The following is a 135563-nucleotide window of genomic DNA, read 5'->3' as shown; positions in this document are numbered from 1 at the left end:
TCTTATTGCTGTGACAAGCTATCTAATCAGAAACAGCTCAGAGAAAGTAAGTGTTCGGGCTCACGGTTTGAGAGAGTACAGTCCACTGCAGGGAAAGCCTGTGTTTAGGACAGTGATGCCCGTGGCTGGGACTCCTTACCTATCAGGTAGCTAGGCTAGGAAGTAGTGAGATTGCAGATTAGGTAGAGTTGGGCCATAAAGACGTAAGCTGTCTCTCTTCCACTTCTTCCAGCTTGGCCCTACTTCCTCAAGTCTCCCAAAACTGTGGGGGAATATTTCCTATGCAAACCACAAATATAAACACACACACACACACACACACACACACACACACACACACGGCAGTTCTGCATTTTGCCGGGTGTGGTAATTTGAACAAGAATGCCCCCTCCCCCCCGCCCCGCCCCCACCATAAACTCATAAGATTAAGTACTCTTTCTCCTGTGTGGGGAGGATTAGAAAGTGTGGCCCTGTTGGAGGCAGTTGGGGACAAGTTTAGACATTTCAAAAGATTCATGCCATTCCCATTGTGCCTTCCTCTGCCTCCTGCTAGTGGATGGAGATGTGAGCTCTCAGCTGTTGCTTCAGCCACCTGTCACCATGCCTTTGCTCTGCCACTGTAGACTCTAACCTTCTGGAACCGTAAGCCCAATTAACACTTTGTTTCCTAAGATGCCTTGGTCACGTTGTCTCACCACAGCAATAGAAAGGTAACCAAGATACCTGACAACTTTACCCAGGCCCCATGTCTCCTCCTTTTGCCCCACTCTTGTCTCTGGTCCATTTGAACTACTGCAACACATTTCCAAGTGTCTGGCCGCTCCCAGGTTGGTCAATCCTGGGCAGCTTTTCTCACTTGCCACCAGCCCTCATTAACCCTGTGCACAGCTCTGATCTGACCACTTTAAAAGCTACCTATGGGAGGCAGAGGCAGGCGGATTTCTGAGTTTGATGCCAGCCTGGTCTACAAAGTGAGTTCCAGGACAGCCAGGGCTACACAGAGAAACCCTGTCTCGAAAAAAACAAACAAACAAAACAAAAAAAGCTACCTATGGGGCAGACTGGGTTTTTCATTTGTTTGGATTTGTTTCTTGAGACAGAGTCTCTCTCTCTCTGGCTTTGGCTGTCCTGGACCTCACGATGAAGATGAAACCCACCTTCAGCCCACAGACATCTCCTGTCTTTGCCCGGGAGGGGATGTGTTTTGACCTGGTTGGACTCAGAGTTCCCAGGTAGACATTCCAGACCTCAGGCCATGGCGCCTCACCATCACTTTCTCTCCTTATGTACCTTTCTCATTCTCTCCTAGTTCAGGGAGCACTGCATGGCTCCTCTGCATGTCCCCTGGGTCTGGTCTCCCTGTCTTTCTGTTCTCTCTATGAGTGAGTCAGTTTTCTGCTGCTATGACAGAATACCTGAGAGAATCAAGGTACAAGGAGGAAAGGTTTACCTGGGCTGATGGTCTCACAGACTTTGGTCTGTGGTTGTGTGTCTCTGTGGCGTTGGGTCTGTTGTGACAAGGAACATGAAGTTGGGGAGTTATGGGAAAACAAAAATGTTTATCTCCTGGAAACAGGGTAGAAGAAGGGCTGGAGATGCAATGAGACAGAAATGGTGCACCCATCTCCCCCGTGGTACTGGGTACTGTTAAAATCTGTTAAAATTGGGCTGCTGAGATGTCTCCCTGGGGTAAAGTGTTTGCCTCCAAGTCTGACAACATACCTTCAAGCCCTGGAACCCATGTGATAGCACCGGCTCCTGCAAGTTCTCCTCTGACCTCCTCACACTCACTGTGACATGAAGACCCAGATTCAAATCCAAGCATCCACATGGCAGCTCACAGCCACCTGCAGCTCCAGCTTCCGGGAATCCTCGGTTTCTCTGAGGGCACTGCACCAGGTGGTCCACAGACATGCGTTCAGACAGAACCCTCAGACAGATAAATCAAAACCTCCAAAAACCGTCTTTTAAACTACTCTTGCAAATAATAATAGTGAAGGAAATCAAAGGGAAGAAAGCAAACAAGGAAAGAAAGGTCAACCCCACATCAGGCAGGTGTGGGGCACATATCTGTCATCCCAGGACCGGATGAAGTAGGAGAATGTTAAGTTCCACGATCACCCAGAAAACAAACAAAACTTTCTGGGTGGCTAAGTGCTTGTCTAACATGCAAGAGGCCCGATTCAATAGAGAAATCAACACAGAAATACGGAAAAATGTAAAACCGCCTGAGGTGAGTTCAGGGCCTCCCTCTTCCTTCCTTTCCCTGTCTTGACAGTTCTTTCACTGCAGCTGCCTCCAGGGGCCACCTGCCTCCAGGCTCTGTGTCTGCTCCTCTCTCCCTTGCACAGGCTTCACTCCAAGAATCACAGGAGCATGGATTCCTAGATGTCATCTGATCCACTTCTTTCCTATAGGGAAGGTCTGTTACACTTCTGACCCCAGGGCCAGGGTAGAGCCCAGGCCTTGAGTCTCCACTCCAGCCAGGAACCAGAGACCTTTCCATTAGAACTCATAGCAACCTTGATTTGGAGATTCTTCTTCAAAGCAGCACAGAGGCCATATTGTTATCTTTGCTTATTATTTTTTTTAAATCAGTTACCATTAGCACCCCACACTCCACTCCCATTCTCTTCTTTCTTTATACTCCCCACGTTGAGATAGGGTCTCGTGTATACCAGGCTGAGGATGGCCATTTTGACCCTCCATCCTTCTGTTTCCCAAGTGCTAGGATTACACACAGACTAGTGCCACCACACCTAGTCTGTTGGATCGACTTGGATGAATGCTAGGCAGGCTCTCTACCAACTGCACTGCACTCCCTAGCCCTGCTGTTAACCTTTTAGTGTGTCTAGTTTATAACTTACAAGTATCCTAGCTGGACAGGAGAGAAACAAGTCTATGTGGTGCTTAGTACTATGAAGTACTATCCGTGGTTTCAGGAACCTGCTGGGGGAGCCAAGTATGTTCATGACTGAAACCCCCAAATCCGAGATGTTGAAAAAAGGTTATAAAACAAGAACCCTTTATAAGACAAAAGCATGATGGTTTGTTGAGTAGAAGTGGCTGCTGCTAGTCTGACTACCTGAGTTTAATCCCAGGAACTCACATAGTGGAGGAAGAGAGCCAACCCTGCCAAGTGTTTACTCGTAGGCCGTATAACACAACATAATTTTTAAAAAGGTGGGTGATGGGCTGGTGAGATGGCTCAGTGGGTAAGAGCACCCGACTGCTCTTCCGAAGGTCCAGAGTTCAAATCCCAGCAACCACATGGTGGCTCACAACCATCCGTAACGAGATCTGGTGCCCTCTTCTGGAGTTTCTGAAGACAGCTACAGTGTACTTACATATAATAAATAAATAAATCTTTAAAAAAAAAAAAAAAAAAAAAAGGTGGGTGATGCCGGGCGTGGTGGTGCACGCCTTTACTCCACTTGGGAGGCAGAGGCAGGCAGATTTCTGAGTTCGAGGCCAGCCTGGTCTACAAAGTGAGTTCCAGGACAGCCAGGGCTACACAGAGAAACCCTGTCTTGAAAAACCAAAAAAAAAAAAAAAAAAAAAAAAGGTGGGTGATGCCCAAGGAGCACTCCAGCTTCTGCACATACATGAACATGCACGCACACACACATACTCACACAAAATCAGTGAGAAACCAATAAAGGAATCTCCTAGGGGGCACAGAACACAGTCCCCACTGATAAAGGGAGGTTGTTAATAGAAATTCGAATCCATTACTTCTTTTGCTTTCGTTATGGTGCTGGGAAATCTAACCCAGGCCTTTATGCCTTTGAGGCAAGCTCTCTACCACAGAGGAAAGACCCAGGACCCAGCAGGACCTTTTCTGAAGCTGGCGGGAACAACCTGGACAGCCGGAGCAGCTTAGCTTCTCAGCCTTGCGGTAGACGTGCTGCGGTGGTAAATTTCTCGAGTGATTATGATTATAGGTGTGCAGCAGGAGACATGCACTTTCATAATTTTAAAGAGCAGTGTTGTTTGCTTAATCCGTCTGAGACTGCTTATGGCCAAGCCAACAATTTAATAAGTAGACACAGCAAAGAACATGTCAGCATTTGGCTGTGAAGACTTCCCAGCTCCCAGCAAGTCAGTTGTGGGTGGGTGACTGAGTGGACAGCGCCCCCTGCAGGAAAACACTTTAGCAGCAAGTTGATTGCAAAGTACAATTTCTGTAGCAGCAAAGGTGGGATGCCCACATCCCCTGCCTCTTGCTTTTGACTGTATTTTGTGTTGTATCCTTGAGTCCCATAATGCATAGTTCTCTAGAAGGCAATATCTGTCTTCACAGAGCCCAGGCAGACATCGTTAGCACTAGAATCCTGCCCTTTCATGTTCCACAGGAGTCTCAGCCAGCGAGAGTCCTGACTGCATTGCATGCAAGTAACAACAGGACAGGTCTCGGATGTGATGAGCATGCAGTCAGAGATGGGAAGAAGCTGCCTCAACCTGACCACGAGCGCCTGTGTGGGGACCTGGCACCCTGACGGTTAGGTTAACTGGACACCTCATGTAACTGCTGTGGTCATCTAGCAAGGCAGGAATGTGATCCCCACAGTGTGCCTGAAGAGCAGAGGTCAGTTCAGTGACTGGTCAGGTGACTTGTGGGTCAGGAAGGGCCACAGTGGGTGCTCAGGTCTGCCTGCTTTTTGTGTTTTCTTTCTTCCTTTGTTTGTTTGTTTGTTTGTTGTTGTTGTTTGGTTTTTTGAGACAGGGTTTCTCTGTGTAGTCCTGGCTGTCCTGGAACTCACTTTGTAGACCAGGCTGGCCTCGAACTCAGAAATCCACCCGCCTCTGCCTCCTGAGTGCTTTGTGTTTTATTTCTTGATAAATTTTTGTGGTATTCTTCTACAGACCAAGTGGTCCAGGCCTTTTGACTAGGGAGGCAGAGTGGCCATGGAATCTACTCAGTCTTTTTCTTGCTTGAAGGCTGTCCATCACCAAATCTTAGCTTTGTTTCTGGGAAAGGGATATACATGTGTTAACATTTGGTTGTCATAGCTCTGTCTGTTTCTCTGGGTAGCCCTGGCTGTCCTGGAACTCTCTGTAGACTAGGCTGACCGTCAACTCAGAGATCTACCTGTCTCTGCCTCCTGAGTGCTGGAATCAAAGGCGTACATCACCACCACCCAGGTGTGATGATATTTTTATGCAATTTAGTTTATAATCTGTTATTCAAGAACGGATCCAGGGGCTTGAGAGATGGCTCAGAATTAAGAGCACTAGCTTCTCTCCCAGAGGACCCACATTTTTCCTAGCACCTACAAGGAGGCTCACAATTGTTTGATCCAGTCCCATGGGATCTGATGCTCTTTTGGCCTCAGTGGGGACCAGGCATACACATGGTACATAGATATACATGCAGACAAAACACCACATGCATAAAAAGTAACGACCATAATGGAAAAGGAAATGAAGTTAAAAATTGTTGAATGATGCTGAGGTCTCACTGTGTTGCCCAGGCTAGTCTTAAATTCAGACATCTCCGCTACCCTGTCTCAGCCTCTCAAGAAGCAGGAACTACCAGACCCTGCCCTGCCAGCTCTAGACCTAGTTTGTCAAATCATATTGTCAAGTATTTATCCTTTCTCTGGTTTCCTCTTAGAAATGTTCAATAGTGGGTGAAAAGCTGGATACCTATCATGCAAAACCTATAAGAAACTCTCTTAAAAACAAAGCAAGAAGCCGGGCGTGGTGGCGCATGCCTTTAATCCCAGCACTTGGGAGGCAGAGGCAGGTGGATTTCTGAGCTCAAGGCCAGGCTGGTCTACAAAGTGAGTTCCAGGTCAGCCAGGGCTACACAGAGAAATCCTGTCTCAAAAAACAAAACAAACAAACAAACAAAACAAAAAAATGTTCAATAGTTTCCACTTATCACAAGAAAGAATACACTATACCACCAAAACAGTATATACTGTAAAAAATGATGCTTTTCATTAGAAAAAAACTTTTTTTTGCAGTATTAGGGGACAGAAGCCGGGGTCTCATGCATGAATAGTAGACAAGTATTCGACCACTGAGCCGAGTCTTGTACCAAAGTACAAGTTTGTACAAAGTACAGGGTTTCTCTGTGTTGCTCTGGCTATTGTGGAACTCACTCTGTAGACCAGGCTGGCTTTGACCTCACAGATCTGCCTGGCTCTGCCTCTGGCGTGCTGGGATTAAAGGCATGTACCATCATGCTGGCTCCAGTCTTTTTTTTTTAATTTCTCTTTTCCTTTAAAATTTTGTTTCTCAAGACAGGGTTTCTTTGTGTAGCCTTGGGAGTCCCTGCCCTTACTCTGTAGACCAGGCTGGACTCAACTTGTAGAGATCTACCTACCTCTGCCTTCCAAATAAGTGCTGTTAAAGGTATGTGCCGAAGCCCAGTAAATTATGCTCAATGTTTACATGCATGAGCATCTGTTGGCATGTATGTATGTGTCTGGTGGCCCAGGAGTCCAGAAAAGGATCTCAGATCTGGAACTGAAGTTATAGATGGTTATGAACCATCATGCAGGTGCTGGGACTCAAAACCAGGGCCTCTTATAAAGCAACAAGTGCCCCTAACCACTGAGCCATCTCTTCAGCTCTGTCTTCATTTTGGTGTTTTCTTTTAATCTTTTAAAAAAGATTTGTTTATGTATATGAGTACACTGTCGTTCTCTTCAGACACACCAGAAGAGGGTACCAGATTCATTAGATGGTTGTGAGCCACCATGTGGTTGCTGGGAATTGAACTCAGGACCTCTGGAAGAGCAGTCAGTGCTCTTAACCACTGTGCCATCTCTTCAGCCCTTATGGTTTGTTTTTTGAGACAGGATCTCATTATATAGCCCCGACTGGTCTGGAACTATGTAGCTAGGCTGGTCTTGAATGAACAGAAATCCACCTGCCTCTGCATCTGAAGTGTTGGGATTAAAGTCATGTACTCTCAAGCCTAGCTTGCTTTCTGGGGATGGGGGCTTGGGGAGGCGGGGAGGCAGGACAGGGTCTTTCTACATACCTCTGAATGTCCTGGAACTCGTTATACATATACTTGCATCTGCCTTCTGAGTGCTGGAATCAAAGTTGTGTGCCTGAGTGCTGGGCTTACCTTTAACTATGTATACTGGTGTGTGTCTGCATCACAGTGCACTGACTGTAGAGACAGAGAGGGTGCTGGAGTTACAGATGGTTGTAACCTGCCTGATGTGGGTGCTCTGGGAGAACAGAACATGCTCTTTTTTTTTTTTTTTTTTTTTTAAAGATTTATTTATTTATTATTATATGTAAGTACACTGTAGCTGTCTTCAGACATTCCAGAAGAGGGCACCAGATCTCATTGCGGATGGTTGTGAGCCACCATGTGGTTGCTGGGATTTGAACTCTGGACCTTCGGAAGAGCAATCGGGTGCTCTTACCCACTGAGCCATCTCACCAGCCCCCGAACATGCTCTTAACCACAGAGCCACCCCAGCATTAGTTTCTGAACTTTTACATTATAACTTCATCTCAGGAAGGGGCTGGAGAGGGGCTTTACTGGTTTGACAGTTGTTCTTGCAGGTTTGATTGGCAACACCCACACGGGGACTTCCTAACCATCAGTAGGCTCAATTCCTGGGGATCCCATGCCCTCTTCTGATCCCTTTGCGCACTGTCATGAAGATGGTAAGAACATGTATGCAGGAAAAGCATTCATACACATAAAAGGAATCTAAGATTTTTTAATTATCTTAATCAAAAAGTTATAGGCTTATTGATTTTGAAATAAAATATTAAATTAGTGATAATTGTTCACAGGTAACTACTAATAGTGATAACATGAAAAGATGAGATTTTTAAATAGAAGAGAAATTTCATGATATACATGTAAGCTGAGACATAGTTTGCTAGGCTACTTTATCAAGTAATTTACAATACATCCACTCCTGAGCACACCCCACTGTGATTCTGAAGTTTTTCTGCATTTAGCTTAAAAGATGTTTCTTCCCAAGAAACTGAACTTTTCTTTCGAATGCACTCGATCGAATAGGAGAATTGGGTTCATAAAAGGGATTCATGGCAAATTTGATGTATAAGTCGTAGACGTCAGTGAAGAAGTTCTTGATCCCATCCTCGTGCCTCACGTCATGCAGCATGATGAGCCGCATGTGCCCAGCCGTGACGAACGCCGAGACGAACCACTCATTGAATTTGTCCACAGTTTTTAAGTACATGTTGTTGGAGAGCCACATGTTTTCGTCAACAAGGTCCAGAGCAGCATGAGCTATGAACTGGTTCAGATGGCGGTGTTCATCTTTGGATTCTGCTTTCCCAGCTGGCAAAAATTCCATTTCAAAAACCGGATTATCATGGTGGCCAACAATTACGAAGTAGAAGCTCCCAGACATTGTCTTCTGTCTATGTATGGCTCCTAGAGTCAGACACCAGCAAATGAAACCCCAAGTCAGTTCATGAAATTCTTATTTTTGAGACAGGGTCTCACTCTGTAGCTGAGGTTAGCCTTGAAACCCAATCCTTTCTACCTTAGTCTCATAACTGCTGGTATTACAGGCATTAGCCACCACACCTAGCTATATTTATTAACATTTTACCCCTCTCTACTGATTTAAAATGATAGAGCTATCATACACTAAATTTCCCACATCTTTGAGGGTTTTTTGGTCCTATTTATGAAACAAAGGGAAAGCTGCTTAGCATCTGGATAATTTCGGTAGGTTCAGAAAACGAACCTGGCAAAAACCTACCATCTTCCGATTGATTGAAAAAAAAAAAAATACAAAGAGAGGGAATTCCACCCTCCCCCACCCCACCCCCACCACCAGACAGGGTTTGAGAGGGAATTTCTTTTTTTTTTCTTTTTTCTTTTTCTTCTTTTTGGTTTTTTAAGACAAGGTTTCTCTGTGTAGCCCTGGCTGTCCTGGAACTCACTTTGTAGACCAGGCTGTCCTCGAACTCAGAAATCTGCCTGCCTCTGCCTCCCAAGTGCTGGGATTAAAGGCGTGCGCCACCACCACCCGGCAAGAGAGGGAATTTCTTAATCTGAAAAAAAAAAAAAAAAAAAAAAAAAAAGGACATCACCCACCATCAACAAATCCAAAATACTTTTACAGTTACTGTCAAAGACTACCAGGGTAGTGGTAGCTTGCACCTGATCCCAGCACTGGGAGAGACTGGGCAGGAAGACTCTCAGGGATTTGCGGCCACCACCTGGGCTACATAGTGAGTTTCAGCCAGCCTGGGCTAAAGTTTGAGATGCCGTCTTTAAAAACAAAACAACAACCTCCTACAAACTAAAAGCTTTTTTCTTAAAACCAGAAACAAGGAAAGATCACAATTCCATCCTTTGGCTAAAGTTTAGGAATGCAGAAAGAGTGCCTCCCTTCTACCACTTCTATTGAGTACTATACTGTACTACTGATAGCAGGCAGGGAAACAAAGTTAATGGGAAGAATAAAAAAAAAATCACTAGATTGGGGGTGTGGGGTGGGGACAGAGCATACCTTTAGTCCCAGCACCAGGGAGGCAGAGGCAGGCACATTTCTGTGAGTTCAAAGCCAGCCTGGTCTACAGATCTAGTTCCAGGACAGCCAGGGCTACACAGAAAAACTGTTTCAAAAGCCAAACCGAAACAAAGAAATAAAAAGCATTCGGACTATGAAGTCCAAACTATTTGAAGACCTATTCTTGAAAACAAGTAAATAATGGCTGCTGGTTCAGGGGACTCCTTTTTCCTTATTGGTGTATCCACCATTAAACTGTGTACGCTCCATAAATAAACCCCTACCCATAAATACCCAAGTTAAACTCAGTGGGTACGCGCGCAGGCTCAGCCCAGAACTCAGTAGGCAGAGGCTAGAGGATCTGTGAGTTCAAAGCTAGCTTGTTCTACAAAGCAAGTTCCAGGACAGTCAGGGCTACAGAAAAAGACTCTGTCTGTCACAAGAAGAAAGGAGGAAGAGGAGGAGGAGATGATCAACTTCACAAAGTTGTCCTCTCTTACACATGTACCATATAGCAAGCAGGCACTCCCATGATGTGTCATATACATCCACAATAATAATTTAAAAAAATGTATAGATAGGAAAATAGAAGGGAAAGGAGGTTCAGTGGGTGAGGGATGAGAGGGTGACGAGGGCTGAAAACCACATTAGAACACATGGATGAACCTGCCAAAGGATAATAACTAAAGAAACTAGGATGGACTGTCATCCTTGCTTCGGGGCTATTAAAGATACATCTATTGACCCACAGATTCATTTACAACACAATGACAGAGTCCATTAAATAAACCCATACATTTTGCCATTTTATTTTGTTATTAACCTTTTTTAAAAAAATAAAAGGTCTTATGAAGCCCAGACTGGCCAACAAGTATCAGAAAATGGCTTGAATTCCTTACCCTAGCTCCCCCTTTCCAGTGATGCGATTATCTTACTCTGTCCCTCTTTATTTTAACTGTTTATTTCCGGTGCTGGGGACCAAATCCCAAACCTCCAGGTGCTAGGCAAGGGCTCTGCCCCTGAGCCACAAATCCCAAGGAAAACTGAAGGTACGCACCCACGAAAGTGACTGAACTGTATGTGCCCGGCCTCCCTGGACGGGCCCCACTTTCCCCGTCTCTAGCTCCCGACTTTTTGCTTTGGGCAGGGTCTTGCTGTCGCACAGCCCTTGAGGCAACCCCCCCGGGCTCCTGAGCGCTGGAATGACAGGCGAGCTCCACCCTGCCCAGTGCGGGATTCTGACAACTATAAATACCTCACTTAAGCCGACTTCCCTCTAGTTCAGGGGCAGACAAGCTCAAGGAGGAAAGCGGGTCAGCCGGCCATCACACACATTCAACGTCCACCCCGCGGGGTAGCTCCGCCCACCGACTAGTTGAGACTGCTCACTGCGCATGCGTACACGTTCCCGCCTCTCGGGGAAGGACTGAGCGGCCTGCGCCGGCTGCCGACCTGACGCGAGTGACGGAAGACTGAGCATGCTCAGTAACTCGCTAAGCCCGTCCCCAGCCCTGGTCTGGCCGCCATCTTGGATCAGGGCAGCTCGGTCGACCGGGCATGCGCACATGCGTCTCTGAGCAAGGCTGCGCCAAGGGCTTTGTCCGCCATCTTGGGTCAAGGCCTCGTGGGACGTCGGGGTCCCCGCGGGCCTCCTCTGGCTCTTAGAGCAATCCTTGCCTTCACCGCACGCGTACTTGCTTATGTTGTCACTGACGTTCGCCTGGAGGTGTAGAGACCCGGAGCCTGGCGAGAGATGTGGACCAGGCTGCCAAGTGAGGCGGAGCTTTTAACTACAAGAATGCCAGAAAGCAAAATGGAGGTTGCAGCACCGGGCGCTTGTGTCCGGATGGTGTTGGCCGTATGCGTGGGCGGAAATGCGTAATGGGAGGGTGGTTTAGGGCGCAAATCACTGGTGTTAGGTGCTGTTAATCATCAAGGACTCTGCTCTTGCAAGTGTATGTCTGCTTTGTTCACAGGTTTTCCTTATGTGTTTATTATAATGAGACTTATCTAGCGTTGGCGTCATGTATTCCTTCTCCCCTTAAACGGACATTTAGAAGCTACTTTGGCTAAAAATTATTGACTTCTCTCTGGGGCCACAGAGTGACTAAAGATGAAGTTTCTGCTTTCGTTTTGTGTTTGCTAGAAACATAAACAAAGCGAAGTAGCTCTACAAGGCACGTTCTATTTGTAAAAAGGGTGTTTCAGGATCAAAATCATGGTGTCTTTTCCCCAGTGGCTGGGGTCCGACCTTCATGCTTGGCTAGTTCTGAAAGAATAAGCTTAGAGGAATGGGGTTAAAGGTCTGTATTCCAGGCAGCAAGGAGGGAGAAAGGATGCATGCGGTTTATAAACAAAACTTTACTAGGTGGAGAAGTGTCTTAGTCAGGGTTTCTATTCCTGCACAAACATCATGACCAAGAAGCAAGTTGGGGAGGAAAGCTTACTCTTCCACACTGCTGTTCATCACCAAAGGAAGTGAGGACTGGAACTCAAACAGGTCAGGAAGCAGGAGTTGATGCAGAGGCCATGGAGGGATGTTCTTTACTGGCTTGCTCAGCCTGTTCTCTTATAGAACCAAGACTACCAGCCCAGGGATAGTCTCACCCACAAGGGGCCTTTCCCCCTTGATCACTAATTGAGAAAATGCCTTACAGTTGGATCTCATGGAGGCATTTCCTCAACTGAAGCTCCTTTCTCTGTGATAACTCCAGCTGTGTCAAGTTGACACAAAACTAGCCAGTACAAGAAGATTTTTGTTTGTTTTAGTGAAGCAGCTTTCTTTTATTAGGGGTGGTGGAGAAAATTTATGGAATATTGGCCAATGGCAGACTACCTACCTACCTTTGATAGATAAACAACAAAACTGATTTCTTACATCTCCTTTGCTTTGGTCAGATACGTGCCCACTTGTACATAAGCAGCATGTTTATCCATCCATTTCATCTCCCTTCAAAGTTGAAGGCACAAAAAAGTCATTGTCCTAAATCTCTGGTCACCTTAATAGGGATGGGAGTTAGGAAGAAAGGGAATAAAAGTGTCTCCTACAATAAGTCTCCAGTTATCATTTGAGCCATAGAAATAAGAACATGTTTGTTTTGTGTAGCAGCTCACAAATTTCCATTACTGAGGCTGACTGCTTTCCTGACTTCCAATTAAGGAAACTGTCTGTGTGTGCATATTTATATGTCATGTTTGTGTGTTAGAACACTTTTTGGCTTTGTATACATGTGTAGTGGCCAGAAGTTAAAGTTGTGTGTCAACCTTATCACCCTTTGCTTTGCTTTTTGAGACAGTCTCCCGAGTAGCCCTGACTGACTTTAAATGCCTAGCTTGAGGATCTTAAAGAAAGTTCTAAAAATAAGTGTGTTTGAGATGCTCAGAAATAAGTGGATTATATGCACTAAAAACACATTGAGCTGAGTGGTGGTGGTACATGCCTTTAATCCCAGCACTTGAGGCAGACACAGTTGGATTTTGAGTTCAAGGCCACCTGACCTACAGAGTGAGTTCCAGAATAGCCAGGGCTACAGAGAGAAACCATCTTGAAAAAACAAAACAACATCAACAAAAATATTGAGCAAAATAAAACATGAATTAAAAACATAAGGCTATTAAAATCAATCTTGGAAATAGAAAATATATGGCCATACAAGTATAAAATCAAGAATAAAGTCCAGTTTAGGCAAAGACAAGAATTAAAGAAAACAGTGCTAAGTATGGTGGCTCATACCTTAAATCCCAGCACTCAGAAGGGAGAGGCAGGTGAGTCTCTGTGAGTTCAAAGCTAGCCTGGTCTACAAAGTGAGTTCCAGGCTAGCCAAGGCTAAATAGTAAGACCCTGTCTTTCTTCTTCTTCTTCTTCTTCTTCTTTTTTTTTTTTTTAAACTTTTATGTGAGTACACCTTTGCTGTCTTCAGACACATCAGATCCCATTACAGATGGTTGTGAGCCACCATTGCTGGGAATTGAACTCAGGACCTTTGGAAGAACAGTCAGTATTCTTAACTGCTAAGCCATCTCTCCAGCCCAAGACCCTGTCTTAAAACAACAACAAGAGAAGAGAAAAGAAAAGGGTTGTAATAGAAATTCTGAGGGTAAAAGGGTTTGAGAGAGAAGCAAATACATGTTGGGTTTTGTGGCAGAGGCTTGGAATCCCAGCACTCGGGTGGCAGAGGCATGAGTTTGAGGTCTGCCTGGACTACATAAGTGAATTGTAAACCAGTCATTGTTGCATAGAGCTATCTTGCTACTAGTGGTTGGGACTATCTAAAAATAAGGGGTCACACAATTTTTAAAAGTAGTAAGATAGCTTCATTCAGAACAAAGCAGTAGCACCGGTTAGAAAAGAATATGCTGTCAGGCTGGACAAGGGGGTGTGCACTGCCCAATCCAAGTGGAGGTCAGGTTGCTTATCTATTCCTGTGCTTGCTTGCCTCAACCATAGCTCTCAAAACAAGAAATTCCCCAAAACAGGAAAACTACTTGGAAAGAAGATGGCTAGGAACTTCCAGAATTAGAGAACAAGGATCTTCTAATTAGAGTATCACCTGAAGAAAAAGCAAGGTAAACAATAAGCCCAGAGAAATAACACTGTAGAGTATTAAGGACAAAAACCACCAAAGGCTAGGAGACAATCCTCAAATGAACAATACTTGGGCCTATAGTCATTTTTTAAGGCACCAACATTCAGAAAGCCATCCTGTCCAATCTGGAATTCAAACCTAGCTACCCTTGTGGAGCATCAAGCATTCAGTGTAAGGCTGAGAATATGGCTCACAGGGTAGAATGTTTGCCTAGCTCAAGTGAAGCCCCTTATGTACTTTTTCAGTACTGTATAAGTTAAGGTGCAGTGGGACACTCTTGTAATTCTAGTACTTAGGAGGTAAAGGCAGGAGGATCAGATCACAGTTCTGTCCTTGGCTACATAGTCAGTGTGCAGCTAGATGAGGCTATAGGAGAGCTATCCCCAAAACAAACCCATGTAGAGGCAGGCAGGCCACCAATCTATACTATCTTCAATAACTAGCACTTTCATAAGTTCTTTTGATTAACTTTATTGAATAGCCAAATTTATAAGTTAGCACAGATCAAACATTGTTTGCATGGGTTACAAATGACTTTTTTTTTAAAAAACAGGAATAAAACAGTGAAAATTACAATCTGTAAAAAGGAAGACCAATCCTGTGTCAACATCTCAGGGGAGCAAGACTGAGCACAATACACTGGAGGGCAACATATACTTTTGATTTGAGAACAAGGACTTAATGTTACAATATCATACACACTACTTTACAAAATTAAAATTTCTATGTAACAATTGTGTTTATAATAGTTAAAACTGTGAAATCACATTTGGTGGTCCCCTAGATAATAGCTGTTATGCATCTTTGATTAGAAGAAGTAAATCTTTTATTCTAATTATTGCAAAACAGTCTATTAGACTCAGTACATTACATTAAATTAAAATATATGCAAGCTAAAATAAATGTTACTGCTTAAGTGAATATTAGTATGTCAGACTTACAGGAACATTATTTTAAAAATTCTAGATTTAGAAAAATAGAGTACTTTTTATGGTAGAACTGCATGCTCAGATTTATATATCAAGATTGCCCTTGTCTGTTACTTTAGTAGTTGTAGATCTGTAGAAAATTCAAGGATCTTTCATAATTTACAACTACAATAAAAAAAATATGGCATAGTGTAAATATTAGTTGTTTTACATCAGAAAGTAATACAGGATGGTAGGACGGGTAGTGTCTTACTGCAAAAAAAAAAAAAAAGTCAAAACTGAAAAACATTCAATATAGCAAAAAAATAATCATATCAATATTCCACAACGGTTCATTCTCTTGTGTGGAGAACGAAGTTGAGAACCCTAATAGTTATGTTTTTATGACTGTTATAAAATTACTCTGGATTGCACATAATATAATATCTAAAATAAAATTTAAAAGTAAATTTGTGAAATATACTAACCAAGCAGGTGCTAATAAGGGTCAGACTTACTCCGGGAAGGCACAAGGAAGGTTTCCCTAGGAGTACATTTCCCTCTGGAAGATTCCTTACTATGATGAAAGAATCTAAAAATACTAACATTTAAAATCCCATTAAAAAGAAAACTTTAGTTCATTTAAAGGAACATTGTATATAATGGCTGTTTCTTAAAAAGAGGGGAAATAATATACACTTAATTGGTTCTAGTTTGAAAACTGCTTCTCAATAAATGAAGCAGTTAAAAAAAAAAAAACAACCCTCAATTGAATGTACTATATGTACACTGAAACAAAAATTTTCAATTGTCTTTTTGAGACAAGTCTAGCTGGTCTGGCACTTGCTATGTAGCCCAGGCTAGCAATCTCCTGCTTTAGCCTCTCAAATACCAGCATTAGGGTCCCGTGCCACCATCATGTGTGGCTTGGAATTAAAAAGAAAAGGGACTCTAACACTGTCACTCTCACAAAGCACAGGTGTCCGGAAGCAGCTGGCACTCGGTAGCTGTCTGTACACTCCAGGGGCCTGCTGCTTCCCTTCCCAGGAGTTACAGTCAGCCCGTGTGGGTGTAAACCTGGAAGTTACTATTACATTGGTGATGGCGTGAGACGGAGATTGTAAACACATTTCTAATCTATGAAAACAAAAACCAAAAAGATCTCTGAGTATTACACACAAATATTACTAAAGAAGTTCATACAAGATGATGAACCTGTGAAAACTGAGGCAAACTCTTAAAGACACATCATAGCACTTTAAATACACATGGATAATTTACCTATTTGTAAACAAAAGCCATCCGATAGTTTGACTGTAATAGTTCTCTAACTGAATCAAAACAAGCAGTCTTTAGAGCATGATAACAAATCAAGTTTCTTTTATAACTTTAAAATGATGGATTTGTACAATCTTAGTATCCACCAACTCAAACAGCAGCATTCATACCTTAAAAGGTTTTAATATCCCAGAATACATGAGCGGCTTCCAATTTAATCCTTAAACTCCTTAGAGATAACGCTGATGCATTCTAAGATTGCATTTAGGGAACCTTTAACTGCTTGTAATACTTTATCAATCACAGCAGAAATGGACCAAACAAAAACCCACTCAGCGAATCAACAGAACCAGCTCCTATTATCATTGCCAGTCCTGATATATTTATGAAGACAGCTCAAATTTTATTCACGGCAGAATAAAACAGCAGAAAACCACCTAATTAGTTTTCACCTCAAATTAAAGTGACTTTGTTCAAGTAGAGAAAATACTGACAGATGTTAAAGCTTCACAATTTACTTTATATTCTTCCCAAGCAAGACCAGAGCTAGTGTACTCCAATTTAGTTAACATGATCCTTTTCCTTCCCTAGAAAATGAAGGGGGTGTGTGTGGCAAAAACAGATATGTAAAGGGGATGGATTCCAGCTTTTCTACAGTCTACTGACTTTTGGATTTTCCAATTTAAAAAAGATCATTATTGATAGATTTGAAACGTCCCTAAAACACTTAGTCTTGTGACGTTTTTAAATGTAGCAGCCAAAAACTCATAAAAATAAAAAAAATGAGAAATAGAAATGCAGAACACAGAAGTCTTTATTTTATAAAATGTTCTTTGCCTCTGCAATATTGTCTCATCTCAATCCATAACAACTCAAACATAGTTGGCAGCAAAGGAAAAAAAAGGTTTCCAATTGTATAGACATCTATTTGATTTGAAAAATACAGTATTTTGGAGTTGCACATCTGACTCTCGGCTGTGGTCCTTTATTTGCTATAGTTAGTTGAAATCACAGTGAAACATCTTAATCATCATCACATTTGTTCACAATCTTAAGGAGGAAAGAAAGGTACTGCATCCTCAGGAACTCCACCAGCGACTCCTCAGCAGCCCGGTCTCGTCACTTGTTCACTTGCTGCTGTATGTGCAGAAGGAATTCATAATATGACAGTGCAGACTCTGTTCTGTCTTCTACCAAGTTCTGAAGGAAGGCTGCTTTCATAAGACTCTCCTCCCTTAGAGATAAAAGGTAGCAATGATTATGTGTGTTGGATGCAGTAGAATAAACCTCAGATTCTTTTCATAGGCTACTGATGTACTATGATAATTAAGATAATTCTGATCATATAATCAGCTATGTCTAGGGGCTGGAAAGATGGCTCAGTGGTTTAAAGGACTGGCTGCTCTTATAGAGGACCTAGACCATTAGACTCATTTGGTTTCCAACACCTAAATAGTGGCTCACAACTGTCTCTAAGTCCGGTTCCTAGGGGATTCAGCACCCTCTTCTGACTTCCAAGGGCACCAAGTATACATATGGAGTATATACATACATGTAGGCAAAACACACACTCACAGAACAATTGAAAAGAAGTATATTTTATCTTTCCATATTCTTTTTATTTGTTTGAGACAGTGTCTCATGTAGCTCAGGGTGGCTTTGAACTCAGAATTCTGAGGATGAACTTAAACTGATCCTCCTGTCTCCACCTTTGGAGTGCTGGGATCACAAGCATGTGTCACCATGCACTGTTTTATATCATGCGTAGGATTGAATCTAGGATGTGCTACACGGACACTACCAATTGTTGGGCAATGGTGGTATTCTATACCTTTAAACGCAGCTCTTGGAGGCAGAAGCAGGCAGATCTCTATGAGTTCAAGGCCAGCCTAGTCTATAGAGCTAGTTCCAAGATAGAGAAATCTTGCCTCAAAAAGAAAATTATACCAACTAATCTACTTTGCCAGACCTTTCTATGTTCTTTTAAAAGGTTTACTTATAAATTTGGTCATATAAAATTAGTTCTTGTAAGACCAGACATTGACACATTAAAAGTCTGACTTACCCTTTAATTCTAGCACTTGGAAGGCAGAGGCAGGGAGATCTCAGTAAATTGGAGGTCAGCATGTTCTATAAAGTGAGTTCCAGGACAGCCAGGGCTATTATACAGAAAAATCTTATCTTGAAAAACAGAAAACAAAAAACCAAACCCTACAAAACAACAACTATTGACTTACCTGATTACATAGAGTACTGGGAAGAACGGCCTCTGCTCTCTAAGCCATGAGATGAAGGCTGCTATTCTGGCAGATTCGGGTGTATCAAGTTCTGGAAGATCTGTCTATTAAATAAAACTCCAATTAGCTCTGTTATCTACCTACCTTGCAGTCTGCACCCTTTAGATTTATGACTCAAAATCAGTTGATTTTGTTGGACCAGAGTTTATATTAGGCTTGAAAGTAATTCTGTTTCTGTTGTAAATACTCAGGACTGCCATTGCTACACTTAAGTTCCAGTAAGATCATAAATACAAAACAGGTGGCAGGCTCTTGGGCCTGGTCAGCACAGTCTTGATTTTAGTCAGTACAGTCTTGATCTAGTCAGCACAGTCTTGATCTAGTTAGCACAGTCTTGATCTAGTTAGCACAGTCTTGATCTGGTCAGCACAGTCTTGATCTAGTTAGTACAGTCTTGATCTAGTTAGCACTGTATTGACCTAGGAAAACCTTCCAGCTCTTCACTTCATAATGAAATTTAGAATCAGCCAACTCATCAAGGTGGTTATTACAAATACAACACTTTCTGATTTCACGACTTAAATGCCTATTCATCTAGTCTAGTAGTTTTGCTCAAGGACTGAAAGCTTATATCCTCTATATAACTTTGACATCGAAGTCTTTCTACATATATGAATCCTGAAGACTGGAGATGACTCAGTGGGTAAAGGCACTTGATACAAAGCCTGGTGACTTGAGTTTGATCTCTGGGACCCACTTAGTAGAAAGAATCAATCCCCAAAAGTTGTCCTCTGACCTCACTTGACCCTTGATATGTATACCCCAAACTTCAATGAAGAAATAGATATAATAAAAATTTTAAAATAAATACTTAAGTCCTTTAATTATTGCCAGGAGTGCAGCACAGAACCCGATTGGAATATAAAGTGATAAATATGTTTTCCAAAGCTGGACACATACTAGCTAGCAGTAGGTACTGAAAAAAATAAGGCAATTTTAACAATTTAAAATTATCCAAATGTAGGTTGGAGAGATGGCTCATCAGTTAAGAGCATTGGCTGCTCTTCCAGAGATCCTGAGTTCAATTCCCAGCAACCACATGGTGGCTCGCAACCATCTGTAATGAGATCTGATGTCCTCTTCTGGCACGCAGATATACATGCAGACACAGCACTCAAATGATGCTTGCCTAGAGTGTGCAAGGCTTTGGCTTCAATAATCCTTGCTAAAAAAGGGGGTTGGGAGAAAGACAAAGACACTCACACACAGATACTAATGTCATGTGCAGCAATACAAGTTTTTAATTTTATTTTTTGGTCATTAACTAAATTCAATGCTTTCTCCTTCAAAGACAATATTATTACACACACACACACACACACACACACACACACACACACACACACTGTAGCTGTTCTCAAACACACCAGAAGAGGGCATCAGATCCCATTACAGATGGTTGTGAGCCACCATGTGGTTGCTGGGAATTGAACTCAGGACCTCTGGAAGAGCAGTCAGTATTCTTAACTGCTGAGCCATCTCTCCAGCCCAACAATATTTTAACTCTTAAAAGCTTTATCACTGGGCTGAAGAAATGGTTTGTGGGTCAGTAAGTAGTTAAGAGCACACACTGTTCTTCCAGAAAACAAGAGTTTGATTTCTAGCACTTACATGGTGGTAAACAGCTGTCTGTAACTCCAGTTTCAAAGGACTGATAACTTTTTCTCACCCCTTTGGGCATCAGGGCACACACAAGGCACACAGACACCCATGCAGGCAAAACAGCTATATACATATAAACACAAAATACATTCAAATTTTTATTGTAGTATGTATGTCTATGCGCATGAAATGCACATTTTGGACACATGTCAGAGAAAAACTCTGGAGCTGCTTCTCCCTCTCAGCTTACCTGGGTTTTGGGGATCAGACTCAGAGAAGGTCACAGCAACTAATTGTGGCTGGACCGGAACACACAGAGATCCTCCTGATTCTGCCTCCTGAGTGCTACCATGTATAGCTGAGAATTACCATTTTAAACACTTTGGAAAGGTGATTGTGGTGGTCTGAATAGGTTTGGCCCCCATACACTCATGTGTTTGAGTGTCTGGCCCATGGGGATGGTACTATTAGGAGGTATAGCTTTGTGGAAGAAAGGGTATCAATGTGTGTGTTGGGAGCAGGGCAGGGGGAAGAGGTTTGAGGTCTCCCAGGTTAAGCTCTGCCCATCGTGGAAAAACAGCCTCCTCTTTGCTACCTTCAGAAGATACTCCTTGCTGCCTGCAGATCAAGATGTAGAACTCTCAGTTCCTTCTCCAGTATCATGTTTGCCTGTGTGCCACCATTCTCCCTGCCATGATAAAGGACTAAAACTCTGAAAGTGTTAGCCAAACCCAACTCATGTTTTCCTTTAAAAGAGTTGCAATAAAACTCTTAAGACACTGATTCATGTCTGTGAGCTCAGCACTTTGGAGGCTCAGGTAAAAGAAATGCTGTAAGATTGAGACCAGCCTGGTCTACATCATGGGTTCCAGGTAAGCCAGGGCTATATAGTAAAACCCTGGCTAAAAAGAATTGATCCTCTTCCCCCCCCCCCAAAAAAAAAAAAAAACCAGTGTCATTCTCAGCTAGGTACAGTACTGTAAATCTATATATAATCTTAGCAACTGAAAGGTTGGGGTGAGGAAACTGCCGTAATTTTGGGGTCAACATGGATTACAGAGTAAGACCTATCTTGGGGAACCTCTTTGTGCACTGTTTAAAGGTTGTTTTTCTTTTTTTTTTTTTTCTCCCTTGTTTTTCTAGATAGGGTTTCTCTGTGTAGCCCTGGCTGTCCTGGAACTCACTCTGTAGAGCAGGCTGGCCTCGAACTCAGAAATCAGCCTGCCTCTGCCTCCCGAGTGCTGGGATTAAGGGCGTGCACCAACACGCCCGGTGGCGTCATTATTTTTATGGATTAACCACCTACACATAGACCTCCACCACCTCCTAATGGGTTTCATAAAGAGCTGAGGCAGGAGAGGAAAGGCAGGACTTCCTGGTAGAGGTAGGAACTGTGGTTCCTACCAAACTTTGAAAAAATTCAGAGGTGAGAGATTCGTCATCGTGACACAGAGGGGGAAGGAGTAAGTGCCAGGACTAACTGACTGACTGACTAAGGGGCCACGTGGCAGAGGTGGAATAGAATAGTCGGGATAATTTAAGTTAGACGAGCTATCTGGGAGGTAGCCAGCTAAGGCCTAAGCTTAATAAACACTAAGTCTCTGTGTGGTTACTCAGGAGCTGGCAGGGCAGAGACAGTCTGGTGATACTATTTCCAAACCACCCTACAGATGAAATGCACACAAAACTGCGAAGAGGCTGCGGACGGCTCAGATTTAGGAGCATGTGCACCTCTTACGGAGGACCTGGGTCCCCTATCACCCACATGGTACTCACGACCATCTAGAAGTCCAGTTCCGTGGATCCACACCCTGTTCTAAACTTCACAGGAACCAGGCATGCATGTGATATACATATCTACATGCAAGCAAAACATTCATACACATGAAATAAAACAAAAATAACCCCAAGGCTAACCAAAAATATCATTTGAAGACAAAATGAGCCAGGTATAGGGACAGAGGCAAGAGACAAGAGGCAGAGACAAGTAGATCTCTGTCAGTTTGAGGCCAACCTGGTCTACATAGTGAGTTCTAGGCCAGCCAGAGCTACATGGTGACCAATGTAAAAATACAAAACAAAACAAAGAAATACAAAAACAAAACCCAAAACCACAACAAACGAGACAAGATGAGCCTGGCATAGTGGTATGTGGCTATAGTCCTATCTAATAGAGACTCTGAGGCATAAGGAACCCTCTGCGTTCTTGAGACATAGACAAACCTGAACACCATAGCAAGAGCCTGCCTGTAAACACACCCAAACTAAACCATAAAATGAGCACTTGTAGTCAGTAGAGATAGTATCTATAAAGATACTTACTTTGGGAGAAATTTGGAGTCTTAAGTCCTGATCTGAAAATAGGGTTCATGTTTGTATCATATTTGAAATGTCCTTTAAATAGTTTACGACCACTAACATAAAAGCTTACCATTGTCTGTGGAATTGATGCATAGTTTTGAACTCCCAGAACTTGGCTGAGAAAATTTTGTGAACAATTTCTTCCAACCCAAAGCATCAGTAACTGCAAACACAAATACACTGTTTTGAGAGACAGCCTAATAGTGAGTCTGATACTTTTATCATTGGTTATGCTTTAAAAAGTCAAAGGATGAGCATGCTTAGTGAGACTGTACAGAGAACTACGAAACACTGTGAAATGGGAGACAGCAGGGAGGATGGTCAGCACTAATGTATAAAGAAAGGCAGCTGAAGCCAACCATTAAGGAGGCTCAGCAGCACACTGAGCTCATAAGACTGAGATAATCCACTCACTGAGCCTGCATCCATGAGGAACGCTCCATCTCTGCTCAACTTCTCCACCGAGAGCTGAAGAATGGGGGGCTGAGGTATGGTTCTGTCATTGATGTTGAGAGCTCCCTGAAGGAGGCAAAGAATGAAGTTTTTAGATACAGGTTAGATACAGGTTAACATGTACTCACAGAGTCTAATTAGGCAGATCATCCCAGGGATCTGCTGCCTCTGAAAATTTCGAGTGATAAAATGACAGGTGGCTGCCATGCCTGCCTTGTTTTTCATGTGGGTTCTGAACTCTGGTCCTCATGCTTCCACAATAAACATTTTATTCCTAGCCTCAGTACTTTTTTGGAAAAAGAGTCTGCCATAGCTCAGGCTGGCCTCAAACTTTTTATGTAGCTGAAGCTGATCTTGAACTCCAGATTGTTCTGCCTTCTCCTCTAAGTGCTGAAATTACTGGCCTGGGGTACCACGCTCAGCTCTCTAGAGCCAGGGTTAAGTAACTAACACAATGAAATGAATTGACTTACAAGAGTTTGGATCTTAAATAGGCAAGTCAGTTATGCATAATAAACATGGAATATTATGTATATTAAACAAAGCCACCATGAGTCTAATAATTGAAATTAAATTCTAATCATATTTATTTCTTAGTTGTATAGCTAGAAGTTAATGGCAGGTGTTTTCTGTCACTTGCCACCTTATTCTTTGAGACAAGCTCTCAATGAACCTGGAGTTTGTTGACTCAGTTACCTGGCTGGCCAGCAGGTCCCTGGGCTTCCCCAGTGCTGGGCTTACAGATCCATGGTGTCATATTCTGGGGAACTAACTCAGGTCCTCATGCTTGTGCAGCAAAGCACTTTACCCACAAATCATCGCTCCAGCCCATTCCCATCTTTAGTTTTTTGAGACCAGATCTTTAGGTACAGGCTGGTTGCCAGCTTCCTGTGTAGCTAAAGATAACTCTGAATTTCTTTTCTGATCCTCCTGCCTCCGTGTTCCAAGAGTTGACAATGTAGGTATGAACCACCATGCTAGGTTAATGCCAGGGTGGAGAGTGGACCCACCAACTGGGCTGTTACAGTCTTTAAAGAGAGGGTCTCCTTAGCCAGGCATGCCTGGAACTCCCTTTATAGCTGGCTGGGGCTGGCCTTGAACTCCTGACCCATCTTGCAAGTGCTAGGATTATCCGTGCCACCAAGCTTGACTTTGGTTTTAAAAATTAAATTGAAAAATATAATATATAGTGAACAAATAAAGTGACATTAATGAAATTCAACTAATAATGGATTAATCAAGTCTCTCTCCTTTTTTCTTTCCTCCTCCTCTTCTTCCTCTTCTTCCTTTTGTTGCTCCTCTTCTTCCTCCTCCTTTTCTTCTTCCTCTTCCTCCTCTTCTTAGAGTTTTTGAATTTTGTTTCTGAGGCAGGGACTGATTTCAAACTCATGAGCTCAAGTGATCCTCTTGTTTTAGCTAAAGTTGTTTGAACTATAGGAATAAGCCATTTAGGTATAGCCCAGGAAACTACAAAGTTAAACATTAGGAACGACTGGTAAGAGCCTTCTGTGCTGGCTATCTTATGTCCACTTGGCACCAGCTAGAGTCACCTGAGAAGAGAAAACTTTAACTGAGAAAATGCCCCCACCAGATTGGCATTTCCCTCAATTAGTGAGTGATGTGAGAAGAGCCCGTTGTGGGCAGTGCCTGGGGGTAGGATATTTCCTGTCAATTACATTAAAATATTAGTGCAGCAGGAAGCTTGTGATTGGACAGGGAAAAGGGAGGCAGAACAAAGAGTTGCAGGGACAAAGAGCAGATCCTGATCCCACGTGGGTTTAGATAGCCACAGGTGGTAATAAACATCATAAAGGGATAGAATAATTGAGATAACTTGTTTGATCTAGGTGGGCAGCTTGTATCATTATCATTTGGCCCTGAAATTATTGTGTAGGCATCTTGTGAATTGAGAATTTATTGATATATAATAAATAAATCTTTTTTTTAAATTTTTTTAAAAGATTTATTTATTTGTTATATGTAAGTACACTGTAGCTGTCCTCAGACACTCCAGAAGAGGGCGCCAGATCTCGTTACGGATGGTTGTGAGCCACCATGTGGTTGCTGGGATTTGAACTCTGGACCTTCGGAAGAGCAGTCGGGTGCTCTTACCCACTGAGCCATCTCACCAGCCCCATAAATAAATCTTTAAAAGTCAGATATATGTAAGTACACTGTAGCTGTCTTCAGACACTTTTTCTTCTCTCTCCAGCCCTGCTTGCTCTGGCCCAGATTTATTTCTTTATTATATATAAGTACGCTGTAGCTATCTTCAGACACACCAGAAGAGGGCATCAGATTTCATTACAGATGATTGTGAGCCATCATGTGGTTACTGGGACTCAAACTGGGGAGCTTCGGAAGAGCAGTCAGTGCTCTTAACTTCTGAGCCATCTCTCCAGCCCTCTAAATCTGACTTGTTAATTATAAGCTTCTAGAGTTTTGTTTCTACTGGGTTGCTGGGTGTTGAGGTGCTGACTGCTGGGTGGATGGTCGTTGCGTTGTGTTACGTTCCGTTGCGTTGCGTTACGTGTGGCTGGCATGGCAGCCAAGGGAAGGGAACACAGGAGCTCTGGTCCTGCTGGAGAGTTGGCAGGCAGAGAGTAGCTGGATGAAGTGCAGGAGCTTGGTGATTCTTTTTAAATATTTCCCGCAACAGTGCCCCCTATGGTCTGGTGGTGTTGGCTGTGTAAGAAGCCTGACTGAGTAAGCCGTAGAGAAGCCTGTACACAGCACCCTCCATGGCTTTTCCTCAGCTGCTTCTCTGATGATGAACTCTATGCTAACAGAAGCCTTTCCGCCAAGGTGACTTTGGTCATGGTGTTTCCTCACAACAATAGACACTCTGAGACACCTTGTATAGTATATCTCTATCTTTAAATCTCAAATTAGAAAAAAAGAGAGTATGTCTTAGAAAACTTAAAGTTAATATTTTCAGGAATGTCCCTAAATATCAAAGTTTCTGTACATTTACCTAGGAAAAAACAAACAAGGATTTAGGTAACAAACTCATTCTGTACAGAATATAATTAGGCTTCACATTTTTCAGAAGAAGCCACAGAACAGGGAGTTGGTCTTACCTCATCTGAGAGGTTGTCAACTCTATACAAGCTGGGATGTGTTGTGAGCATGAGGTGAACCAATGGCTGGTTTTTCACTTGACACATGGCAAAAATTCGTTCATCTAGACGTACACTTGTCCCAGTCTGGAAAGATTTCTATAATAAAACAACACCCCGCCTCCCAACATTAGAAAAAGACAGAGTTTTGTAAATGTCAATTGCTAAAAGATTATCATTAGACAGAATTAGCAATTTATCATAAATTATTTTATCTTTGAAGAAGTCATTACCCTGTAGCCTCATCTGGAAGTCTCAACTAGTCAATACCTGAGCACTGCTAAGTCACCCGATCTCCCTGGAGTCTGTTTCCTCACTGCTAGGCTAGGCCTAACTGCAGTGACTGTGATGGAGCTGAGAAGCCTGGGAAGGATGGTACCCTGGCGACAAGATAAAGGTACACATGGCATAGCAAAAAGACAAGTGTGCCACGTCTGCTGGACGGTAATTGTTTCTTCCACAACGGGAGACATTAAAACTCAAGACAATACAGTAGATCCCACAGCCTCTGAAGCAGGGTGGTACCACACTTGAGGACAGTGGCACGGCAGAGCTGAGGCTGGGACAGTTTTACTGCTGTAGTAGCTGCACTCAGGCTGGCAGAGCGGTGAGGTGAGGGCTAGTGTCTCAGTTGGTGGAGAGGAATACAAGAGGCAGAGAACAATGAATATTCACAGACTGAATGTGACTAGAACGCCTTTTCCAGGCAGGTTCAGGTAAACTGAACCAGGCTAGCCTCAAACTCAGAAATCCTCCTGCCTCTGCCTCCTAAGTGCTGGGATTAAGGGTGTGCACCACCACTGCCCGGCAATCACTGTATTTTATAGGTGAAATAATGCACTTACATCTTTTTCATTTACTGTTATTACATACTAGGTGCTGTGATTAAATAACGAATAAAAAAAGACAAAAACCTTCCCAGCACTTGGGAGGCAGAGGCAGGTAGATTTCTGAGTTCGAAGCCAGCCTGGGTCTACAAAGTGAGTTCCAGGACAGCCAGGGTTACACAGAGAAACCCTGTCTCAAAAAACCAAAACCAAAACCAAAAAAAAGACAAAACTTTTGTATTCATGGTTTACTTCCTGAAAAGGAGAAATAAAGGTGAATGTAAAAATACACTCAAGATGTAGAGGTGGGTGGATCTCTGTGAGTTCAAGATCAGCCTGGTCTACAAAGTGAGTTCTACAATGAGGCTACACGGTAAGACCTTGTCTCAACAACAAAAAGGAAAAATAATAAATCAGCAAACTGTGCTCAGTGATAACTGACATAGAAAAATTGTAGGAGGCAAGAGGAACGAAGGTGTCGCAGTGCTGCATGATGGGAAGGGATGACAGCGCTGTATGTCTAACAGCGAGTGTCTGTGTGTGTGTGTGTGGAGGGGTGGGGAGGGCGGGAGGGGAAGATATCAAGGAAGGCAGACCATTAAAAAAGGCTTTTTGTTTGTTTTTTCGAGACAGGGTTTCTCTCTATAGCCCTGGCTGTCCTGGAACTCACTCTGTAGACCAGGCTGGCCTCGAACTCAGATATTCGCCTGCCTCTGCCTCCCGAGTGCTGGGATTAAAGGTGTGCGCCACCACACCCAGCTAAAAAAGGCTTTCAAGAGAAGATCTTGGATTGTTAAATGATAAAACTTAAATACTTAGGTAATTTCTGTGACTTAAGTAAATAAGTTAGAACTGGGCTGGCAAGATGACTCAGCAGAAAGAGGCATTTGTGACCCCATACACATGCTGTGGCACGCACACACCACTCCCCACACACAGCCCCACTGTGCCCTGAGCAGTACCTCTCCATCCCTCACACTCCCGGTGTCTAAAGGCTGTCACATGGCTCTGAGTCTGTGTGTTCGCTTTTAAGCTTCCAGTGTGCATGAGAACATGCAGCAGGTGCGTTCAGAGCAACACTACAACTTTCAGGTCTTTCTTTGGTTATCATTTAAATTTGCAGTCATATCACTGAACTGTTGGTGAGTGAGGCACTTACATTAAATTAGTTATTCATAAATGTCTTTGGCTATAAATCCCTCTAATGCTCCTGTGAGAGACAGGGTTCCCAGTCTCAGAACATTTAGCTGGTCTAAAGCTACTTATACAATATTTAAAAGTTCAATAAAAAGCTTTTCAACATTCTTAGTGTGCCAGCCTGAGTTTTCTTACCTGTTTTAGGAGAGCCAACACAAAAAGTGGGAAAAGCCTCAAGGAGAAAGGAACCATGAGGCCTGGCTGCTGGCCACTCAGGACTGAAGAGCGGTAGGCTGAGAGAGAGTCGATGACAGCATTCACCAGGGCATCCCGGGCATCACTCAGGCTGGCAGTCACCGACCTGTCAACAGCTAGTGAGGTGAGGGCAGGACAAAAAGAGAGACAGGATATAGGCTTGGTGATTCATCTAGAAAGAACAGAAGAGATCATTCATTCACGCACGCACACACGCACGCACACACACACACATGCACACACGCACACACTCAAGAGGATAGCTTGGGGGAATTGGTTCTCTTTCCATTATGTAAATTCAGGGGTTGAACTCAGGTAGTCAGCATGTTGGCAAATAACACCTTTAACCTGTCAAGTTATCTTCCTGGCCCAATTAAAAACAATTTTTTTTTTTTTTTGAGATAGGGTTTCTCTGAGTAACAGCTCTAGCTGTCCAGGATCAGGCTGGCATTAAATTCTCAGAGATCTGCCTGCCTCTGCCCACAAGGTGCCCAGACATCCAGAGGCCCAGTGAAGTGTTTTTCAGAGCAGACTTAAGCAAGGTTATGAATGAACACATCTGTTCCTAAAAACTGTTAAATAAGCTGATCTTGAGATCAGGACAGAATAACGGCCCAAACCATATTTTGGCTATTTTGTGTTATGTATTTATATGAGGCAGTTTTTTCAGCATTGATGATAATAAAGATATAATAGATCAACTCCAAGAAATGGTGAAAATACCCCACAACTTAGAAAGCAAGCAGTTCAGCCACAAGTTTTTATGTAAAAATAAAATAAGCACAGTGATCTCATTAATAGCAATTTGCTTTTATATTTACTAAATGGAAAAACCATAAATATACAAAGTCATAAAGTTTATGATTCATTATCAATAACTGTCTGATTTGTATACCTGTATACCTGGGCTGCATAAAATACTTTTGGGTGCACAGGGTCAGTTGTTAAGGGTGCAGCTGTTTAGGAAGCCATCTTTCACATGTTGTTATTCATGTCAGAGCATTAGCAACAGCTCCAGCAAGTGCTCACACTACACAGTGTATGAGAGTTGGTTACGTGAGGGGCTGAGACGTGGCATCGCAGTTAGGAGCACTGCTGCTGTTGCAAAGGACTTGGGTTTAGTTCCCAACACGGACATGGCAGCTTACAACCATCCTTAACTGTAGTTCTAGGGGTTCCATGTCCTCTTCTGGCCTCCTCAGGCACCAGGCACACAAATATGCACAGATAAACATATAGGCAAAACACCCATAAACATAAAATAGAAATAATTTTAAAATATATTTCTATTCTTTTATATTTATAATCTTTAAGAAGAACTTTCAGAAGAAAATATTGGATATATTTTTTTAAAGATGGTTATTTAAGTCCAATGTAGACAAATAAACATAGGAAATCACTTAATGGTGGCTTAGTCAGTGAGGGTAGGTGGGAGCACTAATTGGGCATGACATCCTTTGGGATGATAAAAATGTTCTAAAATTAGACTGTGATGATGGCTGTACAGCCCTGTAAACTTATACAATTAAAAAGGGTGAAATCCCTCTAATATGCGATTATGCCTCCATAAAGTGCAAGCAAACACAGGCACGTGAGCTCAGCGGACCTTTCTGTTGAAACAGACCAAAGCACTCTACGTCAAAACCTCTAAGGTACCAACTTCAGGTAGAACAAAAATATATGGATGTGTTAGGTGGTATGGTATGGAAAATATCTAAAGCAATAACAATTCTTACCCATATTGGCTAATAACCCTGAAATTGCTTGCACATCAGCTCCAAGAAAGACTTCATTCAGGGTAGAAACTACCGGCAAACACAAAGTATGGACACGGATTCTTCTTTCACCTTTGTGAGGAAACATAATAGCTATTTTTTAAAAGAGGTTATGTTAAAGTCACTTCTTTTTTCTTTTCCTTTAAAAAATATTTATCAGACAATCACTTTGCTTATTTATTACTATTTGTGCACAAAGATGAGAGGATAATGTCTACAGAGTTGGCTCTGTCACCATGTGCACTCCAGGCTCAGGCTTGGTGACAGGCACCTTCAGCTGCTGAACACCCTGCCAGTCCTGAAAAGTGTTTCTTTTTTAACTTAGAACCAAGAAGGTCATAGAGAAAGCAAATGCCCAAGAGTATCAGAAAAAATGTTCAGGTTTTATATTTTAACTGTGAAACTCTTCTTGTTCAGGTTATTTTTAATAGACAGGAGAAATTGTAGTTGACACCCGATAAGGTCCTAGTTTTTCCTCTCTCCTGCTGACCAGGATCAAGATAAGAGCCCAGGCAGCCTCCAACTCATAATCCTACATCCTCAGCTACCTGAGTGCTGAGATCAGAGAACCACACAACTAAGTCTAGGCCTAACTAATCTGCCTTTAAAAAAGATTTTAGACCAGGCGTAGCGATGCATGCCTTTAATCCGAAACTCAGGAGGCAGAGGTAGGCAGATCCCGAGATGACCCTGGTCTACAAAGAGTCCAGGCCAGTCAGGACTATTACACAGAGAAACCCTGTTTCAAAACCCTATACCGCCCTAGAAAAAAAGATTTATTTATTTTTATTTTGAGTATTTTGCCTGCACCTATGTCTATGTACCATGTTTGTGCTTGGTGCCAGAGAAATGGGATACCTTGGAACTAGAGTTAGAGATGGTTGTGAGCGGAGCTAGGAAACAAACCTGGGGCCTCTGGATGAAGAATCAAATTCCTTTAAGTGCTGAGTACGTCTCCAACACCAGTTTTATTTATTTATATATATATATATATATATATATATATATATATATATATATATATATTTTTTTTTTAGACTTATTTATTTTTTGTGTATGAATATTTTATCTGCATGTATATATGTATATCATGTATGTGACTGGTGTCCTCAGAGATAGGAAGAGGGCAATGGATCTCTTGGAAATGGGAGTTATGGGTGGTTGAGAGCTGCCGTGTGGGTATTGGGAACTGAACCAAACTAGGGTCTACAAGAGCAGCAAGTACTTTAAACTGCTGAGCTATCTTATCTCTCCAGCCCTCAATTTTATATATACTTATTTGATTGGTTTTTGTTTTTGTTTTGAGGGAGGGTCTCACTAGGTAGCTATAGTTTTCCTGGAACTCATTACATAGACTAGACTGGTTCAAACTCATAGGGATCTGCCTGCCTCCCAAGTAGTGGGTCTGAAGGTTGTGCCACCGTGCCTGGCTTATATTTTTTAATAGAAGAATTTAAAAAAAAATTAGTATCTTACTACCTTTTCTTTGGTAATCATAGCAGCAATCTATGGATAAAACCAATATGAAAGCCTTTGGGTTTGGCTGCAGACACTTAGGGAATGACTAGATCTTTGATAGCCCAGCTCCAGGTATCTTGTTCTCCTGTAACTGTTTCTCACCACGACTGGATTGTTAGCATTTGCTTCTATGTCCATTCATAAAGAGGTATGGATCTTGCTCTTAATGGTCTCAGAATCTTTTTGCATTCATCATTAGCATTTTCAAAGCTAAAGATTCAATTAAGAGCATTGGGGACTGTCCTGGCAGTCAGCTCAGCAGCCAGCCTCTGTCATGTGTATAGTTTTGGAAGCTGCAGTCCTGTGCTTCCTGTATGCTCAGGTAATACTGATTCCTTCTCAGGTCTCTAATGGGGTTGAAGACTAAACAATTAGTCTCACAATTAAATTTAAGTTGTTTAACATTTAAAGAAGTGTTTTAGCCGGGCATGGTGGTTTAATCCCAGCACTTGGGAGGCAGAGGCCAGCCTGGTCTACAAAGTGAGTTCCAGGAGAGCCAAGGCTACACAGAGAAACACTGTCTCGAAAAAAAAAAAAAAAAAAAGAAGTGTTTTAAGTCTAAGACAATTTTTTTTTTAACAATACAAATTAGGATAAAAATTGATTTAAATCCAGTACTCTGAACTCACCAGGATAGGATAGATAATAAAATACTTTCTTCTGCATTGCTGAATACAAACAAAACTGGAATTTTGAATGTAACTCTTACTTAATACTTTTCATAATTATTCCTACTGTATGTTGTTTATTATTACTAAAAGAGAACCTTTTTATTTAGGCAAAAAAGGAGAATTTTTGAGGTAAGGTATGTTGCTATGTATTGTAATGCTAAATACTAGTCCTGGTTGTACCCAGGGCTGAGGAAATTCTCATGTAGACCCAAGTGATGCTATGTCACCTTACCGCTCCAAGTTAGCCCCAGCTGGTGAGTAAGGATGCCCACAGCCCACAGCTGGGCAGGAGAGAGGTAGGTGGGGTCTCAGTACCAGGGCTACACATCTGTTGAGAGGCTAGGTCTCAGCTGGGTGCAGTGGTGCATGCCTTTAATCTCAGGACTTGGGAGGCACAGGCAGGTGAATTTCTATGGGTCTGAGGCTAGCCCGGTTGATACAGTTAGTTCCAGGCCAGCCAGAGCAGAGCATAGAAATTCCGTATCAAGAAACTCAAGAGGGTAGGTGTCATGTTTTTTGTGATAATAAATGCAAACAAACCATTACCTTTACTTGATGTATATAAGAGTGCTGACTGGAAGGAAACTAGCTGAGTGTCAGTGAGACTCTCTTCTACTGACATCTGGACCGCATACCCAGCATCTGGGTTGACATTGGGAAGAGACAGTAAGTCTGTAGAACGGACGAAGAAGTTCCCATGGAAGGTATGAATGGAAAGACCTAGAATAGAAAATTACCACCATGACTGTTATGTGCTTACTTATGGCTACTTCATCCTACTCCTTTTATCAGAGAGTAAACAGCTTGGAGAAGACAGAGCACTCAGCGATGCTGAGGGGCAAATGGGCATCTCTTAAGAAATAGTGAGAAACAGAAATCTTTTTGGAGGACACTGGCTGTATATACCAGCATTTTATTTTATCTTTAAAAGCTTATCATTGTTACATATATTCACTTCATTTGAGGGGAGAGGGACACCTGTGCACACAATGCACACACATGTGGAGGTCAGAGGAGTTTGTCCTCTCCTTCTGTCATGTGGGTCCCAGGGATTGAACTCAGGTTATCAAGTATGGCAGCTAATCCTTTGCCGGCTGAGCTGTCTCTCTGAGACCAGCATTTTGATTTCATACTTAGTACACACACATACGCATGAACACACGCATGTGCACATGTATGGCACACCCAGGCATTTTCTTTGGAGATTTGGCCCCCTTTTTAAAAAGCTGAAATAACCAACATAGCATAAAATGTACCATTTTAATGTACACAGTTCAGTAGTTATAAATGTATTCATAATATTCCTTATTTTTTTTTTATTTATTTTTTTTTTTGGTTTTTCGAGACAGGGTTTCTCTGTGTAGCCCTGGCTGTCCTGGCACTCACTTTGTAGACCAGGCTGGCCTCGAACTCAGAAATCCGCCTGCCTCTGCCTCCCGAGTGCTGGGATTAAAGGCATGCGCCACCACGCCCGGCTAATATTCCTTATTTTTAAAGATTGTTATTATTTTAAATTCTGTACAAGTGTGTGCCTGTGTGTGGGTTTGTGCGCATGAGTGCAGGACCTACAGAGGGCAGGGGCATCGATGCCTTGGAGCTGGAGTTACAGGGTGGTTGTGAGCCACAGTGTGGATGCTGGGAACATAACTTAGATCATCTGCAAGAGTAGTCTGTGCTCTGAACTGCAGAGACACTTCTCTAGCCCTAATATTTCCTATTTAAATAGTTTTCCCCCTTTAATTGCATAGTGTATAATTTCACATTCTTTTTTAAAAAATATATTTATTTATTTCATTTATATGAGTATACTATAGCTGTCTTCAGACACACCAGGAGAGGGTATCAGATCCCATTATAGATGGTTTGAGCCACCATGTGGTTGCTGGGAATTGAACTCAGGATCTCTGGAAGAGCAGTCTGTGCTCTTAACCCCTGAGTCATCTTTCCAGCCCATAATTTCACATTCTAAAACTCAATGTATCTCTGCAGGGTAAATCCTGTAAGATAAATATTTTTTATCATGTACCCTCTATGAGGGAAAAAAACTGTTCCCACCTTTGGTGCACCGGATCCTCATGACTGCCTCAAATCCAATCTTCCGAGTGAGGTACCTGTGTAGTTCCTTCTGTAGTTTCTGTACTTGCACTGGGTTGTGCTGGTGATGGTACGAGGGATAGTAATACACACTACCCGCTGAGTACCGAGAGATGCAGCCTGGAAGAGAACACACTCCTTTTAGACACCCCTTTATTCACTCGTGCGTGGGACTACAGTATACATTTACTTTCAATTTTATTATTTTAAATTAGATGCATGTGTATGTTGGGTCTGTACACATGAGTACAGGTACCTACAGAGGCCAGAGGCATCAAGTTCCCGGGAGCTGGAGTTATAGGCGGCTAGGAGTCATAATGTGGGCAACATAATTTGGGTTATATTGTGTACACACACACACACACACACACACACACACCCCTCAGCCTCTCAATACACTCCTCTAAAATAATAACTACTAATACTTCCCATCAAAGTAACTGTTCACATTCCTCTCTAACGTCTCAAAGTACCACCAAAAAGAATATGCTACTCCTATAATAGTGCTATAGTAAGCGACTTCTCTACTTCCCTTATACCAATTAAGAGTACAATGTCATGTGTAGTGCTGTATGATTTTGCTCCTAGCACTTGGGAGCAAGAGTAAGAAGATCTCTATGATTTGGGGGCTGGCCTGGTTTATACAATGTGTTCTGGGATAGCCAGGGCTATGTGAAGAAACACTGTCTCATTTTTTTAAAAAAAAGCTGGGCATGGAGTCTGTCTCATTTAAAAAAAAAAAAAAAGAGCTGGGCACGGAGTAAGCTCCAGGACAGCCAGGGCTACAAAGGGAAACAGTCTCGAAAAATCACTAAGGAAAAAAAAGTACAAGAATTATAATAGATTAAAAAAGGTACAGGCTTTAATAGACTAAAGTGTCTGATAAAGTGACTGGTCAGCAGGAGACCAAACATGGTGGCACATGCATATGGTTTCAGTTACTTGAAGGTGTATTATGGTGGAGGGCGGGAGTAATTGCTGAGGCCAAGATCTGGATAACACTAAGACTCCATTTCATAAATAGAAAACTGGGCCAGTGGGTAAAGGTGCCTTCCACCAAGCCAGATAGCCTGAGTCTGATTCCCGGACCCAGGTGGTAGGAGACCCAAGTCCTGTAGGGTGTGACCTTCACACCTGTCACACCTGCCCACATGTATACAAACATAAATAAATGAATGTAAAAAATTAACTTAAAACAAGAAAGAAAGCTGAAACGACAGCCATGGCAATGAATAAGACTAACACTCCCAGAGAATAAGGCTTATCTTCACCTGCTTCTCTACTCAGAACACTGTTACAACATCATTCTGATATTTATTCAATAAAAATCCAAACAGACAAACAAAACATTAAATAGAAGTCACTGCTGGGTGTGACAGCACAAGCCTGTAATTGCGGTACATGAGAAAAGGGGCAGGAGAATCAGGACATCAGAGCCATCTCTCTCGGGACCCAGAGGAGCTCAAGGTCAGCATGGGCTACCTGAGACTTTGTTTCAAAACAACAACAACAACAACAACAACAACAGGAAGGGAGGGAGGGAGGGAGGGAGGGAAGGAAGGAAGGAAGGAAGGAAGGAAGGAAGGAAGGAAGGAAGAAAGGGGCAAGAACATACCTAGAGAAGCCAAATCCGAATACTGTCCACTGAGAAGGAATAAGTCAACAGCTGCTTGCTGCCCAGAACAGTCCAAGGCTAATTTCTTATAGAAGTCAGTGGATGGTGTCAGATGTATTTCCTATTAATTGTAGAATATAAGGAGAAAATTTTAAATTCATCAAAAAATAAATACATGGTTAGGGTAATACTACAGTGCTAAAGTACTTACTGAGGGCTTATGTTTATTCTGTTTACTATTAAGAAGAAATACTTAAATAAAAAAAGAAAAAACCTCTATTACTTATAATAATTATTATTAATTCTGTCATAATAATTACATGAAAAGACAAAGGTAACTATTATTTACACTTTAGCCTAATACATTCTCCATCTGATGAGGACACGCTAATGATGCCTATGTGGCGTGTGGTTGTCTCTTCATCTACAGAGGAACAGGAGCTAAAGCATCCGTTACTCAAGTGCACCCTCCCTATCTCATAGGCATTAGAACTTAAGCTGTCTGGCATGGCAGGAATGGCATGGAAACTATGTTATATGGTGGACCTGCTTTTCTCTTATCTTTTAGGAAATGCAAATTCCTAACCCTCTTACACAAAAGCTCAGAACCAATCCCTGGATATTAGGCTGTTAGTCTATCAAATTATGACCATTTTCTTTTTTCTTTTTATTTGGTTTTTTGAAACAGGTTTTTTCTGTGTATACCTGGCTGTCCTAGAATAATTCACTCCGTAGACCAGGCTGGCCTCAAACTCATAGAAATCCAATTGCCTCTGCCTCCTGAGTATCGGGATTAAAGGTGTGCACCACCACGCCCAGCTCCAAATTATGACCATTTCTAATGGTCATTTTGGTTCCACTTTGCCCCTAGTAAATTCTCTTAGTCTTCCAGACTCTCTCATCAAAGCCAGGTTGGATTTCCAACAGCCTAAAGTACTAAAGATGATAAAGCACAGATGTGTCAGGCAGGTATAAAAAATAATAGGACAGTTATGTGGAAATACACGTGAAACCCTTTACTCATTACTCCTCCTCCTCCTCACAGCTGAAAAAATAAATCAAATGGCAACAAGTTCTCTGGTTAAAGGGACAGCTCCAGCTAGCCCAGGCTATGCTCCTGGTGGTCTAACCTTAGCAGATGACCTTTGGTTGGGTTCCTCTCGTGGTTTCAGGGCTCCTACACCAAGCGTTGGGAGTTGTGTTTGGAAGACAGACATTCGACCACCAGTTGGTGATATCAGCTTAAACGCAGCCTGAAGTGCAGGACCCAAGGCACTCTGGGTCTCCAGTGTCTTAGTAAACATTTGTGGCAGTGTTTTCAGTAAATCTTGGACAAGCTTGTGAAATAAGCAAGAAGACTCAAGAATGTTACAATGAAAATTTTTTCATAATATATTATTATTTAATATAATAGACAGGACATTGAATCATGATGATGGTCTGAGAATCTATGGACAGTACAATAAACAATGAAGTTGGTCAATGACAAGAAAGCCATTTTAAATAAACATTATAAATTGGCAAGCAAGACATCAACACTGGGGCCTTACAGTTCTTGCACATGCAATAGTCTAGCAAGACTGTAAGTCCAGAATGTATGCAAAAGAACCATCACAATTTAGAAAATTATCTATTTTAATGCCATGAAACATGGCTTTCTCTATCACCTTTACAAACTTTATTCTTTTAAGTTCCAAAGTGAGTTTAACTTTTTCCTGTTGCAAAATCTAAGATATCCAGTAACGATGCTAACTAGTAGTATTACTACAAAAGAAAAACAAAGTCAAAACCAACTGCCTATATAAGTTAGGTTGTACAGATAAGAGAATTAATGGGGAAAAATACGTTGTGCTACAGCACAGTCTCCACTGACAACAGTGGAGAGCACAGACTTGCTAGTTAAATGTTACCCTACGGCATATATGCAGGTACAGGGTAGACAACATCCCCCCTTCAGACACATTCTGTTCACCTCTCACTGTATTATGTCATGGCAATTTCCAGGCAGGTAATAAGAGTTTCTTCTGAACTGACCCAATGACACTCTGTGAATCAGAAAAGCAAAAGCACTGAGAGCAGCCTGGCTATGTGCTTCCGCAGTGACCAGCAGCCTTCTTTCAGCAACCCTCCCTCTCCCCACACGGCCTGGCCTGCAGGACAGGCCTCCTCCAGGCGCTCTTCCCTTGGGAAGAGACTTGACTTCTGCTCCACCACAGATAACCTGCTGCCTTAGAGTAAAAACAACCAGTACAAGGCTGACCTCAAGAACTGTCCAGCTACTGAACGTAAACTAAGAGTAGATATAAAGTGCTACATAGCCTAAAAACATCAAAGAAAAGCAAAACTTAAAGTTTATTTCAGAAATATGCATTCAGTGTTACAGTTAAACATGGCAGGTAGGAAAGCACGCCTTACCTCTTTACTTTCATTTAAGTTTACTAGTAAGTTCTCTGGCATAGGTATAAAAACATCTGAAAGAGTAAAGAAGCATTCATTTTATTATTTATCTTTCCTCTTGATTTTTTAAAAAAAGATTTATTTATTATCATGTCTAAGTACACTGTAGCTGTCTTCAGACACACCAGAAGAGGGCATCAGATCTCATTACAGATGGTTGTGAGCCACCATGTGGTTGCTGGGAATTGAACTCAGGACCTTCGGAAGAGCAGTTGGTGCTCTTAACTGCTGAGCCATCTCTCCAGCCCCTTGGTTTTTTTTTTTTAAAGATTTTTATTTTATGTGTATGAGTACACTGCACAGATAGATGGTTTTGAGCATTCATGTAGTTGTTGGGAATTCAATTTTTAGGACCTTTGCTTGCTCTGGTCAACTCCACTTGCTCAGTCCCTGCTTGTTCAGGCCCAAAGATTTATTATTATACATAAGTACACTGTAGCTATCTTCAGATGCACCCGAAGCGGGTGTCAGATCTCATTATGGGTAGTTGTTAGCCACCATGTGGTTGCTGGGATTTGAACTCAGGATCTTCAGAAGAGCAGTCAGTGCTCTTACCCGCTGAGCCATCTCGCAGCCCCTCTCTTGATTTTTTTTTTTTTTTTTTCCCGAGACAGGGTTTCTCTGTGTAGCCCTGGCTGTTCTGGCACTCACTTTGTAGACCAGGCTGGCCTCGAACTCAGAAGTCCTCCTGCCTCTGCCTCCCAAGTGCTGGGACTCTGAAACTCTTAAAGTAGACCAGTCTACCCTAAAACTCAGAGATCCACCTGCTTCTGCCTCCCAAGTGCTAAGATTAAAGCTGTGTGGTTATTATGCCTGGCCAAAAGATACATTCTGAGTATGACAAAGACAGCTGTGGGGTTGGAGAGCTGGGTCAACAGTTAAGATCACTAGCTGTTCTCCTAGAGGACCCAGCTTCAGTTGCCAGCACCCACGTGGCTCACAGTTATCTGTAATTCCAGTTCCAGGGCATCCAATTCTACTTTCTGGCATAACTCCGAAGGCACTTATCAGATCATACAGCAATGCTTTTTTTTTTAATCTGAAGTAATAATTTACTAATATTTTTGTCGTGCAGGCAAGGCTTCTTCCAAAAGGAAACTGCACAGCAGTGCCCCTATGGTCCTGCAGAAGCAGGGGAACTAGAAGGCACGCCATCACTTCAGGTGAGCCTCTTAGAATAGCCACTCTTTCATTTTCTTGTTAGGTAGTGTTTTTTGTTGTTGTTGGTTTGTTTAATTTTCTAATGCCCACATGCTGTGTACGCCGGTGCATGGGGGTGGGCGTGAAAGATAGTATAGAGTAGCATCTTCAGAAATACCATCCACTTTCTTTGAAACAAGATCTTTCACTGGCCTGGAACTGACCAATTAGGCTAGACTGCCTGGCCAGCAAGGCCCGGGGATCTGCCTGACTCTGCCTTTCAAACCTGTGATTCCAAGTACACCACCACTTCTGATGTTTTTTATGTGAATTTATGTGGATTCTGGAGGTGGGAACAGGTCCATAGGCTTGCAAGGCAAGCACTTTACTGACAGAGCTAGCTCCTTAGCCCCTCATTTGGTTCTGAGACAGGGTCTTACTAGGTAGCCCAAACTGGCCTGGATCATTTTTCTGCTTCTGTCTCCCGAGTGCTGAGAACACAAGTATATACTACAATGTCCAGCTTACAAAACACCGTTAGAAGGAAAAGAATAACTCCTGCTCAAGAGGCCAGCCTAGTGTGCATGAGATCTTGTCTGAAAACAAAAATGTTTTATTAATTTTTAGGACCTTCATAAAATTCCTTACTTTTTGATAAGTGAGAGAATGAACATGTAAATTCCTTATAATGCCCTTTCCCTAGTTTGATTTCATCAGAGAAAAGTAATTTAATTCCTAGGAAAAATATATTTTGAATTTATTCTCCATATTAAATTTATTATTAGCGTTGGAGTTACATCCCAGTAGGTTAAGAACGTTTGTTCTTCCAGAAGGTGCTAATTCAAATCCTAGCACACATGTCAGGAGCTTACAACTGCCTGTAACTCCAGTTTTAGGGGATCCAGTGACCCGACACTTTTGGTCTGACATTAGCAGACACAGAAACACATTCATGGACTAAATAAATAAATAAATAAAAACAACTTATTATCAGAGGCTAGAGAGATGGGCCAGAAGTTAAGAGCACTTCCAGAGGTCCTGAATTCAGTTCCCAGCAACCACAACCATCTGTAATGGGATCCAACGTCCTCTTCTGGTGTGTCTGAAGATAGCTACAGTGTAGTCATGTAAATAAAATGAATACACCTTTTAAAAAATTCATTATCAGATACATAATTACAAGCATTTCCCCCACACCATGGGCTGGTTTCCTCTATACATAGACTATTCCCTGGTAAACTGGTATTGTGTTTTTCTTTTGCAGGTTACAGACTAAGCCCAGGGCCCTGCATATGTTAAGGGTGCATTCTACTACTTAATGAGATCCTAGCCACCGAGCCTTTTAAGACAGGGCTTTACTATGTACTTCAAATTTCTACACGAGCTCCCAAATATTACAGGTATATGCTGGCATACCCACTAAGAGTTTACTTTTGTTTTGAGACAGGGTCTCACATATTCCAGGCTGTCGCTGAACTGTCGCTGTAGCTGAGGATGAACCTCAACTTTGATCCTTCTGCCTTTAAAAACAAAACTCGCCGGGCGTGGTGGCGCACGCCTTTAATCCCAGCACTCGGGAGGCAGAGGCAGGCGGATTTCTGAGTTCGAGGCCAGCCTGGTCTACAAAGTGTGCCAGGACAGCCAGGGCTACACAGAGAAACCCTGTCTCGAAAAACCAAAAAAAAAAAAAAAAAAAAAAAACAAAACTCAAAGAACCAACCAAACAAAGAAACAAAATAAAAAACAGGGCTTTACTATGTAGGCCCCGCTGACCTGGAACTTGCAAGCGGGGCTGGCCTTGAACTCAGTGATCCTGCTGGATCAGCCTTCTGAGGGCTGGGATTTACAGGTACTATCCCTGACCACCACGGGTACCATGCAGGTTTATGTGGTGTTGGGGCTCCATGAATGTCTGACAAGCACTCATTACTGAGCCTCTCCAGCCTCTCAGGTAGGTTATGTATATGTTTGTCTGTCTGTCTGTGTGCAACAGGGGAGAGGCAAGCAAGCATCTGGAGTTCGGAACCCAGCTTGCAGGAGACCGTGCTCTCCATCTGCTTATGTGGCTCCGGTGTCGGGCTCCGGTCAGGAGGTCTGCTTTACCTAGTGCAAGAGCTTTCAGTATTGATGAAAACCAATGGTGTGGTTTTGCTTTTCCCTCTAACTGCCTGTGTTTGGGGTGTTACTTGTAGGAAGTCATCAGAGATCCTCCTGCCTCTGTCTCCCCGGTGGTAGAGTTAAAGGTGCGTGTCACCATTGCCTGGCATATTTTTAACTCTTACATTTACTTTCTTTTTTTGCTTTTTGTTTTCTGCGGCAGGAGCTCACTACTTACCGCTGGCTGCCCTGGCACTCACAATGGAGATGAGGTCGGCCTTAGGCTGTGCCGAGTCGCCTGTCTCCATGTGCTACCATGTTTGCTTTACTTCATGTTCTTCAAACAGCCCAAGCTCACTCTTTTTCATGTCAGCCTTCCCTTGCCGAACAGCCTTGACATAATAAATCACTGGCTGCTTCCTAGGGTCTGCTTTTGAGCTTCATCGTCTATCTTTCACCCCACGTCAGTGGTAAACGTCCTTTGCTATCTATGTGGCACAGGCAGGAGCTCGCCCACACAGCGACACCCACAGCCCTCAGGTTCTTCCAAGGGAAGACAGCCACATCTCCCCCAAGCTCTAACATCAAGCTGACTTTATTTCCTTGCTCAGCAATCACTTCTCCTCCGTCAGCCTTCTGGTCCCTGATAAAATGAGACTGGACTTAAAGACTCTCATAACCCCAACAGTCTAATAACTCTCCACTCAGGACTTCTCAGCCTGGCCCTGTGGTACACACAAGTTTAAGGCCAGCCTGGGCTATTCAGCGGGTTTAGCTCTGAAAAAAACAAAACAAAACAAACGACTTCTCTTTATTATACTAGAGTCATGTCACACATTCCTAACACATCAAAGACCTCAGGAAACATTTCTGAAAGGGACAATTCTCCAGGAAGTTGAGTGAGTTTGAGTGTAACACATACCGTCAATATCTGAAACTATTAGCATCTGAGGCTGGGAGAGACCTTCCTGAAGACTGTAGAAATGGATAGTGCTATCAAATGTTATGAAACCGATTTTTGTCCTAGTGTTGCCAGGAAGCCTAGAAACAAATTCACAAAAACGTTTTAATCATTGTCCTCTCTCTCTCTCTCTCTCTCTCTCTCTCTCTCTCTCTCTCTCTCTCTCTCTCTCTCTCTCTGTGTCACACGTAAGCACACACTGTAATACTATCGAGTGTGGCCCAGCATACACAGGTGCTTACAGCAGCCAAGGTTTACCTGCTATGAAAACACCCTCTTCAAGTGAAAGCAAATAACCCATAAAAAGCAGCAAAACTGCAGCTGTTTAAAATCAGCTACTTCTATAATAAAGGTGTAAATTATCTTTAGTATATGTGAGTTTTTTAAAAACCTTGAAAATATGTACAAAACTGGGACCAAATTCAAGTTATTTTTATAAAGAATGCTTGGGGCTGGGAATTTAGCTCAGTGGTAGAGAACCTGGCAGACAGGTATAAGGCTCTGGGCTCAGTCTCCAACATCACAGGAAAAAGAATGCTTCAAAAAAAATTGTGATATAGCATTTTAAACTGCATTGAAGGGCTGGTGAGATAGCTCAGTGGTTAAGAACACTGACTGCTCTTGCAGAGGACCCAGTTCGATTCCCAGAACCCACATGATAGCTTACAACTGTCTGTAATTCCAGTTCTAGAGGACTGAATGTTCTCTTCTGACTTTCTCTGCCACCAGGCACACATGTGGTGCACATACACACATGCAGGCAAAACACTCATTAAAAAAAAAAGAAAGAAAAAAAATTAAATACAATGTAAATTTAGTTACTACCTCTATTTAAAACAAATACACAAACCTGTTCTATTATTTAATGCCTTTAAGAACAAAGAGGATCAAAAGTATCTTTTAAAGGACCCAACATACAGAACAAGATTTCTTAGTGGAAAGGAACAAGCTTCCAGCCTATTTCATCCTTGGTTCCCATGGATGCTTAGATTGTGAGATATACACACACAGAGGAGCAAGAACGCCCTTGGCCAATGTGAGGAAGTTACTCGGTTTATGGGGAAATCCAGTCTATCCTTTCTTATACTGAAAGGTCACACTAATTTTTATACATTATATATATCCTGTGCATATAACATATAAAACATAGCTCTCTTAAGAGACACAACTATGACAACAAATGGAATACATGTATACTACTTGAACTTTTACTCTAGCAAGCCTATGACACAATATTGGTTGAGACAAGTAAGAATAAAAAAAATAATAATGAACTAGGTGTTAAAAATCATACCATGGCTAGCACAGAGCTCATGTCTATAATCCCAGCACTCAGGAATCTGAGGCAGGAAGATTGATAAAAGTATAAGGCCAGACTGACTGAGGCCTGCCTTGACTATAGAGTAATATCTTACACTTTAAAGGCAAAATGCTATGATGGCCGAGAGAGATTTGCCTGAATAATCAAATGATCCTGGGTGTGATAATGCACACTTTTAGTCCTAGCAGTAGGGAGGCAGAGGCAGGAGGATCTCAGTGAGTTCGAGACCAGCACGGCCCACTGATCTACAAAGGGAGTTTTTTTTTTTTGTTTTGATTTTTTGAAACAGGGTTTCTCTGTATAGCCCTGGCTGTTCTGAAACTCACTCTGTAGACCAGGCTGGCCTCGAACTCAGAAATCCGCCTGCCTCTGCCTCCCAAGTGCTGGGATTAAAGGCGTGGGCCACCACTGCCCAGCTGAAACACTGTTTCAAAAAAGCAAAAAACAAATAAAGCAAAAACAAAAAAGAAGAAAAGAGTCAAGTGGAAAGGGGTGGGAAGGAGGATTCCACGGAGCAGCCCAGCAGCCTGCTGAAGGTGACAGCACCAAGGCTCCTCACAGTCCTCTTCACATTTACACAGGGTCAGGGAAGGCCTATGCTAACCCATTTACCTGATCCTTCAGAACATAATTATGTAAGGACCTTTAACAAAACCACTGGGTTTCCTACACCTTTAAGCCCAGCACTTGGAAAATAGAGGCAGGTAGATCTCTGAGTTTGAGGCCAGCCTACTCTACAGATCAAGTTCTCAGTTACCCAGGGCCACACAGAGAAACCCTGTCTCAACAAACAAACAAACAAACAAACTCCCAAAAACCTAACTTCATTTTGAAGACACTAGTTGTTTCAAATTAAGCTGAGTTAAGACACTTACAGATCCAGATTGTCTAACAAACTCTGGCAAACTGAATTCAAGTATCCAGTTTCTATTGCGTTGTGAGATACATCAAATACAAAGAGGTACACTGGAGGTTGTGGTGGTCGTAACTAGAAGGAAAAAGAGTTCAATTAAATATCCAACAGTATTAAATTTGTATTTATATGATGGGGTCACATACAACAAAATTACTGCATAAAGATTATAAAGTAGAGGCAGCAGATGGAAGCACTTCCCTGAGTACAGATGCACGTCCCACTTACACAGGGGCTCAGTAAGACCTAAGCTAACCTATGAAAGCAGTCCTTTAGAACATACCTACATACCTCTGAAAAAACAAACTGCTCATTTGAAGATACTATCCATTTCAAACGGATAGAAGAGAAGTGTCTAGCATAGCTCAGAAGAGACTTCTCTAGGCAGGAAAGAACATACGCTATGACAGGCTGCTGGCAGTGTTGGCAATGCTCTTAATGTGCAGGGTGTTTTGTTGTGTACCATGTGCACACAACCTGGAAGGTAGAGGGGATTATGGAGTCCCTAGAACTGGAGTTACAAGATGGTTGTCAGCTCTCATGTGGGTGTTGAGAATCAAATCTAGATCCTCTGGAAGTCGACCAGTGCTTTTAACCCGTGAGCTATCTCTGTAGCAACTGATGTTACAGCCTTGATCCAGATAGTACTAACACAACTGGTTACTTCATAATTATTTGATAACATACACATTTATGTATGGTTTGTCTACTAAGCATATTTCTTCTTTTTCTTCTCTTCTCCTCCTCCTCTTTAACGCATTTCAAGACAGGGTCTCTATGTAGCTCTGGCTGTCCTAGAACTTGCTATGTAGAACAGACTAACTTTGAACTCAGAGATTTACCTGCCTCTCTTTTTTTTTTTTTTCGAGACAGGGTTTCTCTGTATAGCCCTGGCTGACCTGAAACTCACTTTGTAGACCAGGCTGGCCTCGAACTCAGAAATCCGTCTGCCTCTGCCTCCCGAGTGCTGGGATTAAAGTTGTGTAACACCACACCCAGCAGATGCTTGGGTTCTTTAACTTTAATTTGACAGAGAACTATTACTAATAACTTCAGTGACTCAATTAAAAAGACTGACCCCTTATAAATTACATAGTAAAAGAGACTAAATCTCACATACAGGTTAAAACAAAACAAATATATATATATATATATATATATATATATATATATATATATATATATATATATATATATATCTCACTTGAAGTGCTGCCAGAGAAGCATGAGGATCCAAGTTTAATCTCCAGAACCCATGTGAAAAGCCTGGGTTGGGGCATGAGTTTGTAGCCAGAGCTAAGGAAGCAGAGAAAGGAGGAACCCTTGGGCTTTCTAAGCAGTGAGCCTAGCCTAATCAATGACTCCCAGGTCAATGAGAGATCCTGTCTCAAAAAACCAAGGTGGGTGGCTTAGTGATACATGCATTAAATCCTAGCTTCTTTCAGGAGGCAGAGGCAAGTAGACCTCTATGAGTTCAAGGCCAGTCTGGTCTCAAGTGTTTCAGGACAGGTCAGAACTACATAGTGAGACCTTATTCAAACAAAAAGCTACTAATATGATGGATAGCACCTGAGGCATGATACAGGGGCTTACATGCACACACACACACACACACACACACACACACACAGAAGAAGAAAGAAATATGCTCATTAGACAAGTTAAGCTGGTGTTACATGTTAGCATCATTTTCATATTCCTTTTTGCTTAAATGCAATTAAGGCTCAGTAAAAGAGTATCTAAAGTCAAGAGACCTGGGCTTTTTTTTTTTTTTTTTTTTACTTTATGTATATTTGTGTCTGCATGTACATACATGCACTGCTTGTATGCAGTGCACAAAGAAGCCAGAATAGGGCCTCAGATCCCCTGAAACCACAGTTACAGGACATTGTGAGCTGCCACATGAGTGCTGGGAACTGAACTTAGGGCTTCTGCAAGAGCATTCAGAGTACTCAACCATACCCTCTTTGTTAATGACTTCTTTATTTTTATTTTATGTATATTAGTGTTTTGCCTGCATGTGTGATTATATAAGGGTGTCAGACCCCCAGGAAATAGAGTTACAGGGAGTTGTGAGCTGCCTTGTGGACGCTGGAATTGAACCTGCATCCTCTGGAAGAGCAGCCAGTGCTCTTGAACTGCTGAGTCATCCTTCCAGCCCCAAAGCTCTTAGCCCCTAACATATCTTCAGCCCATTTTTTGTTTGTTTTTGAAGATGATTTTATACAGTCCACACTGGCCTAACTCCAGTGTAATTCAGGCTTGAACTAATCCTCCTGCCTCTACCTCCCGAATGCTGAGATTACATAGCATTATTTATTTATTTATTTATTTTTATTTTTTATTTTTTTTTTGGTTTTTTGAGACAGGGTTTCTCTGTGTAGCCCTGGCTGTCCTGGCACTCACTTTGTAGACCAGGCTGGCCTCGAACTCAGAAATCCGCCTGCCTCTGCCTCCCGAGTGCTGGGATTAAAGGGTGTGCCACCACGCCCGATAGCATTATTTATAAAACACAGAAGTCTGATTTAACTGAGATATAAATATGATCCCAATATTATGCTGCAAATTCTTGATATAGATGAGACACTGAAGTAGACCTTCCCATACACCTTTACTCTCTGAACATTGTAATCTAACTGCATGTGTGTATGTGCATGGCATATGTGTATGATGTGTGCGTGTGCGGGTACCAGGACCAGGTGTTCCCCCTGCAGCTTTGTGTGGGTTCTGGGAAGGGGACTCAGGTCATCAGGCTTGCACAGCAAGCACTTCTACTTTGTGAACAAATACTTTCTCAGCTAAGAAAGAGAACTTTGTTAGAAGATATTATATAATTTTAAACTGCAGTGTGATGGCTGGGGGTGTGGCTTGCAACAGTAGTCACATTACTTGGAAGTCTAAAACAGAATTATAGGAACTTTGAAGCTAACCTCAGCTAACCAGCAACTACCAGACAAACCACAGCTACACAGTACATCAAAAACAAACAAACAAAACAACCAACACACCCTGCTCTAGAAAGAAAGAAAGAAAGAAAGAAAGAAAGAAAGAAAGAAAAAAAAAAAGAAAGAAAGAAAGAAAGAAAGAAAGAAAGAAAGAAAGAAAGAAAGAAAGAAAGAAAGAAAAGGGAGCTCACCATGTACTCTGAAGGAGCCATAAACTCAATGGTAGCATTCTGGACTTCAGGTCTTTTGTGAGGTTCTCCATAAACTCTGGTTAAAGGGTTGTACATGAATTCTTCAGGAACTGTGCAAAACAAAACATGATTAATAAAAGGATTAATTTAATAACTTGCATTTTGATTTTTATTAATTTAGGTGTTGTAATTAATTTAATCCTGGTTAAAAATAAAGGAACAAATTGATTTTTTTTTTTAAAGATTTATTTATTATATATAAGTACACTGTAGCTGTCTTCAGACACACTTTATTTATTATATATAAGTACACTGTAGCTGTCTTCAGACACTCCAGAAGAGGGCGCCAGATCTCGTTGTGGATGGTTGTGAGCCACCATATGGTTGCTGGGATTTGAACTCTGGACCTTCGGAAGAGCAGTCGGGTGCTCTTACCCACTGAGCCATCTCACCAGCCCCAAATTGAATTTTTAAAAGGGTTCTATTTAAACTCCTCCTACAATATACGGCAGCAAAAGGCTTCGCAGACAACCGCAATCACTGTGACGTTCCCAGCACCCAGTGTCCTGGCTAAATCCTTACGGCTCATTTCCAAATAAGCTTGAAAAGATGATTAAAAACTCAACAAATGCCAGTTGTTTTTCAGAAATCTCCCAACTGTAGAGAAACTGACCTTTGACCCAGAAGGCTGCTCCCAGACAGTCAAGGTGCAGCTGTTTCAGGGCAAAGCCAGGAGGGGTCAGCAAACTTCACTAGCACCAACTGCTTTTGTACAGCACCAAGCGCCTCAGTGAACTGAACTTGTAATTCCCTATGCTCAGAGGATATTAGGTATTAGCTGTCATTGAACCTAGTTTCCCAGTAAAAAAAAAATCCAAACAAACAAACAAATCCATGAGGTGGTGCATGCCTGTAATTGCACCATGTCAAAGACTGGGCCAGGGGATCACCACCAAGTTAGATGCCAGACTAAGCTACAGAGCAACAAATACCAGGCCAACCTGGAGTACAGTGGTAGTCTTTGTCTCAAAGATCAAACAAAGGTCCAGCAAACGGCTCAACAGGTAAGTGTACTTACTTCCTGTCAAGCTTAACCTGAGTTTGATCCCTGGCACCCACACTGTGGATGGAGAGAACTGATTCCTACCATGTTGTCCTCTTACCTCCATGTGCATATTGTGGCATACATACCCCACCTCACAACACACACACACACACACTAAAGAAGATAGCAAACCACAACAACCACAACCAACCTAAAATGGCTATGTACTCAAAGGCTAAAACTAGTTCATTAAGTAGCTCCACAGTATATACAGGAGGCTACAACCTTTATCACAACTCCACTTGTGCATCACAGCACATACACTTCAGATTTTAAAGGGGAAACGTAACACTACTTTTTTTTTCCTGATTTTTTATAAAGTAGGAAATATACTTGGTTTTGTTTTGTAGCCCAGGCTGGCCTTGGCTTCCACAAGGGCTCCAATTACAGGCATGTGATACCACTCTTCAACTCTAAGTGGAATTTCTTCCAGAAAGACATTTAAAAAGTTCCCTTCTCTCTGCCTTTTTGAGTCAAGGTCTTATGGAGGCAGCCCAGGTTGGCCTTGAATTCTCTGTATAATACTCAGGAAGACCTTCTGTCTCTGCCTCCCAAGTGCTAAGAATTCAGAGTGCTGCTGGTTATATGATATCTTAAAATATAAATTATAAAGTAGTTCCTGAGAGAGAGCACCTCGTCAGTTACTGATCACACTGTATTCAACTATTGAGTACCGTCCTACTCTGTTCAACAGCAGTGAGTGACAAAAAGCAGCCGTTACTCTATAGCTATTTTCTTTTATCCTAGGAGGAAAAATCACACAAAATAATTTCAAAATAAAAGTATTTCTGGCTGGAGATAGTTTAGCTGGCAGAGTGCTGGCCTAACACGGAGGAAGTCCTGGGCTCAGTCCCCAGCATCTCATAAACTAGGACTAGCAGCGTATGCCTGTAACACCAGCACTCAGGAGGTAAAAGAAAGGTTTCACAAGTTCTGGGCATCCTAATCTTTTTTTGTTTGTTTTTTCTTTGTTTGTTTTTGTTTTTGTTTTTTCAAGACAGGGTTTCTTTGTATAGCTCTGGCTGTCCTGGAACTCACTTTGTAGACCAGGCTGGCCTCAAACTCAGAAATCCGCCTGCCTCTGCCTCCTGAGTGCTGGGATTAAAGGCATGAGCCACCACACTCGGCCTAAAAAAAGAAAATCTTAAACCATACTGTGAACTATACCATTTATATGTTCAATGTAATAAATGTAAAATATCATCTCAAAATGATAATTATCCTATTTCTGCCCCCAAAGTATATATGTATTTCTAAGTATAAAGGTGTAAAAAAAAAAAAGTTAGTGTTATCTATCTGACCTAAAGACCTAGTTATCTGTACACCAAATAAATAAAAGGGCTGTTTTTCTTTGAAATAGGCTTTCATCATTACTATCAGACTTGTTAGTGGCTAGGATTACAGGCTTTCTCAAGACAGGGTCTCTCTATGTAGACCAGGCCAGCCTCTCAGAGATCTATATGCCTCTACCTTACGAGTACAGATATATATATATATATATATATATATATATATATATATATATATATATACACACACACATACATACACACATTCATATACATACATACATACACACACACACACACACACACACACACACATATATATAGCACCTAGATGGCTTCTTTTTATTAGGTATTTTCTTTATTTACATTTCAAATGTTATCCCCTTTCCTAGTTTCCCCTCCAAAAATTCCCTATCACTTCCCCACTCCCCCTGCTCACCAACCCACCCACTCCCGCTTCCTGGCCCTGACATTCCCCTGCACTGGGGCATAGAACCTTCACAGGACCAAGGGCCTCTCCTCCCACTGACTAGGCCATCCTCTGCTACATATGCAGCTGGAGCCATGAGTCACTCCATGTGTACTCTGGTTGGTGGTTTAGTCCCAGGGAGCTCTGGGGTACTGGTTGGTTCATATTGTTGTTCCTCCTATGGAGCTGCAAACCCCTTCAGCTCCTTGGGTCCTTTCTCTAGGTCCTCCATTGGGGACCCTGTGCTCTGTCCAATGGATGGCTGTGAGCATACACTTCTGTATTTGTCAGGCACTGGCAGAGCCTCTTGGGAGACAGCTTCATTTCATATTTTTATTACCTGGTTTCTCTACATTGCAAATAAAAATTAGAAAATGTTTTAAGGGGCTGAGAAGGCAGCTGATCCGTTAAGTGGTACTGCTTTTCAGAGGAAGCCATTTCACTTCCCATCCTCCATGCCAGGCAGCTCACAACCACTGTAAGCTCAGCTGCAGAGGACTCGGATGCCCTGCCTCCAAGGGCATTCACAGAGACACATATCTACACACCAACACATGAGACAAATATGGGCTTACTTTTTTCCCCTTTGGTTTTTTTCAAGACAGAGCTTCTCTGTGTAGCTCTGGCTGTCCTGGAACTCACTCTGTAGACCAGGCTAGCCTTGAACTCAGAGATCCACCTGCCTCTGCCTCCCAAGTGCTGGGATTAAAAGTGTGCACCACCCAAACAAAAATATGGTTTTTTGCTTCAAATGTTAAACGTTTTAAAGGATCGTACCATCATTTACTCGATAACATAAGTTACATTTCCACCTTCTTTGATCAAGGAAGTTGACGAAAGGGTTGATGTAAGTCCTGCATGAACGGCATCTCACAATTGTGCTGGAGGTGACCACGGGCAACTGCTGGAAAAACAAACCAAAAAACAGAGCTCAGGGGTTAGTCCATCTCTTCCAAAGGGCTAGTGAGACTTTACCTTCGGAGTAAAACCTAGTACAAAAAGTGTGGGCACTGAGGCTCACACTTAGGTCTCTATGCTAGAGCAAGATGCAGGAGGGCAGCGGTAAGTCTGAGGCCAGCCTGGGCTACAGAGCAAGAACTAATTCCCCAACACCACAAGTGGGTAGTATCCACAAGAAAATGTGTCTATTAGAAAACTACTCCTCTTTTCATTAAACATTCTCACTGCAGAATCAAGGGGGTACATGGTACGACGCGTTTTCAGGGACAGCATTCTCTTTTGATTATTCAGGTCTCATCATGTTGCCCAGTCTAGTTTCCAACTCCTGAACTCACATAATCCTCCTGTCTCAGTTTCAAGGAAAGAAAATACATTCTAAAACAATGAAAAATGAAACTCTTACAGAATTAAACTTTAAATTAAGAGGTCTACTTAACTAGCTGGGTGGTGGTGGCCCACACCTTTAATCCCAGTACTTGGGAGGAGGCAGAACTTTCTGTGAGCTCCAGGCCAGCCTGGTAGGCAATGTGAATTTCAGGATAGCCAGGTCTACACAGAGAAATCCTGTCTGAAAAACCGTTTTTAAAAAGTCTTTAAGGGTTATCATCTATATTAACAGTTCTGGGTCAGGGGTCTGTCTCAGTAGGTCAAAGCACTTTGCAGTAAAAGCCTGACAGCCTGTGTTTGATTCCCAAAGCCCATGTCAAAAACTGGATGATGTGGCAGCATCTATTACCTCACCAATCCTATGGGGGCGGGGGAGGGGGCCCGCTGTAAGAGGGAAACACAGGAGAATCACCGGGAAATTCTTAGGCCAGCTAGCCCCGAGCTCAGAGCATAGCAGAACCAAGAATGACCCTGACTCAGTAAGGTTGGAAGGTGAGAACTGGCTCTCAAAAGCTGTTCTTACCTCTATCTGCATGCATCTGAACTCATATAGCTACAGCATACAAAAGGAAATAATAGAAAAATAAAAAATAGAGTTGGAGAGATGGCTCAGAGGTTAAGAACGGACTGCTCTTCTGGAGGTCCCGAGTTCAATTCCCAGCACCTACAGGGTAGGTCACAACCATTTATATTGGGATTCAACGTCCTTTTCTGGAGTGTCTAAAGACAGGGACAATGTACTCACATACCTAACAATAAATAAATCTTTAAAAGAAAAGAAAAAGAAAAAAGAAAATTTTCACTCTTCATATTAAAATAAGGGAAGCTGAGCACTGTTGCCCATACCTGTAATTCTAGCACTTTGAGGGCTGAGGCAGGAGGATTCTTAACAGTTCAAGGCCAGTCTGAGCTATATAACAAGCAGCAGGCCAGTCAGGGCTATTATATGGCAAAACAGCATCTTCAAGCAAACAAATGAAAGTCAATAGGAGTTGGGTAGTCTAACTCAGGTGTGCAGCACCGGTCTAGCATGCATGAGACCCTCATTGTAATCCCCAATAGCACAACTGAAACTAACCAATCAGACAATAAAGTCCGACCACCCACACACCGATACTCAAGGGCATGTGATCACACGTTTAGGTTCTGGATAATAAGTGATCTTCATTTGTTTAGATTATGGAACAACTTCTATTTTATTTTATTTTACTTTATTTATAAATGTGTGGGCAGTAACTTCTTAGAGCAGTTGACTTTACTCCAGGAGCAGCAGAGTCAGGAAGCTAGGGGAAACTATTTTAATGGTAATTTACAACTTAGATAAATACTCAAAATCCACCCATGTCGGTCGATCCCGACCGAGTGTTGGGATCGCAAGTGTGTACCTGCATCCATCTTTTCAGTTCTGCCTATGTACATAGCATCCCTTGGATTTCTCAATAATATTTCGCTTTCCTTGTTTTAACTTGTAATAAAAATGTTGATTGAATTAGAAATTAAAAAAGAAAAGAACCCTGTCATATAACAGACTTTATATTCATTCTTACATTGTTGCAAAGGTAACATGAAGTGTTACTTCACCACTTAGATAATTTTCACATCTGCTCTAAAGAGGCACACCACTGGGCTGGCTGCAGTGGCACACACCTTTCGTCTCATTAATCCCAGGACACGGGAGGCAGAGGCAGCCGGATCTCAGCGAGTTCCAGGCCAGCCTGGCCTACAAAGAAGGCTTCAGGACAGCCAGGGCTGTTACACAGAGAAACCCTGTCTCAAAAACAAAGACATACACACAAAGAAGCATACCAGTAGGTCCTTGAAGGGGTGGAGCAGCAGCCCCAGCGGAAGCTTGGCTTTATTCAGTAAGGCCTGAGTCTGAGGGACACTCGTCAGCGTGCATCGGAACAGCCTGTAAGACAGAACAGTGCATGTCAGCTGCCGCTGCGCTCACGGCTTCAGAAAAAAGATAAACCGTGCCTATCTCAATACTCTTGGGATTAGATCAGATTACAAATGAATATAGACCTTTTTAAAATGTTTTATTAAAATATTTAAATTGCCATGTGTGACCACACATAACTATGAATCCAGCATCCACCACAGTGAGCCTATGTCTCAAGAAACTAACCATAGGCTGGGCAGCAGTGCCTCTCGCCTTTAATCCCAGCACCCAGAGGCCAGAGGCCAGAGGGCAGAGGGCAGAGGGCAGAGGGCAGAGGGAGGCAGATCTCTTTGAGTTCCAGGGACGTTACACAGAGAAACCTCAAAAAACAAAGAAACAAAAAGAATAGGTTCATCCTGGTGCAACAGCCTGGACTAATAATTAATCTTACCTTGGTATTAGTGATGACTCAATCCTCAGACAAATACCTTTTAAAATCAATTAATTACTTAACGTATTTATTGTTTCTTAGATAGGTTTTGCTATGCTACCTAGACTGGTCTTAAACTTCTGGGTCAAGTGACTCTCCTACAACTCTACCAAACAGCTAGGGCTGCAGAGGCACTGAGACCACTGCACCAAGTCAAAGCTTACTGAAGAGCAGTCTTACTAAAGCTTTTAAAAATATTATTTCAAAATTACAAGTTGTACAGTTTTTAAGTCTTTTTTTTAAAAGATGTATTTATTTATTTTTATTTTATGTATATGAGTACACTGTAGCTGTATAGATGGTTGTGAGCCACCATGTGGTTGCTGGGATTTGAACTCAAGATCTTTGACAGAACAGTCAGTGCTCTTACCCACTGAGCCATCTCACCAGCCCCCAGTTTTTAAGTCTTTACAACATACATTTAAATTATTTATGGAATAAAGTGTATAATGTCTTCAAATCTGGGAAATAAATAATCAAGGCAAATAAAGTCTAAAGCTAGGCAGGGTGTTGGTGGTACATGTCTTTAATCCCAGCACTTGGGAGACAGAGACAGTCAGATCTCTGTGAGTTCTAGGCCAGCTGAGTCTACAGAGTTTCAGGACAGCAAGGCTACACACAGAACCCTCTCTCAAAACAAACAAACCTAATCCCTGTTTTCTGGAATAGAACTACACTGATGATCATAAATATAAGTCTTATTAGAGCTAATAAAAGCAACAAGCAATTCAAGGGACATAAACCCACTCTCAGCCGGGCGTGGTGGCGCACGCCTTTAATCCCAGCACTCGGGAGGCAGAGGCAGGCGGATTTCTGAGTTCGAGGCCAGCCTGGTCTACAAAGTGAGTGCCAGGACAGCCAGGGCTACACAGAGAAACCCTGTCTCGAAAAACCAAAAAAAAAAAAAAAACCCACTCTCTTCCTCCCTCCCCCTTTTCTCTTTAAATTCCAGTCAACAGAGAACACCAGGCCAGGCAAGCTGCAACTCATATACAAGCTGCCATGCTATTAGCTGGCTTAGAGGTGACACAGGGTGGACAGGGAGTCTCATGGCTGGGAGAAAGCTTCAGACAACAGTAAGGAAATGCAAAGTGTTAGGGAAGGGGGCTAAGAACACAGGGCAACTCAGAAAATGGGCAGATGAGGAAGCGGCAGGGCTGCACTCTGTAAGAGACAGCCAACTCCATTTCTTAATTTAGAAATGCAAGTTTCGGGTAAGCAATAACAGAGTCTTATGTCATACAGTCTACCTGGACCGCTTATCCACAACACCTAAAAAAGCACACCAGACAATCTAAGAACATGGACACTGCCATGTTTATAAAAGACAGCATTTGAAGCCTTACTCTGGGTTACAGTTGAGTTTCTGGATGTCTTCAAGCAGATTTGGGACTGGAGGCTGCAGTGGTGTCGAAGGAAGCATGTTCCTTTCTTGAAGAAGATTGACAACTCTTATCCCCTCTGGATGCAGACTTAATCCACTCATGCTTGCAGTTAAATGATTAGCACCTAAGGGAGTCTACAGACAGGTTCAAAGTGAGTAACTTCTGAATGTATGTAGGGCTGGGCTAGGGACTAGAGAAACATGCAAGCACAGAAGCATTATGAAATATTCATTATTATCCTAAATGGTTATAAAATATTCAAAATACCTTTGAAAACTTTCTCCGTGCTTATATCTTGAGCGAAAAGGTAAAAAATATATTAAAAAAAAAAATTTACCTGAGTAAAGGCCTGGGGGCCACTTGGGTAACTGAGGGAGGGTGGTGGCATTCCAGCCACAGGTGGTGCGCTGTTCTGGTAGCCTGGTGGCAGGGAGGGGTATGCATAGCCCACACTTCGGCTTGTTTTGGGGTTCTGATTAACAAGCTGTGGTGTTGCTAGAAACAAGGGAACTTTTAAGTTCTAGTTTATATTCCAGACACTTAAAATCACGGTAAAGATCCATTAAACTATGAGAATTAAAACTTCAATTTTTGAATTATAGTTCCATTTACCAACTTAAAGAGAAACAATCATTAGTAAAAAGCAGACCTCAATCTAGTTAATATGGACTACAGTCAAAAACATACAGACAAGTTTAGCATGATTACTTTACTTCTATATTATATAATAAACTTATATTTAGACTAAATTTTCATTTAAAAACCTTCTGAATACACCCTAACTTACACTTAGGGACTTAGGTCCATGAACTGAAATATGTGTAACAGATTAAAGTGCAGCACATAAAGCCTGGCTGTCTGGAAGGAAAACTATCGACAGTGCTCACATGTACATAGCATAAGCTTCCTTCTCCTAGTTCCCTACCATGAACACACATTACTTCTATAATGAGAGAAGAGAAACGCTCATAGCATCTCACCCAAGAAGCCACCTCCTTCAATCTCATCATAAGTATTATGAGCCATCGTAGATCCATTATTGGCATTTGAAGTAATACCTAAAAGGAAATTCATCAACAAGACTGAAATAAGAATGAATGTTATAATTTCTTCAAGAAATGAACTACTATCTAAAAATTTAGATAACCTTTGAAAAAAATTTAAATTGCAGCCTATCAAAAATGTCAAATGTTACAAGGTACCGTGGCACATGCCTTTAGTACACGCCTTTAATCCTAGCACTGGAAAGGCAGAAGCAGGCTGACCTCTGTGAGTTTGAGGCCAGCCTGGTTTACATAGTGAGTTCCAGGACAGCCAAGGGAACATTGTAAAACCCTATCTCAAAAACAAAACCAATACAAAAACAACAAAAAAATCTAGTTAGAGAGACCGCTCAGTGGTTAAGAGCACTTCTCGAGGACGTGAATTGGGTTCCCAGAACCTTGTCACAAATGCCTGTGACTCCAACTCCAGGGGGGAATCTGGTACTCTTTTCTTGCGTCCAAGGGCACTGTACACATGTGCACATACCCACACATAGACACATATGAGAAATAATGAAAGTAAATCTTTCCAGTGTCTGATGGTTCAGTTCAAGCCTGACTGATGAACTGAGTTCACTACTGGACGGAAGGAACCAGCTCCTTCAAGTTGTACTTCACACACACACACACACACACACACACACACACACACACACACGACTGTAATAAAAGTCTAGTGAACAGATCTAAAGTCCTAGCACTTGGGAGGTGGAGACAGGAAGATCAAAAGTTTAAGGTCATCCTTGGCTACACAGTAAAGCTCGCAAGGGCTACATGAGAACCCATCTCAAAAGAGACAGAAGGACGAATGCAAACAGCAACCTCTCAACAAGAGAATGCTGACAAAGATGTGGGAAAGAAGAACTCTTCCACACTGCTTTTGGGAATGTAAAACAGGAAACTATTACAGAAAAGTATCCAAGTGCCTCAATTCAAGCCCTGGGCTCAATTCCCAGCACCCACTTAGCAGCTCAAATCTGCCTATAACTTCAGTTGTAAAGAACTAGAAGGGCTTCTGGCCTACCTGGGCCCCAGACATTCATAAGGTGCAGGCATACATGGGAGTACACATATACAAACACAGAGAATGATAGAAGGTAGGTGTGTGTGTGTTTGTGTGTTTAAAGGCCTAACACACACAAGATCCTGGGTTTGCTGTTCAGCACTGTAAAACAACAAACAAAAACAAATAAAATAAATAAAAAATAAAGTGCAAAGGCTGGAAAGATGGCTCAGTGGTTAAGAGCATTGACTGCTCTTCCGAAGATCCTGAGTTCAAATCCCAGCAACCACATTGTGGTTCACAACCGTATGTAATGAGATCTGGTGCCCTCATCTGGGGTGTCTGAAGACAGCTACATTGTACTTACATATAAATGCAAGCCTTTGAATTTTTGCTTTGTGAGATAGGATGTCATCATGCACCCCATGCTAGCCTCTACCTCAGCCTCTTAGACACTGGGGTTACAGGTGGGTGTGTGCCACCAAACACACCAATCTCTCAGATCACTCAGATGGAGCTCTGGCTTTGTGGAAAAGAAACATGGGCCTTGGAAGGAATCTTTTTTCCCTACAGACTGAAGAAGGATCCTAAAATATTCTTAGACTAAGGAAATAAGCAATTCTAGAAACATAACTCTGAGGTATGGGATGCAGACCGCGCTCTCACTCTTTCTGCCCTAAGCTGAGACTCTGAGCAGCGGCATTGCTTTTCATTCACTTACCTTCCTGATTGACAGCTGAGTTAAATGAAGGTGGGGGTGCAGCCCGAGGAGGTGTTTTCTGGGGCATGGGGCCCCGGCTGGGAGGTGGGCCTCCAGCTGGAGGGGGCCCAGGAGGAGCTCCTGACTGAAAAGTGGGAGGCAGAGGTGGGTTCTGTAAGGGAAGTGCAGAACCTATGGAAACATGGGTTTTTCTCGTCACGTAAGAACTGAAGACAAAGGTTCCAAACAATCTTTACTAAAACCAAGCAGACTTCTAAATCAACATTTTAATAAAAATAGCCATCAATAAACTAATAGAAATATATTAACTTCTTGAATTTGTGACTCTATGTGCAGAGTCTACATTTTCTAAGTCTTTCTTCATATTTGCCAGTTCTTAAAGCAATAAAAATAAACCAGCCACCCATAATCTCAGCATCCAGGGCATTGAGACAAGCGGACCAGTCAGCAAGCTAGAAGCCTGCCTGGGCTACATACTAAGACCTCATTCCCATAGAACGTACATACACATATTAGCACCAAATCACTTCTAGGGTAATAGAATATTCTGATTATCTTTTTCATTAACTGATCATAAAAAATTTAAGAGGCCATCAGAAATAATAAGAATAAATTAAAATGAATAAAATTTGCCAACTTAAATTTGCATTTAAAAAAATACAGGGTCTCACAATTTGTACAGAGTGGCCTCAAACATGATGGAATCCTTTTGCCTCAGTCTCCACAGACTGGGATTACCAGTGTGTGCGACCATGTCTCACACATTTTATTCATTTTATTTACTTTCTAAAAATAGAGTATTAGACTAATTCTCCAAGTTTTATTTTATTTGTTTTGTTTTGCCTGGTAGGACCTGTTAAAATGAGATTATAGGCTGGGCGTGGTAGCACACACCTTTAATCCCAGCACTTGGGAGGCAGAGGCAGGCGGATTTCTGAGTTTGAGGCCAGCCTGGTCTACAGAGTGAGTTCCAGGACAGCCAGGACTACACAGAGAAACCCTGTCTCAAACGGGGTTGGGGGGGGGGGGGGAGGAGAGAGACAGAGATTGATTGATCAGGGCATTCCTCTCTTGGTGGCTCTCTCATGACATTAGGAAGTCCCTTCTCACTTCCCTCTAACAAATCCACACTCACTCTGCCCAACTTCTATCCGTTCCTCTGACCTTCACGTGTGGCCATGGACTTGTTCACTCACACACTGAACAAACAGAGTCTTGTAGATGATGGTGTTTGATTTCCAGAACACATGCTAGGTTTTACAACCGTCTAGAACTTCTGTCTCAGGAATGCAATGCTTTCTTCTCACTTTTGGCATGGCACAAGGCATGCATATAGTGCACTTACATAGATGCAGGCAAAACACTCATGCACAACAATCTAAATTATTTTTTTTTAAAGATTTATTTATTATATATAAGTACACTGTAGCTGTCTTCAGACACTCCAGAAGAGGGAGTCAGATCTCGTTACGGATGGTTGTGAGCCACCATGTGGTTGCTGGGATCTGAACTCTGGACCTTCGGAAGAGCAGTCGGGTGCTCTTACCCACTGAGCCATCTCACCAGCCCCTAAATTATTTTTTTTTAATGTGCCCTAGGCATGAAACAGCTTTGGCCACCAAGCCAGGCATCAAGCTAGGATGAACAAAGGACTGCCATCTGCTCTGCCCCCGACTGATATAAGAACAACACCACAAACAAGGTGCTTCTTTGCCCATTGCCAGGGGTGAACAATCTAAATTTTAAGATTTACTTATTTATGTGAATGTGTGTGTGCCTATGAGTGCATGTATGTTCACCATACGTATGTGGCGATGGTAGAGACCAGAAGACATTGGATCCCCTGAAGCTAGAGTTATAGCAGTTTTGAGAACTATGTGGGTGCTGGGACTCGAACTCAGGTCCTTTGTAAGAGCAGTACACTCTTAGCCATGGAGTCACCACTCCAGCTCTTTAGTCTGTCTGTCTGAAACAGGGCCTCTTACAGCACAGATGAACTCATGTAATTGGCTGACAATGACCTTGAAGGCTGATCCTCTTGCCACTACCTCCTGAGTGCAAGCTGTCACGCCTGGTTTAGGGTTCAGGGGAAATGGCGGTACAGACCCAGAGCTTCAGATGGGCCAATGCTGCCAGCTCAGCTCTACTCTCAGCCCTCTTTCTCCAGTCTCTTGAGACAAAGTCTAACTATTAATTTTGAACTCAGGATCCTTCTACCTCAGCCTCCTAAGGACTGGCTTGTCTTTTTTTAAAAGATTTGTTTTATTTTATGTGTATGGGTGTTTTGCCTGCATGTATGTTTGTGAAGCACATGCATGCAGTGCCCAGAGACTAGAAAGGGCATCAAATCTCTTGGTGCTGGAATGATGGTTGTGAGCTACCTGATGTGTCTCAGGGGTCAGCCTAGGGCCTCTGTAAAGGCAACCAATGCTCTGGCCAATGAGCATCTGCAGAGCCTCCCGTGCTGGGGTTGTTAGGCATGGATCATCCCCTACATCTGGTTCCAAGACTTCAAAACCAAAAGCAAACCCAAAACAAAACAAAAACCTCATTGTTTTTATACTTATTACTGACACATTTAAATCATTTTACTTATAGTACACCTATATTTTATAAAACCAAAGGAACAAATGTAGCCAAATATGAAAATTTTGAAAAAGTCATCTTAATACTGTTAAATTCTCCAGAGCCAATGGAAACGCTTTGTTATTAATAAACACTGTTGGTCTTAGCCAGGATTACTCAGTATAGCACTGGGCAAGTAAAGAGAAGACTGCTGCCTGCACCTCCCTTAGCAAGAAAACACCCACACATCTATGGCAATCACACAATTCAAAGGAACACAGGGCAAGGTGCACTCCCAACTCAGCAATAAAAAGAATGTTTGACACCAAAATATGTCTAACCACAAAGTTTCAATGACTTAATGTTTAACAAAACATAAGTTAGAACAAAAACCAACTTGTACTTAAAGCGGTGGTAGTGCAGGTAGTAGTGGTGCACACCTTTAATCCCAGCACTTGAGAGGCAGAGACAGGTGCATCTCTGAGTTCAAGGCCAGCCTGGCCTACAGAGTGAGTTCCAGGACAGTCTGGGTTGCACAGAGAAACCCTGTCTCGAAAACAAAACAAGAAATAAAAAACTCAAGCCGGGCGTGGTGATGCACGCCTTTAATTCCAGTACTTGGGAGACAGGGGCAGGCGGATTTCTGAGTTCGAGGTTAGCCTGGTCTACAAAGTGAGTTCCAGGACAGCCAGGGCTATACAGAGAAACCCTATCTCGAAAAAACCAAAAAACAAAACAAAAAACAAACAAACAACAACCAAAAAAACCCCAAACAACCCACAAGTTAGCTTAGAGTTGTTTTTCAAATCTTTTAGAACATTTCTGAATTAAGAATATGTTATATTTCATAAAAGAGATTTTTAAAAAAAATTTTAAACAGGCTGGCTGTGCCAGAATTCTCAAGAGATGCACCTGCCTCTGCCTTAAAAGTACTGGAATTAAAAGTGTGCACCACCAGCTGGAGAGATGGCTCAGTGGTTAAGAGTACTGACTGCTCTTCCAGAGGTCCTGAGTTCAAATCCCTGCAACCATATGGTGGCTCACAACCATCCGTTAATGGGATCCGATGCCCTCTTCTGGTCTGTCTGCAGACAGCAGCAGTACACTCATCATATATAGAGAATAATTAAATAAATGAAGTCAAAAGTGCACACCACTAGCCCAGCTCATAACAGAGCCTGAGTAAGGCCTGCTTCTTCACTGCTGGGGCCTGGTTCAGAGCCTGGCATATGCCAGGCAACTAAAGCTTATCAGCATCTAGTTATAAAACCAAGCGTCAAGAGTTCTGCACTTGGCCTTTTCAGCTCCCTAAAGCTAACTAAAGTACGGGCGAAGAAAGGCAGAAAAAAAACAGAACATAAAATGTGAGGACTAGAAAAAGATGTAACTTAAATACAGGCTTTCTTGTGTATAGTTTCTTTTACATTTATCTTTGTTTTTTACTTAAGATATATGTGTGTGAGACAAGTATGTGTGTATGTCTACAGAATTCAAAAGAGGGCACTAGATCTTTAGAGCTAGAGCTCCCAGTGGTGTGAACCATCTACCAAGGGCGCTAGAAAGCAAACTCAGTTCTCTGGATGGAGAAGCAGTAAGCGCCCCTGACCGCCGAGCAATCACTCTAGTCCAGTTTGCTTTGTCCTGTGGAAACGTGGGCCAGTGAGATGGCTCAGTCGGTAAAGGTGCTTGACAACCCAAGTCCCTTTCCCTTCCTTTTTATTTGTGTGTTTGTATTTAGAGATGGGGGTCTCACTGAGTAACTCAGGCTGGGCTGAAGGTCACTGTATAGGCAAAGCTAGCTTCAAACTCAGAGATTAGCCGGCCTCTGGTATTAAAAAGGTTCAACACCACTCCTAGCCATTTAAAAAAAATTAATGACAGTTATTTTCTGTGTGTATTACTGGAGATAAAACTTAAGTTACTAGCATTGGTAGACAGTGCTTCTTAATCCATTGAGCCATCTCTTCAGTGCACACTCGCACATGTGTGTGTGTGTTTGAGACAGGACCTCATTCTGTACCCCAGGTTGGCTTAAAACTCAGGGCAATCTCCTGGCTTATCTCCAAATTACCAGTATTACAAGTATGAGCTGCCACACACAGCTTGATAGTAGAGTTTTAGTTTCAGGCACTCACATACAAGTAGAGGACACAGAAATGAAAGCTGGGATTGTTTGGGAACCATACATTTATTTTAGTTTCATATTCATACTTTATTTTACATAGCTTGCCCACATTCTCTTTCTTTCTCTCTTTAGAGATACAATCTTAGCAGGCTAGCCTTGAACTCTGATTCTCCTGCTTCTGCCTACATGTGCTGGGATTAAGGCTTACGCTACTGTACCTACATTCCCAACCCCTTCTTTTACATGGGAATGTTCAAAGTGTAAGGACTTGTTTATGTTTTTATAACCACATCTATGCTGGAGTCAAAGTGTTCTATCTTAGAGCTTCCGTTAGGCCAAGGAAATTTTAGGTTATTGATCATGTGTCCTTATCACCAAGGCTGTACTTACATTTATATATTTATTTTTGAGACAGGATCTCACTTTGTAGTCTTGGCTGGCCTAGAACTCACTGTATAGATGAAGCTAATCTTCAATTGACAGAGATCCGCCTCCCTTTGCCTCCTGAGTGCTGTGGTGGCTGTTTTCTTGAGATGTTTCCTAGGGGGATGCTTGCCCTGCCCCCCAAATCCTAGACTTGTAATCTTCCTGCCTAAGCCTTCTGAGCAACTGAGGAAGTAGACGAAATTGTTTTTCATTTTCTTTTAGATTTATTTTTATTACTACTTGTGTTTGTGTATGTACACATGTGTTCAAGTGCCCAACGCGTGAAGAGGGCACTGGGTCCGGCAGAGCTGTAGTTACAGAAATCCCAGATTGCTAGGCTTGTTGCATGAGCACTGAGATCTACACGCCTGTCCTCAGGACTGCACAGCAAGCACTCTCACAGCTGAGCCATCTCCCCAGTCCCTGAAATAGCTTTCACAGAGTATGCTTTCCCAAACGATGCTTTTGTACATTGAGCAAATTACTCAAGCCTCACACTGCTCAGCTGGGAAGAAGTTGCTATGGAACTTCTTGAAGACAAGACCTGCCACTGACAGTGCCGAGTCTAATCTGAAATTCATTATCTTCCTGCCTCAGCTTCCCAAAAGAGGGCTTATAGACATGTCCCATCATATCCAATTCTGTTCTGCCGTGATGATTAAATAACAAAATGTATGTAATAGTTTGGTAGAAAACTGGTGTCACATGGGCCCTGGCTAATGTGTCCCTTTTGGTTTTTGTGGAGTTTTTTTTTTTAATACTTTATTTCTTTTTTTATTAAGAATTATTTATTTATATGAGTACACTGTTGCTGTCTTCAGACACACCAGAAGAGGGCATCGGATCCCATTACAGATGGTTGTGAGTCACCATGTGGCTGCTGGGAATTGAACTCAGGACCTCTGGAGGAGCAGCCAGTGCTCTTAACCGCTGAGCCATCTCTCCAGCCCGAGTTTTTTTTTTTTTAAAGGTTTTTCTTTTTTTAAATGTATGTTTGACACTTGGGTGTTATGCTTGTGGAGTCCAAAAGAGCAGCCCCACCTGAGTGCTGGGAACTAACTCAGGTCCTTTACAAAAGCAATATGCACTCTTACTCACTGGGTAGCCCCGGCAAGCCTCAGTCCTCTTGCCTTGTTTCCCATGTGCTGGGGTTACAGAACACGTTCTTTATTACTGTGTGCATGTGTATGTGTAATGTGAGGGGGGGCACAGGGCCGCACGCTGCACCTGCGTGGAGGTCAGAGACAGCTTTCTGGAGTTACCTTTTTTACTGCTGACTGTTCTGGCCATTACACTCAGCTCATCAAGCCTGGATCAGCATGTCTGCCCACTGAGCCGCCTGTCAACCTAAAGTTTTCAGGTTTATTCTCAGCACATACTCTGAGAAAATGAACCAGTAACAATTTCCAAATGTTATCTTCTTTTATTCATATTCCCTTAACTATAATCAGATGTTTTCCATCAAGCATGTAGCTTGTTAGCTGCTAAAAGTAATTTTTATGGGAGTAGGGTGGGCAGTTCTAGAGACTGACTGAAGGTCCTAGCGACTGCAGAACACATATCTGCGACTTAGCACATTCCCATCTCCCTGGGTTTGGTAGTGCATGCCTGTAATCACTACACTGAGGAGGTAAAGGCAGGTGCTCAGTTCAATGTCATCTTTAGCTGTTTAGTAAACTCAAGGGCAAGAATGACCCATACTCCGGAACAACCTGTCTCCCCAGAGAAAGGACAGAAAGAAACAAAAGTGACAAACTCATCTGAGAACAACTGTTAAACCCCAAGTCCGATCTATTCTCACTGTGACTATGTCAGGCCATGGCAATCATTTGAAATTAATTTCCATTAATTACTAGGAGTAACTTTTATTAGTTATTTTCTAGGACACCACACCAAACTCTTTTTGCATGTGTGTATACCCCAAGTACTGGGATTTAAGAAGGCATGTGCCACCACCATGTCATCTTTCAGTCCTATGAAAGTGACTGCACAAAAATGTAAGTTCCTGGAAATCTTAGGGACTGAAAGAATAACAGCTTGGAGAACCAGATGTTTGGGAGGCTGAGATAGAGGATTGCGTGAGTCCAGGAGTCGCGATTCATCATAGGCAACTAACAAGATCTTGTCTCCTTTCAAAGGAAGAAGAACAAAATACCTACAAAGCAAAAGCAGTAATGGTTCAGCAATGGAAGCAATCTATTACGTCAAAGGGGTGAGAAAGAACTTATTTAAAGACTGATTGATTTTTTTCAAAATTGTTTTCTATGAGGCTTAAGGCTGTAAATATTGAGTCCAAATGTAAAGAAGCAAGTTTTCCATTTCAACATTTCAAACATCCCTTCATGAGTACCTGGCTTTTTGAAGCTGGTTTGAAGTGCAGGGTCTCCAGAAGAAACATATTGATGATCCGCTGTTAAATTTGGATTCCCAGGTAGAGTTGGTGGAGCTCCATGAGGAAAATGGTTCGTCTGCGGTCCTGTGGATGGATAGTTATATTGCCAATTCAAAGATGGGGGTGGGTTGGCTCCAGGAAGAAAGCTACCAGAAGGCATTGGTGTAGCAGCTGGGTTCTGAGAAGTAGGTAGTGGCATTCGGGGAACAGGACCACTATGAAGCGAAGGTAGTACTGGACTGGAAGTCACAAGTGGACTATTAAGAGCCTGCCCAGATCCCTGAGAACCACCATAGTTCGACTGTGCAGAGAACGGATTCAAAGTCTTTGCTGGCATTGGACGAGGGTAGGATCCTGGAAGTTGGGAATCATATCCTTGACTCGATGACATTTGTGGAGACATCAGTGTATTTTGGACAGGACCTTCAGAAGAGACAGGAGAAAAATTAGCCTTGCAAACAAATATAACAACACTTTCACCTGGCAGTTCTCAAGCAGTGGGTCATGACCCCTTTGAAAGTCAAGGACCCTTTCACATTTATCGACTAAGTCTATAGGAAAACAAAGATATTAACAAAACTACTCATGACAGTAGCAAAATTAGTTATGAAGTAGCAATGAAAATAATTTTGTGGTTGAGGAAGGCATTAGGAAGGTTGAGAGTCACTGCTTTAATCCCAGCACTTGGGAGGCAGAGGCAGGTGGATCTCTGTGTAATGGAGATCAGCCTGGTCTGCAAAGCAAGTTCTGGGTCAGCCAGGGCTATTAAATAGAGGAACCTGTCTTAAAAAAAAAAAAAAAAAGATACACACACACACACAGGCACGCACACACAGAGACTCACAGAGACACGTATATACATATAAATAAATATAAATCTAAAATCAGACATTTATTCAACATAATAGCCACTGGAGAATGAGAAATGAAACTAAAACAGTAAAAGAAACACAGACCAGCCAGGATGGCTAAAACAAAAAAAGAGGTGCAGTAACAGGTCAGCATGCTTGTGGGAATACTAACTCATGCAGCCACCATCCCTGCTGTCTACACTTTCAAAGTTATCGTACGGTCTTGCCATCCCTTAGACTGCAGTCACTTTACACAGAGGTTCAGAGCAGCATTACTTACATCTGTGTAAGTATCTGTGGTACTGCCATGCTCCCTCACATTATAATAATGGACTGAGCATCTAAGACTGTAGCAGAGTCCCTAATTAAACGCTTCCTTGGTCATGGTATCTCTTCAGAACAATAGAACAATGACTAAGACAGAGGTTGGTATCAGAGATTGGGGTATTGCTGTGCCAGCAATACTACCACGCTGTTTGTTGGAGGAATCTGGAAGACTTTGGGATTTAAATTAGAAAGCAGTCGGATACATTAAGTAGGGCTTAATGGGTCATCCTAACAGGAGCATGAAGGACTGTGGGGGTCCGGTTCAAGAAATTTCAGAGAGGAAGAATAGTAGTAAATAGCACTCGGAGGACTGATGCTTTTAATTCCGGAGACCATTCTTGTGATATTCTGACAAAGAATGTGGCTGCGTTTTGTCCTTTTTCTATACATCTCCCTGATCTATAGAGTGAAAAGGAGCAGGCAAGGCAAGAAGAAATACAAACTCTTCATTCAGTGTGAGGAGAAGAGGAGCTCCATGAAGTGTCATGGAGCTGAGTTCAATGCTCCAGGAGATGAACAGTTTAAAGAAAAGCCAGAGGCTGGATGGAATAAAGGGAGTGGTGACCTCGCTTCCAGTTGGTGATTTTGTGGATTTAAAGAAAAGCTTAAGCAGTGGAGGAAACCACCTACAAATGAAAACTGGTGCAGATATAATAATTCAAGAGGGGGCCAAGCACCATCAAGCAGCTAAACTTGGGCAGCTTTGGTCATACGGTTCTGGCTTTAGAGTCAACGATACGAGAAAGGGGTTGTGGAATCTCCCTCTATGGCTACGGAAAGTCACTGAGGCCTGGAGTGTATCAGGAGTGTCCCTGTGCATGGAGGCCTAGAGAGACCACTGTATGAGACTGTGAAGATGAAACCTGGATTTCACTGCAGACTCCAAGAAAATGGGGATGCTAGATTTGTTTAATACTTGGCAAGGAGAACTGAAGATCAGATGTGGAACCAGCCCAAGTGAGAGAAGTGTGTTGAACAAAGCTGAAAGGAGTTAGAGATCTGAAGAGCATTTTGATATCAGACATAGAGATGCAGATTTTCAAGTTTGCTCTACTGGTTTTAGTCTTGCTTTGTCCCATATTTCCTCACTATGTTACTGTACACTGTGTAGAGATTATGCTTGTATTATACAAATGCTGATTTCTATGCCCCTGTATCTGGCTGCAATCCAGACATGACATTTTAATGCTTATTCTAAATATCTCTTGACTCAATGTTATATAAACATTTATTCTCAGACATGTCAATAAAAGCTGATCAGCCAAAGTCTGAGCAGAGAATAGGACTGGACTTCTGATCCCAGCCGGGGGAGGGGGCTGGGGGTGGGGGAGGGAGGATTCTCCATGAACAAAGGGTCAAGGAGACATCATGAGAACACACCTGGAGCAGAGAGAGCTAGACCAATGCTAAGATGCAAGAATCTCAGGGACTGGGAGGTAGCCAGATTAGTTTAGAGGATTAAAATACATTAATACTGTTCAGCTATTGTGCTGTATGTAAGGCTTGAGTAAATAAGTCTTATAGTGTTTGTCTCATTTATTTGGAAGCTAGTTGGAATAAAAACCTATCACCTTTTAAATTACACTAACACTTCCTTCCTCCCTTTTGGAATGGTAATGTGTCGCTGTATGTTGGAAGTATTTAATCTGCTTTTTTTCTTTTGATTTTATAGAGAATCCCATGGATCTCAGAAGAGACTTTGAACTTTGGCCTTTGGGGGGAGGGGTGTCAAGACAGGGTTTCTCTGTGAAGCCCTGGTTGTCCTAGAACTCAGAGATTCACCTGCCTCTGTCTCCCCAGAGCTGGGATTAAAGACATGTACCCTGGCTAAACTCTGGACTTTTAAAACTCCTGAAGCAGAGCACATAGGGACTTCTGAAGTTGTACTAATGCATTTTGCATTATAATATGGCTATAAACTCATGGTGGCAGGGAGTGGAATATGGTAGTTTGAATAAGAATGTCCCCATATGCTCATATATCTGAATGCTTAGTTATTAGGGATCGGCACTATCTTAGAAGGATTAAGAGGTGTGGCTTTGTTAGAGTAGGTGTGGCCTTGTTCGAGGAAGTATGTCCCTGGGGATGGACTTTGAGATTTCAAAAACCCATGCCAGCCCAGCTTTCTCTCTTCCTGTGGCCTGAAGATCAGGATGTAGCTCTCAGACACTGTTCCAGTGCCATGTGTGTCATCATGCATCTTACCATGAAAATGACTAAGCCTCTGAAACTAAGCAAGCCCCCAATCAAATGCTTCCCTTTTAAAGAGTTGCCTTGGTTGTGGTGTCTCTTTACAGCAATAGAACAGTGACTAATATCTCCAAAATGGGGACAATCACCCCATTAACAGACGAAGGACAACCCAGTAGGATATATCTATCTATACAATGGGATATGATTTAGTCATAAAAATAAGTGCTGCTAACATGTTATAAATGTTATAAGCCGCCGGGCGTGGTGGCGCACGCCTTTAGTCCCAGTACTCGGGAGGCAGAGGCAGGCGGATTTCTGAGTTCGAGGCCAGCCTGGTCCATAAAGTGAGTTCCAGGACAGCCAGGGCTATACAGAGAAACCCTGTCTCAAAAAAAAAAAAAATGTTATAAGCCTTAAAAGTATTACTGTATGTTGGGACTAGAGCACAGCATCTGTCTACTATGTATAAGGCACTGAGCTCACGTCCCAACACCACCACCACCACTACCCCTGCCCCCTCACACACACACAGAGAAAAGCCAGACACAGGAGGCTCTAATTATACATGCATTGTATAATTAACCTATATACAATGTCAGAATAAGAAAACCCATACCCAAAGGCTGATTCATGGTTGGGCACTATAGTGACTGCTAAGGGGTTTGCCTTGTCTTTGGAAGTAGTACTATTCTGAAATTTGGGTACTGAGATGGCTCATTGGGTAAAAGCATTTGCCATGCAAGCTTAGAAGAGAGCCAACTCTCCAAAGATACCCTCTGACCCCCACATCTGTGCACCATAGCGCCTGTACATGTCACCCAGCACATTACACACACCGAAGGAAGGAAGAAAGGAAGGAAGGAAGGGAGGAAGAAAAGAACAAAGAAAAAAGAAAAGAAAAGAAAAGAAAAGAAAAGAAAAGAAAAGAAAAGAAAAGAAAAGAAAAGAAAAGAAAAAGAGGGTCTGGAGCGATGGCTCAGCGGTTAAGAGCACTGAGTGCTCTTCCAGAGGTCCTGAATTCAATTCCCAGCAACCACATGGTGGCTCACAACCATCTGTAATGGGATCTGATGTCCTCTTCTGGTGTGTCTGGAGAGTGACAGTAGACTCACATACATAATAAACAAACAAACAAACAAATATTAAAAAGAAGAAAAAGAAAGGAAGGAAGAATTATTGTTTTCTTTAAGTCTGCATGCCAATGCCAGATGTGGTAGCTCATGCCCATAATCTCAGAATTCTAAAGATGGAGGCACAGAGATCTCTATGACCAGAGTATGAGGCCAGCCTGGGTGGCAGAGACCCTGTCTCAAAAAAAGGAGGTGTGGGGGCCCCCATACTACACACCTGGTCACTGACATAAAACTATCCCATCCTGGGACAGGTGTGGTGGCGCACACCTTTAATCCCAGCACTCGGGAGGCAGAGGCAGGTGGATTTCTGAGTTCGAGGCCAGCCTGGTCTACAAAGTGAGTTCCAGGACAGTCAAAGCTACACAGAGAAACCCTGTCTCAACAAAACAAAACAAAACAAAAGTATCCCATCCTGTATACATGATGACCTTCCAGGTTGCTGAAGAGAGAGTGGTCTAAGAGGGGTCCCCACACTTGCTTACTCTTATGAATCTAGCTGCTCATATAAACTTTCTAATGTTCATTATAAATGTTTCCTCAAGTTCTGTGAGCTGTCTACCAAATTTCTGCATCCAAGCAGGAGGGTCATGGGATTCACTGATATAGCCAATCAGAAGCACAAGTCAGAAACCTTGACTTGGTACCGGCAACTTATGGGACAGAATCCTTACATGACCTGAAGGTTCTGGTGTATTTCTGGATGGATGGGGTCACAACTGAATAGGATAGTCTGAGTTGTAGTTGTGACCATTAGAGAACTGCATGTGCTCACACCCCAGCGTGGTCACAAGAGGGTTCTCTGTTGTGTGAGGGAAAGCAGAGAGAAGCGACACTGATTGTTCCTTTATTCCTGACCTCTTCCTAGTCCAACAGTAAGTGTCCTCCAGGAAGCAGTGCCCCTCCCAACAGTAAGTGTCCTCCAGGAAGCAGTGCCCCTCCCAACAGTAAGTGTCCTCCAGGAAGCAGTGCCCCTCCCAACAGTAAGTGTCCTCCAGGAAGCAGTGCCCCTCCCAACAGTAAGTGTCCTCCAGGAAGCAGTGCCCCTCTCGCCCCACCAACCTCACAGGTGCTTAGAAACACCTGCAGTAACATTCCATCCACACAACATTCCCTTCACACCAATTCCTTGCTCATTGTTTCTGCATTCCATTATCTTAAAGCAACTGGGGGGAGGGGCAGCTATTTCTTAAAGTCATTTGTTTCCCCTTATTGTCCATCTCCTCATTCTGCCAGTAAGACTGCATTAAAAACCCTAAATAAATACTAGGCGTGGTAATGTACACCTTTTATCCAGTGCTAGGGAGGCAGAGGCAGGTGTATCTCAGAACTGGAGGCTAGCCTGATTTACATAGTAAGTTCTAAGACAGCCAGAGTTACATAAAGAGACATTGTCTCAAAAACTAAATCAAACCAAAAATAATAAATACCCAAATACTTTTTTCCCAGTTTTTGTTTTTTAAAGATTTCTTATTGCTTTTAATTATGCATATGTTATCTGTATGTGTATGGAATGCAGGTGCCCACCGAGGTGGTGGGTCCTCTTGGATGTGAGTTACAGGTGGTTGTGAGCTGCTTCGTATGAGTGCTGGGAATAGAACTTGGATCCTCTGATCAGAGCAAAAGTACTTTTAACTACTGAGCCCTCTCTGTGGCCCCACCGGATTGGGGTGTTTGTCTTTCTTGTTCTCTTCAAAAGAGGGTCTCCTATGCCCTAGCTGGTCTTGAATTCATTATGTAGGAGAGGCTGGCCTTGAACTCCTTGATCCTCTGCCTCTGCCCGCCAAGAGCTGGGATGCACATATTTTGACTTTATTAACCAGGTAGTACAGTATGGGGAACACGTGAAAACAGGCTTTCTTAGGGTTTCTATTGCTGTGCAGAGGCATCATGAGCAAGGCAAACATTGAATTGGGCCTGGCTTACAGTTTCAGAGGTTCAGTCCATTATTACCAATGATGGGAAGCATGGCAGCAAGCAGACAGATACTGGAGGAGCTGGAGAAGCTGGACTCCTACACCCTGATCAGAAGGCAGGCAAGAGGACTGTCTTCTGCAGGCAGGCAGGAGGGGAGGGTCTCTTCTGCACTGAGTGGAGCCTGACCATAGGAGTCCTCAAAGCCCATTTACACAGTGACATACTTCCTCCAATAAGGCCACAACTCCTAATAGTGGACCAAGCATATTCAAACCATCACACTCTTATAACAGAAAACATTGAATTGTGGCTGGCTTACAGGTTCAGAGGTTTAGTCTATAATTATGGCAGGAAGCATGGAGACATCTCAGCCAGACCTGTCAATAGAAAAGGAACCAAGAGGGGGCTGCCCGGTGAGATGGCTCAGCAGGTAAGAGCACCCGACTGCTCTTCCAAAGGTCCTTAGTTCAAATCCCAGCAACCACATGGTGGCTCACAACCATCCATAACAAGCTCTGACTCCGGAGCTCTTCTGGTGTGTCTGAAGACAGCTACAGTGTACTTACATATAATAAATAAATGTTTAAAAAAAAAAGAAAAGAAAAGGAACCAAGAATTCTACACATGGATCCACAGGGAGCAAGAAGAGAGAGGCTCACTGGGCCTAGTTTAAATATCCGAAACCTCAAAGCCCACCCCTGTTAACACGCTTCCTCCAACAAGGCCAAAACCACTCCAACAAGGCCACCCTCCTAATAGTGCCACACTCTATGAGCCTACGGGGAACATTTTCACTTAAACCACCACAGAGGTCAAATTAGATGAAGAAGTAAAGCGAAAGAGGGTCAATTCAGTGCAGAAAAGTGCTTCACACCACCAGCAGCTTCCTCATCAACGAAGAACCTGCAATGAGGGTACAGATTTAGACCCAGGACTAACCTTAGTAAATGCCTATTCTACAGGATTCAATAGAAGCCAGGCTAGGTAACTCACACATGTAATCCCAGTACTTCAGAGGCAAATACCAGAGGACCATTATGAGTTGGAGGCTTGCCTGAGCTACAATGGGAAGACACTACTTCACTTCTCCCAACTGACCAAAAATAAGTAAATAACTCACTCAACAGAATCCTAGCACCTGAAAGAGCATATGCCTCGTGTACTGATAGTTCACACAGATTTTGTAATGGACTTTAGAAACTACTGGTATGACCTGGATATAATGGCGTACACTTGTAACTCAAAACATCTTGATGGCAGAGGCAGGAGGATTTCATCAAGTTCAAGAAAGGCCAGCCTGTTCTAGATAAGAGTGGTATAGGCCAATCATGTCTACGCAGTAAGAATCTGTTCTAAAGCCGGGCGTGGTGGCTCACGCCTTTGATCCCAGCACTCGGGAGGCAGAGGCAGACGGATTTTTGAGTTCGAGGCCAGCATGGTCTACAGAGTGAGTTCCAAGACAGCCAGGGCTATACAGAGAAACCCTGCTCTCTCAGATGACTGGAGTTCAGCTCCCAGCACCCACGTCATGTGACACAACTCCATGTAACTCCAGCTCCAGGGAATTAGACACCCTCTTCTGGCCTCTGATGGTGAGCGCACACACAAGACACACTCAAAGACACACAGACACACACACACAGGGTGGAGGTGGGTTGAAGCTGTAGCTCAGCAATGAAGTGATTTGTAGCTAGCATGGTGAGCTCAGGTTTGCTCCTCAGCACCACAAAACAAAACAGGAACAAAAGGAGGAACTCGGGATCTACAGGACTTTGATGAACAGTTCAAGATCTGGCTCAGTGGTGGAGTGTTTGCCTCCCAAGCATAAGCGCCTGTTAGATGCATACAAACAGAGGAAAGAGAGGACTGACAGAGAATAACAATAAAAGCAAAGTCCATGCTGGAATAGGAGCAGAATACTAATGAAAAAAGAAAGAAAGAAAGAAAGAAAGAAAGAAAGAAAGAAAGAAAGAAAGAAAGAAAGAAAGAGAAAGAGAGAGAGAGAAAGAAAGAAAGAGAGAAATAATGAGAAAGGAAGAAAATTAGTCAGTTACCCTTTACTTAAAACTCAGATTAGAGAGAAAAAAAACAGGGAAATAAAGCAAGAAGTAGTCTTAAAAATTGTCAGCAACTATTTGTTGTAGTTATAAAGGAAGCAAATATAAGGCCCTGATCCCCGGGTCTCACACTAGTTCAAGGATCTGGGTCCTGGGATCAGAAGAGTAGGTAAGTTATTGGATGATATTCCCAGTGCCACTGGCTAGTGCCTGAGAGCACTGCCACAGAACAGTGAGCACTAGGTCCTGCTACGATGTCTCTCCAGAGCCCTCCCTCTATCAGCAGACACAGAAGAAGCAGTTCAATAGTTACTACATGCAAGTGTTACACTCTTGTGGCTTCTGCAGTGCAGGGCACTGAACCTAAAGTCTTGTACATGCTAAAGAGGTGCTTTACTCTGCGTGTTATCTCTGGCCTACAATGTGATAAGTGCTTATAGAGGTACAGAGATGGCTTTGGGAGCTGAGTTACTGCCCATTCTGAAAACAATGGAGCTCAGCCACAATAACCAGTGGAAGAGACAAGACATCTCCTTTAGTCACAGCCTGTTTCATGACGAAAGCCATTAAGAGAACTTGCTGCTCTTCCAGATGACCAAATTCAGTGGCAAGCACCCATATCAAGTGGCTCACAACTGCCAACTGCCTGTAACTCCAGCTCCAGGGGATCTAATGCTCCTTTTTACTTTCTGAGGGCACCTTCACATTTGTGGCATATATATATATATATATATATATATATATATATATATATATATATATGGGGTATAGATATGTATATCACACACACATACAGAAACATGAATTTATGAACACACACAAATATTTTTTAAGTTGAAAATGGGGGCTAGAAAAATGGCTCAGAAGTTAAGAGCAGGTATTGCTCTTTCAGGGGACCCAACTCCCACCATACACACATACACAGCACACACAGCGTGCACACACACATAAGATTTAAAATAAATAAATTGAACTATAAGTTGAAAATGTGCTCTAATCTTACTATAAATAAATCAATATATATTCATTGAAATGAACAGCAAAACACCTAACTCTAAAACTTTTGTTCAACAAAACTGTGATTAAAAAAAAAGTATAGGTATTTTTTGTGTGTATACATATTGCACTACAGGCCTACCTGGTGCTCACAGAGGCCAGAAGAGAGTGATGGGTCCCTACCCTGGAACTGAAGTTAGAAACGGTTCTATGGAAGCTACTATGTGGGTGCTGAGATTTGAACTCTGGTCCTCTGCAACAGCAGCAGGTGCTCTTAACCACTGATTCATCTCTTCAACCCCCAAATTAGTGACTCTTCAATGTGCTAGACACTGTGAGGGGCTCTAAGTTACAGGGCTTACAGGCCGAGGGACGTCAGACATTATTTCATAAAATTAAGAGTCTATCAGGGGAAAGGGAAAGAATACTATCTCTCTCAGCTTTAGTTCTATATGTAAAAGGTAACTATTACATAAATCTTACAAAGAAATCATGTTAACAAAGCTTCAGTCTCTAACTGTCTTGGCAAGTTGGTTCAAACAGCCAGCAAAGGATGTACACAGTGACGGAGCCCTTATCTCCTTTACCCTGACCATGGCAGTCAGGATTGAGGCTTCACTATCGATTTTTTGCAATGGAAATATGTATAAACAAATCATTATTAAAAACATTTCTAGATAATACAGATTATAATACAACATAATAATAATCACAGAGCAAAATGACTTAGTGTCAGAATTACAGCAAAAAAAGCAATTTACAGAAAATAAAAATAGCCATTCTTGCTGTGTTTTGGTTAAATCTAAAGGATATCTTAAGATATAACTACTGTAACATGTTAACTTATACATGTACATTAAACCACCATCTTAAGATTTTTTTCAAATATAACTACCAGGCGTGCTCTGAGTTCAAGGCTAGCCTGGTATAAAAAGCCAGTTCCAGGGGACAGCTAGGGCTACAGAGAAACCCTGTCTCAAACAGAACAAAACCCAAACAGAATGTGTAAGCAGCAATTACTGACTTGCATGAGTTTAGCAAGCATAGATTGCAGCATGCGACTGTTCTCCATTTCACCTTCAGAGCCTACATTCGGTACCACAACCCTATTCTCAGAATTAAAGATGAACAAACAACCACTTAACCCAGGAGATCAGCCACTGACTGACAACACTTCCACTAAAAACACACTTCACAAATGGGCACCCTTCCATCCCAGTGCTCAGCAGATAGAGGTGGAAACTCTGAGCATCTGAGGCCAGCTTGGCCTCCACAGTGAGTTCCTCCAGGCCAACCCCAATGGCTTCATAGTGAGAGCCTGTCACACTCACACACTCACACACACACACACACACACACACACACACACACAAAGCTATTAGAAGAGATTGAGGTGAGCTTCTTCTGATGGCACAAGTCTCTAATGCCAGCACTTGGAAAGCAGAGGCAGGTGAATCTCTTGAGTTTAGGCCAGCCTGATCTACATAGGAAGTTTCAGGCCAGCCAGGGCTATAAAGTAAGATCTTAATTCAAAACAAAACCACAAAAAAACTTTAAAAATGGTTATTACAGTCAAGCAGTGGTGGCACACACCTTTAATCTCACCACTTGGGAGGCAGAGGCAGGTGAATATCTGAGTTCCAGGACAGCCTAGTCTACAGCCAAGGCTGCTACACAGAGAAACCCCACTTCAATAAAACAAAAATAATAAAGAAGGTTATTATAAAAGGCCGAGGAGGAAGGGGAAGGCATAAATTATGCAATTATCTGATAACCTCAAAAGTAAAAATAAAATAAAATAGAATAAAAAAAATCACCCTAACAATCAAGAACAACAAAAATAAAAAAAGGCAAAAGTGTCAACTCAAGCTCTTTATTCTTACAGTCTTATCTCTACTCCTTCTATTGGAGTTTTTAACAATTGCTACCATCCTGAACCACAATTCCATATCTGAATTCCCAAATGGCTCTAAACAACCCAGACAGGGGCGCACTCTTATGCCCAAGGTCAGAACATAGATGTGCAACAGGTGCATGTTTGGCTTTGACCAAATTAACAAAGTAAGTGGGCTATGGAAATTCCAGCTCTGCAATGCAAGCACTAGAGCAGCTGAGACAGGAGGATTGCCACAAGTTTCAAGCCAACTGGAGATAAGATCGAGACAGTGTCAATAAATAAATAAACAAACAGCTAGCTAGCAATGGAATATCTCCAACAGAGCCTAACATACTGATTCAATTCCTGCAAAAACATTTCAAAATCCTCACCGCTCTCCTTGCATGTAAGCTTAGGGCACATTTACAGGATTTGTGATTTAAGTGCAATTCGTAAGCAAAACCCACACAGGCGACATCTTCGGTTGTTTTCACCTTGAAGTGAATGATTGCATCTTCTCGGCAAATGTCAGTGTCACAGAAGAAAATGTAGCTTACATAATCTCTTACTATAAACTTAAGAAACAATTCAAGTTAAAAACCTGTCAGTGATTCTCAGCTTCTCGTGCCCTGCCCACAGAGCTGCCTACCCACAGACATTTTCAAGTCTTACAAAGAACCCTCTTTGTAAAGAAAACAGTACTCTTCTCTAAATACATTGTAACCAGCAATTTTAGTCACTGGCTATTTTCTCCAACTTCAAATGGGCACAGTAAGTACTTTAGTATTATTCTGCCTGTCTTCTTCGCATAAAGCAAAGATTTGTAGGCTAATTTGTAAGTAGGCAGAAAATGAGTCTTTATTATATCAATTAAAATAAGCTTAGCAAATCACGCTGTAGGAAGGCTTCAGGAATCCTAGAAGAGGTATCCAATTATAAGATATTCTCCCGCCAAATGATAAATTATAGTGCCAGATGTACGCTCTCTAGGGTTCAGAGAGTTGTGACTTACATTCTAAATGAAGAGGAGGTCCCTAGAAACGAAGCCCTAGCCACTCATCTATTTGGTTCTTCCACAACTGAAAAACTAAACAGGAGGCCCAAGGACAGTCGTAGGAAGAAGATCCTTGAAGAAAGATCCCTGCAGAGATGAGCAAGTCCTAAAGGGATCTGCCAAAGACGGAGTCATTCATTCATCTCTGCAAATTCGTATTAATAAGCACTGACCCGCCACCCCCCTGCACTTCGAGCCTGCAGACCCGAGATGAACCCTGCCCTCCAGGACACAGGACTGAGGTGGCGCAGAGCGTGATGACACCCAGACACTATGACCTCCATAAGGCAGTTCTGGGAACTGATTTCGTCTACGATTCTTGTTCACCTCTTGTTTATCTCAGACGTTGCATACTGCAGGTGCTTACTGTTTGCAGGCTGAACCTATAAATACACATGAAACTGTCCCACCAGCGTGGATCTGCAGGTGCATGTCCACCGCGGCTCACGGGGCCAGGCCATCATCCGCCACTCCCCGCGGTAGACCTGGCTGGGACTTGTCCCCGGCCCAAGCCTTGCCGTCCTCCCCGCCCCCGTGCGGCACTCACCGTTGGTGTAGGGAGACCCCGAGGCTGAGGCGGCTCCGTTCTGGGCCTGGAGGCTAGCTGCGGCACCGCGGGCAGCGGGGATCCGGGGCTGGGCCATGGCGCCCGGGGATCTCAGGGTAAGACGGAGCCGTCGGGGTCGACCGCAGCGCCCAGCCTAAAAAAGAGCTCCAACAGGAAAACCGAGGGCAGGGGATCTGGAGGCCGGAGAAGCGGAACACGCGGGGGTGGCACGTCAAAGTCGAGGCATGGCGTGTGGGTGTCTTCTGCCCGCCGGCGGCCACGACCCGGCCAGGGCGCGGAGAGGCTCAGGAGTCAGGCCGGCGGGGCTGGGAACGCCGGGCTCGGAGGCGGCAGCCGAACCCGGAGAGGAGGGAGGCCCTGGGCGGAGCCGCCGGCCGCGCAGGCACAGTGGGGACACGTGGCACTTCCGGTTCCGGCTGGAGGCTGCGGCCGTGCTCTCTGTCCCCGGGGAGCTGCCCCGAGGGCACCTGACAGTCCCGTGTCCCGGCCCGGAGGACCGTGCACGGACTCGCCTGCCACGTCACGGACTCCCGCGGCCCGCCGGAAGTAGCCTGTGTCACCACTGCGAAAATCCCCGGCGTGGAGAACGTCACCTTGCTGACAGTCCCAGGGGTGGTGCGGACTTTTAGAATCGATTGGGTGGGACGGGAGAGACCCGGCTCCTCTTCCGGGATTCTCTGAGGATTACCTGAGACGACCGATGTCCTCGGCTACCGCTGGTGGCCCAGCCGATGCTATGCCAGGTGTAGAGTGCAAGAGAATTTTAAAAAGAGGTGTTCAATTACCTGTGTTTGTCAAAGTGTCATGGGCCGGACATGGCGGCAATCAGGAGGTCGAGGCAGAAGTGTTCTAAGTTCGAAGGCGGCCTAGTCAGGTCAGCCAGGGCTGGAGTGAAGATGCTGGGTCAAGGTTAAAATGTCTGATGACGCTAAGGAGGAAGCTCTTCTTTTCAACTGGAGGATTAAGATTAATTTTGACGTTAGCCTGTCCGTAGCATAGTCACTCCGAAGTACATCCACCACACATGGATCGGGAATCCATCCCTCTCCTATCCCAGTGTTGACAATGGAGTCCAATGTCCTAGGGAAGCCCTTAATTTACCACTGAGCTACGCAACTTCTATAATAACAAGTATTTAGTTAATACTGAGGCTCCGAGCCAGGAGTGGTGGCGCACGCCTTTAATCTCAGCACTGGGGAGGCAGAGGCAGGCAGATTTCTGAGTTCAAGGCCAGCCTGGTCCACCGAGTGAGTTCCAGGATAGCCAGGGCTAATCAGAGAAACCCTGTCCCGAAAAAACAAAAAAACAAAAAAAAAAAAACGAGGCCCCGGATTAAATAACATATTTAAAATGGTAATTGTAATGGTATTATACTCCTGTAGTTCTGGATACAGAAAAGTGAGGCAGGAAGATCTTGAATTCAAGACCAGCCTGAGCAATTTACCAGGACTCAGTTTCTTTAAAAGGGGTTAGATATGTAGGTTACTCATAAAGAGTTTCCCTAACCTTGTAGGAAGAAGCCCTGAGTTCAAAAAATTAAAGGCAGTTTACGTTACGGGAGTTTCCATTAAGGTGAATAATTCAAATGTCCTTTCTGGGCAAGTAGTTTGTGGGTTGCTTTTATTTTTACCCCCAAACAGACTTTCTGACCTTTAAGACCAAAGAGAAGTAGAAACTGGTTGGTTATGCAACATACTTAGTGATATCAGTGTGATCTTAGCTACTTTGGTTTTACCTGCTCCAAGCAGATGACAAAGTCCTTCACAGATGTGTGCTGCTGATTGAAACGTATTATGCCCTGAGTTTCACAACCTTGGGCGGAAGTACATCTTACCTAACTCATTTACTATCTAATGCTGGCTACGAAGTATTACAGAAAAAGAACACAATCTAAAACTACTGTCAGACCCAAGAAGCAAGCAGTAACCACATATACAAATTTATCCTAACCTTGATTTCATTAATAGTTACCTCAAAACCATACTAAAATATATTTGCTCTGAGTGGAATTCAACAATTAAAAAAAAAAGATTGTTTTATTGTTTTAAAGTTTGTTTTCTGTATGTATGGGTACCTACATAGAATTATTTACACACTGGTCGATGGTGGCCCACGCCTTTAATCCCAGCATTCGGGAGGCAGAGACAGGTGGATTTCTGAGTTTGAGGCCAGGCTGGTCTACAGAGTGAGTTCCAGGACAGCCAGGGCTACACAGAGAAACCCTGTCTTGAAAAACCAAAAAAAAAAAAGAAGAAAGAAAAAGAAAATGTGCACCATGTGTATGCAGTGCCCACAGAGACCAGAAGGGGGCACTGCATCCCCCAGCATTGGAGTTGACAGTTGTGACCGCCATGATGTGAGTGATAGCAAAGGAACCCTAGTCCCCTGGGAGCACAGCCGGTGCTCTTCACTCCTGGCCATCTCTCCACGCCCCCACTCCTTATTCCAAGATCCAGGCAGGCTTCTTTAGGATGAAGAGGAAACTCTTTGGTTTGTTTTGCTTTGTGTTTTAGAGACAGTTTCTCATCTTGGTACTGCCTTGTAGACCAGGTTGGCCTCGAACTCATAGAGATCTACCTGCCTCTGCCTCCTGAGTGCTAGGATTAAAGGCACGTGCCACTACTCCTGGCTGAAGATGACTTTTAATCAAACATTCACTTAAGAACATCTATGATAAAAATCTCAAGCCACATACCTAAAAGCAGTAAAACAAAGCAATAACAACAAAAACCAGGGAGCTGGAGAGATGGCTCAGTGATTAGGAGCACAGACTGCTCTTCCAGAGGTCCTGAGTTCAGTTCCCAGCAACCACATGGGGGCTCACAGCCATCTGTAATGGGATCCGATGCCCTCTTCTGGTGTGTCTGAGGCAGCTACTCACATAAAATAAATCTTTCAAAACAAAACAAAACAACCCCCCCCAAAAAACAACAAAAATCTAAGCCTCACTTTAAAGAGAAAATAGAACTCAGAAACTGCCTAAGTTTTGTGAGGTCAGAAAAAAAAAAAATTGGTCTCTCTTCAAAGAGGTAAATGCTTAAGGCATAGTTTCCAACTTCCCGTGGTTTAATCTTCTCTTTATATTCAACTCCTTTGGAATTATCTCAGTTTGTTGCCCTTGGCACAGTGATTTGATTTGGTTAAATCAATCTTCCTTTGAACTTTGTCCCATTTAAGCAATATCTTTGTGCTCAGGATTTTAAAAGTAAATAACCTGATTGATTAAATCAGTTAAATAGCTATAAATAGTTGACTAATAAGTAAACTATTTTGTTCCACTCCTAAATTTCTTTGTTGCTATTATTAACACCCAAACTATGGTTGTGTTTCTGAATGTTTTACCTTCCAATTAGTCAACTTTAAGATCTCGAGGAGAGGCCAGGCGTGGTAGTGCATACCTGTAACCCAGCACTTGGGAGTGAGAGGCAGGTAGATCTCTATGAGTTTGAGGCCAGCCTGGTCTACATATCTGGAACAGCTAGGGCTATGTAGAGAGCCTCTCTCTCCAACAACAACAAAAATTCATTCTGCTTATGGTTCAAACAGAACAATTCAGTTATAGATATTTGAACAACAGTTTCATTCTCTGAAACTTCCTTGCTCCAATTTAGGAACAGTTCCTTTGCCCTCATTTGCCTGTGCCAGGACACCTGCTTGTATGTGACATCAGCTGTTGTGAAGCACAGCATAGGTACGGCCATCATACAGCAGGCCGGGCTGCTTCCTTGCTCATGGGGGGGCTCCTTTATGGCACCCCTGTTCTCCTTACCCAGCATGTTGGGCTTGCAGCATCCTGCACAAGAACTACTGGAATGTTTCTTCTGGGTTCTTTCTCCCTAGCCTATCCTGTAAGTCCCCAGGTACAGACACTTCAGTACAGGTACTTCTGGCTCTCCAAAATGCATTGCCATTCCTCCTGCCTGCTCAGTCAACTTAAAATTCCTCTCATCTCCTGCTGAATAAAATCAGAAGCCCTGCCCACACTCTCAAAGCCCCTCACGACCCAGGTTTGCTGCCTCTGCCTTCACAGACAGCTAAGGCAGTGGTTCTCAGCCTTCTTCCTAATGCTGAAACCCTTCAACACAGTTCTTCATGTTGTGATCACCCCAACCACAAACTCATGTTCGCTGCTACTTCATAACTATAATTTTGCTACTGTTATGAGTCATAATGTAAATGTCTATGTTTTCTGATGGTCTTAGGTGACCCCTGTGAAGGGGGTTGTTAGACAACCTTCAGGTTGAGAACCACCAAGATAAGATGACTCATTGGAAAAAAATTCTAGTTGCTGGGAGAATAACTGATGGAGGGGTATAGCAATGGTTTCTAGAATTTTGGTTCCTTTAAAAACCACAGAAATATACTTTTGTTTTAATCCCAGGTGTGGTGGGTATGGGACTGCTTTGCAGCAGCTGACTGACTGATTTGCCTCATGCTCGAGCAGAGGCATGATTTACCCTCCGGCAGATAGTTTCTGGGATTGTGTGCCATTTGGAATTCTAGGAACTTTTTAAAGGTTATATAAGTGCTAGAGCCCTGATAGGTGTAGTTAGTGGTTGTTCATGGGGGTTGTTTGCAGTTTGTTAGTAGTGCTCAAAGAAGAAACAAAAAGAAATTAGATTCACAGGTCTCTCTCCCCCATCCTTCTTTTTCTCCTATCTACTGGTAGGGAGTGAAATGGGAGGTGGGCAGAGAACAGGTGGGGAAAAGAACTCACAAAGTAGCAAAGAGCAGCTACAGAGGAGAATGACTATTGCTGCATTTACTGGGGAGCAAAGATGACAGGACCTACAGTACATTGTGAAGAACACAGATGTGTGTTTGGTTTTTTTGTTTGTTTGTTTTTGGTTTTGGTTTTTCGAGACAGGGTTTCTCTGTGTAGCCCTGGCTGTCTTGGAACTCACTCTGTAGACCAGGCTGGCCTCGAACTCAGAAATCCGCCTGCCTCTGCCTCCCGAGTGCTGGGATTAACGGTGTGTGCCACCACACCCAGCGAGATGTGTATTTGTTAATCCCGGTTAAAACTTCAGACTTTGCTAGCTCTTTAACCTTACAAGGCATATTTCCTCATTCCTGACTCCCTGTTTCTCTCTCCCCATTGACCCAACCCAGGCCCTGGCTACCCCTCACCTGTCTCACTGCGTCTGCCTCTTGCCAAACTACTCTCAGCTTTCAGTCTGACTCAATATATCCTGTGTGCTGTGCCATGTGAAACCGCTCCAAACAGTTTTATGTTTTTCTTGTTTTAGTCAAAACCTCTAAAAGGTTTCTGGTGTTTTGAGACAGGGTCTTTCTGTTTGTTTGTTTTTTTTTTTTTTTTTTTTTCGAGACAGGGTTTCTCTGTATAGCCCTGGCTGTCCTGGAACTCACTTTGTAGACCAGGCTGGCCTCGAACTCAGAAATCCGCCTGCCTCTGCCTCCCGAGTGCTGGGATTAAAGGCGTGCGCCACCACGCCCTGCGACAGGGTCTTTCTAATCCTGGCTGTTCTGGAACTCACTCTGTAGATGAGGCTGGCCTTGAATTCAGAGACCCACATGCCTCTGACTCCCAAGTGCTGGAACTAAAGGCTTGTGCCATTATGCCTGACTAAAACTTCTAAGACTGAGATTTAAAGTTCTCCGTTGTCTTGGGGTAGTGGGTTGTTGTTTTGTTTTTTGGTTTTGGGTTTTTGTTTTGTTGTTATTGGTGTTTGTTTGGCTTGGTTTGGTTTTTTCAAGACAGGGTTTTTCTGTGTAGCCATGGCTGTCCTGGAACTCACTCTGTAAACCAGGCTGGCCTCAAATTCAGAAAGCCGCCTGCCCCTGCCTCCCAAGTGCTGAAATTGTCGGTGTGTACCACCACTGCCCAATACCTCAGGCTAGTGTGTAGTAGTAATGCTTCCCAATGCTGTCCCCATATTTACTGCTTTCTGTATGTTATTCTGTTATTCTGTCTGGTTTTACACAGAGTCTCATGTGGTCCTTGTGGGCTTCAGACTTGCTATGTATTCAAGTGAGGCCATCTTGGAACTCCTGACCTCCCCATGTCTGCCTCCCAGCTGAAATTACAGGGGTGCACCACCAGGTTTGCACTGGTTATTGTTTCTTCATAACACTGATTGCTTCTGAATATTAGTCCCAATTGTGCAGAAGCAGGAACTGAAAGCTGAAGTGACTAGTAACTCATGGGGACAGACCAAGTGTTATGGCTTCTTCTTCTTCTTCTTCTTCTTCTTCTTCTTCTTCTTCTTCTTCTTCTTCTTCTTCTTCTTCTTCTTCTTCTTCTTCTTCAGACAGGGTTTCTCTGTATAGCCCTGGCTGTCCTGGAACTCACTCTGTAGATCAGGCTGGCCTTGAACTCAGAAATCCATCTGCCTCTGCCTCCCAAGTGCTGGGATTAAAGACACGCGCAACCACTGCCTGATTTAAGTGTTGTATTTTACAACTCTACTCATGAAGTAAAAACTGGTAATATGGTAAGATTGAGATTCTTCAAAAAAAAATGATCTGAGTTTTTATTTTTCTGTTCTTCCATACTTTAAATAATAAACATGTCACCCTTTGTTCAGTGTGGTGCACTTGTGGAAGTCAGATGACAACTTTCCCAGGAGTTGATTCTGTTTATTCAGTTTGTGGGTTCCAGGGATTAAACTCCTAGTTGTCACTTGATGGCAGATGTAGAGTGGCTATGTAGAGAGACCCTTTCTCAAACAAGACAAACAGGACCCACTTTTTGTGTGTGGTACAGGGGACTGAACTCAGAGAATTTTATAAGCTAAGGCAGGCATTCTACCATTGAGCTCTATTTCCAGCCAGCCCCCTATAAAAGGTGTATTTAGGTGGAAATTAAGAAAGACAATATAGGCTTGAGCACGAGGGTTAAGAGCAAGGGATGTTCAGAGGACAAAAGAGACACGTCCAAGAGCAAGGTGTGGGCTTTCCAAAGAATTGCAGGAAGTAAAACATATCCTAGCATAAACTCAAGGGTCACTCAAAAGATGAAGTTTTAGGAAAGAGATGCCAAGTTGGACCTGGTGCTACTGAAGAGTAAAAAAAATAAAATAATGACTGCCCTGAGAACATAGGCCCCCGGCCAGATGGCCTAATTCCCCGGAACTTTTGGGAAAAACAACCACAAAATGTTTCAATGTCCCAGGTACCTTGAAGTAAATATCCGCCCCTAGACTTCCCCTATTTCCTCTTCCATCCTCCCCCTAGGTTCTGGTTTTTGCCTTTATAAGCCTGCTGGAAAATAGGGTTGGGGGAGGACTCCTCTACCCCTGCGTGGTGTATGGGTCTTGACCTCAGCATGTTGGTTTGTGTGCCATTAAAACCTCGTGTGTTTGCAGCAAGCTTGACTGTTGTGGCTTTCTGGGCTTGAGATCCCTGAGACTTGAGTGAGGGTCTCCCTTCGGGGGTCCTACACTACAAGGTTGCAATCCCAGTTTCTCAGAAGCAAGGGCAGGAAGATGATACATTCACGACTTGCCTGAGCAACTTTGTGAGATCCTGTTTCAAAATAAAAATAATTAAAGGGTGGCAAATGCGTTTTGGTGGTGGACTGCAACCCCCTATTACTGAGAGGGGCAAAAAGAAACAGCCTGGTGGTGACCCACACCTTTAATCCCAGCACTGGAGAGGCAGAGGCAGGTGATCTCTTAAGTTTGAGGCCGCCCGGTCTACGGAGTGAGTTCAAGGACAGCCAGGACTACACAAAGAAACGAAAAACCAAAAACCAAAAAAACAAACAAACAAAAAAACCCTCACATGCCTCTTGGGGTTGGGGTGAAGTGGTCCGGAGCACAGGGATTGGTGGCGAGACCGCAAGGAGGCGGAACTGAGGGCGAGCGGAGCCTGGGAACTGCGGACTGTCACTAGCGAGGCACCCGCCGACCCGGAAGGAGCTGAGGATAGCTGGGGCCCTGGCAGCCATAGCGCTTTGCACAGCCGGCTTGGAGCGTGTAGGACGGGCACGGAGCAGGGTTGCGTTCTCTGGAGTCGCAGGTGAGTGGCAGTGCCCTCGTCGGGCAAGAGAGCGGGCAACAGCTGTGGCCCTTCGGAAGGCCACTCTTTAGGCTGTCCACTCGCCCAAAGCTCTTGTCTCGGGTCCTTCGCGAACAGGGAGCTTGTTGGTTTGGTTTTTGGTTTGGGTTTTTTGGGTTTGTTTTTTTTTCCCCGCAGTGTGAGGGGCAACACGGATCCCTACCCGCGGGAACCGCTCTAGTGGCTCTAGGGGTAAAACAGTGGTTGCCACTGGGCAAGTATTTCAGAAAAGAGTGACAGTACCTCACGCGAGCCTCTTTTCCTTCCTCTGGCCCTCAGTTACCCCATTTGGTAGGATGAGGGAATTAGGGGTCATAGACAGCTGGAGAGGCTAGGACGGCTCTGTGTTGTCCCAGTAAGTGTGGCGGTCACTGGGCCTCCTCATTCTCCGTACTTACCGCGTAGCTCAAACCGGGTTGAATGAAGGGGAAAGATACTAATGGGGGGAAAAGTCAAGATTTTACGACAAGATAAAATTTATTTTGAAACGTTCAAGTGTAGCCTTGTTAACAGAAGGGAAAAATTTTATCAGGAGTTTAACATATTGGGATAAAGTAAATTGAACTTACTGTCACGTATTTGAACATTCTTAAATCAAGCTCTGTGTGGGTGGCATCTTACCCTGAATGTCTGTGTCCTTTGTTTAAATATTGGTCAGAGTAGTTGCAGTGAAAAAGAAGGTGCCACCTGTACAGCACCGCAGTCTGCTAAGGAAGACACCCCTGTCAATTGTTTTACAGGTGACCAATAAGGGTGACTTTACAGTTTGCCAGTGATGAGTGTCATCAGTTAAACAGGGCAATGCATGCCTAACATTGCACCTTTTGGTACATTTGGGTTTGTGACCACAATATTTTGACCTTAAAAACATTTTTTTTTGAACATAGGCAGGCACTCTGATCCTACAATTCCACCTACTCAAGAGGGCAGGGGCATCATTTGAGCCAAGCCTGCCTTGGAAGATCTTATCTCAAGAAAACAAAATTGTTCTCAGAGTTAAGCTGCTCCCAGGCATTTCTGAGTTTACAGAAAAGGAAAGTGTCCTTGTTGTCAAGATGTTAGAGAAGCGATTTTGTGGTTGTGAAGTTTTGCAGTTTGAATACGGTGAACTCTAGCCTTCCTTTGCCTTGTGCTATTGGAGTAGAAATGTAAGCAGGACTTGACACAAAGGAGTAGTCTATCAGATGTGGAAATCCCTGCCACCTCATTCGAAACTTACAAACTAGAGTGCTATAGTCGTGATTCACCTCATCCCCACCCTGCTCTCCAGGACAGAGTTGGCTGAAACTCACTGAAATTACTTTTTTGCAAAACTTGATAAAGTTTCTCCATTGTATGTACCTTTTACAAAAACTTTGGTTATTGTTTTATTAATGTTGGTAATGTTTTATTACATATGTATTATGAGTGTGTCTGTATTAAAGATCATATCAGGGAATTCATGCCAAGGTGTGGGTTTCTGAAATTAAACTCAGGTCATCAGGCTTGGTGATAACACCTTGACCTAATAAGCCATCTGGATAGCCTTCTAGTGGTGTTTTGAGGATTGAATTTATTATCAAATATACCGGTCTGGATTTTCTTAGTCCACTAGGGGCAAGTCCAAGTTCACTGCTCAGGCTCACAACATTCTTTTAGTTGTTAAGACTAGGTCTTGCTGTGTAGTCCAGGCTGTCCTCTTTGAGATCCTCCCCCATCAGCCTCTCCAAGTGTTCTCTCTCCCTCTTTCCCTCTCTTTCCCTTCCTCCTTTTTTTCTACTCTCCTTTTGACAGAAGGTGTTTTTCTTCTCCTGTTTCACTCTTAAAGCTGTATTTCTTGTGGTTTTAACCTTCTTTCAAGTGGCTGCCACTTTTCTCCAGAGGAAACAAGTACCCACTTTTTAAAAATTAAATGAATTAAAAAGTTTAATTCAGGGCTGTAGACATGGCTCAGCAGTTAAGAGCACTGGCTGCTCTTCCTGAGGTTCTGAGCTCAATTCTCAGCAACCACATGGTGGCTCACAAGCCATCAGTAATGGGATCCAGTGCCCTTTTCTGGTGTGTCTGAAGACACTGACAGTGTGCTCAAATATATAAAATAAGTCTTTTAAAAAGTTTAACTCATACAATTGCTTTGTATTGGGGATTGAGCTGGAGTCAATTATTGTCCCGTAAGCTGTTTTAGGTAAGATGTGCGAAGCAGAGCACTTCTGAGATTTAGTGTGCAGAACATCGCGGTGCAAGGCAGATGGGGTTGTACATCCCTTTAGTGCAGCCCTCAGGCAGGGGTGGCCGGGGCTCACGGAAAGTCCCAGGCCAGCTACATAGTGACACCCCGTCAACAAACAAACAACGACAACAACGGAACTTGGTTAAGCATAGTTTTACCTGGTAGCACAGGCTGGCCTTGAACTTTGGATCTCATGTCTACCTCCCAAGTGCTGAGATTACAGGCCTGTGTGCTATCCCATGCCTGGTTTATGTGCTGTCAGACTGCAAGCTAAGCAAGCACTCTATTAACTGCGCTGTGTCTCCAGCCTGCCCTTTGTGTTTCTAGTGGTAAATTAGATTACAGATAGCATGCTATCTCTTTGTCTTGTATGGGTGTGTGTGTGTGTGTGTGTGTGTGTGTGTGTGTAGAGATCAGAGTACAACCTGGGGAAGTCAGTGGTGTCCTTTGACTATGTGGGTCCTAGGGATTAAACTCTGGTCTGCTAGACTGTCAACAGTTGCTATACCCCACTGCCATCTTGCTGATCCTTCTTTTTCTTTTTTTAAAAATTTATTTTATGTATATGAGTACACTGTAGTTGTACAGATGGTTGTGAGTCTTCATGTGGTTGTTGGGAATTGATTTGTTTTGTTTGGGTTTTTGGTTTTTCGAGACAGGGTTTCTCTGCATAGCCCTAGCTGTCCTGGAACTCACTTTGTAGACCAGGCTGGCCTCAAACTCAGAAATCCGCCTGCCTCTGCCTCCCACATGCTGGGATTAAAGGTGTGGCCACCACACCTGGCAGGAATTGAATCTTTAGGACCTCTGCTCACTCAGGTCAACCCCACTCGCTCAGTCCCTGCTTGCTCTGGCCCAAATATTTATTTATTATTATACATAAGTATACTGTAGCTGTCTTCAGACCCACCAGAAGAGGGTGTCAGATCTTATTACGGGTGGTTGTTGGGAATTGAACTCAGGATCTTTAGAAGAGCAGTCAGTACTCTTAACCTGTTGAGCCATCTCGCCAGCCCTCTTTTTCCTTTTTGTAAGTTAGCATACAAAATAATGAGTTTTATTGTGACTTTTTTAAAGCTCTATTTTATGGGTATTTTGCCTACATCTATTTATGTGTATGGGTCTTTTGCCTACATATATGCATTTGTACTGCATGCATGCCTGATGCCTGTGGACCAGAAGTAGCCATCAGATCCCCTGGAATTAGAGTTACAGATGTTGTGAGCCACCATGTGGGTGCTGGGAACTGAGCCTGGGTCAGCAAGAACAAGAGGTCTTAACGTCTGAACTGCCTCCCCAGCCCCTGTGTTAACATTTTCATCCTTGTGTATCTTGCTTATATTTGCTGTGCTGTTTTTGGTCGCCATTGTTGTCTGTTAGAGACAGAATCTCATTAGTCCAAGCTGGCCTTAATTCACTATGATCTGTCATGTCACAAATGCTGGACTTACAAGCACACCATACTCCAAGAATAGTGGTATACACATTTAATTCCAGCACTGGGAAGGCAGAAAGAAGCAGGCAGATCTCTGAGTTCAAAGCCAGCCTGATCCACACAGTGAATTCCAGCCCAACCAGGGCTACTCAGTAAGATCCTGACAGAATAAAAATTAAAAAAGAATCATGATGTAGTCCATGCAGGTCTCAAACCAGGAATCCTTCAACCTTAGCCTAGAGCTGTGATCAGGTGAGTGCCACACTTTTTGGGTTGTAGTGAAATTTCTGTGCCTGTGTTTGCAGGATACTTTCCTAATACTTGCTGTGGTGGCACTCAGTGACAATATATTCATATGCAACATGGAAACAGGGCTGGCAAGGTGCTTCCTCTGGTTAAAGTGCTTGCTGCACAAGTCTGGCAGCCTGAGTTAAAGCCCCAGTTCCTACAAAGCTGTCCTCTGACCTCCACACAGGTGCCATGACACGTGAACCCCTCACACACACACACACACACACACACACAGATAAGTCAGTAGATTTTAAAATGAGAATGCTATTGATTTATTTCATATTAAAAGTTATTAAGTTGGACATGGTGACATGCTTATAACTCTAGCACTTGGGAAATGAAGTCTGAGCTACATGGTAACTTGTCTTTTAAAAATAAAAACTTCAAGAATAAGGATTCTGCTTCCTCATAAACGATTTGTAAACATAAAATGTTCATTTAAGGTTTTTATTTGCTTTTATGTCAAATGATAGCTTTGTTGAACTAGACCTGACATACCGTAATGTTCTCCATGTTATAGTATGCAGGGTGTCCCCAGTATAGTCACAATGTTACACAACCTTCACCACTAATTCTAGAACATTTTTTCTCACCTCTGAAAGCAACCCTGTTCCCATTAGCAGTTGCCCAGACTCCTCTCCTGCTTCTGACAGCACTAATCTGCTTGCTCTCAAGCAGATATGCCTGCGTGGACATTTCACGTGGAGAGTTATCCATACAAGTTCAACAAGACAGAGTTTTAAGCAGTGATTTGTAACCTGAGTTCTGTTCACTGCGCTGATTTTCATGTTACCTGAGTAGATTGCAAAGTCTTTTCCTGTTTGGTGTTCATGCAATAAATAAATCTGCTGACGTGCAATGTTTCCTTGTCAGTGACCTTTGCTCTTCACGTCCCTGTGATGTGTTCCTGGGTTGTGTAACCTGTTCCCAGGGCTCAGGTGTCTGTTTGTAGCTAAGTGGCTTTATTCTTAGTTGGATGTTTTTATTTTTGCTTCATTTTGAACAAAACAGAAACAAAGAGATTATTTTAGTAATTCCTGGCTTGTTTTGAGGGTTTAGTAAATTATAATTTTATAGAACTATGACTATCTTCTCCAGTAGTTTCTCTGTGTAGGTAGGTAATTTCTGAGTTAGAGTTTATAACCATAGACTGGCAGCACCCTCGTGCAGGAAAATCCTTTTCCTGTTCTCCTCGCCACCACTTTTTGTCGCTCCCCTGACACACCATCATCCCGGTGAAGACTTTGCCTCTTGACTCAGTGCTGCTCTGTGTAGCAGTGCCCTCTGCTCTTTTAGATGAGTCTAAGACCTGTCACTGTGTACGCGGCACCTCCTACCCTGGCTTCCTGCACCTTTCACCCCAATGTCTCTTTATCTTTCCATGCCTGACCTTAGAGCTGCCACCACCTAGACCAGAACTTCTTTGAACCCTGCTCTTCCTATTCTGATGCACCCTGGCCTGCTTCACCCTCTCCCTGTTTACTACAGCCACACTTGTCTTCTGGTTTCCAGACCCTCCCTCTACTCTGTGAGCTCTGTTCTGTGGAAGCCTGCCTTTGGTCAGCTCTGTTCTTACACCGATCCTTTGTCTGCTCAGCCTGCACTGGGTCAGCTCACCAGGGCCTCTCACTGTGCCCTCCAGTGCTCTTCTCGCGCTCTCTGTGCTCCTCTCAGCTTCAGGGTCACACTCAGAGCCCTCTCCCCTTGGCCCTTTTTTCTCTGTCCTGGAAGCCTGAATTTTCTAAAGCCCAACATCACAGAAGGTGGGGTTGTAATGTAGGGGTGTTGACAAACACATCAGTGATTGCCACTGCTGAAAATGTTTCTTAGATCTCTAACTTTTTTTTTTTCTGTTAAATTCAGTGCTGGCCTGGTGGTGGTATCAAATACCTTTAATCCCAGCATGAGGAAGCAAGAGGCAGGTGGATTTCTGAATTCGAGGCCAGCCTGGTCTACAGAGTGAGATCCAGGACAGCCAGGGTTATACAGAGAAACCTGGTCTTGAAAACTAAAAATAAGGAATAAATAAACTCAGTGCTACGGCTCAAATCCTGTTCCTTTCATGTTCTTGGTAAGCATGCTACCCACGAGGTACATCCCCAGCCTTTTGAACAATCATTTAACTTGATCCACCATTATAGTACCTATCTTATATATTTCAAATTTTCCTCATTCCCACTATTTTTGAGACAGGTTTCAATATATGTGTAGCCCAAGCTGGCCTTAAAGTCAGTCTTTAAACTGAGCTTTCTAAACTCTGGGATTTTAGGTGTGTGCCAACAGGCTCTATGCCTCTCCATCTTTGGAAGTCAGATTCTCTGGGCCTCCCTCCTCTGACTCATACAGGAAGCGGTGCTCTCAGTGTAAGCTCCTAATCAGATTAGTCTTCCCTCTTTCTCTCTATTATGTAGCTCTCCGTCCTGGACCTCACTCTGTATACCGGCCGGCCTTCATCTCCCAGAGATCCACCTGCCTCTGCCTCCCTAGGCTGGGATTAGAGGTGTGCACCCCATGCCCAGCTCTTCCAGAAGGTTTTTCCTTTCAGTTCATCATTATACCCAACCCTCACTTTTCCTGAAGAAGAAATTCTTATTTTTCTCATTCCATTTCAAATGTATTTATATATTTAGACTTCTGCTATCTAGCTCAGGCTGGCCTAGGACCTTCACCTTAGACTCCTCAGAGCTGGGAATAATAAAAGTATTCTACCACATCCATTTCAAATGTTTGTTTTTTGTTTTTGTTTTTGTTTTTAAATCTATTTGGGGGCTGGAGAGATGGCTCAGCAGTTAAGAACACTGACTGCTCTTCCAGAGTTCCTGAGTTCAATTCCCAGCAACCACATGGTGGCTCATAACCATCTGTAATGGGATCCAATGCCCTCTGCTGCTGTGTCTGAAGACAGCTATAGGGCTGGTGAGATGGCTCAGTGGTTAAGAACACTGACTGTTCTTCCAAAGGTCCTGAGTTCAATTCCCAGCAACCACTTGGTGGCTCACAACCATCTGTAATGAGATCTGATGCCCTCTTCTGGTGTGTTTGAAGACAACAACAATGTAATCACATACATAAAATAAATAAATGAATCTTTAAAAAAAAGATATCTATAGTGTACTCATACATAAAATAAATCTTTGAAAAAAATATCTATTTTACTTTTTTTAAAGATTTATTTATTTATTATTATACATAAGAACACTGTAGCTGACTTCAGATGCACCAGTAGAGGGCGTCAGATCTCATTATAGGTAGTTGTGAGCCACCATGTGGTTGCTGGGATTTGAACTCAGGACCTTCAGAAGAGCAGTCAATGCTCTTACCCGCTGAGCCATCTCACCAGCCCTCTCTTTTACTTTTAAACCTTTAAATTTATTTTATGTATACCAGTGTTTTGCCTGTATTTATGTTACATGTGCCATGTTCCTGTAGATTTAAGAAGAGGGGATCGGATCCTTTGGGATTGCAGTTGCAGATGATTGTAAGCCACTATGTGGGTACTGGGAATCAAATCTGGGTCCTCTGCAAGAGCACAGCCACTTTAACTACTGAGCCAACTCCAGCCTAGGGTTCAAACTTTTGGAAAGAGGAAGAGAATCTCACTGTCCCTCTATCTTTTAGCCTCTGTTCTTCATTCATGGCTCAATAACAGTAGCATCCAGCTTAACATTGTACATTTTATATGGTGTATACAGATAGGCATGGTTTACACGAAGGTCAGAGAATGCATTTGGCAAGTCAGGTCTCACCTTCCATCTCATTGAAGCGGGGTCTCTCTTGTTTCTGCTGCTGTGTTGTGTACTCCACTCCAGGATACCTGCCCTCTCCCCCCAAACGTCTAGGAAATTTCCTGTCTCTGTCTCCCATCTCACTATAGGAGTAATGTGATTACAGATGTGTGCCACCATCTGGCTTTAGGTGGGTGTTGGGGAGCACACTTGGGTATGAGGCTTTTGTGGCCAGCTCTTTTACCTGTTGAGCCTTCTCCCTGGTGAGTTTTGTGTTTGTGTATGTACATTTTAGCTTACCTGGTCTTTACCACATGCTCACAGGTATTTCAGAAGAAACTTGCAACTCATTCAAAGTCAGGCTTTAAATCGGAGCTAGTATCAACTCTGCTTTACCTCCGACAGCGCAGCTCCATTGGAGGCCTCTCAGGCAGTCAGTAATTGCTTCTGTGGAGCTGAAGCTGGCATGGCTCCGCTGCAGCTGCATTGATGTCACTAACATCTTTCCTTTTTGGCCACTCATTCCTCTGGTTCTTCTGGCCTTCCTGCATTCCATGGTCCACCCCTGGTTTCCCTAAAAGATCATGCCAAGTATGACTTATTCATAGCACGGTGGTGGGTATCAGAGGCAGGAGGATTTTAAGCAGACATTAGAGGGACATTCTGATGACAAAGTGTGGGTCACCAGTACTTTGACCCAGGGAAAACTACAAGAAGGGAAGTGATGTGTGTTAATCTTGGAAAGGTAGCCAAGAGGTAAGTAGAGAAAGTTCTGGAATACTAGGCCAGGAATTTGGTTGAATTATTTCTCAGCTCAAAACTTGTGGAAGGTCTTCATCCATCGTACAGGGTGTATAGAGTCAATGGACAGTTTGCCACATCAATTGCTATACTGAAGTAACAAGTAAAAGCTGAGACTGTCCCCAGCAAAAGCTATTGTCAAGGTATGCAGCAAGTCACTGCCAAGATACAGTTTAGCAGAGCTGCTCTGGAGGCAGTGTATGGGAGTGGGGACAGATTTTAAAATGATACGTTGTAGTTTAGGATGTGGCTTTTTGTTTGGGGGACTGCAGGCATCTATCATTCTGCTGAGCAACACAAATTTCTTAACCAGGAGGCTTCTCTGGGGGGCAGACAGACTGCACTGCAAGCCCTGCACAGGACTGTGGCTTAACTCAGTGTGAGCTGTGATTTAAACAAACACACAAGCAAAAAAATCACTGCTGTGGCTCAGTGATGGAGTGCTTGTCTAGCGTGGCTAAGGCTAGGATTCCATCCTAAGCACTGCAGGCTAAAGGGTAATGATTTAAACAGGTTACTTATTTAGTTTTATTCTGGGAGTTATACTTAGGACCCTCCTAAATGCCTTCTAAGCTCTTTACCACTAGGCTATATCCAGAACCCCCCTTTTGCTGGTTTTGGGATTGGTCCCACTAAATTTCCTAAGCTTCCCTTAAACTGTGTACTCAGCAGTTCAGACAAACCTTGAACTTAAGATTCTCTTGCCTCAGCCTCCCAAATAACTAGGAATACAGGCTTCTGCCTATAGACTGGAGGTGGAAACTTAACAGTTCTTTGGAGAATCAGTTGTGTTGGATGATGTTTTGCTGGGGCAAACATATGAAGGAGTGTTTTCCTGAAGTGAACACAGATGAAAGACTAAGGCAGACTCGTGAAGGAATGTTTCGCTGAAGCAGACATAGGGGAAAGGTTGTTCTTCTAAAGCAAACATGTGGAAAGACATGTGATGGGTTCTTTGCTAGCAACATGCATGTATTGGTCCGCCTTACATTGCATAGCTGAGCTGCATTTGTCAGGACTCCGTGGACTCGGGCTGCTTAGATGCACATGCTGAGGCAAGACCTATGCTGAGGCAAGGCACTTGACCGTCTGTTGTTGTTTTAAGACAAAATCTTGTGTAGTCCAGGCTGACCTTAAATTAGCTATATAACCAAGAATGATCTTGAACTTCTGGTTCTCCTGCCTCTATTTCCCAAACAGTGAGGGTACAGGCATGAGCCACGAAACCCCTGGAGTCCAGGGTGACCTGTTATTTACTATGTGGCCAAGACTGGCCTTGAACTCACAACAATCCTCCTCCTCCTCCTCTTGGATTTAGTTTATTTTTTTATGTATATGAGTATTTTGCACATGTGTACCACATGTGTGCCTGGTGCCCTCAGAGATCTGGGGTCAGATACCTTGGAGCTGGAGTTCTGTGTGGTTGTGAGCTTTCCTGTGGGTGCTGGGAACTGAAACGAGATCCTTCGCAAGAGCAACCAATGCTCCTAACTGATGAGCCATCTCCCCAAGCCTGTTGTTTAGCTTAAGTGCTGGGATTATAGGTGAGAACCTGTATTTTAGAATGTGGTGGTTTGAATGTGCTTGGCCCAGAGAGTGGCACTATTGGAGATGTGGCCTTGTTGAAGGAAGCGTGTTATGTAGGCATGGGCTTTAAGAACCTGTCTAGCTGCCTGAGAGTGAGTCTTCTCAGATGAAGATGTAGAACTCTCAGCTCCTCCTGCACCATGCCTGCCTAGATGCTGCCATGTTCCTACCTTGATGATAATGGACTGAACTTCTGAACCTATAAGCCAACCCCAATTAAATGTTGTCCTTATAAGAGTTGCCTTGGTCATGTCTATTCACAGCAGTAAATCTCTAACACATAAAGTTCTAGTAGTTTTTGTCCAAATTGCGTTTATGTAGCTAGGTTGCACTAAGTAACAATTTCTATCCATATTTTGTTTTGTTTTTTGGTGCTGGATCTTGAACCCAAAGCCTTGTGCATACCAGGCCTACACCCTCAGCCCCTACACATTTCAGTGTCCCTGTCATCCAGAGAGTAATGGTAAGAGGATGTGTAACTTTGAAGGGAAGGGATATTTTTGAGCAGGGTCTCACTGTGTAACCAGACTGGCCTGGAGCAGTCTGTGCAGGCCTAATTGTCATTAAACTCAAAATCCTGCTTCATCCCCACCAAGTGCTAGAATTCACGAATAAGCATCCTGCTCAAGGTTCTCATTCCTGTGTTACTGACACACCCATAGATTTTCCATGTGTTTGATTCCAAATTGGAATTCTTGGGCTATAAAAATAAAATTTGGCCAGGAGGTAGCAGTGGCAGCAGCAAATTTAATCCCACTCAGCACTTGGGAGACAGAGTTGGGTAGGTCTATGGAGTCCGAGTATAGCCTGGTCTGCCTGCGATTAAAGGCTACACCACCACACTTGGCCTTACTGATCATTGTTACTTTTTTTTTTTTTTTTTTTTGAGACAGGGTTTCTCTGTGTAGCCCTGGCTGTCCTGGAACTCACTCTGTAGACCAGGCTGCCCTCGAACTCAGAAATCCACCAGTCACACATTGCCCAGGCAGGCCTTGAACTAACTATGCATTCAAGATGACCTTAAATTCTTGACCCTCCAGCTTTTTACCACCTTAGATATCAGGAATGGAAACTTAACATCTTTTTTTCTTTTCTCCCTATTCTTTTTCCCCAATCCCCAGCTCTTACAACAAGGATTTGATAAATAGCTCATATCTAATATTTAGCACAGATTGTTTCTAAAATTTGTCGTATTAAATCTTTAAGGATTTTATTTGTGTGTGAGAGGGGAGGAGAAGGAGGGAGAAAAAGGATAGAGAGAGAGGGAGGAAGGGAAGGGAGAGAGAGAGAGAGAGAGAGAAGCCAGTACCCTCAGAGGCAGAACTGATCGTTGGAGACCCTGGAGCTGGAGTAGTTGTCAGCCCTCACGTGGGCACTGGCAGCTGAACTCAGGCTCTCTGGAAGAACAGAAGTGCCCTTAACCACTGAACCATATCTCCAGCCCCCAATTTTTTTCCAGATACAATCTTACAGTTTACCTTATAGTCTAAGTTGGCCTTGGATTCATAATCGTCCTGCCTGAGCTTCCCAGTGGCTGGAGTTACAAGTATGTGTCACCATGAGTGGCTTTTTGAGATAGATCTCATCCTATAGCTGTGGCTGGCCTACAACTGCTATGTTCACCAGTCCAGCCTCAACTGCGGAGATCCACCTCTGTCCTGAGTCCTGGGATTAGAGTTGTTGGCCATCACACATGGCTCTTAATTTTTTTTTCCCATCCCTGGTTGTTGTCATTCATTTTGTTCCTTCCATGGACAAAGAATGGTCCCTGCCTGAAATTTAATGGCATTTTGAGATTTATGCATAAGCATAGATGAGGTTCTATCAGCCTGGGTAACAGGGATTTGTTGTTGTTTATGTATGCACACATGCATATGTTTATGTGCACCACAGTGTATGTATAGAGGTCAGAAGGCAACTTGTGAGTTGGTTCTCTCCTACCAAGTGGGTCCCAAGGCTTGACCCCAGGTGTCTGTATCCACTGAGCCCTCTCATCAGCCCTGCTTTATATAAAGTTCTTAACACTTACATAATGATAGAAGATTACGCAGACTTGCTTAACATCTGTCAGTATCCTGTGTATGTTGGCCATGCTGACTGTTAAGTCTAACTAAACCTTGTTTTTCAGACCCTGTAAGATCTGGATATGTCCTTCATATTTGACTGGATTTACAGTGGTTTCAGCAGTGTGCTGCAGTTTCTAGGTAACTTCGGCTTTGCTCTTTGTAGCTATTGCATTTGACCCTGTTTATGCATTTGTTTGTAGAGAGCGCCTTTATATAAGCCTGTGGTTAAGAAAGTGAGCTTTGAGATTATGAAATACATCCAAGTGACTCACCCCTTGAAATCACATAATTGTGGGCCAGGTGTGGGAGAGCACACCTGTACCTCAGCCCTCACAAGACTGAAGCTGTGATCTGAGACCTCGAATAATTAGGAACTAAGGTTGCTTCTGGTCAGCATGTCTACTGTATGGAGAGGTGAAGCCTTTCTCAACTGAAGGTAATGCCTGTACACTATGGAAAGACATACAGTAACCAACTTGTCTCTTCAAGAAACTAGATCACATGAAAAGTGAAAAGATGGAGCCGGGTGTGGTGGCGCACGCCTTTAATCCCAGCACTTGGGAGGCAGAGGCAGGCGGATTTCTGAGTTCGAGGCCAGCCTGGTCTACAAAGTGAGTGCCAGGACAGCCAGGGCTACACAGAGAAACCCTGTCTCGAAAAACCAAAAAAAAAAAAAAAAAAAAAAAGAAAAGTGAAAAGATGATGTTTTTCGTAGATAGAAATAAATTAATCATATAAAAAATAACCTTGAGTGCTCAGGAGTTAGTGGTGTATACCTTTAGTTCCACACTGGGGAGGTAGAGGCAGGTGAACCTTTGTGAGTTTGAGACCCAGATCACAGATACATCCATGTACTTGTCTGTCTGTCTGGATTGTACTGGGGATATGACCCAGGCTTTGCATATACTAGGCAAGTCATATGGAAGGCAAGTACCACTGAACTATAGCCACAGCCCTATTTTAAAACTTGTAATGGGAACACAATTAATTAGTTGCTCGGGCTGGCTTGCAACTCATGTTCTTCCTGCCTCTGCCTCCTAAGTACATAAGATGACAGAAATGGCTATGAAACCCAGCTGGCCTGGAACTGGCATGATCCCTGCCTCTATCTCACCAGTGAATGCTGGATTGCACATATATGCTGCCATGCCTGGATAATGTGTAGATTTTAAGTTGTTCTTTTAAAACTGAAAATGAGGGCTGAGGAGATGGCTCAGTGGTTAAAAGGTATCAGCTGCCTGCCCTTCCAGGGGGCAGGGGGCCTAGGCTCAACTCCTAGCACCCACACGGCAGCTCACTATCTATCTATCTGTTACTCCAGTTTTAGGGACCCGATACCTATGTGTGCTGATACCTCAGGCACTGCACTGCACAGCACACAGAACAGCCATACACATGAAATACAATAAAATAAAACCTGAAAATAAGAGCTGGGCCTTACTTGGTGGTACAGACTACTCAGTCCAAGTACTCAGGAGACTGAGGCAGGGGAATCACAAATTAAAAGTTAGAATGAACAACAGAATGAATTGATTTGAAGCCAAATTGGGCAATTTGGTGAGATCCTGTCTTACAATAAAAAGCAAAAAGAGGACTGGGGTGTAGTCAGAATAGAAAGCACTTGCCTATCCTATCCTGGGGGTAGCACTGCCAAACAAAAACAAAAACAAGATCAGAAAACTTAAAGATAAGCTTAGCTTAAACAAGCTTGTTTATGCTAAATGTACTTATTGAGGCAGAGTTACAACTGATTATTGTTTATTGTTGGTTTTTGTTTTTTACATTTAGTATTTTTTATAATTTATTTTATGTGCATTGGTATTTTGCCTGCATGCATGTCTGTATGAGAGTGTCAGATCCCCTGGAACTGAAGTTACACAGAGTAGTGAGCTGCTATGCAGGTGCTGGCAATTGATTGAACCTGAGTCCATCTGGAAGAGTGGCCAGTGTTCTTAACTGCTGAGCCAGCTCTCCAGCCCCTGTTTTGTTTGTTTTTTGTTTCTTTTGTTTTTAAACATCTCTCTACATAGCTCTGGCTGCCCTGGAACTATGTTAAGCAGGTGAGATCTGCCTCCCAAGAGCTGGGATTACAGGCATGCACTACCATACTTGACCTGGCTTGTTTTATTTTTTGAGACAGGGTCTCATGTAGGCCAGGCTGACCTTAAACTTGCTGTAGAGCTAAAAATTGCCTGACTTTCTGGTTCTGCTGCCTTTATCTCTCACCTGTTGGGATTGTAGGTGTGGTAAATTTGGGTTCTGTTAAGGTTTTAATATAGATTTAAGCACAGACATTAAAGAGGGGCACTTGGGGAAGGACAGCGCACATGCACTCAGGAGTTCTAGAATTCTCAAGTTGTATTTCAAGCATCTTAATAATAACTATGTGTAACTTTAAGTCATGTCAAATATAAAGTAATTTTCATGTTCCATGTCTAATGTCACTCTGACTGATTATAGCTCTTATTCTGCAGGATTGTATAAAAAGTCTGGTAAACTGGTATTCCTTGGATTGGATAATGCCGGGAAAACAACTTTGCTACACATGCTGAAAGATGACAGGCTCGGGCAGCACGTCCCAACGTTACATCCCAGTAAGTATTTCTTCCCTGTGAGTGATGCTGAGTCATAGCTCCTGCCTCAAAGTGTTTTGATTTTGGACTTTTGATGGCTAAGGTGTGAGATTGTTTATCCTGTTCCTAAAATAGCTGGGTAAGTAGTAATTGACCTGGTTCCCAGAGCACAAATTAAGATCTAGAAGCAATGCTCAGCCCTTTCTATCCCTCCACTTAGCTATACCATGAGCCCAGCCTATGCTATAGAGTAAGAAACGACAGAGCCAGTAGCAGAAAGAAACACAAGGTTAATTTTTATATGTAATGTCACAGTGAAAAGATTATAAACCAGGCAGATAACAGCTTAAAAATAAATCAGTTGAAGGATGTGCGTGGTGGCACACACCTTTAACCCCAGCAGTTGGAAGTAAAGGCAGGTGGGTCTGTGCATTTAAGGCCACCTTGGTCTTCATAGCAAATTCTGTGTCAGCCAGGGCTCCATGGTGACATCCCACCGAGTTGTCTTCTGGCATACACATGTGCCTGCGGCAAGCACACACCTGCACATACATAAAATAAAAATAAATAATATTTTATGAGAGCTCGATTCTTCTTTTAAAAAGGGAGGGGGGCATGGCAGAGTTAGAAGAGATGATCGAGTAGTTTACTTCTCTTTGCTGGGACTGATCCCTTCACTTTCTCCCACAAACAGTTCTTTTTTTGTTTTTCGAGACAGGGTTTCTCTCTGCAGCCCTGGCTGTTCTGGAACTCACTCTGTAGACCAGGCTGGCCTCAAACTCAGAAATCTGCCTGCCTCTGCCTCCCGAGTGCTGGGTTTAAAGGCGTGCGCCACCACATCCAACTCTTTCTTCAGCACCTGTTGTATGTCATATCTGGATCTAGACACAGGAACCTGCAGGGCACAGAGCAGGTGCTGTCTCAGCTACCTTGCATCTCACATTCATTCTAACTTAACATTTTCCATTTAAAGCATATGTAGAAAAAGTAACAACCGTCTGTCTTTTGATCTGGCAATTGAGCTACTAGATGTTTATATGGGAAAGTGAGAATATGCGTTTACCAGAAGCCCTGTGCAGGAAAGACAGGGGAAGCAGCAGGAGCTGCAAGAAAGGAATGGAAGCCAGTGTGCGCTCCTGTGGGCCAACGCTTGGGAGGCACAGCCAGGACACAAAAACTCTACCAACTGAGACCTCAGTCATGACACATTCCAGGAGGGAGTGACCAACAGGAAGTCACATGACCATTTTAGAATAAGTCGGAAGAGTCTGTGGTGATAGACTTGAGCTGCTTCTAGGGGTGAGGTCTAGGTGAGGGCTAATGGGCAAGGGAGAGGAGATAGTCTGAGACACTGGCAGTCTCCTACATTAATTCAATAGAGTGTGTACAGATGTAACCATGTGAGTGTGTAGGCAGCATAGCCAAGCACTGCCCTTTCCTTATTGTAGAGACTTTGAACACAGACTCTGTTAAGCATTTCATTTACTTGAAACACTGTGTATAATTCTTCCTTTAGTTTTTGAGATAGGGTCTTGAGTGTAGCCCAGGTTAACTTCAGACTCACCATCTAGAGATGTGTGTGTGTGCTACCTCAGCCAGCTTAGAGTTCCTTAACGAAATTAATGCTCTGGCACCATGTAGTTTTACGTGCAAGTTTTTGTTATGATTATGGCAAACTTCTCTATAGGCCATGAGGGAAGACAACAGGGTCTGAAAGTCTTTTCCACTACACACTAGGTAACTAGACAGAATATGCATGCACAGGTGTTTGCAAGCACTGAGCATGAAATATAGCCTGTATTTAGGATGGATCTTCCCACCTCAATCAACCAAACCCTGCAGTCCTGGCACAGGACCGCACTCCTAAGAGAATGAAACAGTCTCTTCTGTATTCTGGCTTTGTGCCAGGTGGTTTTGAACTCAGGTGTGAGAGAAAAGCCAGACCTCCCCAAAGAACCACATCTGCAGTAAGAAAAATCTCACTACAATGAACTTTGAAAAATACAGTAAAACTTAGTATATATTATAATTTTACAATGTAAAATTAGTAAGACATGCAAAAGGTAGGTTAATCAGTGAGACCAGTAATCAATCAGAAGGAACAGACTCAGAAGTGACAGGGATGGTAGGATTGATTGATAGGGACATCGAGACAGCTGTGGTGGGCTGTGGACGTGGCTCAGTTGGCAGACTATCTGCCTAGTCTTCGTGCAGCTGTGCATAATCTGCATAAACTGAGCATGCTGGACCATGCCTGTAATCTGCTTCACAGCAAGTTCAAGACCACCCTGGGTTGCATAAGAACCATCTCAAAAAGCTAAGGTTGTAACACTTCTTTGTTTCTTTCATTATACTGATTTAGTCCAAGGCCGGGCACATCTGCACTTAGACGGTTGTGGACATCAAATCTTTCGTGTGCCCAGGGCTCTGGGGAGTCAAGTCTAGATCACTGGGCTTGTTGGCAAGCACCTTTATTTGGCGAACTATCTTGCTGACCCTTTTTTTTTTTTTTTTTCTTTCTTTCTTTTAAATTTAAGAAGATCAGTGACCACAGATTTAAAGGGAAACATGTACTCAATGAGGAGGTAAATGGAAGATAACAAACAGGTCTTTGTTGTCCAGGCTAGCTTTGAACTTACTCTGTAGCCAAGGCTGGTCTTAAACTTCTGCTTTTCCTGACTTTAAAGTGTTAGGATTACAGGCATGAGTCCATGTGCCTGGCAGATTTCTGATTATGTTGTAAAAATAATCTTGTTTTTATTTAGCTTCAGAAGAGCTTACTATTGCTGGCATGACGTTTACAACTTTTGATCTCGGTGGGCACGTGCAAGGTAAGAGTCTATTTCTCTTCGTCTTTGTTTTAATCTTAACTTAGTAAGTATGGCCATTATGGTTCAGAGCTTGGAACTGCGTGTTCTTCAAGTAAGGCAGAGAAAGGTTAAGGTTGTCCGTCACTGGACACATGGAACTTCTGATTCCCTGAAGTCCCTGAACTGCTTGTGGGTGAGGTATGAGGAAAATTTAGCTTTGAATTTCTCTTTGCTTCAGGGTACCTCACCTGTTGTCAAAATCATATTATGAAGACACGATACTGTGCCCCCACCCCCAAAAGCTCCAGCAACTAACCTGTTTTGTTTATTTATGTATTTTATGTGTATGGGTAACTTGCATGTACATCTGCACTCCAGTACACAGCATTAGACAGCTGTGAACTGTTATGTGGGTGCTGAGAATTTAACTCAGAACCTTCAGAAGAGCAGCAAGTGCTCTTAACCACTGAACCATTTCTTGAACCCCATGAACCTGTTTCTCATAACAGGCAGAGCTGTCATAATCCTGAATTCTCTGGTCCTTTCTCCCATCAGAGCTGCCCTCTTGTTCTCCCCTTGGCTTCTGCTCATGAGTCCCATCTGTGAGGTGTGACTCTTCCCTGGAGAAGCCTCCCTAGCTAGGAGTGCTCTGCTGTCCTTATGGAACTTAGTGCTTCTGTGCACATTACTGCAGCAAGTGTAGGAGGACTGTCCTGAACCCTGAGCTGAACTTCTGTGGACTTCCTGACCGTTTTTTTTTGTACCCCAATAACTCTTAGCATGTGGGTCACATGATACAGCACAGGTAGCAAATGCTCTAGACATAAAGGCCCCCTAAAGCCTGGTGTTGGTGTGGGGTGCCAGCCCACAGTGCTGATGCTGTGTGAGGGCATACCACCTCACACGGGCTTCATTCCCAGCTCCATAAAATAATAATAAGATATTTTTAAAGCCTGTGACATATATTTGGAAAAGACTTTCAGTGGCTGTGGCTAGTGAAAGCACATTTAAGACACACATGTGTTAATCTCTGGGGTATAAAGATTAGAGAATTAGAATCTAGAGCTGGGAGGATGGCTTGGTGGGTCAGAGTGCTTCCCTTGCAAACCTGAAAACCTAAGTTCAATCCCAGCATTCACGGAGAAAGGAGAGAACAGAATCCACAGGCTATCCTCTAAACTCCACAAGTTTGCTCTGCACGCACACACTTGTACTCACAGATACATCATTAGTAATACTACTAATAATACTATAGATAGATAAAATATAGAATCAAATGGAGTTTGCTTGAAATTTCATTTCTACAATATTTTTCAGCTAGGCCATAAAGCTCAAGTCATTAGTTACTTCTCATCAGAGTAGTCTGAAAATTGTTTCCTCGAGGCTGGAGAGTTAAGAGCACTTGTTATTCTTCCAGAGGGCCCAAGTTTGGTTCCCAGCACCCACATGGCTATTGACAACTGTCCTTAGCTCCAGGTCTAAGGGCTCTGGTGTCTTCTGACTTCCACAGGAACCAGGTACACACAGTACACATACATACATACATGCAGGCAATACATGCATGCACATAAAATAATAAAATTTATTTTTTAAGAATAAAAATTGAGCCTGTGGTGATGGTGCCCACCTTTAATCCTAGCACTCAGGAGGCAGAGGGCAGCCTGTTCTGTAGAGTGAGTTCTAGGACAGCCAAGGATGTCCCTGTTCCAAAACCCTGTCTCAAGAAAAAAATTACCTAAAAATGATTTTTTAGACTTTACTTAATTAATTTTTAATAATAAATCAAAGAATTATTTGTAAAAATTCTTTGATATATATGCATATAATTTTACCACTTATTAAAGATTAAGGCAAATTTGCATACTAATAAGATGGCTATATTCGCTTACTTTTACATAAAGAGTTAAATGATAGCTGAATATTTTTACTGTGAGACAGTCTTTAACATTTTTTAAACTCCCTTTTTTTTTCTGAGACAAGGTTTCTCTGTGTAGCCTTGGCTGTCCTGAAACTCACTCTATAGATCAGACTGGCCTCAAACTCAAGACTCGCACCGGGCGTGGTGTCGCAAGCCTTTATTCCCAGCACTCAGGAGGCAGAGGCAGGCGGATCTCTGAGTTCAAGGCCAGCCTGGTCTACAAAGTGAGTTCCAGGACAGCCAGGGCTATACAGAGAAACTCTGTCTCGAAAAAAAAAAAAAGAAAAAGAAAAAAAGAACTCAAGACTCGCCTGCCTCTGCCTCCTGAATGTTGGGAGTAAATGTGTACACAACCACACCTGGCTCTTTCTTTCTCTTTTTAAGATTTATTTAGTTTTATATGTTCGGTGTTTAATGATTTAATGATTTTTACCCTCTTTTTATGCAACCGCAATCAGCAACTTAAGCAGCAGTTTTAAAAACAGTACAATGCAGAGCTATATTAGTTTGATACTTACATACTGAGAAATGCTGGTAGGAAAATATTGAAAGCCTTTGCTTTCTGAAATTAAACCATATGTTTCTTTCTTTTTATATAAATTTATTTCATGTGCATTAGTATTTTGGCTACATGTATGTCTATGTGAGGGTGTCAGATCCTCTGAAACTGGAATTACACACAGTTGTGAACTGCCGCGTGGGTGCTGGGAATTGAGTCAATCCAGGTCCCCTGGAAGAGCAGCCAGTGCTCTTAACCACTGAGCCACCTCTCCAGCCCGTTATGTTTCTAGAAGAGCAGAAAACTGTCTGCACAGCTAAGACCCTGCAATTCCTCACACAGTAGTCGGGAATCCGAGCCAAGGCATCTGAAGCAGTGTTGCTTGGAGCTTTGTGGTGTGATGTGCCCAGTACATGTTCATGTGGGCCAGGCGTGGTGGCGCATGCCTTTAATCCCAGCACTTGGGAGGCAGAGGCAGGCGGATTTCTGAGTTCGAGGCCAGCCTGGTCTACAAAGTGAGTTCCAGGACAGCCAGGGCTACACAGAGAAACCCTGTCTCGAAAAACCAAACCAAACCAAAAAAAAAAAAAAAAACATGTTCATGTGGTTGCACCAAGACTGCGGAGAAGCCAAGTGCTGCAATGGATGCACGTGAGCCAGCAGTGCTGGAGACATGCCAGAATCAAGGCGCTCCGGTTTTTTAGTTCTTTTTTGTTCTTGAACATTCAGAAACCTTTGACTTTTATCAGATTTTTCTTGACCTACATTTTAAGAACCTGAAGAATGGGCTGGAGAGGGGGCAGTGTGGTTAAGAGCACTGACTGCACTGCCCGGTTTTAATTCCCAGCACTTATGTGATGTCTCCCAACCTCTGTAACTCCAGTCTCAGGGGATCTGATGCCCTCTGCTGGCCTCTCTGGGGACTGCATGCACGTGGTCAGACACACATACATACCAGCAAAACTCATACACATAAAATAAAAAACATTTAAAAAGCTGGAGTAAAATGCATGTGTACCAGGAATTCCCTAGGAAAGTGATAGAAAAAATTAAGTGAAATATCTGATCCCAGTTTTTCCAGTCTGATGAAAATGGAAACTTAGGGCTGGAGAGATGGCTTAGTGGTTGAGAACATTGTTGCTCTTGCAGAAGACCTGGGTTCAAGTCTTAGCAACCACATGGATATTCACAGCCACCCATAGCTCCAGGTCCAGGGAATCCAATTCCTTTTGTTCTTCTTGGCTCCCAGGCACATATGCGCTGCATAGACATATATGCAGGCAAGCACTTATGCATATAAAGTACAATAAATCCAAGAAAACTGTCACCTCTCAAGTGCAAAGAGCTCAATGAATACTAAGCACAATGTGATGCAAACAACAGTAAAGCCCCAGAAATGAAAGCGCTTGGGCCATTAATTGAGAGAAGAACACCTAGAGGAGGGAAGCAGAAAGACATGGGGCCCACAGAGACCGCAGCTAAGAGAGAGGAAAGCATATCAGGCCAACAAGGTGGCTCAGTAGCCGAGGGTGCTTGCTGCTGAGTTGAGTATAAGGAGAGAGCAGACTCCCAAAATTTGTTTTCTGACTTCCACACATGTACTGTGGTGTGACTGCTTCCCCCCACACTCTCACACACAAAAATAATAAACAGAGAAGCAGCACATTTGTCATGAGAAACAAGGTAAGCTTGAAGACAGTGGGGAGATGTTTCTCCAATACTGAAAGAAAAATGCTTTGTGTTTAGATTTACTTAGTTGAGTATTTTTCATACATGCTTGTCTGTGTACCACATGTGTGCCTGGTGCCCTCAGGGTCAGAAGAGGGCATCAGATTCCCTGGGACTAGAGTTAGAGATGATTGTGAAAACCTAGTGGGTGCTGGGAACAAAACCTTGGTCCTCTGGAGGGGGGAGCATCCAACTTAAGCACGGAGCCATGGCTCCAGCCCCCGTCTGAATGCTCTCAGAGTTGAGGCTCCAGCCCCGTCTGAATGCTCTCAGAGTTGAGGCTCCAGCCCCCGTCTGAATGCTCTCAGAGTTTAGGAAGGAATGTTCTTACAAGGCTATATGTTGACCATTTTCCCCTAGCTGGTGGCACTATTTAGAATATTTTCATTAATTAAATTTGTTTCTGTTTACTTGCCAAGCTTGTACTTGGCACTAACACCAATCTGTTGTTGATTTCATACTTATCACTTAAACCTCAGAAGTGAGAAATGTCAAGAAATTAATACTGCACTCACACACACACACACACACACACACACACACACACACACACACACACTGTCTTTACTGCTTAAATTAGTTGATGAGAGTTCATAGTGGTTTTCTAGTGACCTTACTAATGAGAGTCGCTGCGTCTGTGAGTGCACGTGTGTGTGCAGGCGCCTGTGGAAGCAGAAGAGGATGTTGGGTCCTCTCCCCTGCAACTGGAGTTGCAGGCAGTTGTCATCCACCTGATGTGGGTTTTGGGAACCAAGCTAAGGTCCTCTGGCAGAACAGGAAGCTCTCTTAAGCACCGAGCCATTTCTCCTGCTCCTAAGTCTGTTTCTTAATGGGGAAGCGTAAAGGATTTCATTGCCCGAATCACGGAGGGTCTGACATTTGTTTTGGTGTTCTGGGGAAGATTTGGTACTAAAGCCTTTGGCAGAAAAGGCTGTACAGTGAAATAGCAGCCGAAGGGAGGCGCCAGTACACTGGAGGCCTGGTTGGACTCTTCCATCAAACCATCCGCTAGGCTTGACCAACACATAAATCCTAACTCCTGATTGTTTTTGTTAGCCCGAAGAGTATGGAAAAACTACCTTCCTGCTATCAATGGCATTGTATTTCTTGTGGATTGTGCAGACCATGAAAGGCTGTTAGAATCAAAAGAAGAACTTGATGTAAGTTGAATAATTAAACTAAACACAGTGAACTCCCTCTGGGCAGCCTGGTGATAGTTGCAGTTGGAGCTGTCGGAGAGCCACTCTCAGCTTTGTCTGAGGAAGCGCCTGACTGGGTCAGGGATGGTTTGAGCTGGTGCTGACTGTTAGAGTGCGAGGAAATAGAGTGCACTGGCTGTGGCTAGTGAGGAGGTGCTAACAGGAGCGCCTCTGAAGACCGCGCTCACCCTCTCCAGAGTGTGCTCTGCATGTGTGTGCATGCCTGTTGAGTCCTGCCACCATCGCAGGATTCCAGCCCTTCAGCAGTTGTCCAGCCATCTTTGTGACCACTTCCAGAAGGAAGTAGGAGCATGGTCACTCCCTCTGCACCCCTCCTTCTAGGTCAGATATTTTGTAAAGAGGCACAGGAGTTTCCAGCAAGATAGAGCTAAATATGGGTCCACAGAGTAAGGAGATCTCTGATCTGATTGAAGGTCAGCCCGACTGTTCCTTTATTCAGAGACACTCCGTGGTCTGAGATAGGGTCTGTTAGCTGCTGCCTCCTTCTTATGTGCTGTCCTCTCTACACACAGTATTGCTTCCCTCAGTTCTCAGGCCAGGATCTAAATCGTTGGTGCTGCTCCTTCTCCATCTTCTGAGAAGGGAATTGCCCAAGATTGGAATCTAGTCGCTGAACCAGAAGTGAAGCTGGGTTGTCCCACCTCCAAGGTGACCATGCTCCCTTAGTGATTTGCATAGTGAGCATCTCCAGAGAGCTTTAGAGATAGGAGAATCTAGCATATGGTTTCTAATGCTCACTCAAGATGGCTGGAGAGTGATTCAGCAGGGTGTCATGATACAGTGAAGACTGAGTCCTTGGCTATTTGGTATCTTTTCAAAATAAGCTTTTTAGATGGCTTTAAATCAACTTGTCTTTCCTGTTATTTGCTTTGTTTCAGTCACTAATGACAGATGAAACCATTGCCAACGTGCCTATTCTAATTCTTGGAAATAAGATCGACAGACCTGAAGCCATCAGTGAAGAGAGGTTACGAGAGATGTTTGGTTTATATGGTCAGACAACAGGAAAGGTAAAACCTTTTGTTTTTATTTTGTTTGTTTTTTGAAACAAGGTCTCACCATGTAGTTCTAGTTGTCCTGGAACTCACTATGTAAAACAGACTGAACTCAAACTCACAGAGATCTGCCAGCCTCTGCCTTCCAAGTACTGGGATAAAAGATATGGGCCTCCATACCCAGCTTAAGAAAGGTAAACTAAAGCTGGGCAGTGGTGGCGCACGCTTTTAATCCCAGCACTTAGGAGGCAGAGGCAGGCAGTTCGAGGCCAGCCTAGTCTACAGAGTGAGTTCCAGGACAGCTAGGGCTACACAGACAAACCCTGTCTAGAAAAAACAAAAAAAGAAAAGAAAAGAAAGGTAAACTTTAAAAGTGATTTGTTTGGGGTTTTATTGTTTTATTTGTTTGTTTGTTTGTTTATTTTATGTATGTGAGTACACTGTATCTGTACAGATGATTATGAGCCTTCATGTGGTTGTTGGGAATTGAATTTTTTAGGACTTCTGCTTGCTCCAGTCAACCCTGCTCACCCAAGCCCAAAGATTCATTTATACATAAGTACACCCTAGCTGACTTCTGATGCACCACAAGAGGGTGTCAGATCTCATTATGGGTGGTTGTGAGCCACCATGTGGTTGCTAGGATTTAAACTCAGGACCTCAGGAAGAGCAGTCAGTTCTGAGCCATCTCACCAGCATCTGTTTTTTGTTTTTTTTTAATTTGTTTGTTTGTTTTAAACAGGAGCTCATGATCTATCCCCGGCTGTCTTGAGCTCTCTTGACTCTCCTGATTTTACCTCACAAAGACAGAGAGCATAGACGCACACCAGTGTGCCTGCCTTTGAACTGTTGGATTCTGTAGCAGCGTCCTGTGGGTGCTGGGAATTGAACCCAGCTCCTCTGCAAGGACAAGTGCCCTTAACTATTGTGCGTGTCTCCAGTACCCCTCCCTCTTAAATTTTAACTCTATGTTATGGGTGTTTTGCCTGCATGTTGTCCGTGTACTGTGTGCCCAAGGAGGCCAGAAGAGGGCATCTCCTGGAACTGGAGTTCAGACTGTTGTGAACTGCCACATGGGTGCTGAGAACTGAGCCTAAATCCTCTAGAAGGGCAGCTTACTTGCTCTTAAGCACTGGCCATCTCTTTGCCCCCAGCCAGGGATGGGGTGCCAGTACAGAAAGTTGCAGAAAGCCACAGGACATGGTAGTCCATGTCTGTAATTCTAATGCTTGGGCCCCGGAGGAGGACGTTCACAAGGTTAAAGCTACCCTGGGTGCTACATAGTTGGTCTCAACACAACAAAGTAAAAGAAATATTTCCAGATAAACCATGCGACAAATGTCAGAGTTTATAAACAGACCCTCCTTAGTGTGTACACGCTCCTTCAGGGCAAAGGAAAACTGCAGCAGAGGAAGGGATTTAACTCTAGGTAGGACTTCTGTCCATGCTGGGAAGCACTCTACTGCTGTGGACATCTTTGCCCTCTCTGCCTTCCCTGTCATAAATCTGCTGCACACCAGTAGTGGGCCGTGGTCTCATTACAGTTAAGGCTGGCCTTGCACTTTGATCCCTAGAGTGCTGGGATTGCGTGGGTGTACCACCACCTTACCACCAGGAAGGAAAGCTTGCATTTGTTTCTTTTGGGTTTTTGAGATTGGGCCTTACTTCCTAGCCTAGGCTGGCCTGGAGCTGGAGACCCTCCCACCTCAGGCTCCCAAGTGCAAGAAATACAGGCATGCCCGGCACTTGGGCGTGGAGACTCAGGTCAGATTATTTTGATTCCTTTGCACCTCCTATGCTCACATCTTTGCTACTCACTGGCCGCATTGTCATAGGAAGACTCCACAGTAAGGGATGCCAAACAACCGGGCCTTCATCATTGACACCCTTTGTTCTGAAGGAGAATCTGCAATCTGCTGAGAGTAGAACTTTTATTAAACCAGGAGACCTGCCGGGCGTGGTGGCGCACGCCTTTAATCCCAGCACTCGGGAGGCAGAGGCAGGCGGATTTCTGAGTTCGAGGCCAGCCTGGTCTACAAAGTGAGTGCCAGGACAGCCAGGGCTACACAGAGAAACCCTGTCTCGAAAAACAAAAAAAAAAACAAAAAACAAAAAACAAAAAAAAGCAGGAGACCTCAACATAACAGCTCTCTTCTCTTCCAGGGCAGTGTGTCACTGAAGGAGCTTAACGCCCGGCCTCTGGAAGTGTTCATGTGCAGTGTGCTAAAAAGGCAGGGCTATGGAGAAGGCTTCCGCTGGATGGCGCAGTACATCGATTAGCAGCGGCCGGCCCACACACTTCCAGCCCTCAGAGATCCATCCCCCAACATGCATAACTTGAATTCAATAGACTTTTGTTGGTTTCAGAATAGGTGTTTTTAGATTATTAATATATCTACCTGAGTGGGAATTGCAAACTGATTCAAGTTTGAATATCACAATGTTAGCTTTCTAATTCCACACAGATAGTTTTTACAGTTTCTAACCCCACATCAATCCATCACCGTTTATAAAGATCAGCTTCCCATCGGTACATTTGAAGCACTTTTTAACGATGTGAAACTACAAATATAAACCATATTTAAAAGCTCATCATGTGAAACTTTTATGTACTTTTTGGAAATAGTTTTTCAATTTTAGATTGTCTGCCTATCTTGTGTACAGTTAAAATCCGCTTATCAGTGATTGCATGATGCCTTACGGTTTCCAAGACTACTTTTTCTTATGCAAACGTCATGCAATAAAACAAACTCCAACATTTGACTCTGTGTTGGGCAGCTGTTTCATTTGAATGTGTCTTGTGGCTAGTGTGCTCTGAAAATGGAGGATTTAATGTTGTACATACGAGAGGGTGGTTGATGGCCAAGAGGATTCCTTCAGAGCATCTAGAATGGTGCGGAAGCCCCCAGAGGCTTTCTGCTTACCACACAGCAGGTGACTGTGCTGACTCAAAGTTCTGAAGTCACCATTGTCTTTACCAGTCATGCAACCTGCCATTACTACCATGGCTGGACGCTTTCTGTGGCCTGTCCTCTGTAGGTCCAGCCTGTCGTAAAAAAAAAAATCACAGCTATAGCCTGTGGTGCAGGCTCTGTGGTCTGATGCTGACTTTAGCAACTCTGTGATACTTTGTCAAAAGTAGTGACAAGTGACCAGACTGTCCACATTAAGTCACTCCCAGGGCTCTTTCTATGGAGTGGGACTTCCAAGGGGAGCTTCGGTGCTTACAACACTGTAATTCCCTGAAAAGCTCTCTATGCCCAAGACTGTTGCCATTATTAACAAAAGTGGAGGGTCAGTGCCAAACTTTTTTGTTTTTTGAGAAGGTCTGAATATGTAGCCTATGTCCATGCCGAGGTGGGTAGGATTCCTGCCCACCTCAAACAGCAGCCTGAATGAGAAGAATGGGGTTAGTTGCTCTGCCGAGGCTCTCCCTAGCCTTGCTTACTTTTTTTCTGACTGTAAATCCATATTATTTTCTCCAGATTAAGAAGCAAACATGAAGCCAGGCAGTGGTGGTGCATGCCTTTGGTCCCAGCATTTGGGAGGCAGAGGCAGGTGGATTTCTGAGTTCCAGGACAGCCAGGGCTATACAGAGAAACCCTGTCTCAAAAAAAAAAAAAAAAAGAAGAAGCAAACATGATAAGGGCATACAGCCTATGTCTGTGTGTCAGTGTGCATTTGAGCAAAGGCGCCATGTCAAGGTAGACACCCCTTGACTGTAGTTGCAGGTGTGGGTCCTGGGAATTGAACTCAGGTCCTCTGGGTGAGCAGTATGTGTGTTTCTTGGTTTTTTGATTGGTTGGGTTTTTTTGTTTTTGTTTGTTTGTTTGTTTGTTTTGAGACAGGGTTTCTCTGTGTAGCCCTGACTGTCCTGGAACTCACTCTGTAGACTAGGCTAGTCTTGAACTTAGAAATCCACCTGCCTCTGCCTACAAGTGCATGGATTAAAGGCGTGTACCACCACCGCCCAGCATGCAGTACGTGTTCTTAACTGCTGAGCCATTTCTCCAGCTAGTTAATGTACCTCTTTAAGCCAGTGATATGTATAATTAGAAAACTCAAAATCTACTATTCTCTAAAAAGAGAATACAAAAGCCACCCCCAGGCTGGACCAAGGGATCAATTCCCCAAGCCCAGATAGGACAGATTGTCCCTTCTGTCCGACACCAAGGAGACCAAGGAGACTGGACAATTTTCACTAGGACCTTTTAAAAAAGGATTAAAGACAGATGCTAAAATGAGATACTGAGAAGGGTGGGCTGATTCCATGACAGGCTTCAAATTGGCAGTCAAGGAGACTAGGCCTAAAACACTGGGCAAGTCCAGGCAAACCCAGGCTTGAGGCTCCAGCCTTCTTGCCCAGGTAATGGAATGTCCCAGCCACCTGGCTTGAATCAAGGACAATGGGTCAGCAGCAGTTTCCAGACTTCCTCAGCTACTTCCTCAGTAACAGTTCCCAGACCTCCCCAGCAAGTTTCCAGCCTCCATACCCCAGTAATGGAAGGTCCAGAGAGATGGGCCCACAGACTAACAATGAGGTCACCTACCCCAGAATTCTGTAGTGTGCTTTAAATCAGGCCTGCAAGCTCACTTAGGGGTCTCTCTATTTTGGTAATGGAGACCCCAGCATGCTGGACTTCTGCGAATAAAACACTCTTTACATTTACATGCTATTTGAGCCCAAGGTACCAATCTTTGGTGAATCATGAACCTTACAATACTAAAGAAACAAACAGACAACAACAAAACTTCAAAAAATGTGAGGGATTTGAGGGTATGACCAGCTGTAGTCTCGAACTCAGAATAACTATTTTTGAAAATAGTTCAAAAAGTCTACAACAACCAAGACTTGACAACGGACAAAAGACATTTAAAGTCCTAGTGACAGCCCTGGTGTCCACCCCAGCCCTGGCGCTCTCAGACATCATCAGACCCTTCTACCTATATGTGGGATTGGGTACTCTGGGGCTGCAAGTGGTGGCTCAGAATGGGACTGCTGGGCACGTTCACTTAGCTCAGTGAGCCAAGCTTGTAACACTAACTCAGGTGCTCCACTGGAGAAAAAGGCAAGTCTGCCACTATAAATACTGATAGCCACTATGCCTTTACTACAGCCCATGTACATGGGGACATGAACCAAGAAAGAGGAGTCCTCACCTCCACCAAGAAGAGCAAAAGCAAAAAGGAGATCTTGGCACTGTTAGAAGCCATCTGGCTACCACAGAAGTATCCATTGTCTATTGCAAGAGATGCCAAAAGAAAGATGCCCCCAAAGCATGAGGTAACAAGACTTGGCCCCCTGGGAGGCATCCCTAGAACCAGTGGGTCCCCTCTAGATTTTGGTAACATTGCCTGAACATAACCTGCTTCAATGCCCAGACTGTGTATCAGAGAAGCCTGACTGGGCCAAGAGAGAGGGTGCCATGCAATGTGAAAGGGTCTGGTGGATGTTTCAAGGCAGAGGGCCTGTATTTTTAATAGCTCTTAAGGTAACCTGATAATGGGAGGCCACCAAGCCATTCATCTAGGGGGATCCGAAAACTACAGAGCTCAGCTCTGTTCATTATAGTCCCTGAGCCAGATAGTTCTCTAGAGGGGAAATGCTTCCTGGTATGAAGTAGCTTGCTCTTAAACCTCCTTTCCCACGCTGACACTGGGGTCAAAGAAGCAAAGACAATGACAGAAGATGCTCCCAGCCTACCTGGGAATGAAGCTGCTGCATCTGACAGCAACCTTCAGCCAGAGGCATGCACACAGTACACTTTACATACAGGGAGGTATGACACTTGAACACATGAAATCTTAAAAAGGGGCTGAGGATAGACTGGGCAGGCTGCACAGGACTAGAGTGCTTGTCTAGCGTGCACAAGCTACGGCTTCAAACCCAGCACCAAAAAAAAAATTTAAGTATTTTTTAAAAGATTTATTTATTTATTATAAGTACACTGTAGCTATCTTTAGACACACTAGAAGAAGGCATCAGATCTCATTACAGATGGTTGTGAGTCACCATGTGGTTGCTGGGATTTGAACACAGGACCTCTGGAAGAGCAGACAGTGCTCTTAACCACTGAGCCATCTCTCCAGCCCGTATTTTTTTTTTAATACTTATTTACTTATTATATGTAAGTACACTGTAGCTATCTTCAGACACTCCAGAAAAGGGCATCAGATCTCATTACGGATGGTTGTGAGCCACCATGTGGTTGCTGGGATTTGAACTCAGGACCTTTGGAAGAGCAGTCAGTGCTCTTACCCGATGAGCTGTCTCTCCAGCCCTCCAACCTGTATTTTAAGTATTGTTTGTATTGTTATTTTTTTAAATATATGTAAAGATTCGGTGGTGTTTTAAAAATTCAAGAAAGCAGGACAAAAATAGAGCTTAAGACATAAAATGCTCTTAATACAAAATAAATAGGAAATAAATAGTTACTTATATTAATATAAAACAGGTTCTAAATCCATGTATTTGGATGTAGTAGCTCATACATGTATTCCTAGCTTCTGGGTAGCTGGGGTACAAACTGTGGAGCATTTGAGGCCAGTCTGATATACAAGATAAGACTCTGTCTCATTGATAAATCCCTGCTGCCCCAAAGCAAAAGTAAACGTGGTGGTTTATCCTTATAATTAGGTAGGAGAATCACAAGTTCAAGGCCAGAGTGGACTACAAAGTCAGACCATCCCTTAAAAAAATGTTTTACACCAAGAGTTAAGAAAAATAGTTGTGTTGGAGGGCGATCTCATGTATCTTCAGAGACTGACTTTTGTGCCCAGGCATCTGGTTACAATATGGAGGATACATGGTCAAGCATTTCCAGTCTCAGTGTTATATAAAAATTGTTTTTCTATCACCTCTGATTGGTTAATAAAAGAACCAGTCAGCCTATGGCTGGGCAGGAGAGGACAGTGGAGGCGGGAGGTCAGATCCCAGTTGAGAGGGTCCCAGGTAGAGAGGAGCAGAAAGAGAAGAAGGTTGTGGAGAGACCACATGGAGACACCAGGAGGATTTGCCATGAGGTAATGCTGAGAGGCCACAAGGACACACTTGGAGCAGAGTGAGCCAACGTGATTCAGACTGCAAAGAACTCCGGGCGCATGGCTGGGGAAGGAAACAGATAGCATATAATGTTAGGAAGAGCTGCTCAGGTACTGCCCCTAAATCTTATTAAATAAATCAAAAGGTCTCGTCTCAAATATTTGGGAGCTTAGACCGGTTAGAAAAAACTGTTATTTTTGTCGGGCGTGGTAGTGCACACCTTTAATCCCAGTACTTGGAAGGCAGAGGCAGGTGAATTTCTGAGTTTGAGGCCAGCCTGGTCTACAAAGTGAGTTCCAGGACAACCAGGGCTACACAGAGAAACCCTGTCTCGAAAAACCAAAAAAATAAAATAATAATAATAATAAATAAATAAATAAATAAAATAAAAAATAAATGAAAAAAAAAAACTGTTACTTTTAAAATCTCATTCCACAGTTACTTTCCAATCGACAGCCAAATTAAGATATGTGTTGACATTTCTCATCTCTGTCACTGTTACTCTGATTTTCAACCTACAGCATTTTGTCTGTTTCAGACATTATGTAGCCCTGGCTAGCTTGGAATTCCATGGTGGCTTTAATCTCCCAGAGACCTGCCAGTCTCTGCCTCATGAGTTGTGGGGATTAAAGATATGCATTTCCAAGGTTGGTCAAGTTTTACCTTTTAACAACAAAAAACCAACCAAGCAAGCCTTTTAGAATATTTGACACAGTGTTCCGGACACCAGCCCTTAGGATCAATTATAGAAGGTGTGGCAGTTCCTTCATGAGTGAAGTCCTTGGGATGCATTCTCTTAAGACCTCAGTCCTGAGTCCTGTGACCATGCCACTTCACACTTCTTGGCCCAGCCTGGATTTAAAAGATCCCCAGTAAGGCGGAGGCCACAGTCAGCCGAAGGCACCGTTCTCCACCACAGCCTCATGATCCAGAACATTGAACCCGGCGACTGCTCACAACCGTGGTGATGCTTTCTTTCCAAACCCGAAGTAACCAGGCACAGTCCAGCACGAGTTTTGAAATGGGGTGTTATGTTTTAAACTTTAGTTGAAGTATTTTGGAAGTAAGAGGACAGCAATTGTATAGGTGTCCTGTTTAGATCTTAGGGCCATTTTCACTATGAAATGGCGAGATTCCTCTCTAAATGGCCAACCTCACATGGGTTTCCACACTCCCTGCTCATCTTAAGTGTGACCTTGTGATCAGTTTACACACGAGTCCACAGCACTCAGGTGGATGCAGCCAGGGTACTTTCTAAAGAGAAAAGTGTGTAGTTGCGCAAACTGCAGACCACACTGGTAAGCTGGTGGGAATCGACCCGTGGTGCAGTCTTTTGAGATTTTGTACAATATCGTGGAGCTGGGGGTTCATGTGGATTCTAATGACCAGCTTAATAGTGAGTCCAGGTCCTCTGGCCTAACTTGTGAAGACATTTCTATGTGTCTTTGAACGGTTACAAAGAACAGCTGTGTTACATGCTCTTGGATTAATTTGACCATGTTTTATTATCACACTCCATGCACTGATAGGAATAGAAAAATAAGGGGCTGGAGAGATGGCCCAGTGGTTAAGAGCACTGACTGCTATTCCATAGGTCCTAAGTTCAATTCCCAGCAACCACATGGTGGCTTACAACCATCTGTAATGGGACCTGATGCCCTCTTCTGGTGTGTCTGAAGACAGCAACAGTGTACTCACATACAGAAAATAAATAAATAAATAAATGAACGGAATAAAAAAAAACAAGATGCTGACCTGACCTTTGAGGGGCTGTAGTGTGTGGATGCATTTAGCTTTGTCTCAGCACAGATAGTGAACGCAGGAACTTGAGTGTGCTGGGTAAGTTCTCTGCTACTGAGCCACATCTGAGCCACACCCACAGCCTCATCTCTGGTTTTATTACCCAGCTCTGATTTTCCCTTTGCTCATCATAAATTTTTGTACATTAAAAATTACATGGCTAGCCGGGCGTAGTGGCGCACACCTTTAATCTCAGCACTTGGGAGGCAGAGGCAGGCGGATTTCTGAGTTCGAGGCCAGCATGGTCTACAAAGTGAGTTCCAGGACAGCCAGGGCGACACAGAGAAACCCTGTCTCAAAAAACCAAAATAAATAAATAAATAAAATAAAAAATTACATGGCTGTCAATGGAGAGCCATGGAGAGCTGGGCTCAGGAGTGGAAAGCACTGGCCACCCTTTCAGCAGACTGCTGTTCAGTTGCCAACACAGCTTGGTGGGCATGGTGGCACATGCCTTTTATCCCAGTACCCAGGAAGCAGAGACAGGTGGGTATCTGAGTTCCAGGCCAGCCTGCTCTACAAAGTGAGCTCCAGGACAGCCAAGGCTTTTACACAGAAAAAATCTGTCTCAGAAAACCAAAACCTAAAAACAACATTAAACCTATCATCTCTGTCTCCCCCCCTCCCTGATTCCCTCCGTCTTTTTCTCTGATATTGCTATGGTAGGACTAGAGAGATGGCTCAGTGGTTAAGAGTGGAAGCTGCTCTTGTGCAGGACCTGTGTTCAGTCCTTAGCACTCACAGAGCACCACAGAACCATGTGTCACTGCAGTCCCAGGGGATCTGATGCCTTCTTGTGACCTCCTTGGGTACCAGACACACATCCACATACATACAAATAAATAAAACACCTATACACATAAAGGGGGATTTAAAAAACTGTGTATGTCTCAATGGCTAAAGTGATGATCATTGGGCACTACCGAAAGGAGATAATGCTGCAGAACTAAAAATGACATTTTCTTCGTGATTTGTTCCTAGGCAGTTGGGTAAATGGGCAATAGATTTCCTCCACCTAAAAGAATTTGTATGCTGGGCTAGAGAGATGGTTCAGCAGTTACAGGCACCTGGATGCTCTTCTAGAGGACCAGAGTTCAATTCCCAGCATCAAGTGGCAGCTCAGAACTGCCTGTATCTCCAGTCCCAGGTGAGTCTGACGCCTGCTTCTGGCCTCCACAGGCACAGACATGCATGTGAAGCACAGACATGCTTGCAGGCAAAACACCTATGTACATAAAAATGACAAGTAAAACATTCAAAAGAGCAATTTTGAAAAGTTAGCTTGTAGTATGTTTACACAGTTGTCAGTAATAGAAAGGAGAAAGAGTGACTCAAAGCTTCCAGTGGGCCGGAAGCTTTTAATCCCAGCACTCAGGAGGCAGAGGCAGGTGGATTTCTGAGTTGGAGGCCAGCCTGGGCTACAGAGTGAGTTCCAGGACAGCCACGACTACACAGAGAAACCCTGTCTCGAAAAAAAAAAAAAAAAAAAAAAAAAAGCTTCCAGTGGAGATGAGAGAAGCCTGTGGAATAAAGGAATTGGTACTGTTTACAGTTTTTGTTTTACGGTGCTGGGGATCGAACCCAGGACCTTTTGCATGCTAGGTAAGTGCTCTACTACTGAGCATAGCCTCAGCTTGTTTACTGCTTTCCTGTGGTGGGGGGAGGGAGGAGGGAAGGACTACACACCAGAGCACACACACAGAAGTCAACAGCTGGGATGCTGGGCCTCACTGTTCATCCCGGATGAGGCAGAGTTTCTTACTCACCACTGTGTACACCGGGCTAGCTGGCCCTCAAGCTCTCAGCGATTCTCCCGCCTGTGCAGGAATCCTGACTTTACAGAAGTGTGCTGTTACTGTGTCTGGTCTTACTTAGGAGATCCTCCTCAGCTCCCCGAGCTCGCATGCCAAGTGTTTTACCCACTGAGCTCTAGTGACTGCTTTCATGAGCTAGAGAAAGTTTAATAAAGCTGATCTGTGGTGGCGCACACCTTTTATCCCAGCACCTGGGAGGCAGAGGCAGGTAGATCTCTGCTTTCAAGGCCAGTCTGGTCTACAGAGTGGGTTTCAGGACAGCCAGGTCTACACAGAGAAACCCTGTCTCAATAAACCAAAATTTGGGGAGTGGGGGGAGAAAGAGAGAGAAAGAGAGAGTGGGGGGAGGGGTGGAGGGAGGAAGGAAGGAAGGAAGGAAGGAAGGAAGGAAGGAAGGAAGGAAGGAAGGAAAGAAAGAAGGAAGGAAGGGAGGGGCTGGAGAGATAGCTCAGTGGTTAAGAGTGCTGACTGCTCTTCCAGAGTTCAATTCCCAACAACCACATGGTGGCTCATAACCATCTGTAATGAAATCTGACGCCCTCTTCTGGTATGTCTGGAGACAGCAACAGTATATATATATATATATATATATATATATATATATATATATATATAATAATTCTTTAAAAAAAAAAGAAAGAAAGAAAGGAGCCAGGCGTGGTGGCACACGCCTTTAATCCCTCCCTGCACTCGGGAGGCAGAGGCAGGCAGATTTCTGAGTTCCAGGCCAGCCTGGTCTACAAAGTGAGTTCCAGGACAGCCAGGGCTATACAGAGAAACCCTGTCTTGAAAAACAAACAAACAAACAAACAAACAAACAAACAAACAAACAAAAAAGGAAAGGAAGGAAGGAAGAAAGAAAGAGAGAAAGAAAGAAACATTTAATATGAAATTCAGTGGGATTGTAGCTCCATTTTCTCTGGCACATCACAGAAAGCTAAGAGGACGCTAATATGGCCAAGTACTGACATCACCTTTTTGGTTTCTTTGCACCCAACTAGGCCTTAAGTTTGAGCTGGTTTCTGGTTTCACTTTCTGATTAGGAATCCAGACCCGGTTGGCTGCAGGCTAGAGAAAAACACTTTGACTTCCCTCCTGTCTAGGGCCTTCAGTGTGGAGAGGGGAGCAGGAACCCTCAGTAAGCCAGTGTAGGAGAACTTCGGCCCATTCTGGCTGCAGAGAATGTAACCGGACACTCTCCTGCAGATAAAAGCCCTGACACTCTCTCAGCTCAATGGCTTCTGAAGGAAGCCTGCTGGGGCTGCTTTCCTTCCCGACTGTCTGGCAGCAGATGGCAGGGCATGAAGTTATTTAGAGAACACTCTTAGAGTTTCCACCCCAGCTTCTATTTGAGGACAAGTCGAGAATCGGCATGCCCCTTGGATCATCTGCCAGTCAGGTGGCCATGAAGTTCCTCTTGGATTAGCTGACCCTCAGTCCTGATTACCTGGGGCCTGGGCAGCCTGTTATGTAATCATCCTTTTGTATTGCTCTGGGCAAAACCAGGACCGGACATCTACTCACTGTTGATCTATGGGCCGGTGGTGGGTGGTGGCCCGTGAGAGAAAGCCCAGGGACCCAAAAGGAGCTTCACCTGCTCCCGAAACCAGGCCCCTGTCATGTAGTCACAGGCTCCCATAGAGAGAGTCATGTAGGGGGAGCGCCCCCAAGATCTTCCACATGTAGATCAGGCATCCCTAACATTTCAGACCCAGCAAATAGGAAGCCCCTGCTGTCAGACCCCAATCCACCCCAAAACTCTATGTAAGATCCTATCCGGAAGGAACAAAGGTGTGTGAGAATGACTTCATTGCCTGAGAGCATCTGTGGTGTAAGAGCTGTAACACTTCCTAGGCAGAGAATGCACTCTCAAAGCTCTCCTGCACCTTCCTCGCTGGCTCAGCTCAGCACAGCACAGTGGCACAGCCGCACAGCGCAGCCAGCACAGCATCTCAGAGCCACAGTGGCGGTGGTTACAACCATTCTGTAATGGGCTCTGATGCCCTCTTCTGGTGTGTCTGAAGACAGTGTATTTTAAATAAATAAATAAAATTTTAAAGTTTAAAAAAACAAAACAAAACAAAAACCTTGAAGATAAACCAGGCTTGCTGGTGGACACTTAAAATCCCTGTGCCTGGGAGATGGAGGCAGGAGGATCAGGGGTTTTTAAGTCTGGCTTAGATAGTTTCAGGCCAGTCTGGGATACATGAGACACGCAGACACTTGACACACATGATGCAAGGCCAAACAAGAAGATTCCCTAACATGATGAAGATTTCTAGAAAGGGCTGCAGAGCTGAATCCTGCAGAGCATAAGATGGTTAAGTGCATCGTGGAGAAGATGGGACATTCCAGGCAGACCAGCAGAGACAGGAGGACACATTGCAGTCTGGGGGCTGGCAGAGCCTAGTACATGATGACACAGACAGTGGGCAGAGAATATGTTAGAGTGGAGAAGACAGAGCGAGAGGCTTGGATGAAGGAGGAGGCAGGATTCCAGGACGGCCTCTCCCAGCTTTCAACCCACTCATTTTATCTTACTATTTATGTGTCTGTGCACGTACACACATGTGCTCCTGCATGCATGTGGAGAGCAGAGGACAGCTTTCGGGAGTTCTCTCCCCTAGCAGTAATTGATTAATCTGCTCTACTCGCCAGCCGTGACAGCGTGAGTTCCTCGCTACCACCCCAGTGTTGTGGATTCTCGAATGAAACACACACACACACACACACACACACACACACACACACAGAGTCTTATGTTTAATACATCCTACGCAGCTCAATGGCAGGACCACTCCCAAATCCCCATGCTGCTAGCACACTCTCCCCTCCAATATTCCTGAATTATTACTTACTAAAACCTATATTCCACCCTGACTGCCCAGTCTACAGTCCTCCTGACCACAATCCCTGACTCTTACGTGTTGGCTGTCTCTCTGTCCTGTACTTCTCAGACTTGACCCTTCTGCTTCCCCGGCAGGGTGGTATCAAATCCTTCTTCTTCCCTGGCTTCCCTTGCCCGGGAAATCTAAAGTCTTGCCTCTGTCTCCCTGCCTACTAGTCACCAGCAACTTTATTTACCAATTAGAAATAACTGGGGACCGGGACCCGCAGCGTCTTACACAGAGGAGTCTCCATTCTTGAGCAATGGAGAACCCACTAGTGGGAACCCATGGTGCAAGCATTAAACCAAATCCACCATGCTCTCCTCTCACCTTGTGAATTCTGACGTCAAACTCAGGTCATCAGGCTTGGCAGCAAGCACCGTTACCCACTGAGCTGCCAGCCCTCACCCTTTTCTTTTCTTTTCCTTTCTTTTCTTTTCTTTTCTTTTCTTTTCTTTTCTTTTCTTTTCTCTTCTCTTCTCTTCTCTTCTTTTCTTTTCTTTCCCTCTCTTTTCTCTTCTTTTTCTTTTCTTGTTTTTTGTTTTTTGTTTTGTTTTGTTTTTTCAAGACAGGGTTTCTCTGTGTAGCCCTGGCTGTCCTGGAACTCACTCTGTAGACCAGGCTGGCCTCGAATTCAGAAATCTGCCTGCCTCTGCTTCCCAAGTGCTGGGATTAAAGGCGTGCGCCACCACCGCCCAGCCCTCACCCATTTCTTACCCACCATAAATTCTTTAGGTTCAGTACTGATTCCAACACGAACCTTGTATGACACTTGTTTTCTAAGCTAAGATTAGAGCCATTGCCCACAAGGCTCACGGACTCGCAGACCAGAAAAGCTTATTTGAAGTCAGGACTATCCTCAAAATGGCAGACTGGCCTTTGAGCTTACACAGTGACACATGTGTGGTACTGTGGGAACTCTGGTCTGAGGTAAAACTAGAACATATGCTAGGCTGAACACAGTTCAGTGGTAGAACAGAAACATGACTAAGGCTCTGGGTTCGATCCCCAGCAAAATACAAATAAAAATACAAAAGTAATAAATGAATATGTTACAGACAAGCTGAAGTTACTGAAACAGAAGGCAATGTCTACCTGAGAAGCACCCGACTGAGCCCTGAGGTGAGACTCTTGATACAGCTGAGATCATATCTGACCAGTCTTCATATTAACCCCTGGCCTGGGACTGGCTAGGCCTGAACAAGATGGTGCAGTCCATCCCATGTGCAGGGTATAGTAGAGGCACAGGAAAGGTCACCCTGGAAATGACTGCATTCAGAAAGGCAGCGGCAAGATGCTTTGACTATTTGAAAATTGCTTCATGGCTGCCTAGTGAAACTGAACTGGATTAGTTGTTTATGCTGTGAGGACCCTAGAGGACCGTGAATAGGATGCATGTGGGAGGCTGGCAGCTCACGCTTGTAATCCTGTGACCCTAACAGTCTTTACAGGTATAGCTGGTCTAGAGACTCGTCTCTGACTACTCTCAGGCTGTTGAAACAAATGAAACAAGGGTCCCCAAGAAACCTAAAATCCCCCAGAAGGAAAAGGTTGCAAGCCCTGGTGCTGGCTGAAGGAAGAACTTGCCTCCTGGAGAGAGATTTAATTCTGACAACTGTCAGCCCACCTGAGAGGACAGACAATGACAGGTCAGTGATGGGTGGACCACACCTTGACCACAATGGCTTAGTTAAGCATGCTTCTTGCCTTCTATTCAAACCTAAACCTCATGTCAGGGCTGAAGATGGATTTGGGCTGGGGGTGGGGGGTCACTAAAGCTCTCTATCTGTTTCTCTTCCCAATGTGGTCACACCGACTAAGTCTCCTTTGTCTGTTTTCACTATTGTCTATGTATTTAATGTACTGTGGATGAGTGGTAGAGCCTGTGGTGTTAGCCCTGTCAGAGCTCAGGCTTTGACCAGAATTACTCTTCTCACAATCCCAGTATTGTCACAAGTTTAAGACTAGCCTGATAGGCTGGAGAAATGGCTCAGTGGTTAAGAGCACTGACTGCCTTTCCAGAGGTCCTCAGTTCAATTCCCAGCAACCACATGATGGCTCACAACCATCTGTAATGAGATCTGATGCCCTCTTCTGGGGTGTCTTTAGACAGCTACAGTGTACTCATGTACATTAAATAAATAAATGAATCTTTAAAAAAAAAAAAAAAGACTAGCCTGAGTGAGACCTTATGGGGAGGGAGTGAGAGTTTTAGCTGCTAGAACTGAACTTGCTGCTCTTGGTTCTGGCACTAAGGAATCCAATATCCTCTTCCGTTCTCAGGTTTCTGGGAACATCAAGTGAGAGTTTCCTGCCAAAAGACTACACTTCCCAGCGTCCCTTGCGGCCAGACCAAGGAGTTCCTGGAAGGGAGGGACTACAATGTAGTCGTTTCCGCCTCACAAGGAACCGCAGTACTGTCTTCTGTAGGCATCTTGGCCACCCACACGTGGGTGATGAAAGTGCTTCTTCACTGTGAATAAACACAGTCCCACTTAAGGTCCGACCAAACCTCGCTCTTAACCCCTTCAACCTCTCGACAGTAAGTAACCTGACACCGAGCAGTACAGGTGCACGTACATGAGGGCAAAACACTCATACACATGAAATAAAAATAAATAGTACCTAAAAAAAAAAACCCTTCAGCTGTTGCTTAGGCCAACACATACCTACAGCAGCCTTGTCCGCCCACGGATCCTGGCAGGTGCCCAGCTGGGGACACTGTGGCGTCTCTAGTTAGGACGAAGAGTCTCACCTGGGGAGTTGAATTTAACTCAAAGGAGGCATTCTGGCCGTTCGCCCCACTCCCCACCCCCTTTCTCTTCCTCCTGCCCGCCTGCCCGGGATTGGAGAGCCTGGCTATAGGCTTGTGTGGTCCAACTTCTCTCCTTAGAAAGTTGTAAGAAAGCCACACGGTGGTAGTGCTTACTTTTAAGTCCCGCACTCGGGAGGCAGAGGCAGATATCTCTCTGTGAGTCTGAGGCCAGCCTGGTCTACACAGTGAGTTCCAGGACAGCCAGGGTTACACAGAGAAACCCTATCTCCAAAAACAAGTAAATAAGAGACACCCACTTCTGCCACATGGGCTCTGACTCCCTCTCTTCAGAGCCCTCTGACTGTCCATGGCATTTAGTGAGTCTTATGGCCTCCAAATACAATTTCTGTCTCAGTGTCCTGTATCATATGTGAGAGAACTGAGGGGTGGGTTGGGGGTGGGGATTAGGAATCGTCTACCCTGCTCCTCCTTAGCTCCCACAGACTAGCCAAAGTTGGATTCCACCAAAGTTCAGCCTAGGGAGCCAATGACTTCACTAAAGCTACTCACAGAGTAAGGATGAGGGGTCGCAAAGGAGTATGGGTGATCCCCGAGAAGCGGCACTGGAAGGTGGGCACAAAAATGAATGGCTTCGGTGGTTGTATACATGGCGCCCCCTTCTTTCAGGTCTTCCAAGCCCCTCCTGAAACCCCCAAGGCTACACACAGTTAGGAAAGAACACAATTGTGATTAGCTAGGAGGGTATCTGGATAGTCAGGTGAAGGTCCCAAGACCCTCCATCCCTCCTTCCATGGGGAAACCTCAACAGCCAACAATCCCAGCTATGCTGTTTGTTTGTTTAATGATATTTTGCAGAGAAACTCATCAGCATGTCTGAAGGCAGCAGCCCTTTGTCTTGGAAAACAATCCTTTATAACAGCCAAGACCTTTCTGGAGGCAGGAAGATGATTCTTCAGCAAGGAGTGGCCAGAAGCTGTGGCTAGAGGCAAGAGCTATACAGTCTTTGCAGCCCAATATCCCAAACAACCGATACCAGAACCAACTAGCCCCTTGCATTCTGCAAATAGCAGTGAGTAATGGGTGTTAGGGGTGTTTTGTTTTGTTTTTTTTTTTTTTACAAGCTACTTTTCTCCCTTGGTTTCCTCTGCACATCTCTGGCTGACCTTCTGAGTCTCAAGTTGATCATAGCAGTCAATCCCTTGAGGGAGGGCAGCGGAGGAGGAGGTCCAATTCAGATTCTTTTCCCTGACCTGCTCTCAGGTTACAAGGTTTCAGGTGCCCTGGTGACCACAGCTGAGGAAGGCCCCAGCCACTCAGAAGGCTGGCAGCTGGGTCTCTTTGGCGCAAGCAGCTGACTGTCACATACACCTCATCTCTCATCCCCACCAGCTGTTTCCAACTAGCCCCTGTCAGGAAACTGCACAAGGCTAGTACCTGCCCTAACCCCAGACCACAGTTGTCCTGGCAGGCTTATGAAGAACTCAAAAACAAACAGGGCTGACTACCAGCTCGGATTCCAGGAAGTGCAAGTTGGTAAACCCGGTTCCTCTGGGCAACAGCTAGGTCGCTAGCATTCTTTCCCTCAAGACCTTTAGAAAATCATCAATTTGTCTGCTTTGTAAGAATGTGGTGTTAAAGGGGCTGGGAAGTTGGCTCAGCGAGCAGGTACAGACATGGTCTGCTCTTGTGGAGGCTCTGTTGGCTCTCAGCGTCAACTTGGGGCAGTTTACAACTCTCTGTAACTCCAGCTCCAGATGACCTGAAACCCTAGGCACCGGGAGCATGTGTGCCCACACCCACACGTTGTTGATACATATGTATGATCAAAAAAGAAAACAAATCCACATTTTAAAAAGGATTTGGCTGTTAGGGTGCAGCCCAGGCCGCTGCTCAGGCCTCTTTCCGCAGCAGCCTTGCCCTCTTACACAGGTCAACTCTGGCTAACAGACTTCCAGAGACCCATTTTGCACCTGGCGATTGACCACACATTCTGCTCTCCACTCTTTTCCTGGCCCCTGTAAGGGAATTTGAGAGTCTTGCAGTAAAACCACTCCCACCCTCAGAACACTAAGAGAAGACCGCCCCCCCCCCTGCTTCTACTATGCAGACCCTGATTCCTGTGCTCGGAGCCCCCATCCTGACGTCTATAGTGCTGTCTGTCTGGCCATGGCAGGAATTAACTCTTCTAATAAACGTTGACCTCAGCAATCCATCTCCGTGTGCTTAAATCCACCTCTAGGTGATCTCTTGGCCACCCTGGATAAAAAGATCCAGGCAGGCATTTAGCAAATGAGGAAACGGCAGCTCGAAGGGCCAGAGCGCAGGCCTGCACTTCTCCAGGAGCTCGAGGCCCACGGGACTCTTTATTTCTAGCGCATTCATAGTAGAAACCTGCAGTCTTCTTTCACGGTGCATTCAAACACATCCTGGACACTCCGATGGCCACATACTGTCTGGTGGAAGCTCAGCAGGGAGGGGAGAATGAGTAGAGGCTATGGACTGAATACAAACTTGTGGACCAGCACAACACAGCCTTGAAAAGGATGCCACTCAGATCACAAGCCTCAAAACCTGCCCGAGAAGGCCAGGCCTCATGGATGTCAACCTTCAACACCTCTGGGCCTTGGTCCCTGCCTTTCCTCATCCCTTTGACTTCCACGCATGGCTCATCCATCCATCCATCCATCCATCCATCCATCCATTCATTCATTCACTCATTCATTTAACTACATGATAATGTAGTTCAGGCTAGCTTCAATTTCAACATATAGCAGAGGGTAGCCTTGTACTCTGAGATCCTCCTGCCTCTACCCCAGTGCTGGGGCTGGAACCCAGGGCTTCCTTTACTCTATCTGCTGGTATCAAGAACCAGTTTTGCAGATCAGCTCCAAACCCAGGAATGTCACACATAGGTGACACCTGTTGCCATGACAACCACATACTTTCCCAGAGTCCACTTCCCACACTTACCTGGTTATGTCACAGCCTAAATAAAAGACAGACCCTTCCCACCATCTCTCCCTTTCCCTTTGTCTTTCTTTCTCCTGTTTGTCTCCAATAAACTTGTGCCACGTGGAACTGCTTTGGCCTGGTGTGGTATGTCCGCTAACACATCACTACCAGCCCCTCAGATGGTTTTAGTTCCCACCTCCTGGCGTCATCCCCCAGCAATGCTGAGGATGGAACCCAGAGTCTTATGAGTGTTAGGCAAGCGCTCCATGACTGATCACTTCCCCAATTAATCCTATGCTTTCAATGGCCTTCTCACTTAGCAACAGATGAGTCAGGATCCATGGCATGCTCTGATTGGGCAAAAGACCCAGGCTGCATGGATTAAAATTTACCCTTTTTTTTTTTTTCCTGCCTGAGTCTAGATGCCCCTAGGTTAAAATCTAGCTGCCCCTAGATTAAAAGCCTTCTAGAGGACCTGGATTGTTGGCTCAGAGGTTAGAAGAGCATTGTTTTCTCAGAGCACAATCTCCTTTAATTCCTGTTTTAAGAGTTCTGACGCCCTCTTCTGGCCTCTGTGGGCACCAGGGATGTGTGTGTGGTGCACATATTTATATGCAGGCAACACACACACATCTGAAAGAAAAAGAAGAAGAAGAAGAAGAAGAAGAAGAAGAAGAAGAAGAAGAAGAAGAAGAAGAAGAAGAAGAAGAAGAAGAAGAAGAAAAAGCAGCAGCTCTCATCTGGTGTGGTGGCCTGGTGTCACGATGGTTTGAATGGAAATGCCCTCCATAGGCTCATATATTTGAATGCTTGGTCCCCCGTCAATGGTGATTATGGGCTAACCCTTTGAAACTGCAAGCAAGCCACAGATTAAATGCTTTCTTTATAAGTTTTAGTCGTGGTGTCTCTTCCCAGCAATAGAACAGTAGTAACAAGGCACCTGGTCCCTCTGAGCATACACTCTGTCCAAGGGGCTGGCATTTGAAGAGTTTCTCCCTCCCAGGTCAGGAGGATTTTCCTAACCCACTGTGCAGAAAGCCAGGTAGGTGGATATGGGATTAATGATGAAAAAACTTAGCCTTGAGTCGAAGTTGGGAGACCCTAAGGGTGTTGCCAGTATGCAGGGAAGGCCCAATGGAATTTTTTTTTTTTAAGATTTCTTTTTTTTTTTAAAGATTTATTTATTTATTATATGTAAGTACACTGTAGCTGTCTTCAGACACTCCAGAAGAGGGCGCCAGATCTCGTTACGGATGGTTGTGAGCCACCATGTGGTTGCTGGGATTTGAACTCTGGACCTTCGGAAGAGCAGTCAGGTGCTCTTACCCACTGAGCCATCTCACCAGCCCCTTAAGATTTCTTTTTAATTGGGTGTGGTGGCCTAGACCTTTAAACCCAGCACTCAAGAGGCAGAGGCAGGCAGATGTCTGTGAGTTCTAGGCCAGCCTGATTTATAGAGTGTAGCCAGGGATACACAGGAAAATCCTGGAGAGAGAGAGAGAGAGAGAGAGAGAGAGAGAGAGAGAGAGAGAGAGAGCCTGTGGAGGCCAGAGGGTGTTGAATCCTTGGATACAGTTGTGAGTTGGGGACTGAACTTGGGTCTTCTGGGAGTTCAGCAATCACTCTTAACTCAGGAGCCATCTCTCCATCTCCAGCCCAATCATTTTTTTTCCCTTAACATTTGTGTTCTATTCTTGTGGGTACCGGCATGCCATGTACATATCAAGGCACATGTGTGGAGGTCAAAGGACAATTTGCAGAAGTTAGTTCTTCTCTTCCTGACAGCATGTGTCTTAGCTCACCGAGTCACCTCATTACTCTCCCTCCTTTTTTTTTTTTTTTTTGAGATGCTGAGAACAGAACCTGAGCCTCCCTCATGCTAGGTGAGCCCTCCACCCTTTAGCTCTTACCGAGACTCCAATGCGAGCACTCCCGTGTCTAACATGCACTTGTCATTGCTGCAAAGCAGTTGTGTCTCATTTTTAGTAGCAGAGTGCTTGATTTTTTGGTTTTTGTTGTTGTTTTTTTGTTTTTGTTTTTGTTTTTTTGAGACAGGATTTCTCTGTGTAGCCCTGAATGTCCTGGAACTCACTCTGCAGAGCAGGTTGGCCTTGAACTCACAGACATATCTGCCTTCCTCTGCCTCCCAGGTGCCACCACCACCCAGTTTTATTTTTTCATTTTTATTTTATGTGTATGGTGATTTTTTAAAATCTGCATTTATTGTGCACCACTTGCTTGCAAAGCTCACCAAGGCCAGAAGAGGGCATCAGCTGCCCTGGCACTGAAGTTACAGATGGTTGTGAGCACCCACGTGGATGCTGGTAATCAACCAGGGGCCTCTGGAAGAGCAGTCAGTGCTCCTAACCGCTGAGCCATCTCTCCAGCCTCTACATTCTATCATTTTTACCAAATTGTGACAATTACATAATTGAGAATAATTGAGCAAGTAATATTAAATGCTTGCTTCCTGGCCTTTGGGCTAACATCATGCTAAAAAGAAATGGTTTCCAAGTACAGCACGTTATTGTTAACCATATACTCATCTGTGAGCATCAGCTCCCCGAACCCCAGCTGTTTCCTACCTCACTATGCCCACCAAACAACCCCTCACTTTCTTAACAACCCCTCACTTACTTACTTTCTTTCTTTTTTTCCCAGAGACAGGGTTTCTCTGTGTAGCCTTGGCTGTCCTGGAACTCACTCTGTAGACCAAGCTGGCCTCGAACTCAGAAATCCGCCTGCCTCTGCCTCCCAAGTGCTGGGATTAAAGGCATGCGCCACCACTGCCCGGCAACCCCTCACTTTCTTATTCCAATCCCTGGCAACCAACCTTCTACTTCAGTCTCTTATAATTTTAATTATTCTAAATTCCTAATATGATGCAGATATAGTGGCTTGTGCCTGTATTCCCAGATACTTAGGAGGCTGAGACAAGGAGGATTGTGAGATTGAAGCCAACCTAGACTATGTAGCTAACTAAACCTTGTCTCAGAAGAAGAAATGATTACACATCCTGCTATTCATCTCCATCACTGTGAGGACACAAGCGACATGGAAAACTTATCTGACTCATGATTTCATAGGTTTCAGTCTGAGGTCAGATGGCTCTGTTGCTCTCGGGCCATGGAGCAAGGTATCATGGGGGCAGTGCATGGCAAAAGCTTCTTTCTATGACCATAAGAGTCAAGAAAAATGGAAAGGGCTGAGGTCTAAATACTCCCTTTGAGGACATGTTCCCAGAGACCCCAGTTTTCTCACCCCTTGGCCGACCACCTCCCCGTAGGGTCATGTGATGGCACTGAGTCAGTCCTGCATGGACTAGGTGTGGTAGTCACTGTCATCCCAGCACTGAGGGAGGAGAAAGAGGAGATTGGGTTCAAAGTCGTCTTCAACTCTACAGAGTTCCACGTCAATTCATGAAACCCAGCCTCAGAGGGAATCCACTTACATGATGTCACATATCTATACCCTCTATCCCACGAGTTAAGGTAGTGCTAGGAACTGAACCCAGGGCTTTGTGCATGCACTCTGCCCACAGAGCTATGGTGCCCGGCCCAGTGCAGCTTCATTATCTGTTTGCAACCTGGGGTTCACCACAATCCAGAGATATTAAAGGGAACATTCTAGAAATAAACAACTCACTTTACTTTGTCACTATAGTATTTGTCATCCCAAGGAGCGTGGTAGCTGTGTATAGTGAGTTTGGGGTTTTAATTTACACAAGGTGTGTGTGTGTGTCCAAGTGTGCACATGTGCAAGTCAGTACACAACTGCACTGAGGATTAGGGGCACACTGAGTTCAGCTTCTTAAAGTTTTAGGGGGACTGACCTCAGATGACCTCTCCAACACCCCCAAACTTGCTATGTATTGGGAGGATAACCTTGGGCTTCTGCTCCTCCCAATTGCTGGGATCTTAGGTCACACTTATTTCCATTGGCTCTTGGGGTTTCCAGCGAGAGGTTGGGTGGGTAGAGCACCTTAGCAGTATGTGGTCAAGGTACTACCTACTACAGGAAGGAATGGTGCCACTCCCTCAGAGCCATTCTCTCTGCACCCGACCTTTGATATGGTATTTTACTGGAGGCTTGATTTCAGGCAACTGTCTCCTCTCTGACCCTGAATGCCAGGAGCTAACCCTGAAGATCATGACACTCCCTCCCTCTAAGGTGTAGCCAGTGGTGTGTGCTGAAGGTTTGCAAGCTTGCTGAGGATACTGTCGTAGGCATGCGATGGGATTTCTAGGTCTCTTACCCACCTAACACAACAGAACATCAGGGCAGCCAGCACAGAGAACATTGCTTTATTAACCGAGTTTGCCAACACATGAGGAGTGCTGTGGGCTCCTTAGACACAGACCCTGGTGGGGGCCGGCAATCCGGATGCCCCAGTGAGTGAGCAGGACAGGACGGGGCCAGAAACTATGCAGCAGCAGCAGCAGCAACACAATCATGCAGGGCACAGTGGGCACTGGCCACGCAGGGGTGACCGAACATTCTATTGCTCGTTAAGGATCGCGAACAAGGACAATGTACAAAAAGGAGAAATAGGTCTTTGCGGTAATGAAAAATACATTTTTCTCTACAAAGAAATCTTCTCTAATACAAGAAAATAAATATTGCAACATAAGCCAAAAATAATTTAAAATTGCTCTTTTCAATATATTTTTTTTCAATATTTCTCTTGTATATTAACAAATGGCACATCACTTTCTTTGAAACAAAGACAGAAGGTGTCTCCTCCTGTGACATTCATATCACCCTCCCCACCGCCACCCCCAAATGATTTGGATGGAGCACAAGCGTGCATCCTTGGGAGAAGGCAGCAGGAAGCGGCTTAAAGAACGACCAAAGGTCCCCGACTCCAACACTTCTGGCTCTTCGGCCAATGTGGCCAGCTGGGCCAAGGGCACGGGAGAGTGGCCTCAAGGGTCTTACTACAGAGATCACGGACTGTTATGCAGAGCTTCAGGTATGGGCACAGGGTGACCTTCCATGACAACGGTGAGGAAACCCAAAGTCTAACCTGCTGCCATATTCCTGTAGAATCAGGCAGTTGAGTCTCTAGAAACCCCAGCAAGTTCCATAGGGTATCCATGCATTGCACATACATCTGCACGCACGCACGCACACAGTCCAACACCTATGCCCGGGAACCTGGGTGGTTGGCTTCTCCAACAAACCTGAGGCCCTTACTCACCCTC

General features: G+C 43.7%; 3 protein-coding genes and 1 non-coding gene across 8 annotated transcripts; 1 reads left to right on the top strand and 3 right to left on the bottom strand.

Annotated features, from left to right (window-relative positions):
- Positions 1 to 7271: 7271 nt before the first annotated feature.
- LOC110305483 (trafficking protein particle complex subunit 2B) lies at positions 7272 to 11290 on the bottom strand. 4 transcript variants are annotated; one of them, XM_029483217.2, is made up of 3 exons: positions 10732 to 11123; positions 8905 to 9015; positions 7272 to 8386 (listed from the first exon to the last, which is right to left on the bottom strand). In XM_029483217.2, exon 3 carries the CDS (start codon positions 8361 to 8363, stop codon positions 7941 to 7943), a length of 423 nt encoding a protein of 140 aa, XP_029339077.1. In that variant the 5' UTR covers positions 8364 to 8386; positions 8905 to 9015; positions 10732 to 11123; the 3' UTR covers positions 7272 to 7940. The 4 variants fall into 4 exon arrangements, with proteins under 4 accessions (XP_029339077.1, XP_021033139.1, XP_029339078.1 ...); XM_021177480.3 differs by lacking the exons at positions 8905 to 9015; positions 10732 to 11123 and adding an exon at positions 11171 to 11290; XM_029483218.2 differs by lacking the exon at positions 8905 to 9015 and having other exon boundaries at positions 10534 to 11126.
- A 3227-nt stretch (positions 11291 to 14517) lies between these two features.
- On the bottom strand, positions 14518 to 80278 carry Sec24a (SEC24 homolog A, COPII component). Of its 2 annotated transcripts, none has more exons than XM_021175566.3 (23): positions 79188 to 80278; positions 66198 to 66662; positions 58732 to 58902; positions 56945 to 57022; positions 56302 to 56459; positions 55926 to 56098; positions 54014 to 54116; positions 51638 to 51764; positions 47998 to 48107; positions 44824 to 44936; positions 42589 to 42707; positions 38388 to 38443; positions 37103 to 37309; positions 35973 to 36093; positions 34319 to 34477; positions 32810 to 32983; positions 30036 to 30146; positions 28240 to 28415; positions 26042 to 26179; positions 22923 to 23027; positions 22579 to 22671; positions 18486 to 18589; positions 14518 to 17482 (listed from the first exon to the last, which is right to left on the bottom strand). In XM_021175566.3, exons 1-23 carry the CDS (start codon positions 79282 to 79284, stop codon positions 17368 to 17370), a joined length of 3273 nt encoding a protein of 1090 aa, XP_021031225.1. In that variant the 5' UTR covers positions 79285 to 80278; the 3' UTR covers positions 14518 to 17367. The 2 variants fall into 2 exon arrangements, with proteins under 2 accessions (XP_021031225.1, XP_021031226.1); XM_021175567.3 differs by having other exon boundaries at positions 51638 to 51761.
- LOC115032676 (small nucleolar RNA SNORA48) lies at positions 60317 to 60460 on the bottom strand. Its single transcript, XR_003838305.1, has one exon. It is a non-coding gene; the product is annotated as a small nucleolar RNA SNORA48 (small nucleolar RNA).
- A 6772-nt stretch (positions 80279 to 87050) lies between the features above and the next one.
- Positions 87051 to 113850, top strand: Sar1b (secretion associated Ras related GTPase 1B). Its single transcript, XM_021177578.3, has 7 exons — positions 87051 to 87191; positions 99407 to 99482; positions 101819 to 101938; positions 104683 to 104748; positions 109929 to 110032; positions 110971 to 111102; positions 113251 to 113850. Exons 2-7 carry the CDS (start codon positions 99425 to 99427, stop codon positions 113365 to 113367), a joined length of 597 nt encoding a protein of 198 aa, XP_021033237.1. The 5' UTR covers positions 87051 to 87191; positions 99407 to 99424; the 3' UTR covers positions 113368 to 113850.
- The last annotated feature ends 21713 nt before the right edge of the window (positions 113851 to 135563 follow it).

The sequence above is a fragment of the Mus caroli genome, unplaced genomic scaffold (assembly GCF_978045245.1).
Source record: "Mus caroli unplaced genomic scaffold, Mus_caroli_1 scaffold_13, whole genome shotgun sequence".
Classification (NCBI taxonomy): Eukaryota; Metazoa; Chordata; class Mammalia; order Rodentia; family Muridae; genus Mus; species Mus caroli.
Note: the sequence above shows the minus strand (reverse complement) of the source record. Positions and strands in the feature narration are given on the sequence as shown.

Excerpts from the sequence above, each read along its gene's own strand:
- LOC110305483 (XM_021177480.3), bottom strand. The coding sequence starts at position 8,363 with ATGTCTGGGAGCTTCTACTTCGTAATTGTTGGCCACCATGATAATCCG.
- Sec24a (XM_021175566.3), bottom strand. The coding sequence starts at position 79,284 with ATGGCCCAGCCCCGGATCCCCGCTGCCCGCGGTGCCGCAGCTAGCCTC. Across the intron at positions 44,937-47,997 it reads TGGCTCCTTCAGAGTACATG|TTACGACCACCACAACCTCC; the intron begins GTGAGCTCCCTT and ends TTTTCCTTCTAG. Across the intron at positions 22,672-22,922 it reads TCCTCATGGATGCAGGCTCA|TTACTGATGCTTTGGGTTGG; the intron begins GTGAGTGGATTA and ends TTGTGTTTGCAG.
- Sar1b (XM_021177578.3), top strand. The coding sequence starts at position 99,425 with ATGTCCTTCATATTTGACTGGATTTACAGTGGTTTCAGCAGTGTGCTG. Across the intron at positions 104,749-109,928 it reads TCTCGGTGGGCACGTGCAAG|CCCGAAGAGTATGGAAAAAC; the intron begins GTAAGAGTCTAT and ends TGTTTTTGTTAG. Across the intron at positions 111,103-113,250 it reads ATGGTCAGACAACAGGAAAG|GGCAGTGTGTCACTGAAGGA; the intron begins GTAAAACCTTTT and ends CTTCTCTTCCAG.